Source organism: Boleophthalmus pectinirostris, unplaced genomic scaffold (genome assembly GCF_026225935.1).
Source record: "Boleophthalmus pectinirostris isolate CB_2022bp ecotype Guang Dong unplaced genomic scaffold, ASM2622593v1 HiC_scaffold_12, whole genome shotgun sequence".
Classification (NCBI taxonomy): Eukaryota; Metazoa; Chordata; class Actinopteri; order Gobiiformes; family Gobiidae; genus Boleophthalmus; species Boleophthalmus pectinirostris.
Window position 1 is genome coordinate 3,657,874 of NW_026571018.1, and position 142,746 is coordinate 3,800,619.

The following is a 142,746-nucleotide window of genomic DNA, read 5'->3' on the forward strand; positions in this document are numbered from 1 at the left end:
CTCTGAGTTCTAACATCCTTTGTATTTTTTTTTTTTTTACAGAATGAAAAATGCTTTTTTGAAAATCAAAGTTGCAGCAAAAAACTACAATTATTTAAATTACACTTTTGGCAAATACTTTCTGTGAAGCGGCGCCATCAGGTGGACAAACTGAGGAATGATTTTTAAACAATTGTACAAAAAACCCAACTTTTTTTTAAACTTAAATGAAACTCCAGCTTTGACGTGAAATAAAAGGACGGAATGTGAAACTTAAGGCAAACTTCTGTCACAGTAAAAAAACAAAGGAAAAGTTTTTGTAAACAGCGACAAAGGAATAAGTTAAAACAGGAAATGTTATGGACAAAATAATAAATAAATGTTTTTAAATTCACTCCGCATTTGGCTGTTTCTGCGCGCTGCAGTGAAGAGGCTCAGTTCGCTGCACGAGCTTCAAATAACCGACCTCATTTCTGTATTTGAGGAAAAAAAAAAAAAGCTCTCGAGGTCAAAATAAGTCCAGTGTGTACAGTCTGCATCTGATTATAAAGTGTTTTTGTGCACGGTTGGCATGCTAGTTAAACATAAGGTAAGGACGGAATAACTTACGACCACTACAATCTTTTTAAAATGAACTAGCGCCGTTTTTCACAGTAAAGTTTTTAAGACAGTAAAAATCAGCTACAGCGCCTTTAAAAATAAGAAATATTTCGATTTTTTTGGTCTGTAATAAGAGAAATTAAATAATAAGAGAAAAATTACATATATATATATATATATATATATATATAATAAAATTTAATAATAATTAATAATAATAATAATAATGATAATAATAATAATCAAGTTTGATTATTTGTACTTTTTAAAGAAATGTTTTCCATTCGTTTGCATTCCCCAAGCAGAATTAAACAAAGGTGCATCATTAAAATCAATAATTTAAAAAACTATATAATAATAAAATGCTAGTGGCTCAAAAATAAAAATTACCCATAACCCATAACTTAAAATTTCCTATAATTTCACGAGATTCTCCTGCACATGTCTCCTGCAGAAAGAGTCTCTGTTCTGTCTGTATCATGTCAGTGTCTCGGAGGATTTCAGTAGATTTCAGACTCTCTCGGGGGCGGGGATAGGTGTGTCTCTCTCTCGGGGGCGGGGCTAGTTCTGTCAATCAGGTTTGAGTGGATGTTCAGCTACTGAAGTTTGAAACGTTTCTTCTCGTCATTTACGCGCTCACCTGATTTAACGCAATGATTCATGACGTGTCTCCCTCACTAATGTTCATTTAGCATGAGAACTTCGCAGCGTTGTTGTGTAAACTGCAGGGTTCAAGTAGCAGCTTATAGTCCAGAAATTACAGAATTTGTGTCAAACAAAATATTGTTCTTCATTATTTGTCAAAACCAAAAAACAAAAAGGTCCAAAATCCAAAACCAGGTCCAGGTCTAAACCAAAAACCAGGACTAAACCAGGACTAAACCAGGACTAAACCAGGACTAACCTAAACCAGGTCCTGGCCTCAGTCCGGGTCTTAGTACCTGACTCATTTCTGGTCTTGGTCCCAGTTTGGTCCCAGGCTCAGTCCTGATCACCCAACAGTCTACCTAGGTGCACCTCCGGACCCATCCGAAACACTCCTGGTTCAGTCCTGGTTCAGTCCTGGTTCAGTCCTGGTTCAGTCCTGAGTTTTCCCTGTTTTAGTCCTTTTTTGGTTTTAATTTTTTGTTTTTTCAAAAAATAATGAAGAAAATAGCGTTTTTTTTAAATTTCAATTTTGAACGAATGACACACGGATTCACGTCTAAATACAACTTCAGAGGTTCAATGAGAAGGAAACAACTACAGCATTTTTAAAAGCTCTGAATAGTTCAATGATTTCTCTCTTTTCGAAACATTTCCTATGATTAAAAACTTACGGCGCCACCTACAGTCAGCATATATTTTGTTCCTCGTTGGTTGATGATACAGACGTTTTCAAGTTCGTTTCCCAGAGTGAAGTTTGTATGTTACACTAAAAACTAAAACTTAATAATTCTGGAAAAAAAATAAAAATAAATAAAAATCAAACAAATTGCAATTTTTAAACCACTGAAATTTCGACTAAAAACAAGTGAGACCGTGCTGTGACCAGGAAATGGTTTAGACTCTGAGCAAGACTTTTCAGCTTAAATTAAAATTAAATAAATAAATAAAAATAACTCAAAAAAATACGTGACCCTGTGTGCCCTTATTTGGACATTTCCTGCCCCTTCACTGCGGCGCGTCAGTAGTTCACACATTTAAACATCATAAATACATTAAACACGTTAAATATTCAAGTTTAAGCCGGTTTGATACGTTTGGCTCAGGCTCCTCCACGCGCCTCAGAACCAGAGGGTTGTGGGTTTGATTCAGGTTTCGGTTTAGGTCGTAACAGCAGGAAGAAGCAGTAGTAAAAGAAGCGCGGCCAATTTGGGACATTTACATTCAAAACTGTTTATGTTTTTTGTTTTTTTTCGTTTTACGTGGAGTTTCTGGCCAAAATGAACCAAACCAGACGCCGCATCGACACAGGGTCAAGACCACTCACAATGTCTCCTCTCCTCGTGCGGCCGCGTCCAGCATCTTACAGTATCTCTTATCTCCTCTCCTCCTCTCCTGTCTCCTTGTTTTCTCGTCTTCTCTTCTCTAAGAGGCCGCGTCCAGCACCTTGCTCTCCCTCTTCATGATCTTGTCTAGGGAGAGCAGGGTGCAGGCTGTGTTTAGAGGGGGGGTATAGGCTCCTCGTTTACTCTCTTTGTGTCCTTTCCTCGTTTGCTCTTGTCGTTTTCTCTCCTTGTCTTCTCTCCTGTCTTCGTTTCCTCTCCTCGTCTTCTCTCCTCGTTTTCTCTCTTCGTTTCCTCTCCTCCTCGCTCCTCCTCTAAGAGGCCACATCCAGCACCAGCAGCTTACACTCCCTCTTGGCTCATTAGTTCCTCATCTCCTCCTCTCCTCTATTTCTCATCTCCTCTCCTCGTCTCCTCTCTCCTCTTCTCCATCTTGGTTCCTTGTCTCCTCCACTCTTCCTCCTTGTCTCCTCTCCTCCTCTAAGTGGCTGTGTCCAGCACCAGCACCTTACACTCCGTCTTGGCTCAGTAGTTCCTTGTCTACTCCTCTCTCCTCGTCTCCTCTCCTCTCTTCCCTCCTTGTCTCCTCCTCCTCGTCTCCTCTCCTCCTCTAGGCGGCCGCGTCCAGCACCAGCACCAGCACCAGCACCTTACACTCCGTCTTGGCTCATTAGCTGCTCGTCTCTGCCTCTCCTGGTCTCCTTTCCTCTCTTCCCTCCTTGTCTCCTCTTCTCCTCGTCTCCTCTCCTCCTCTAAGCGGCCGCGTCCAGCACCAGCACCTTACACTCCCTCTTGGCTATCTTGTCCAGGGAGAGCACGGTGCGTTCGGGCGGGGGCAGATAGAGGGAGCGGCCGACGGGGGAGCCCACGGGCGGGGTGATGGCACGTCGCTCCATGGCGCTGCCCGTCCTGCACACAGAGACAGAGGGTCAGAGGTCAAAGGGGACGCGAGAGGGACACTAGAGAGACACTTTTTCTCACAAAACATAAGTTGTAAATGTAAATACAGCTGAAAGCAGAAATTCACAAAACCATCAAAATGTTGTTTACAATAAGACACATTAGACAAATATAAGGTGTCCAGACGTCTCTGTTTACCCGGGACAGTCCCAGTTTTGAGCCCTGTGTCCCTGCAGATTTATCCACAAACACTGATTTGTCCCAGTTTTATGCAAGAAATGTCCCTATTTTTGACAATTTTTGACCTGCCACAGTACTACAAGTACTACATCTGTACTTCTGTGTTTACCTCATGATATGTGACCTGCAGGGCTGCTGTTGTAGATTTAGTAGTAGTATTTGCAGAAGTAGTAGTAGTAGTAATAGTAATAGTAGTAGTAAAGCAGACTAGACTCTGTAGTAGTATAAGTAGTAGTAGTAGTAATAGTAGTAGTAGTAGAAGTAGTAGTGGTAGTAGTAATAGTAGTAGTAGTAGAAATAGTAGAAGTAGTAGTAATAGTAGTAGTAATGTAAACCAGACTTAGTAGTAGTAGAAGTAGTAGTAGTAGAAATAGTAGAAGTAGTAGTAGTAGAAATAGTAGTAGTAGTAGTAATAATAGTAGTAATAGTAATAGTAACAGTAATAGCAATAGTAATAGTAGTAGTAATGTAAACCAGACTCTGTAGTAGTAGAAGTAGTAGTAATAGTACTAGTGGAAGTAGTAGTAGTAGTAGTAGTACTCATTATATGTGATCTGGAAGTCTGTTGGTGGTAGTAGTAGTAGTATTTGTAGTAAAAGTACTAATAGTAGTAGTAGTAGTAGTAGAAGCAGTAGTAGTAGTAGTAGTAGTAGTAGTAGTAGTAGTAGTAGTAGTAGCGGTGGTAGTAGTAGTAAAAGTACTAATAGTAGCGGTAGTAGTAGTAGTAATAGTAATAGTAATAGTAGTAGTAGTAGTAGTAATAGTAATAGCAATAGTAATAGTAATAGTAGTAATAGTAATAGTAGTAGTAATAGTAATAGTAGTAGTAGTAGTAGTAGTAGTAGTAGTAGTAATAGTAACTCATGTGTGATCTGGACGGCTGCTGCTGGTAGTAGTAGTAGTAGTAGTAGTAGTAGTAGTAGTAGTAGTAGTAGTAGTAGTAGTAGTAGTAGTAGTAGTAGTAGTAGTACCTCATTATATGTGATCTGGACGGCTGCTGGTGGTAGTAGTAGTAGTAGTAGTAGTAGTACCTCATTATATGTGATCTGGACGGCTGCTGGTGGTAGTAGTAGTAGTAGTAGTAGTAGTACCTCATTATATGTGATCTGGACGGCTGCTGGTGGTAGTAGTAGTAGTAGTAGTAGTAGTAGTAGTAGTAGTTATATGTATCTGGACGTGCTGGTGGTAGTAGTAGTAGTAGTAGTAGTAGTACCTCATTATATGTGATCTGGACGGCTGCTGGTGGTAGTAGTAGTAGTAGTAGTAGTAGTAGTAGTAGTAGTAGTAGTAGTAGTAGTAGTAGTAGTAGTAGTAGTAGTAGTAGTAGTAGTAGTAGTAGTAGTAGTAGTAGTAGTAGTAGTAGTAGTAGTAGTAGTAGTAGTAGTAGTAGTACCTCATTATATGTGATCTGGACGGCTGCTGGTGGGAGAAGGATTGGGAGCGTCCTAAACTGGCCTGATGTCGATCCAACAGATCTCTGACGGCCGGAGACGAGGGACTGTTCTTACCTGACACAGATAAACGAGAAACACGTGAGCATACAGTATTTTACAAACAGAATATACAAAGTACACAGGGGAGGGGGGAGAGGCAGAAAAAGACACAGAATCATCCCGCTTTATGAATACAAGTGATACTATTTATTGTATTTACTGTATTGTATTTTACTGCGTACAGGAGATAAGTAATGTAAGGTCGGTTGAGTACGTTCCATCATAAAAGAAAATGTAGTACCGTATTTTTCAGATCATAAGTCACTCTTTTTTCCTGGTTTGGGTGTTTCCTGCGACTTATATATTAAAATGTTGAAAGTGAAGCCTGGAGGGGGCGCTCTAGTCTTGTGTGTCAGTATCTGCTGCTCCTGTTCCTCCTGCACCACTGTCACTTGGCTCTACTGCGCATGTCTCCTGCAGAAAGAGCGTCTGTTCTGTCTGTATCATGTCAGTCGATCGCACCATTACTTCTGCACCACTGAACACTTTATAAGTTTAAAGTTTAAATGTTAAAGACGACTGAGAAGACTGAACACAAATGCAACCAAAAAACACAATCAGATTCTGCAGATTATAAACTGCAATTTGTGAAATCTGCAGTTGAAAATGGAAATTGAGCAGCAGAAAGAAAGTTTGGAGTGAGAGAGAAACTTGTGACATCGGGAGGATGCACCATGAAACTTTCCTGAAGTCACTGGATGGATGGACAAAGCCTGAACTTCAGTGACACTGAAACCATCCTGTCGGGATTCAGAAAGACCCAAATAATTCTAACTGGAACTGACGCTGAGTCTGATGACAGCGACACAGAAGAGGAAGTGGCGCTCTGTTTACCTCCGGAGGTTGAGGCCGAGTTGTTCAGAAGTGACACCGAGGATGAAGAATTGAATGGATTTGATTTGGAGTGAGATGGAGTTTGTTAAACTTGTTCTGTTCTGTTGTTTATGTTATAGTTTATCTGAAGAACTGTTCATATGTGACGTTAACAGTCTGTTGTTCTCTCTTCTATTGTTTTTACTACAACTTGACTTTCAAGATGAAATATCGGTTCCTGGTTTCAGATTTTATAAAATAAATTCCCCCTAAAAAGTGGGATTTGTATATTTTTTTATCTTCTTCAATACACAATTTTTGGCTGGTGTGACTTATACTCCGGAGTGACATACAGTCCGAAAAATACAGTATGTATTTTTTTAAGTGCAGGTGCAGGTGGACAGGTGAACAGACACTTGTAGAGACAGGTGCTGACAGGTGTGCAGGTGCAGGCGTGTGCTTACGAGAGAGCGGTCTGGCGTCTGGAGGAGGGTTGGACACTGAGGCGGTGAACTGCAGCTTTAACTTCATGTGTTGGCTCAACTGAAAAGAAGAAACAAAAAATGAGAAAAATCGACAAACACACACACACGGTCCGTAAACGAGATGTGTTTGTTTGAAAATGAAACAGACGAGGTGCTGTCTGTCCTGCAGGGGGCGCTCACCTCGTACAGGCCCGGGCGCAGGATCTGGAAGCCCACGCTGAAGGAGAGAGTACTTCCTTTTCTGCAGTGGCCGAGGTTAGAGAGCGGGGAGAGACATACGACGGAGGAGAGTGACGGGTCATCAGAGCCACGAGCTGAAAGAGAGAGAAAGAGACGGATGAGAGAGGAGAGGAGGAAGGAGAGGAGAACTGTAGGGAGAGGAGAGAAAGAGTGACAATTGGAGGTGAGAATGGTAGTTTGAACCACAAGCAGAGAAAGAGAGAGACATGACAGAGGAGAGGAGAGAGTAGTAGAGAGGAGAGAGAGACATACAACTGACTGTCCACGAGCAAAGAGAGAGAGAAGAGTTAGGGGAGGAGGAACGAGGGAGAGACTAGGAAGAAACATACGACAGATGAGAGGACAGGGGCCATCCAAACCACAAGAAAGAAAGAGGAAGAGAGAGAGTGGGAAGAAACATATGAGGAGGAGAGAGGGATCATCAGATTCACAGGCTTATAAAGAGAAATATGAAAGAAGCTGGGGGTCGGAGAAGTATTGAACCAAACTATTTTTGAATAATGATATGACCAAAAAGTAAACCCTCAAATTTGTACTTTTTTTTCCCAAAAAATTTGGCAAATTTGTGGTTTTGAGATTCTAGAATGTGATGATGTGACACTCAGATTCAAATTCAAAACATTTATTGTGAAATTTCCATATGAACATATGAAAAATTTAAATCATGTTCTCACTCTCAATCTTCTAAATTAAATAATATTCACTAGCTAGGACCACACCAACAACAACATAGTGCGAAGAAGTTTGTTGATAATGTACGAAGCGGGGCAGAGATGGCTGGGTTGAGACTCTAGGTGGGGGCTCCGTCTCAATCTTCAACTGGCCCAGGTGGAACAGGACCCTCCTTGTAGGGATCTTATGACTGAAAGACAAAATAGGGGATGGGAGGGTGGGGTCGAGTTCGCCGAGACAGACTGGGATGATGGGAAAGGCTGCTACATATAGGCTTCTTGGAAATTAGAGGTGTGGTCGAGGTGAGTTGTGGTTCGCTGGTGAAAGGAGAGGGCGGCTGAGGCCTGGTCCTGCTCCTGAATCTCACTTAATCATATTAACTACATATAACATAAAAGGAAAAATCCAAAGTTCTTCTTTAGGGAGACACAGATTTGTAGCTTCCTGGCAGCCTGGTGGGTAGAGAGGGGAGAGAGTTCAGCATCCTAACAGCCTGGTGGATGAAGCTGTTGGTGAATCTGGTGGTGCAGGAACGAAGGCTCCTCCTGAGGGCAGGAGGCTGAACAGATTTCATGTGGCGTGACTTGCACCACTCACAATTGTGATTACTTTGCAGGTGAGGTGAGTGGTGTATTTGTCTTGCAGGAAGGGGAGTGGTGCACCAGTGATCTTCCTGGCTGCACTCCCTGGAATTTTGTTGGGTGTGACCTCTCTGGAAGTCAACAACAATCTCCTTAGTCTTGCTGACGTTCTGCTGGAGGCTGTTGTCTCTGAAACACGTGGTCAGAAGGTCGACCTCTTTCCTGTAGTGAGTCTCGTCCTCGGTGATGAGACCCACCAGAGTTGTGTCATCCACAAACTTCACAAAGTGGAGGCAAGAGCCAGATTTCCCCAGTGATTTACTTTGTTCTTTACCATGAAATATATAAAAGGTAAATTCACAAATGTTGAACCTGATTATTTCTATTAATGACTAGACCCAAGAACTCAGTGTATTACAACACACATCTGCATCTGAACAATATTCATTTTAACTGCTCCCGTCTGCATTAAACATGATTATATATGAGTTTGGTCATATTTGGGTGACGCCTTATTGGCCCCGTGACCTCTGACACTTGACCTCTTTTGACCTTTGACCCTTACCCTCGGGCGTCCACACCAGCCGGACGGCGAGAAAGTCCTGCAGGTTGTTGAGCAGGACGTATCTGACCCGGAAGTGCTCTTTGACCCTGACGGTGCGCGGACAGGACGCGGTCATCACGAAACGAGGCTGGTCCAGACGAATGCTCGGCAACCTGCAAACAAAAACAACAGGACTAAACCAGGACTAAACCAGGACTAAAGCAAAGGACTAAAGCAAAGGACTAAAGCAAAGGACTAAACCAGGTCTAAACCAGGACTAAAGCAGGACTAAAGCAGGACTACAGCAGGACTACAGCAAAGGACTGAAGCAGGACTGAAGTAGAAAAAACCCTGGACTGAAAAAGAACTGAACCACGACTAAAGCAGGACTAAAGCAAAGGACTAAAGCAGGACAAAACCAGAACTAAACCAGGACTAAACCAGGACTAAAGCAAAGGGCGTAACCAGGACTAAACCAGGACTAAACCAGGACTAAACCAGGACTAAAGCAGGACTAAAGCAGGACTGAACCAGGACTAAAGCAGGACTGAACCAGGACTGAACCAGGACTACAGCAAAGGACTGAAGCAGGACTGAAGTAGAAAAAAACCTGGACTGAAAAAGAACTGAACCACGACTAAAGCAGGACTAAAGCAAAGGACTAAAGCAAAGGACTAAAGCAGGACAAAACCAGGACTAAACCAGGACTAAAGCAGGACTGAACCAAGACTGAAGTAAGACTAAAGCAAAGGACTTAAGTAGGACAAAAACAGGACTAAACTAGGATTAAGAAGGGCTAAAGCAGGACTAAACCAGGCTGAAGTAGGACTAAACTAGGACTAAAGCACAAGTAAAGCAGAACTAAATCAGGACTAACCCTGGTCTAAAGTAGGACTAAACCTGGACTGAACCAGGACTAAAACAGGACTAAAGTAGGACTACACCAGGACTAAAGCAGGACTGGACAGAAATGAACTAGTACTACACCAGGACTGAACAGGGATTAAACCAGGACTAAAGAGACACTGAACCAGGTCTAAACCAGGACTTGAGGTTGTGGTGATGATGTAAACAGCTTAAGATGTGTTTCTGTTTTTATCTTGTGTGGACGTTTTGTAACTTTTGACCACAAACATTTCACAAACATGTTTTTACCGACTCCACTCACCAGCCCAAAGTCCCCGAGCGTTTACGAGCTCAACGTTGTGTTTTCAGATAATTATTATTTTTCATCTGTATATTATTTCACATCAGGTTATTATGCAGAATGTACTTTTTGAAGCTTTTTATTGTGTTATAACATTGTTCCCTCAACAAAAACCTGCCTGAAGACGTTTTAGAGACGTCAGTGCATGTTTGAGTAATTTAGCGATCTCTCCCGAGCCCTATTCAAACGGTTCTTAAGGGGAGCTGTAAGATTCTGTACAAGGCTCAGCCCATTTTTCCGTTTTAGTGTCATACAAAAAAACTGATTTCAACCTCTATTTACAATATTTAATTTTAAGTTTATTTCAAATGACACCAATCAAAAAACTGTCATCGTGCTTGTTTTAATTTTGATATTTTATTCTCTCTGGTTTATCTGAAGTTCTGCTGCTCAGCGTTGCGCGTGTGAATTCAGTATCAGCTGAACAAAGGAGATGATCTCTGCTTCCCGTTTCTCATTGTAGAGTTCAACAATGACTTTCTAAGAGACGAAAGTAAAAAAGTAAACGTGTCGCTATAAAGGGAGAGGACATGTTTGTTCACACAATGAGCCTATACAGCTTTTTCCAATTCTGCATCAGTCTTAGTTGTGTTTTTCACCAAATCTTCAAGTACTCATTTCTGAGCTCATCTTAATTCCATTTTGCTTCAGTGTGGAGGAAATTTCCGCATGTGTCTTTCCTGCTCCAAACAACTCTGATTTTAGCCTGGATCTTTATGTCAGACACGTCCTAGAGCAGGGGAGTCAAACTCAAAATCACAGAGACCAAAATTAAAAACTGGGAAAGTCGTGGGCCAAACTAAATATTTTTTGAAAAATTTCAACAACATCTGCATGTTTTCTCTTCTTTCGAGATATGTAAAGTTAAACCTTTTCTTACTAAAATAAAAGTTTAATAACAGTTTTGCTTAAACATTGAATCCAAAAAAGCAAAATATAAAATGACACATTTTTAATTAAACAATGTCTCTATAGTCTATCTGTAGTCGGTGGGCAGCTCTAATACATATTTGATATGATCTCATGGGCCAAATATAATTATATTGTCGGTCAAATTTGGCCCCCGGGCCTGAGTTTGACATAGTTGGCCTATAACATCCACTGATACAGACTGATGCATCCAAACTTAAAAATATGTGCTAGGCAGCAAAACATCTGGGACAAATAAACCAGAGAGAATAAAATATCAAAACTGAAACAGGCACGATGACTGTTTTTTAACTGGTGTTATCTGAAATAAACTTTACATTAAATATTGTAATTAGAGGTTGAAATCTGTTTTTTTGTTTGACACTAAAACAGAAAAATGAAATAAACTATTTTCCCATTTTATTGTTTTCCATTTTTGTTTGAAATTCGAAGGAACGAATGATACATGGACCACACAAGCCCACATCACCCCCACTCCCACACGACAATACACAAAAAACATGATACAAAATTGTTCACTACAACTTCACAAACCTGATGGGATGTGTAGTTGTTTAATTAGCAAAATGTAAATTGATTATAATGTGAAAGCGCTTTGAAGGGGGAGTGACTTTTGACTTATAAAACATGTAAATAAGTTGTTTTTCAGTGAATACAGTATGTAAAATATCCCCTGTTTAATATTAGAAACAGGTGCAGAAAAAGATGTTTTTGAACCCTGCGTGTGTGACTCACATTATGTTTACACTGAAACCAATCACCGTATCGGAAACGATTTGTGTCCAGACATGTCGTTTCTGTGTCTGTTCCCTCCACACAGTAACGCGAAACCGCCTGAAACGCTGATCACATGACGAGGCTGGCGTCACGATGTCATGTGGGCGGTAAAAACAAGGAAGTGGAGCACCGAGTCTGAAGTTGCGGCAGCCGATTTTGAGCCGAGGAAGTTCGCAAGTGTGTCTTTTCGTGGACTGACAACGAGGTTCAGTTGTTACCGAAAGTAACACTGGATTTTAAGACGAGCACGGCGGCTCAGAGTGTGGATGAACGACGTCACGAACCCAGAGAATCAGGAAGATGCAAGTCACAGTGTATCAACGTTTTCAATCTTCCACACAGATCTGAACGAACATGAATTTGTGGGAGATCGTTCCGTCTCTGGAGCCATTTTCCATCGGATTAGTGTGAACGAAAACATCCACAACGAAAACAAGCTGAATTCGAACTAGTGTGGATGGGGCCTCAGAGTCTTTTCAATAATCACAGGGGGCGGGGATAGGGGGTAGGTGAAAACTGTATTTCTCACCTGTAGTGGGTGTAGATGCAGTTGGTGAACGGCATTTTGGGAGTCGACCACTGAACCACGGCAACAAGAGGAACCTCCAGACCCTGAGGAGAGAAAGACCAGGACTAAACCAGGACTAAACCAGGTCTAAGTCAGGTTCGAATCAGGTCTGAATCAGAACTAAACCAGGACTAAACCAGAACTAAACCAGGACTAAACCAGGTCTAAGTCAGGTCTGAACCAGAATTAAACCAGGGGACTAAACCAAGTCTAAACCAGGTCTAAATCAGATCTAAACCACGACTAAACCAGGTCTGAATCCGTTCTGAACCAGAATTAAACCAGGGGACTAAACCAGGTCTGAACCAGGTCTGAATCAGGTCTGAACCAGGTCTGAACCAGGTCTGAACCAGGACTAAACCAGGTCTAAACCAGGTCTGAACCATGACTAAACCATGAGTAAACCAGGACTAAACCAAAACTAAACCAGGACTAACTAACCAGGTCTGATTCAGGTCTAAACCATGATTAAACCAGGTCTAAACCAGGTCTGAACCATGACTAAACCATGAGTAAACCAGGACTAAACCAAAACTAAACCAGGACTAAACCCGGTCTTGTACCTCTGTGGACTCCTCCTGGTTGGTGTCATTGAGGTGCAGCTGGAACAGGAAGTCGTGCTCCTCCAGAGCGCTGAGCATGCTGGGTAATCTGCCCGAGGGAGTGTCCACGCGCGAGAAGGAGCCCATGCCCACCTCACCCGACTGGTGACTGAAAACCACCACAAAAACCTTATTCAAAAACTCAAAATCTCAACAAAACAGCTCATACTAACACTAAACTAGATCATCTATTTTTTTACATTTAAAGAGGAGGTATTACGGAGTTTTTATTATTATTTATTTTGTCTTTCTACCATGTTAAGGCCGTCGCACTACAGGAGAATTTGCTTGATTTTGGCTTGATTTGCTTCTCCTGGAGAGGCATTTTTGAAGCCGTTGTGCTGCAAAAGCTCCAAAAAGTCGACTTTGAATAATACCCCTCTAAAAGTGTTTTAATTGAAATCTGTATTTTCAGTGTCGTCATTCAAATAATTTCCCTTGTGGATCAATAAAGTTTGTCTAAGTTTAATGTCTTAATGTCTAAGTCTATCAAAACCCTACAAAATCCCTGACTTTGTGGGAACCACTTTGTGTGAACTGATGTTGGTTTGAAGGCAAAACTATTGATTTGATTTAGATTTTCTTTTGGTCGCTTGCATTTGTAAATTGATAAAAACAAACAATCATTATTTATATTTTGAAAGCATTCTTTGTTTAGAGCATTTCTTTTTTTTACACCTGCCTAAAACTTTTGCACAGTACTGAAACTAAACTAAATGAAAACAGATGAAATAAAGAGTTCACCAGACGTTATCGACGAGCAGCACAGAGCCGTCGGGCATCACGGGCAAATACGACGCGTTCAGGTTCGGAAGAATCCTCACGTCACGAATACTCAGCTCCTCCTGAGAGCACTCGTTTAAGACTGAGGAGAGAAAACTGGGTCAGAACCAGGACTAAAACAGGACTGGACCAGGACTGAAATAAGTTTAAACCAGGAGTAAAACAGGACTGGACCAGGACTAAACCAGGACTAAACTAAAACTGAACCAGGACTGGATCAGGACTGAAAAAAGTTTAAACCAGAACTAAACCAGGTCTTAACCAAGACTAAACCAGGTCTAAACCAAGACTGACCCAAGACTAAAACAGGACTAAACCAGGTCTAAACCAAAATTAAACCAGGTTTAAACCAAGTCTAAACCAGGACTAAACCGGGTCTAAACCGGGTCTAAGCAAGGTCTAAACCGGGTCTAAACCAGGTCTAAAACAGGACTGAACTAGGACTAAACCAGGACTAAACCGGGTCTAAACCAGGTCTAAACCAGGTCTAAACCAGGTCTAAACCAGGACTGAACCGGGTCTAAACCGGGTCTAAACCAGGTCTAAACCGGGTCTAAACCAGGTCTAAACCAGGTCTAAACCAGGACTGAACCAGAACTAAACCGGGTCTAAACCAGGTCTAAACCAGGTCTAAACCAGGTCTAAACCAGGTCTAAACCAAGACTAAATTCTGTCTAAACTAAGTCTAAACCAAGACTAAACCGGGTCTAAACCAGGTCTAAACTGGGTCTAAACCAGGTCTAAACCGGGTCTAAACCAGGTCTAAACCAAGACTATACCAAAACCAAGTCTAAACCAGGACTAAACTGGATCTAAACCAGGACTGAACCAGGACTAAACCAGAATTAAACCAGGTCTAAACCAAAACTATACAAAGAATAAACCAGGTCTAAACCAGGTCTAGGGGTGTTGTGGGTGCAGTACCTTTGAGCACAGCCAGGTGGCGCCCGGACACAGTCATCTGTTTGCAGCGCACGGTGGGAGGAGGGAGCACGCTCAGAGTCGTACTCACTGAAAAAAAGACAAAACGTAAACATCAAATGTCACGTCACGATCACGGTGCCTTTACTGCCTTAAAAACACGAAGAACAGAACTAGAACCAGAACTAGAACTAGAACAAGGAACAACTACGTGGAAAACATCAGTTACCGAGACTTTAAAGTGTATTTTCTAACCTGGAGTTTATTTTAATTTTATTGTTTTTAAAATGTGTTATTTCTTCTTCTTCTTCTTCTTCGTACCTTGAGCCTTGAAGGTGTTGAGGTCATGTCTGAACGTGTGAACCGGCGCCCTCTGCTGGAGAACAGACAGATAACCAAGCTCCTGAACCTCCGCTTTGTCCTGCTCCCTCTTCCACACTGTCACCATCACCTGACCAAGACGAGGAGCAGGAGGAAGAGCAAGGGGTCAGATGGAGGACTAACAGTAGTAGTAGTAGTAGTAGTAGTGGTAGTAGTAGTAGTAGTAGTAGTAGTAGTAGTAGTATTATCTGTAGTACTAGTACCTTGACTTTGAGCGTGCTGACCGGGAGCTTGTCCAGAGACACGGTGAGAGGAAAGATGACCTCATCAGAGAGAACTACAGGTTCATCCAGAGGAGACTGAAACACACACACCTGGTTTAGTCCTGGTTCAGTCCTTGTTCAGTTCTGGTACAGTCCTGGTACAGTCCTGGTCTGATACTGGTCCATTTCTGGTCTGATCCTGATGTAGTTCTGGTTCAGTTCTGGTTCCGTTCTGGTTCAGTCCTGGTCTAGTCCTTGTCTAGGCCCAGTTCAGTCCTGGTTTAGTCCCAATCTAATCCTGGTTCAGTCCTGGTTCAGTCCTGGTCCGATCCTGATGTAGTCCTGGTTCAGGCCTGGATAAGGCTCTGTTCAGTCCTGGTCTAGCCCTGTTTCAGTCAGAGTTTAGTCTTGGTCTAGTCCTGATCTAGTCCTGGTTCAGTCCTGGTCTAGTTCCAGTATGTTGGCCCTCCTGTGCCCTATGAACATGTGGATGATCAGGGGTTTACAGTCTCTGTTCAGTCCCGGTCTAGTCTCAGTCTAGTCTCGGTCTAGTCCCGGTCTAGTCCCGGTCTAGTCCCGGTTCAGTCCCGGTTCAGTCCCGGTCTAGTCCCGGTCTAGTCCCAGTCTAGTACCTGTATGTTGGCACTCCTGTGCCCTCTGAACATGTGGATAATTCAGGAGTTTAAAGTCTCTGTTCAGTCCTGGTCTAGTCCCGGTCTAGTTGTGGTCTAGTCATGGTCTAGTACCTGTATGTTGGCCCTCCTGTGGCCTCTGGACGTGTGGATGATCAGGGGTTTACAGTCTCTGAAGCTTCGGCACCTCGAGTCGACCCGACTGCCCAGCGCCGCGATGGCCGCCTCCGCCGCCGCCATGTAGTCGTCCTGCTCGTCGCCGTGGTGATGGTGGTTACCACGGTGACGGGAGCTGTCGCCGGGGGAGACGCTCGCCACGGCGCAGAGCGAGGACGCCAAATCCCGCCACGACCCAGACTCTGTGGACTCCGACAGACCTGGACCAGAGACAGAAAATCAAGACTAAACAAGGACTAAACAAGGACTAAACCAGGACTAAAAAAGTACTAAACCAGGACTGAACCAGGACTAAACCAGGACTAAACCAGGTCTAAACCAGGACTGAACCAGGTATAAACGAGGACTAAACAAGGATTAAACCAGGGCTTAATCAGGACTAAGCCAAGTCTAAATGAGGATTGAACCAGGACTGAAACAGGCCTAAAACCAGGACTTAACCAGGACTAAAACAAGGACTAAACCAGGGCTAAAACCAGGACTAAACCAGGGCTAAACCAGGGCTAAACCAGGACTGAACAGGTCTAAAACCAGGTCTAACCCAGGTCTAAAACCAGGTCTAAAACAAGGATTGAACCAGAACTAAACCAGGACTAAAACCAGGACTGAACCAGGTCTAAACAAGGACTAAACAAGGATTAAACCAGGGCTTAATCAGGACTAAGCCAGGTCTAACTGAGGATTGAACCAGGACTGAACCAGGTCTAAAACCAGGACTAAACCAGGGCTAAAACCAGGACTAAACCAGGGCTAAACCAGGACTAAACCAGGACTAAACCAGGACTGAACAGGTCTAAAACCAGGTCTAAAACCAGGTCTAAAACAAGGACTGAACCAGGACTAAACCAGGACTGAATCAGGACTAAAACAGGCCTAAAACTAGGACTAAACCAGGACTATACTAGGACTAAACCAGGACTAAAACAAGGACTAAACCAGAACTGAAACGGGACTGACCCAGGACTGAAACAGGATTAAAACTAGGGCTAAACTTGGGCAAAAAACATGATTTAAGATCTTATTTTATTTTACACATTATTACTTGAAGAGTTGTAATAGTTTCAAATATAACATCACGTGATTCTCTGTAATAACCCTTTAATTGTGTATAATAAATGTATGATAAATGTATAATAAATGTGTTATAAATGTATAATAAATGTGTTATAAATGTGTAATGAGCACAAACCGTATGCGTGCGTTATTACAGCGTGGCGCCCCCTGTAGGCCGCCGCTGGGACTGCACAGACGCGCGATGCACAAAAACAGACACGTCAAAACAAACACTAAACCGGAATGAACCTAAACCCGAGGCAAACCGGGCCAAACTAGGCCAGGAGCACGGGGCACACGAGCACAAACCAGGGCAGTCTCACAACAAGCACTTAGACCAGACAGCATCAGCCAGACCGAGCCAAACCGCACCAAAACCAAGACCGAGTCATATGTGCAAACCGGCAACACAGTGCATCTTCATTAAAGAACGAAAGCAGGGCCAAACCGGGCTAAAGACTAAACCTGGACTAACTGAGTGCTTCTCTCTCAAAATCGACTGCATTTCCCTTTGAACCGACTAAACCAGGACTAAACCAGGACTAAACTGGACCCGGGAAGCCTGGAGGATCTTTCTCACAGCTGTATTTCCGTGAGCTCAGACCTGCCCCCAACTCCTCTCGGACAAATCCGACAAAGACTCGTTCGGAGCCGGTTCTGAGCCGGTCCGGGCCGTGCTTACGTGAGTCTCTGCAGCGCAGCACTAGCAGAAAGCGCACGGTCTCTCCCAGGTACAGGTGACTGCGGCGGGGGAGGCTCCGGTACCGGGCCGGGTCACTGAGCTCACTGAGCGGCACCGCGGGGAAGTACATGAGGTATTCACACTGAGACTCCATCTCCTGCACCATGGCCGCGGAGGAGGCGCCAAGGCCCGGGGAGGACCGCGAGAAGAGCCGGGGAGAGGAGCACCGAGGCCCGGGGACCAGAGGAGGAAGAGCCGGGGAGGAGGCGCCGAGGCCCGGGGAGCAGAGGAGGAAGAGCCGGGGAGAGGAGGCGACAGCTCCGGGTTTACACGGAGGAGGCGGCGGGAGGCGGCGGGAGGATGCCGGGCCCCGGGGGAGGACACCGGGACAGAGCGGAGACACCGGAGGAGGACACGGGACGATGCAGATGCGGAGACAGGAGTGCGCTCTTCCTCTGTGGCGTTTGTGTTGGTAAACAATGGAGCGGTGCATTACCGCCCCCTACAGGACGACAGCGTCACTGAGCCCCGCGTGCGTCCGCGTTCCTCCACGTCCTGATGAGATCAAGTGAAACTCATCCAGGACGTGGGTAAAGAAAAGGTCTCATCAACACAGAAACTGTTTGACAGGATGATGTGCTCACGTGACTCACAGACACATTTCCACTGTGGAGACAGTGAAGCTGAACCGTCAGATACAAACACGCACATCCAACAAAAACTGCGACTGCGTGCTGGGTCCAAAGACAAAAATTGTGCAAAAGAAAAAAACGATCTGCACTGCAGTTCTTGAAGCTTTTGAAGCTTCAGTGACACCACTGTGTGGTCTCAATCACAATGGTGTCATCAAGAAGTTGCGGCCACAACACAACACATACCTCGATACAGTGCACTTTAGATACGATCCATTTAACTGTATTTCAAATCAATTTGATACGGTTCAATAAAAATAAAGGCTAAATCATGTCTGTGACACTAAAAGTCTTTGTTAAACCACGTCTAGTGCAAAGTTCATATGAAACACAAACATTTTAATCATCAAAACAGTGCAATATCAAATGTGTGACATTTCCACAAAACAAGCACCAAAACTTTAACAGAAAATCCTCTTGGTGATAAATTGATACAGCAGCACATGATACCGATACTTTATTATCACATTAAACCATACGTGTGTACGTACGTGTGTGTGTGTGTGTAGTGTGTGTATGTATACGTGTGTGCGTCTCTGTGTGTGTAGTGTGTATATGTACATGTGTGCACGTGGTCGTGTGTGTAGTGTGTATGTACATGTGTGTACGTCTGTGTGTGTGTGTGGTCGTGTGTGTGCATGGTCGTGTGTGTGCGTGGTCGTGTGTGTGTGTATGGTCGTGTGTGTGTGTGTGTGTATGTACATGTGTGCGCGTGGTCGTGTGTGTGTGTATGTACATGTGTGTGTGTGGTCGTGTGTGTGTGTGTGTAGTGTGTGTGTAGTGTGTGTATGGTCATGTGTGTGTGTGGTCGTGTGTGTGTAGTGTGTGTATGGTCATGTGTGTGTGTGTGTGTATGGTCATGCGTGTGCGTGGTCGTGTGTATGGTCATGTGTGTGTGTGTGTATGGTCATGCGTGTGCGTGTGTGTATGGTCATGCGTGTGCGTGTGTGTATGGTCGTGTGTGTGTGTGTGTATGGTCATGCGTGTGCGTGGTCGTGTGTGTGTGTATGGTCATGCGTATGCATGGTCGTGTGTGTATGTAGTATGTGTATGGTCATGTGTGCACGTGGTCGTGCGTGTAGTGTGTGTGTAGTGTGTATGGTCGTGTGTATGTGTGTGTGTATGGTCATGTGTGCGCGTGGTCGTGTGTGTGTGTGGTCATGTGTGTGTATGGTCGTGTGTGTGTATGGTCATGTGTGCGCGTAGTCATGTGTGCGCGTGGTCATGTGTGTGTGTGTGTGTGTATGGTCGTGTGTGTAGTGTGTGTGGTCATGTGTGTGTGTGTGTGTATGGTCGTGTGTGTGTAGTGTGTATGGTCATGTGTGCGTGTGGTTGTGTGTGTAGTGTGTGTGTAGTGTGTGTACGGTCATTGTGAGCATGGTCATGTGTGTGTAGTGTGTGTATGGTCATGTGTGTGTGTGTGTAGTGTGTGTATGGTCGTGTGTGTATGGTCGTGTGTGCGTGGTCGTGTGTGTAGTGTGTATGGTCGTGTGTGTGTAGTGTGTGTGTAGTATGTGTATGGTCATTGTGCGCGTGTGTGTCGTGTGTGTATGGTCGTGTGTGTGTGTAGTGTGTGTATGGTCGTGTGTGTGTGTGTGTGTGTATGGTCATGTGTGTGTGTGTGTGTGTATGGTCATGTGTGTGCGTGGTCGTGTGTGTGTGTATGGTCATGCGTGTGCATGGTCGTGTGTGTGTGTTTATGGTCATGCGTGTGCGTGTGTGTGTGTAGTATGTGTATGGTCATGTGTGCGCGTGGTCGTGTGTGTAGTGCGTGTGTAGTGTGTATGGTCATGTGTGTGTGTGGTCGTGTGTGTGTGTAGTGTGTGTATGGTCATGTGTGCACGTGGTCGTGTGTGTAGTGCGTGTGTAGTGTGTATGGTCATGTGTGTGTGTGGTCGTGTGTGTGTGTAGTGTGTGTATGGTCATGTGTGCGCATGGTCGTGTTTGTAGTGTGTGTGTAGTGTGTATGGTCGTGTGTGTGTAGTGTGTGTATGGTCGTGTGTGTGTGTGTGTGTGTGTGTATGGTCATGTGTGTGCATGGTCGTGTGTGTGTGTAGTATGTGTATGGTCATGTGTGCGCGTGGTCGTGTAGTAGTGTGTGTGTAGTGTGTATGGTCGTGTGTGTGTGTGGTCGTGTGTGTGTGTAGTATGTGTATGGTCATGTGTGCGCGTGGTCGTGTGTGTAGTGTGTGTGTAGTGTGTATGGTCATGTGTGTGTGTGGTCTTTTGTGTGTGTAGTGTGTGTATAGTCATGTGTGCGCGTGGTTGTGTGTGTATAGTGTGTGTATGGTCATGTGTGTGTGTGTGTGTGTGTATGGTCATGTGTGCGCGTGGTCGTGTGTGTAGTGTGTGTGTAGTGTGTATGGTCATGTGTGTGTGTGGTCGTGTGTGTGTAGTGTGTGTATGGTCATGTGTGTGCGTGGTCGTGTGTGTAGTGTGTGTGTAGTGTGTGTATGTGTCATGTGTGTGTGTGTGTATGGTCATGTGTGTGTGTGGTCGTGTGTGTGTAGTGTGTGTGTATGTGTCATGTGTGTGTGTGGTCGTGGTGTGTAGTGTGTGTGTAGTGTGTGTATGGTCATGTGTGTGTGTGTGTGTGTGTGTGCGTGTGTCGTGTGTGTGTAGTGTGTGTATGGTCATGTGTGTGTGTGTGTATGGTCATGTGTGTGCGTGGTCGTGTGTGTAGTGTGTGTGTAGTGTGTATGGTCGTGTGTGTGTGGTCGTGCGTGTGTGTAGTGTGTGTATGGTCATGTGTGTGTGTGTGTGTATGGTCATGTGTGTGCGTGTGTATGGTCATGTGTGTGCGTGGTCGTGTGTGTAGTGTGTGTGTAGTGTGTGTATGGTCATGTGTGTGTGTGTATGGTCATGTGTGTGCGTGGTCGTGTGTGTAGTGTGTGTGTGTCGTGTGTGTGTGTAGTGTGTGTATGGTCATGTGTGCGCGTGGTCGTGTGGGCGGGACTTGGGGACACTGCAGTCTTGTCTTAGGTTTCATTGGGCCCTGTTTTGAATGAGCTTCATAAATTATTCACAGGATCTGAAGGTCGGACTAAACCAGGATTTAGTGGGTCTGGGATCAGGACTCAGATCAGAACTTAGACTGGAACCAGGCTGGGATCTAAACCGGACCATCCTTGAACAAAACGAATCAGAGAACGCCGAGAAACGGTAAGAACTAAACTAAACTAAAATCAAACAAACGATTTGGACCAGGTTTAATCCCGTTTTAGTAATGGTTTAGTCCTGGTTCAGTCCTGGTTTAATTCTGGATTAGATTTAAATCCTGGCATCCTGATTTAACCTAATTTTGACCTGTTTTTTATCATTATTATTTTTTTAAATAAATAAATAAATAGATAAATAAATTTTTATTTATTTTATTATTATTATTATTATTATTATTTTAATATATGGGAGGGCATCTGGGTTATTTGTGTGACATCCTGGCCTCTGAGGAAGCTGCAGTTAATGATTGAGACAAAACTGATGAACCAGAACTCTGCATCAGCAAAACCAACGGAACTCAAATCATCATGATGTGGTTTAGTCCTAATTTAGTCCCAATTTACCCCTGGTTTAGTCCTGATTTAGTCCCGATTTAGTCCAGATATAATACCAATTTTAGTCCCAATTTAGTCTCGATTTAGTCCTGATTTAGCCCTGAGTTAGTCCATATTTAATACCAATTTAGCCCTGGTTTAGTCTGCATTTAGTCCTGATTTAGCCCTGGTTTAGTCCTAATTTGGTCCCGATTTGGTCCAGATTTAGTCCTGATATAGTCCCTATTTATTCATGATTTAACCCCGATTTAGTCCTGATCTAGTCCCGATTTAGTCCCGATTTAGTCCCGATTTAGTCCCGATTTAGTCCCAATTTAGCCCTTTAGCCCTGGTTTAACCCTGGTTTAGTCCCAATTAATCCCAATTTAGTCCTGGTTAGTCCTGGTTTAGTCCTGTTTTAGTTCTCTATATAACTGTGGATGATAAACTTACATTTTCAGTGTAAAATCTGTTCATATTTAAAAATCAAAAGTATATTTTTTTTACTTTTTCATTTTACAGAAACACGGATTAAACCTCTAACTTCATCTGGGGGAAAACTGGGAATCGGACGGACAACTCCTCACAGACACGCGGGAACGGCTGCGATAAAACCAGGATTCTTTGGAAAAATCACAGACGTATATTTGTTGCGCCGCAGGTTTTGATTTGAAACTTTTTATAGACTCCACCAACTCAACTTGATGATTCGGCTTTTCCTTGTTAAACCTGGATTTGTCTTTCTCGAATTTGTGTTTAAACATTTTTTTTCCAGTTTTATTTTTCCGAGTTCACATCATGAATCCGAACTCCCGTCGCTCATAAATGACAATAACAATTCCCGAAGAAGAGGGACTTCAGATTTAAGACGACAAAATTGAATAATATTTTAACCGTTTCTCTTGACGACATTTTACAAACCCGAGAATGATTTTTTTTTAAATAATTATTTAAGAGACAAATATTAAAACAAGACATTATAACTGCAAAAAACATCCTTTCATTAAGCCGTAACTAGAATCCTGATAACTAAAGTTGCCTTTTGAAAACTCAGAAGAACTTTTATCCCGTTAAATTTAATTTTTTTGAATAATAATAATAATAATTTACTTTATTTATCAACTAATGGCGTCAAATCGGACATAAAAATTTGCGATCGCTCTCTGGACTATAGAGAAAGACAAAAAAACTTTTATAGTAAGTTAAAATGTCAAAAGAAACTAGTCCACGAATTTCAAGCTACTGATACTTCGCGGTGACGTCATGGTCGGGGTGTTCTACGCGCATCTCTACGGTGAGATGTCGAGCCGTTACCGTGGTTACCGTGGTTAAAAGGTTTTTAGTTGGGGAAAAAATACAAAATGGATTTAAGCGACACCTCAAGTCCGATCGTGTTAAAACAAAGCTCTGATTGAAGTAGGACGACCAGAATTTCAAAATAAAAAACTGAGAAAAATTGAGACATCCACTTTTTTTTGGGGTTGGTAATAATAAAATTGTAAAACGAGAGCGTAATTAAGGAAAGTCGTTACGCACAGACCATTTGTGAGTCAGTATAGCCAAATTTTCTTCAAGTATAGCCAGTTTTTCTGTATTTTATCAAAACAAATGACGGTTTATGCTTCTTTTTACTGTTGGCAGGGATAAAATTTGTCAAAAATAGTTACAAATTTAGAGAAATCAGGGTGCGTTTGCATGATGACGGTCTGAACAGAAGATGCAAAAAGTGGCGTCACGTCTTCGCTTTTTATTCCGCGTTCAGACGAGTGTTTTCAGGAGGAAATCTGCGTACGAACAGTGACGCAAAGGTGTTTGGAATTCGATTGTGTGCGAAGTAAACTCGTACACGACCTGAGCAGATCTGACCAGAGTTTTGCGTCTTGGGCAGTGTAGAGGGAAACGCTACGGCGGAGCATAATCAACTTTTCCACTCTGGAGGGTGGTTTCAGATTTTTGCATTTTTAAGCCCCAAAAACACCATCACCGTTGAAACGAAAGACACTTCCGATTTCAGCGTTTCAGTATTTAGTTAAAAATGTGCTTGGAAATTCTAAAAATCAAAAAAATTACAGCTGAAAAATTCCTTAGTTTGGAAACGTGAAACAGATCCAGAAACAGAATATAACAAAGTAAAAGTACACTACATTTGAAGCCTTTTAAAACCTAAAAATCTGCGTGAAATACTTTTAATTTACTCTTTAAGTACATTTTTAAACAGTTGCTTTTATTTTTTTCATGTGATACTTTAACTTGTACTTATTATTTTGCTCCTGTAACAAAACTCTGGAGGGTGGTTTCAGATTTTTTCGTTTTTAAGCCCCAAAAACGCCATCTCCGTCTAAACGAAAGGCACTTTATATTTAACACTTTTATATTTAACACATTCATAATTACAAATACAATACAATACAATACAAATAAAAACAGCTAGGAAAATTTAATTCAGTTGTTTCTGTTGAAATTCCAGACCAAAAAATCTGCGTGAAATACTTAAGTTTACTTTTAAACAGTTGCTTTTATTTTTTTCATGTGATACTTTAACTTTTGCTCGTGTAACAAAATCGAGGATTTCTTCCACCACTGGACTTTTTAATCCCTTCGTAAACATGTCCGTGCGGCGAGCCTCTAATCTGTCCGCTGGCCCCCTGGTGGCGGCGTCGCGTCCCTGCAGCATCGACGAGTCCTACAAGTACGTGTTCCTGCCGGTGTGTTACTCGCTCACCTTCGTGTTCTCGCTGACGCTGAACTCGGTGGTGCTGGCGCGTTCGTGTCGGGTGAAGCGGCGCTGGACGACGTCGCTCACGTACATGGTGAACCTGGCGAGCACGGACCTGATGTACGGACTGTCCCTGCCCTTCCTCGTCCACTCCTACGTCCTCAGGGACCGCTGGGTCTTCGGGGACTTCATGTGTCGACTCGTCAGATTCCTCTTCTACTTCAACCTCTACTGCTCCATCTTCTTCCTCACCTGCATCTCCGTGCACAGGTGAGTCTGCAGCAGCCAATCACAGCGCACTTCAGTGATGTTAACCAATCACAGCGCACTTCAGTGATGTTAACCAATCACAGCACACTTCAGTGATGTTAACCAATCACAGCACACCTCAGCGATGTTAACCAATCACAGAGCACATGAGGTGACCTTCAAACTCTTCAAACTCACCTGTGTTGTTCTTGTCTCAGGTACCTGGGCATCTGTCACCCGATGAGGACCATGTCTCTGGAGAGTAAGCGCGTCGTCCGCCTCGTGTGCGCCCTCGTGTGGCTCGTGGTCTTCGCTCTCACCTGTCCTATTTTCCGCTTCGCTCAGACTGGCCTCCTGTCCCGCGCCCAGAGTTCGGACCAGGGCCAAGACCAGGATCTGAACCAGAGTCCAGACCAGAGTCCAGAGCAGGGCCTACAGCAGGACCTGACTCCAGCCCCACAGACCTGGTCCGGCCCAAACTCTTCGGAGCCGTATTTAAACTGTTGGGACGACGCCATTGACCGCGAGTTCGCCGACTACGTCCCCTACGGCGTGCTGCTGCACCTGCTCGGGTTCTTCGTGCCGTTCGTGGTCATCGCCTGGTGCTACTCGCAGGTCGTACGGACCATCTTCCGGACGCTGAGGTCGCCGCCCTCTTCTGTGGAGGAGGGCGTGGCCAGTGACACGGACGCGTCTCGTGAGCGTGCGTCCGTGTCCATCGCAGAGTCTCAGTACTCGCACTACATCCGCCGCCGCAGGAAGTCCATCAAAACCATCGTGACCATCACGCTGCTGTTCGCGCTCTGCTTTCTGCCCTTCCACGTGACGCGGACGCTCTTTCCTGCTCCTGAAGAGGTCAAAGGTCGGGGACTGCGGCGCCATTCGTGCCGTGTCCATCTGTTATAAGGTCACGCGTCCGTTGGCGTCGTGTAACGCCTGGCTCAACGCGCTGCTCTACTTCCTCACCGGGGACAAGGGCGCCCCCTGCTGCTGGGGCAGGTCCACGGTCACGCGGGAGGGAGCGCTCTGGTGGCCGCTGGCGATTCTGAAGAAGGACGCGATGGAGGAGGAGCCCGAGGAGAAGGTGGAGCGACAGGTGCACGGAGAGGAGTCCAAGTCGTCCAGGATCATCTTCTGAACACAAACACAAACACAAACAGATGTGGCAGATGTTTAAGCTGGATCTGGTTTGTGGAAGACGTCTCTGTCTCTGTGCCACTGCTGCTCCTCACATTTGCATTCAGACTTTTTTAGTTTGAGTGAAACACGGAAACATCTGGAAGGGCCAACAGGAGGCGCTATGGTGCAGGTACAGTCTCCTCACGGGTCAGATCTGTGGAGCAGCAGCTTCTGTTTTTATTCTCATTGTAACTTATAGAGTTATAATTTCTGAAGTTCAGAACAAAGATTTTAAATAATTTGATACAAAATCCTGTTTTTCTTCAGGATCATTTCAGGTTTTTTAAATACAGATTGTTTACAGACTTTTAGATTTACTTTTTATTTTACTAACAAATACTGTTCAAAAGATAAAGATGATTTGTGAGTCTCGTCTGCAGTTTCCTGTTCCGTCTCTCTCTTCCTCTCGTCTTCTGTGTATAATATTAAAGTTAAATATTGAGTTTGCTCTGGTGACTTCGTGCTGATGAAGCTCATTCCTCTCACTGAAGTCCAGAGTCCTGTTTGTCCCAAAATATTCCACAATGTTCTTTAACGTCTCTCGTGTTCCTGTGAAGCTAAACTGTGTCCACGTGAAGTTTAAAAACAATACACGACCGTCATAAATGTCTAAATATGAAATATAGAGATTTAAATGTAATTGCGTCTGTGTGTGAACCTGTCTGCGTCCTGTAGGTGGCGCCATGAACATGTGGATTAAAGCTGCAGTGTAACTTTTCTGGTTTAAGGTCTCGTCTCATTGCTTGATCAGAAAAGATGGTGAAGGACAGTATGATCTAACTCCTGAAGTTTGGGTTTAACTTTTTATTCCCTGGTCCCTGAAGGTTTGATCAGGTTTTGTTTTCACCCTGTGTGTCTGTGTGTTTGTCCACCCGCGATAATCCCGCCATTTATCGACTGATTGTCACCAAATTTGGTTCGTGAATGAAGCCCCCATGCCTGATGCTGCAAAAAAAGTTCGGTAAGGATCCGAGGTCATTTGAGGTCACACAGGTCAATTGAAAGGTCACGCCATTATAAAGTATAGGCAATTTCTGCAATTTCTGAACCATCTGCGACCTAAAATATTCACCCAATCATCACACAAGTTGGCCCACACATAACCGGGGCACACTGGATGTTACAGGTTGAAACTGGTCAAGGTCACCAAGGTCAAATATGTGTTTTTGGTCATAACTCCGCCAAGGATCGAGCTCGAGCAACGGGAGTGTCTCAAAATCTCCGAAAAATTATTATGTATTTATAATTCTGTGCATTTGTATTGTCAAATATGAATAATTTTCCAGATAATCACTAATTATGACAGTTCCTTTCTCATTCAGTATATGCCGTTAAAATTCTAATTGGAATGAAAATAATTTCCATTTCGGGCTGGGCAATATGGATCAAAAAATATATCTTGATATATTTTATTGTATCTCGATATACGATATATATCTCGGTATGTGTACAGAAAAAATAACCCCCCCAAAAAACAAATATGTAAAATTCCACAAGGTCTTTTTTTATTGAAGTTATTGTAGTATCGGCAGTTCATGTAGGAACAAAGTACTTCTGCCACATTAAAGATTACAAAAAATTCCTAATTACATAAATAAAAATTTTACTGTAAAATAAAAGAAATAAACATATTTCCTTCTTTTCATTCATAAATAAAACAACTCAACTCAAGCTCATCTTTTCATTAACTCTGTAACCATAGGATAACCACCTTCAGCAGAGGAAGATCAGGAGGTTCATTATTTTAACAGATCCATGTTCCTCACAGTGTAAAGAGCTGTGAGGTTTCCCACAATCCACTGCAGATCAAACCCAACGTTTCCAAACACTGTTGTACAAGTGACACTGCAGCAGATTCTTCATTAAAATCTTCTGCATAAATAAACTTTACATGACTAAACTTCACAACATATAAACCAAAACGACTCTAGAGCCACATCAGCCCGTTTGACATTATAATGTGTTTAATGCAGATTTGTGCACATGTTTATGTTTTACAGAAACAAATCTTAAAACCACATGGCTCATTTGCATAAACAGCTCGCTCCTTGTGCTGCTGATGCGGTTCAGCTTCTTTCAGACTAAAGGACACGACTCAGTGGAATATGAGTGTTCTCTCTGTGACAGGATGTGCTGCTGATGGTTTTGTCTGTAAATGATGGAAAAGGTTCATGGTGTTAGAAGCTTTTCACTTGGCACCAACTTTGGGCGTTCACGGCGGCAGTGAGGAGTGAATGAGACTCAAGCAGTAAAATTAGGGAGGCGGGGGTGACGGCAGAGAAGACAAACAAGCGAAGCGTGGAAATCAAGATTGGAACATAAGCATTATATCGATATATACGATACGTCAGAACAGCTAACATACATGAACATTCACACAGACAGTGGCTCCCTCTTTTCTGCTTCACTCAAGGAAAAACTAAAACACAACACTACCGACGCCAGTCCATCTTTTCCACAATCAGGGAATATCGAGTTTAAAAAATACCTCGATATCGCCCACCCCAATTTCCATTTCTTGTTTTTCTGGTGAAACACACACACTGATCTACAGTCACACAACTAACGCACACACAACTCATGAACAATGACATTTTGGTTCCACACTAGTAAACACAGACATTCTCATGTGTGACCAATATCACACTAATGTTCATGGGCCTGTACAGATACACACATTGCATTGTGAATATAATGATCATGTAATAGGCGAGTTTCATTGTTGACAAAAGCGCGCGTTGCATGCTGGGAATTATTTTGGTCGGCGGCAAGAAACACTAATTCAACATGATGGACGGAGCGAGAAAACACGTAAAGGGTACTGATCCCGGTTATTTATTTATTTATTTGGACCAAACCAAATTTCTGGTCAGAATCACCAACTACCTGGACAAATATTCACTTGGGTGATATCCACAATGACTTGGTGGAAACTCCTGGGCCATTCACAGCAGAAAAGATGAAAACCTCCAAGAGTCTGGATGTGTTGTTGAACTTGTTGGAGTCCACGGTTTGTTAGGATCATCTACGTTTGCTCTGCGGATGTTTGAAAGTCATTTAATTCTCCGTTAGTGGTTCTTTTCACTCAGAATATGAAAAAGACATTTTCCTTCTTCCGTGCTTCTATTTGTGCATCTGATAATGCAGCAGGAATTTACCATTATTGGGGATAAATACGCAAGGTTTCGCACTGTGTTTGACCGCTATCCTGTTTCTTGCCTCCGACCAACATATTTCCCACCATGCAACGCGGGCTTTTAATAACAATGACGTCAGCTGAAACTCGCCTATATGGGCTGGACTCCTCATGAACTGTTTCTGTGGTGATGAACTGACCCCACGACGTCTCATGGGGACCAGGTTGGTGTTTCTGATTGCGCTTGTTTCTATTTTTATTACCTCCAGAAAGTTACACACTGTAGCTTTATCTGTCATGGTTCTTCAGGCAAACGCCTGTAGGGTTTAGTCCTGATGATGGCTCTTTCTGTCTCTCTGTGTAAACTCATGTACCTGTTTGTCCTGTAGGAGGCGCTGTACAGGGAGTACGTACCTTTTGTCCCCATGACTGAGTTTAATCTGTTTTTCAGAGAACAATTAAAAACCAAAGAAGTTTACATTTTTCTGTCATAATTCTAGACATTTATTTGTGACATTTTTAAAAACATTTAGACCAACATGATTTAAGTACAAAATACAAATAGATTGTTTTAACAAAAGGATTCTGTTCAAAGGTGACAAAAAAGACAAATACAAAGAATCACATTTCAGACCAAGTTCATCTATGGTACTTAAAAAATTTCTAATTGTGTCCATTTGATCACGATTGCGCTCTTGCAGCTCTAGAGAGAATTTCATATAAAAAATCTTTGTAAATAAAACTGTAAACATGATTTTACTTTCATAACACAAAATATTTCAAAATACATTCAGCCCAAAATCCTAACTGCATCAAGAATCATAATAAAAATGTAAAAAATAAACATTCCTCACATTTAAAGCAATAAATACAATGCTTTGTCTGTAGTTTAGTTATAATTTTAAATCACAATATTGATCAAAAACGGTTTAAAACAGGGTTCCCATTTTTTCACTGACAAAATTTCAAAACTTTTCCATGACCTAAAGTGAATTTTCCATCATTTTACGGCAGAATTGATCAGACTTTTAAGGCTAAATGTGAAATGTTAATCCTTTCCACGCACTTTATAGTTTGGTTTTATAGTTTTTTAACATTCAAAATACTGTCAGTGCATTTATTGTCGTCTTGTTTAAACAAAAGGCGCAGACGATCAGAAATAATCAGAATAGTCTAATGAGAACTTAACACATTGTTTCCCAATGGCCGAGTCGCACAAGAGATTTTTTTTGAGTCGTCACGATGTGCATGTAGATTGAAATGTTAAGACATGTTTTGTATAATTTCTAATCTTTTTGTAATTATTTTATTGATTATTTTGTTCCAATGTTGCTGGTTCAATTGAATGTCGAAAAGAAAAAGAAATGGGCTGCATTTAATGACTGTTTTTCATTGAGTGATACTAATTGTTCAGAGAGACACAATCACTCAGTCAACAATAAAATATACTCATTAATGTTCAGTAATTATCTGTATTCATTCATTTTTCAATATAAAACCAAAAATAAGAAAACAAAAACAACTATTTTCTTCATTATTTGTCTCCAAAATCAAAATGAAAAAACAGATAATGAGTTTGTGTTTAAATGAAAAATGGAAAAAACGGATAACGACCGTTTCCCGTTTCCGTGACTTAAACTGAACCTGGACTAAACCAGGTTTGGGACTGAGACCGGGACTGAGACCGGGACTCAGACCGGGACTCAGACCGGGGCCAGGTCAGGACTGAAAACGGTTAGTGCCGGTTCAGTTTAAGTCACGTAAACGGGAAACGGTCGTTATCCGTTTTTTCCATTTTTCATTTAAACACAAAATCGAAAACTGAAAAAACTAATCATTATCTGTTTTTTCATTTTGGTTTTGAAAACAAATAATGAAGAAAATTGTTGTTTTTATGTTTTCTTATTTTTGGTTTTATATTGAAAAACAAATATATAATTTACGAATAATGTTTATTGACTTAAGTCAGTCACAAACCTTCATGACCCAACAGAACGCTGTAGTTGCATGAAAGAAACATTAAAATTCCATGACTTTTCCAGGCCTGGATAATGACATTTTCAATTTCCATGACTTTTATCTTTTGTATAAAAAACTGCGGATAGCTTTGCAACAAAATGATTACATGATGCTGCTGAATCCTACGCGTGTCACAGATTAAGAAAATGTTGGAAACGGTTGTAGAGCAGTCGTTGTGTTCTTGGGTTATTGTCTTTGGTTTGTTCTGTTTGTTTTTGAGCAATGACTGTTTCACTGTTCACTTCCTGTGAGGAAACTTATGATTTTGGACTTTACCATATTACACAGAACTGAAACCACGTGTCCGCCCAAAAACACTTTTTGGTTGTATTTATTGGAAACTTTACTGTCACTAAGGCTGGGTATCATTAAGAAGTCAACAGATAGGCCACGATACGATACATATCTTGATACGGTGAGCTTTCGATTCGATACGATATATTTCAAATCAAATCGATACGGGTCAAAATAAAAAATAAAATTAAATACAATAAAAAATAAAGCCTAAATCATGTCTGTGACACTAAAAGTCTTTGTTAATCCACTTCTTGTGCAAAGTTCATATGAAACACAAACATTTTAATCATCAAAACAGTGAAAATGTCAAATGCATAAATGAGTTTCCTTCCTTTAAAAAAACAACAAAACTGTAGCACTGTAACAAAATAATTTAGTAAAATATACCAAAAAATAATCTTGATGATATATTGATACAGCAGCCCACGATGTTGATACTGTATCATCACATTAAACGATACCATATATCGATATTTTAATATTTTTGCACACACCTAACTGTGAGTGGGCTTGCATTTCCACAAACCTGTCACTTATTTGACCTGGAAGAGGCCCTTCTGCTTGTTCCCATGGAAATGTTGTTTGTTTGACTATTAGGGGTGTGCAAAAATATCAATATATCGTTTTTTTTGGCTTATTTTACTAAATTATTTTGTTGCAGCTACAGTTTTTTTGTTTGTTCAGAGGAAGTAAACAAATTTATGCGACACATTTGATATTTTCACTGTTTTGATGATTAAAATGTTTGTGTTTCAAATTTGCACTAGATGTGGTTTAACAAAGACTTTTAGTATCACAGACAAATCGATTTGAAATATATCGTATTGAACTGAATGTGAGCTGTATCGAGAAATGTATCGGCAACTTCTTAATGATACTAGTTCTATTGGCTATAATGTTGTGAACTTTCCGTGTCCATGGACTCACGCAGGTGATGTGCAGGCACCTCCAGAAAGTTACACTGTTCTTTTAAAGCCTCTTCTTGCGACTTATGACGAGTCTCTTATCATTTAAAATTAGATCAAATACAGCCTTATAAAACAAACGCCAACAATGTAAGCTTTAACAGAAAGTTACCCTTACTGAAAAATGTAAAAGTGGGCAAGGTACAAACTCAAGGCACTCTGACTGAATATATAAAAAATCCTTTATTGCACGGGGAAGAAAAGGGATGCAAACTGTTGGTATTCCTTCATGCAATAATAGATTTTATATTTTAATATTTTCAGTCGGACCTAGCCCACTTTTACATTTTTCAGTGAGGGTAACTTTCTATTAAAGGTTACTAGTTTAACCCTCGTAGACCTGTACTGCTATTTTGTTTAACCCTTTTATGACCCAGTGAAGCGCTCTACCTCTTTTCTTCAGCCAACAATATATGATCTGATCAAGTCTGTCCTGTAGTAATAGTATTAGTTGTGGCAGTAGTTGTAGTAGTAATAGTACTAATAGAACAGTATGACAGTAGTTTATCTGACAGTGGGAGTGGAGGAGGGGCAGGTCTGTAGTAGCAGTAGTGTTAGAAAATGATACACAACCCTCTTAAGTAGAAATAACGTACAAGGCTCCGCCCACAAGCCCACGTCACCCTTATGCTCCCACACGACAATTCTCTATAAATATACAAAAACATGATACAAAACTGTACAGTGCAACTTCACAAACCTGATACAATAAACATGTTCATGTGTTTTTTGGTGAATAAAGTGTTTTCAAAACAATAAAAGATCTAAATGTGTCATGTGTTTAGATTCATTGAAGTAAAATACCAAGTGAATTTAAAAAAAAACCCAACAATATCAGGATTTTAGTTTATGGTTCTGCAGTCACGAGCAAGTCACACCGCAAGAACTAAACCAGGACTACAGCAGAACCAAGACTAAACCAGGACTAAACCAGGACCAAAACAGATTGTAATCTCTGGGCATTTCTGCACTTTTTTCAGCTCCCTTCATGTTTTGAATTCGACATTTCTGATGGATTGTTAAATATCGTTTGAGCTCGAGATGAGAGTCAATACCGGTCTAGTCAGTGCCGAGCCTCTCCCACTGGGTGTCACTAATCATCCTGTAGTTGTGCTTCCTGTAGAGTACGGGGTGCACTCTCCGCTGCCTCCACACTTCCTGGAACAGCGACTTCACGACGTCGCCGATCTGGGAGAAGTTGGCGTCTTGGGCCAGACCTCGGCAGTACTCCCACTGCTCCTGCTCCACCCTCAGCAGGTGGCGCTGTGGCAACCCCCGCCTCAGTCTCTCCTCCAGCCACGAGCCGCTCTCCTGCTCCATCTGCTGCACCGAGGGGAGCGTCACAGCGCCCTCTAGGACCGCCAGGCAGTACTGCACCTGAGGGAGACAACACACAAATACATAAGGCCTAAAGCAGGACTGAAGCAGAACTGAACCAGGACAAAACTAGGACTAAAGGGTGAAGTATAGTTCTGCGTCGACTCAACGCGCACTGCCGCCGTCGCCTTGTCACCGTCGTTTTTGATTTATGGATCTGTGTCGAGGTCTATGCGCCGCAAAGTAATTCATGCCAAAACATTAGGGAGCGACGACATCTGTCCATTCATATATACAATCTATGCGTGTGACCTGCAGACATATAATCTTTGAAAAGTTTAACATGAACCATCTAAGACATGATAAAAGCACAGAACAGATTCACCATTATTACAATATCCCTCTGTCACAGAAAGAACACTCATATTCCACTGAGTCGTGTCTTTTTTTAGTCCAACAGAAGCTGAACCACATCACGATTTTTAAGTTTTGTTTCTGTAAAACGTAAACACATATGCACAAAGCTGCATTAAACACATTATTTCTCAATGTATATTGAAAGAAACGAAAGTCGAGTACAGGAAATATCTGTAGTGTGCCGGTAGAGAGGACCAATCACAGCCCTTATTGTCTGCGTCGTTTCGACGCGTAGTTAGAAAATTTCAGAGGCGCACATCAGTTGCCGCAGATGCTCTGCGTCGTGACGCAGACGATTTGACGCTGGACCGTAAATTGGCCTTAAAGCAGGACTAAAGCAGAACTGAACCAGGACCGAACCAGGTCTAAAGCAGGATTATAACAGGACTAAAGTAGGTCTAAACTAAACTTTAGTTACAGTGTACATTTACAGCTTAAACAGCTTTATAAAACTACAAACACAAACACTTCATGTTTTATTACCTTGATTGATGATAAAAAGGTCACATTTTTATACAGCACTTTTCCACTTTTGAACCAGGAACAACTGATCAGAGGACAAACACTCTACCAACAGAGCTACTGTCACCCACTGAGCTGCCATTGCCGCTCAGTAGTAGTCATAGTAGTAGTTGTTGTAGTCGTAGTAGTCGTAGTACTGTAGTAGTATTGTAGTACCTGGCAGTGGAAGTGGGGGAAGGGGCAGATCTGGGTGCACAGGCCGATGAAAAAGATGGAGGGGTAAGATGGCGGCATCAGGTGTCGATACAGCGGCCCCACGAAGTCCGACTCCACCCGGACGCCAAGCTCCGCCCCCGACACGAACGGGAACGTGAAGTTATATCCAGTACAGAGCAGGAGCACGTCAGGGCGAACTACTCCACCATCCTGTAAGAGAACCAGGACTGAACCAGGACTGAACCAGGACTGAACCAGGACTGAACTGAGACAGAACCAGGACTAAACCAGGACTGAACCAGGACTAAACAGAGACAGAACTAAGACTGGACCAGGACTGGACCAGGACTGGACCAGGACTGGACCAGGACTGGACCAGGACTGGACCAGGACTGGACCAGGACAGGACCAGGACAGAACCAGGACAGAACCAGGACAGAACCAGGACTAAACCAGGACTAAACCAGGACTGAACAAAGACAAAACCAACTGAAAAAAAGACTGAATCAAGACTCCACCTCTTTTTTGAGGTCTCAGTCCTTTTGATTTAGTGCAGATCCGAGCGTGACTGAAGCTTTCACACCAACGAAAACGAACCGAACTAAGATCTTCTGGTTAGAAAGAATTGGTGCGCCAACTGTTGTCGATGTGAAAGAACCTAAATAAGGACAGAAAGGAGACTAAACAGGGACTAAACCAGGACTGCCATCCTGTAAGAGAATAGAGGGATCCACTCTGCCATCCTGAAACAGGGCGAGGACAGAACCAGGACTGGACCAAGGTCTGGACCAGGTCTACACTCGGTCTGTGCTCTCACCTGGAACATCACAGTCCCGTCTTCTTGGATTTTCTTGATGGACTCTACCTCTGAGATGTTCGGAGGAAGAGGAAACGTGAGAAGAGGAGGTCTGTGACTCAGGTAAACCTAAAATAAACAAGTAGAGAGTTTAGTCAAAGAGCTGAAGCATTTGGGAACTTGTGCGTACTTGTGTTTTTCTCTTAACATTTCTAAACACTCCCAGAAGAATGAACAAAAAGGCTGAAATCTGAACTGACAAAACTAATACAAGGATCACATTTCAGAACACGTTTGTAAGGTTCCAAACTACAGGGTCAGCAGTTTTTATACAGAATAAGACAGGAGATTTTGTTTTTTGTGGACTTCATGGTATTTAATGTTAAAAATCAGATTCTATTGCTTAAATAAAGAGCTTTAGGACACTGGTACCTTCTGAGCCACAGAGGACAGCTCCATGGAGATATCGATGGCCGAGGCTTTTGCTCCTAAAATCACGATAGTTTTCCCCGAGTACGGCTCCGGACGACGGTAGTTGTGACTGTGCAGCAGCTCACCTGGAATTCAACCGGCAACCAGTGAAATATACAGGGTTAGAATCCAGTACACAACCAAGGATTTCTATACAATTATTGCACTTTTCATGAGTATTGTTATTGTTGTTGTTAATGTTCTCGAGTGAGGGGAGGATGGAGCGTGAGATTGACAGGTGGATCGGTGCAGCGTCGACAGTGATGCGGTCGCTGTATCGGACCATTGTGAAGAGGGAGCGGAGCCAAAAAGCAAAGCTCTCGATTTACCGTCAATCTACGTTTCTACTCTCACCTGTGGTCATGAGGTAATGGGTAATGACTGAAAGAACAAGATCGAGGATACAAGCGGCTGAAATGAGTTTCCTTCACAGGGTGTGTGGGCACTCCCTTAGAGATAGGGTGAGGAGCTCAGTCACACGGGAGCAGCTCGGAGTAGAGCTGCTGCTCCTCCACGTGGAGAGGAGCAGCTCGGGCATCTGTTCCGGATGCCTCCTGGATGCCTCCCTGGAGAGGTGTTCCGGCCAATCCCACCGGGAGGAGGCCCCGGGGAAGACTTAGGACAGGCTGGAGGGACTATGTTTCTCGGCTGACCTGGGAACACCTCGGAATCCCCCAGGAGGAGCTGGAGGAAGTGTGTGCGGAAGGGGAAGTCGGAGTCCCTGCTCAGACTGCTGCCCCCGCGACCCGACCCCAGATATGCGGAAGAAAATGGATGGATGGATTGCACTTTTCAGCATATCGTCTATTGGCCTGTAGAGTTAATGTATAATAGAGGGATCACAATTGCCACCTTTACATGAGAGCTTCACTTCCGCTTTAAACAGACCAAGTAAACACTTTATTCCTAATGAAAACGGTTATTTGGAATTAAGCTTGATTCCGAAGTAAGTGGGTGATTTATTTCGATTTTAAAGTTGAAATAATTCATTCTTTGATCATGTAAAAGTTTATTCTTCTTAAAAATAATTCCTTTCGTTCAGTGCATTCTTGTTGCGTCACCCTTCTGACACGATCCAGATGATCCAGCTCCACCAGTCGTGGCTTCGGACTTTCCTCCACGTCTCTCTGGACTTGTGAGTGGGATGTGGGAGTGGGCTGAGGTAGAGCAGCCTCACACTCAGTTTGTCTTCTTCCACCTTCTCTGACACTCTTCCCTTCTCCTCCTCAGCCGACAGACATAAAGTGTGATGAGACAATTCTCCAGCTGCTGTGCAATTATCATCGGAACGACCACGGAAAAAGTTTGGATCATGTTTGTGTCCATGGCGTAACGACAAACCGAGATGACAGAAAAGCCGGTAGCTGCTGAAGTGTGTGTTTTCATCCGGTCGGCATAAATACATTCGTGTCTCTGTCCACTCACAACCTTCCCCAGCCCCAGACGTTGAGTGGAATTAAATAAAGACGTAATTAATGTAAACAATTATTTAGGAATTAAAAAACATCATGCAAACGTGGCCAATATTAGAAAGTTGTGATGTGATCTGAGCACCATAGGTTCAAGTCTCACCTTTAAAGTGCTGGAGGCCTGGGATCTGAGGGATGTGAGGGTCAGAGTAGTGTCTGCACAAAACACAACAATCAAAACAACTTCAGAACCAATTCTTAAACATATAAGAGTTTAAAAACGTTTAGCTGAATAAGTTTAGACTTTATGGTTGCTTTAGGAAATGTATCCTCCTCAAGCGTCTCTGGGTTAAACCTGTCAGGAGCAGCCGGACTTTTCTTCTCACAGTCAGACCCCGAATGATCTGAGAATCAAACCTGGTACCTTCTGACTGTGAGGTGAGAGGGCTAACCACTCTGCCACTAATGCCTAATGCTGATAGATGATATGTAAAATAAAGTCTGTACCCGGAGCAGACGAACACGGAGTCGAACCTCTCCGTCCGCTCTGACCCGGCGTTGTCTAAAGACGTCACCTCCCATTGGGTTTTCAACTTCCTGTCGGCAGTCTCCATGGTAACAGGCCTCACACGCTCCACTGCTGTGTTAAACTAAAATAAAAGAAAACCATATAATTTAGTCCTGGTTCAGTCCTGGTTCAGCACTAATTTAGCCCTGGTTTAGTCCTGGTCACGTCCTGGTTCAGTCCTGGTTCAGTCCTGGTTCAGTCCTGGTTCAGTCCTGGTTCAGTCCTGGTTCAGTCCTGGTTCAGTCCTGGTCTTACCCTGATGTGAGGGGTGATTTTAAAGTAGTCGCAGTATTGTTGCAGATATCTCAAAACTTCTTCATGATGAATGAAACTGTCCAACTTTGGATCGAACGGGAAGTCTGGGAACATCATCACCTCTTTGGGAAGATTAGTCCTGAGGAGCAGAGGAGAAGGTCAGAGGGTTAGAGGATACAGAGGAGGTGAGATGGTGCAGAGGAGGTGTGCTCTTACCGGAGGTTCTGGTACATGCTGCTGTGCACGGCTCTCCCGTTGTCGTAGGTTCCCACACGTTCCTCGTAGGCCCAGGTTCCTCCGATGCGTCCTCCCGCCTCGAACACAATCGGAGGCAGGAACGTCCCGGGTCTGGACAGCAGGTGGCGTGCAGCGCAGAGACCAGCCGCACCCGCTCCGATCACCGCCACACGGAGAGCCATGTTTAAACCAGTGACCCCGAGGAGCTCTGCACACCTGAGGAACATAACAGAGAGCACAGTTACTGCATTTTCCACACTATAGGGGCTCTGGATTATAAGGCGCACTGTCAATGAACTGTAGCTGTAACAAAATAAAAGTAAGATATTCCAAAAAATACTCTTGGTGATATACTGATACAGCAGCCCATGATATAGATACTGTGTCATCACATTAAACAATGATATATCCATATTTCTATATTTTTGCACACGCTGACATAATACCCCTTCTAATGAGTTCTGGATAATCCATAGGGTGTACAAAAATATCTAAATATCATGTCATCTGATACAGTATAAATATCTGGGGCTGCTGTATCGATATACCCAAAAATACTCTTTATATCGATATATTTTAATAAATTATTTTGTTACAACTAGAGATTTGTTGTTTTAGTGAAAGGAAACTCGTTTATGCGACACATTTGACATTTTCACTGTTGTGATGATTAAAATGTTTGTGTTTCATATGAACTTTGCACAAGACGTGGTTTAACAAAAACTTTTAGTATCACAGCTGTTATTTTTATTGAATTGTATGGAATAGATTTGAAATATATTGTATCGAATCGAAAGTGCACTGTAGCAAAATGCATATCATATCGTGGCCTGTGTATCAAGGCATGCATTGTATCGACTTCTTAATGACACCCAGCCCTAATGATCCAGAGTAGGGGTGGGCGATATCTTGATATGTTTTAAACTCGATATGGATTCTGACATATCGTATATATCGATATAATGCTTATATTCAGTTCTGATTTTGCAGTTTCGCTTGTTTGTCTTCTCTGTGCTCATCCCCAACTCTCTGATTTTTCTGCTTGAGTCTCATTCACTCCTCACTATCACCGTGAATGCTGAAAGTTGGTGCCAGTGAAAAACTTCTGGCACCACGAACCTTTTCCACCATTTACAGACAAAACCATCAGCAGCACATCCTCTGTCACAGAGAGAACACTCATATTCCACTGAGTCATGTCCTTTAGTCCAACAGAAGCTGAACCATGTGAGAGGCTCAAGGAGCGCACTGTTTATGCAAATGGGACATGTAGTTTTAAGTTTCATTTCTGTAAAACGTAAACACATGTGCAGAAAACTGCATTAAACATATTATAATCTCAAACGGGCTGATGTGGCTCTAGAGTCGTTATGGTTTATTTGTTGTAAAGTTCAGTAATGCAAAGTTTATTTATGCAGAAGATTTTAATCAATAATTTGTACAATAGTGTTTGGAAACGTTGGGTTTGATCTGCAGTGGATTGTGGGAAACCTCAGAGCTCTTTACACTGGTGAGGAACATGGATCTGTTAAAATAATAAACCTCCTGAGCTTCTTCTGCTAAAGGAGCTCATGGTTATCCTATGGTTACAGAGTTAATGCAAAGATGAGCTTGAGTTGATTTATTTTATTTATGAATGAAAAGAAGGAAATATAATATTATTTCTTTTATTTTACAGTTAAATTATTATTTATGTAATCAAGGACTTCTTGTAATCTTAAATGTGGCAGAAGCACTTTGTTCCTACATGAACTGTTGACCTCTTGCACTTTAATAAAAAGACACTGTGGAATTTAGCAGATTTGTTTTTGCAGTAGTTTTTGGGGAGTTATTTTTTCCTGTACACGTCGAGATATATATTGTAAATCAAGATATAACAAAATATATCGAGATATATTTTTTACTCCACCCAGCCCTAATGATCCAGAGGTCCAGAACCAGATGGCGGCATCTGAACACATCTTCTCCTTATCTCTCATTGGATTGTCTCTAGATCGGCTGCTATAGGTTCTTCGAGAAGAACTCAGCCTAAATCTGCAGGTTTGTGTGTTAAATATGTGTGAATGAAACAAAACACAACTTCATGTCTGTTTATGATGAGAAAATGGAATTACAACACATGAGAAAACAGTGTAATATGGATCCTTTAAAGCAGTGGTGTCAAACTCAAATTCACAGAGGCCAAAATTAAAAACTGGGGCTAAATCGTGGGCCAAACTAAACATTTATTGAAAAATTTCAACAACATCTGCATGATTTCTCTTCTTTCGAGATATGTAATGTTAAACCTTTTCTTATTAAAATAAAAGTTTAATAATAGTTGTGCTTAAACATTGAATCCAGAACAATAAATAATGTCTCTATGGTCTATCTGTAACTGGCGGGCGGCTCTAATACATGTCTGATATGATCTTGCGGGCCAAATTTAATTACGTCAGGCCTGAGTCTGACATGTCTGCTTTAAAGTGTGATTGAACCCCGGCATTAAAAAGAGCGCAGAGTTGATCCTATTGAAACTGTCTCTGAAAAATCATTTATAGAATCCATGGAAAGATTTATTCATTTATTGCAGGTTTATGGCTTTTTGTGTTCATGGAAAATCACCATCCACGGGTAGTCCTCCTCCCCATCGCCTGACCCTGACCCTTTGACCCTGAGAGGCGACACCTGCACGGGAGTTCATAAAAAAAAAAAAAACTACTATTGTTGCAGGGAAAAGTACTGGGAAACAATCTATTTATATAAAGACACATTAAAATTGTGCCTTTTTACATATGGATAACAAAAATCTAACTTATTCACTTCTCCTTTCTGCTGCTGTCCCATTTTGTTGTATGAAAAACGCTCTATAAATAAAGTTTGATTGATTAATTGATAAATCTAGTCTAAATAAAAAAGGATTGGTTGAATAAAATATCATCTACTAAACAACTATGTAAATCTAAGCACTCTTTAGTCCAAAATAAAAGAGAAGAGCGTTGCATTTAATTGGAAATCTCCTACTTGTCTCCATGGAGTCTGGGGATTTAAAGCCATACTGTGGAAAATCCCGTGCAAAAGCAAACAGGGGACCCTCCACTAGAAAAGTTACACAGTGCATGAAAGATAAAAGACCAAGACGTGACTAAATAAAGTTTTAACCAGTTGAACTTCGACCCAAAAACTCACGAAACATCACTACTCCAACACGTAACTTAACGTGAATGATTAAGTGCGTTTAGGCTCGTGGGGTTTTTGTTTTAAGAGAAGTTTTACGTAGAAGAAAAGCGGTAAAAATGGGAAAAACATGCAATGTGTAGACATTTAAAAATAGTTAGCTTATCAAAACCGAGTGCGCATGCTCACAGTGTTGCACAAAACAAGTTAAAACGCGACATTTGGACATTTTACTTTATAAATGTTGTGTAAATGTTGTGGAGGGCTTACCGCGCCGCTGTGAGGAGAGAACGCCGACCGGGAGAGAGACCAGAGACCCGTGGAGAAAGACCAAAGAGACCCGGGGAGAGACCAGAGACCAGAGACCCGGAGAGACCAGAGACCCGTGGAGAGACCGGACTGTGAGGGGAGCGGGTTCAGTTATAACACCCCGGGCCTGAATACGCATGCGCACACGTACTAAACAAAAGTGATCCCCGAACAAAAACAGCAAACATCACTTGATGTAGGGTAAATGTAACTTAATGGTTTTCTGTGGCAAAATATTTGTCGAAATGTCTCGCGTATTTTCCAACAGCTTCATAAATCTGCCCCATTACCAAATCTTCAACCAATAAGGTCCACAAAAGATAAACATGAAGAATTTATCCACAACTATCAAGGTGAAAAAGACGAAAACGTAAAGGCGAACAACGACGACGCATTAGTGAACTAGTGAGTCAATTATTATTCGTTTTTTTTATTATTATTATGATAATTTAATAACATTTATTATGGAATAAAACATAAGAAACTTATAACTCAGACTGATTCTACAATTAAAATTAAAAATAGATTTCATGATGTAGATATTAGCATAGATAAATAGACATGTAATCTGTGAATATCTGCCAATACCATGAAATCGATTTTTAATTTTAATTCTAGAATAAGTCTGAGTTAACAAATTACTTATTAATGAATTACTTATTGCTTATGTTTTATTAATATCATACGAGAAAACACGATGTCGTCACGTCAAAGTCAACATCAAGTCAGTCAGCATCCTCCCTGCCATCTCCAAAATTGCTGAGAGGTGGGTGGCCGAACAATTAAATGAATATCTCACCACAAGTACTACACCTTTAACGTTTAACGTTGAAAATGTCAAAAGTTTTCTGGACAAACACGCATATGTGGGAGCAGTATTTCTAGACCTCAAGAAGGCTTTTGACACTGTAAATCACCAGATTCTTTTATCTAAATTATCCTATTTTAGTTTGTCCAAAGAAGCGCTGTGCTGGTTTGAATCTTATTTGTCCCACAGACAACAATGTGTTTCCCTCTCTGGTTTTAAATCACCCTACCTTCACTGTCCAACAGGGGTCCCCCAAGGTAGCATTTTAGGACCTATTTTATTTAGTGTATACATCAATGATCTTCCTAAAATGTGTCCAGATGTCAATGTCTAGCTGTATGCTGACGATGCTGTGATTTTTACACATGCCAAAAGTGTACAAGAAGCTTCAGAAAAGCTAACATCAGCCATGACTCATGTCCAAAAGTGGATCAAGACCTCATGCTTGCAACTCAACATAAAGAAAACTGTCTGCATGATGTTCAGCAAAAAAACAATTGATCTACAGCGATCCAATGTCTTTCTGGACGGGGTGGAACTCAGCCTTGTCAAAGAGTTTAAATACCTGGGACTGATGTTGGACCCGACATTTACATTTAAGAAACACATTAAGCGCCTTACAAAAACTGTTAATTTTAACTTAGTGAATTTTAGACAAGTAAGACCTTTTATGACTCTATATGCGGCACGAATGTTTTTACACTCCATGATTTTGTCCCATATAGAGTACTGCATAACCACATGGTCACTCGCTGCTGCACAACACTCAAACCCATCGAATCACTTTTTTAAAAAGGCATAAAAATATTGGACAAGAAACCACTCTCATTTCACCACTGCACTATTTTAGACAAGTATAATTTGCTTAATTTTAATAATTTTATTTGTTTTAAACATGTATATTTTGTCTATAAAGTTTTGCATGGACTCGCCCCTCCTCCATTACAGGATTTTATTAAAGTAAAGACTGTGAGTGGGAACTAGGACCACAGCCCGGGGGAACTGTGAGCTCCACACAGACGCTCCACATTCGGACAATGTGTGTCTCAGTTGGACGCACAAAATTTTGGAACAGTCTGCTACCATCAATAAGAGAAACTTCAACTCTTGCCACCTTCAAGTCCTACTTAAAAGAGTGGCTAAAGAAAAAACAGACTTGTGGACACTTTTAGTATAGATTTGTTACTTGTTTTTGCTTTGTTTAAATTTGTGGTGTTACCTGCCGAGGGACTACAGATGGAAATGAGCAGTCTTGCTATAATCTGGCATATTTACACTGCAATGTTGTAGATGTTCATTAATATGCACTGTCCCTATTAAATAAAAAAAATAAAAAAAACATAAATAAAATAAATAAAATCAACATTGTTATCAGCAAGTTTTAACTTTTCAAAGAAATGTTTTTCAACATCCTCAACATTCAATGACTCAGAGTAAGATGATGAAGTCATGTCAAAACAATTAAACGCAAAATCTACTTCAAAATAAGATGAGTTATTTCATGACAGACGTACGCAACGCAACTGTCAACACAAACGAGCGGCCTGACTGACTTTTTGCCTACCAGCCACTGAGCATGTGCGGAAAAGCCAAATGTAAACAAAAACAGCAGATGTTCACAGATTACATGTCGAACATTTAAACTGCACAAATCTCTGTCTATGCCAATATTCACATCATGAAATAGATTTTTAATTTTAATTGTAGAATCAGTCCGAGTTAACAAGTTACCTCTGTTTTATTCATAACCATAATGTTAGTTTTGCTCAGTAGTTCACTAATGCGTCATCTTTGTTTGCTTTTACGTTTTCGTCTTTCTTACCTTGATAGTTGTGGATAAATTCTTTGTGTTTTTTCTTTGTGGACCTTGTTGGTTGAAGATTTGGTGATGGGGCAGATTTATGAAGCTGGTGGAGAAAATGTGAGACATTTCCCCAGATATTTTGCCACAGAAAAGCATTAAGAGCGAGTTACATTTACCCTAAATCGCTGCACTTCCAAAAGTTGTGAAAAAGTTCTATTACCTCTCATTTCTAATCTCTCCTCAAGCCAAAGAAACTCATTTTCAAACTTTACATGATATTTATCCCTGTAATAATTTTTTGAAGAAATATTATACTATGGAGACCAATAACTGCAAACTGTTGAATATGTTCTTTTACTGTAGCTGCATTAGAACATTTTGGGACTCATTCCAAATGGATGTTGGAATATGATATAGATTTACCTAATTTCACCTACACGTAAAATATGTAAAATATGGAGTAATTTTGCAAGACAACAAAATGGAGCTTTTCTATAATTCTTATTTTCTATAATTCTTGTTTATTACTAGCCAAACAGTTTATTCATAAATGCAAATTCTCAAATATAAAACCCTTGTTCCAAATTTATCTTAGTGATTTTGTTTTTGCATTTTAAAAGAGCCTTGTGCCATATTAAATCTAAACAAACTGTTAATATGAATATTTTTATGCAGTCAGATGTATAAGACCTCTTGCATTGTGTTTGCATTGTATTTATTTTATTATTGTTAAAAATAAATAAATAAATGATTTAATGTGAGCGCTTTAAGATCACCACGGGACAAAGGTTACATCAGCGTTTATGGAAAACTACAGAAGAGCACAAACTTGACCTTTGTGTAACAGACAAACGACTCTTCTACTGTTTGATTCTGTTGGTTAAATCAACAATTTGTTTAAAGACAAATATTATGTAAAATGGACTTTTAAGAGTATTCAACCATGTCATAACAATTACATTTATTGGTTTTATACATGATCCTGTATTGTCCTGCATTTGTGTTTTCACCTGCCCCCTGTCCCCGCCCACTTCTCTGTACTTACTGTGATTCAAGTCGTTCAGACTCTGGGTCAAACATGAAAGGTTTAAAAAATATACATGAATCAAACTCTGTCAGTGAAGTTCAACGGTGGAAGAACATTTAGACAAATAACTAATGACCACAAAAGCTATAACTTGACTTAAAATGTGTTTCTGAATGTTTATAAACCGCTAAGATATTAAAACATTTTGCATTTTAAATGTGCTTTTTGGCCAACAGTGTTATGGATATTAGTTAGGACAAAGCTGGTTAATATCGATGAACTCGTTACATTTGAATCTTGGGAAAAGTCTATGGGGAAAATTAATGGAAAATTTACTCCTGGACTCAGACTGGACTTTGAAGTGGGCGGGACTTTTGACTTCTGTCATTAAACATGAACTTTTTTTTTTAAATATATATATATATATATATATATATATATATATATATATATATATATATCCTTTTATTATTATTATTATTATTATTATTATAATTTTTTTGTATGCGTGTTAGTTTTATATTTAGTTAAGTCTGTCTTGTTGTGGATGTGTTGGGTATCCAATCCCTTAAACTTGACAAATTATAAAAAAAACAAAAACAAAACATTAACTTAATATATTCATATATACCAGCACCCTGCACTAAATCAAACATCAAAAATAGATAACTTATTCTTCTTGTGGAAATGCATACGTCCTTGTCTGTCTGTATGTTGTGTTTATTTGATTTATTTTTGATATCTACGTACTTTTGTGTGTGTGTTGTAACTTTTTAACTGCACATTGGAGTTCTGGGGAAACACAATTTTGATCCCCCTGTGTAATGTCTGTTACATGATGGAACTGACAATAAAGTTCACTTCATCTTTATCTTTATTAAAAGTGAAAAAATCCACAGCAAACTCAGATGATCGATGTCCACAGATTTTGAGCAAAAAGCCTTTGCCAGATCATTTCTTTGCTTTCTCACAGTGGCCCAAAGCAAGAAAGAATCTGACAAAGGCGTTTTGCTGAAACATAATCTAAAAATAAAAAAAGTGCTATGCATTTTTTCCACTTTTATGTTGCTGCTCTTTGCATTTGCTCCTCTACGAGCACTTTGATGTGGGTTTTCGATTTCATTTGACTTCTATTATTACAGTAAGTCATTTTAGGTGAATACTGCAGTGAACAAAATGTAAAGTAATGACCTACACATGCTTTAGGGTTGTCAAAAGTATTAAAAATCAGACATTATCGATACTAAAACTGTTATTTAAACTAGATCCTCATTTGAGCAGGTATAGATAATAAAATAATCACATTCACAGGACAGAAATGAGAATTTCCTAAATAGTTTTAGAACAATCTTGAGCTGAATCAGAACAAGTAGAAGAGCACATATGTAAGAGAATTTAAACTTCTCCTGTTTAAGACCATCCAACTGGTCTCCAACCTTTTACTTACAGGGATGAATGAAATGGGAAATGTGGGACCAGCCGACCCTAAACTAATTTTAGTATAGTGACAAGACTAAATAACCTAAAACAGCAAAACACATCTTCATAAAACTCTGTGAGGCGACTGCTGTGAATCAGACTCCACAAAATAACTTGAAATGAAACAAAAGCACATTTATTTACAAATCTCTACATGAAACTTTTAAACAGAAATGGCAAAGTTTAAACATGTTCTGAGCCGTGAGAGTCCATCTGTGAAAGCTCTTTTTGTGTCCAAGGTTTCTCTTTCTCTCACCTGGACTGAACTAGAACCAGACGCCAAGACAAGGACTGAAGATGGACTGAACCAGGACTGAAGAGGGACACTTGTTCAGCTTTTTGTCCTGAGCTCTGCGGCGCCGTTTTGTCTCGTTTGGTCCTCGTTGGTTACTTGGTGGTGGCGTTGCCGTGCTGCTGTGTGGGTTGTTGCTGCGGGGCCTGCTCGGCGAGGGCCTGCTGGAGCCTGGTCCTCTTCCTCGAGTAGTGCTGCCAGTGAAGGAGCTGCTGCTCGTCAATGAACTTGGCGCACTGAGCGTTCACCAGCTCCTTCCTGAAGTGTTCGTACTGAAGCAGCTCCAGCATGTGCAGACAGTGAGGGTATCTGAGAGAAAACAAGGGTTAAAACAAGGGCCTAAAGACAGACTGATCTACACCAGGACTAAAGCCAAGGACTAAAACCAAGAACTAAAGGAGGACTAAACCAGGACTGGAGCAGGACTAGCGCTATAAAAACCCTAGAGTGGATTAATATGAACATTTTAAGACCAAAGTGACGAGTCTGACAGCAGTTTGAGAGAGAGGGGCGACGTTTTTTCAACAGCGCATGGGCACAACCCCCAAATGCTGTTACAGGTTTGGTTTTATTGTATGTTTTGACCAGTTAAACATTAGGGATGCGACGATATTTGGTACAATATTCAATCATTCGATGCTGGTCTCGCAATTCGATATCCACGTGTCCCTCCTGTTGTAATTTATTTTGGTCTGAGGGGAAAAGCGTCCTCCTCAGATGCAACAGAAAACAGCTCCATGTGGACTTACAGCTGAAATATTCTAACAGAGGAGGGTTTGATCATTCAGTCACTTTTAATTTTACGTTGATAGACCAAGAAATGACAAAGATATTCACTTTTACATACTTCAGAATCGCTTATGGCTTTACGTCGGCTTTAATCAAATGCACTCGTATAAACACCACAAAGCAACTGGCCATATACATGATCTTTTTCTCAGACTCTATCTCATAAGTTTTCCCCAGAAAACAATCTGTGAGACATTTCTATATAATAACAGAGTTTGAGTGTCCAGAAAGACGATGTTAGAGCTCAGTGTGTCAGACTGTAGGGGGCAGTGTGGGAGGAGCTACTGTCTGTCTCTACTGGAGGACAGAGCAGCACTGACACAGGTGTGTGTGCAGTGAGAAGAAAATAACTCATCAAATCATCATCAAAGGAGGAAAAGTCTGATAGTGTAGCTTTTTTACAAGTCTATATTAAGAGTAGTATATTATTAAATATAAAACAGCCTGAGAAACTCTGTTCTTATTTTCACTGAATAAAATTCTGAGCTCTGAATCACTGAACCAAATGAACTGAAACACTTCACATATAAACTATAACTCTCAGTAGTTATACTGTAATATAATGTGTATTGTTTCTTTAACATCATAGTGTTAGTCTGTTACACTCATTAGCAGAAAAAATTACATGAGATGTTTTTTTTTATAAAGATATCGTGACTTGTGTATCGAGATACGGACTGAATTGTGGGAAAACCATATCGTTGTGTCCCTATTAAACATATAAACAACGACATGTGCGTGTTGGATTTGTGGCAGAACACCTACATTAGATGACTGAATAGTTTGGATTGAATATTTGATTTTATCTTTATCATTTTGTGTGATCATCGTGTGCAAACAGCATCAAACCCGCGTCTCTAATCCAAAGAAATGTGCTGTAAAACTGTGGAGGTCAAGATCAAGGTTTAGGTTTATTGGATCTATACAACTGTAAACGGAAAAACATAAGGATGCTTATTTCAACGGGGCAGCGTGACTTGATAATCACTGTCGATTTAAGCTGCAGGAGCTCATTTTGACAGAACACCTGCTAGTTAATTATCTATGTCCATATATCTATATATATATATATATATATATATATATACACTCAGTCTATGAATATAATCCATGTGTGATCCAGAGCAGGAGGTGAGCAGGACTCACTTGAGAAACTTGGCGTATTCTGGTTCTTTCCAGTACAACAGATACTTGAGGTAGTTGATGAACGGCCGCTCCCTCAGGTATCCCCTCTGAGCCAGGACTGAAACACAATCAACAAACAACGATTATACAAGATAAGAGAACACTTTATGTCACATGCCCTGATCTGTTTTTTTTGATCACTCAGTCAGTCAATCAATCAAATCAATCAAGCTTTCAGACTCCAGTGGGTCCAGATAGAACATTTAAAAACAGACAGAAGATAAACAAAACAGTAATAATTAGGACTGGGGATCATCAATTTACAACACGTATCTCGATACAGTGAGCTTTAGGTTCATTCAATATGAAATATTTCAAATCGATTCGATACGGTCTAGTAAAAAATAAAGAGTAAATAAGAGCTGTGACACTAAAAGTCTTTGTTAAACCACGTTTTGTACAAAGTGAATATGAAAATCAGCCATTTTAATCATCAAAAATGTCAAATGTGTCACATAAACAAATTTCCTTCCTCCATCACAAGGTGAAACAGAGCAGTTTGAACTTTGGAGATGTGGACAGACTAACAATATGGTAAATGGTCAAATTTTGTATTGGTGCTTTTCCACCTTCAAGGCGCTCAAAGTTCTTTAGATGAAGGGACCACTCACCCATTCACACACACCAACCTGCAGATCAGTGGACAATAGGTGTGTGCAAAAATATCAAAATATCGATATATATCATATAGTTTAATGTGACGATACAGTATCAATATCATTAGCTGCTGTATCGATATATCGCCAAGAGTATTTTTTGGTATTTTTTACTTAATTATGTTGTTACAGTGCTACAGTTTTGTTGCTTGTTTAGTGGAAGGAAACTCATTTATGCGAAACATTTGACATTTTCACTGTTTTGATGATTTAAATGTTTGCGTTTCATATGAACTTTGCACAAGAAGTGGTTTAACAAAGAAATTGCTTCACTTAAAGGGGAAGTCTAACAAACAATTTTTTGCCTCAAAATTGAACTTTTTACCACTGAAGCACTGTAAATATTTTTCAGTCACATTTGGCACCTTTTTTGCACTGTTGGAGAGCACAATAAAGCACCCAAAAACGCATTTCCTTAGATTTCTGGAAGAATCCCGCCACAATCACAGACATGATTTAGTCTTTCTTTTTTATTTATCCATATTGAATCGATTTGAAATATATTATATCGAATCAGAAGTGCACTGTTTTGAGATATGTATCATATCGTGGCCTATGTATCGAGGTATGTATGGTATCGGGAACTTATTAATGATACCCAGCCCTAGTGGACAAACACTCCAACACTGAGCTTCTGCCGCCCCACAGTTACACAAACATGTGTGAATGAAACAAAACTCAACTCCAGGTCTGTTTTTTTTTTTAGGAAGTAACAGCATTATAACGAGGCGTACACTTCACAAGTCACAGTTAGAAGGTTCACGTGTGTTTAAATGAGGTGCTACTCACAGTTGAGGTAGTTGGGATTTGCCAAACACTGAATGAACTCGAGCTCAGCCTGAAAACGGTTCCGGGCCTGTTCCTCTGTGAAACAAACAAAAACAAGTCAATGATGATGGTGAAAATAATATTAGTTTAAGTTTAATAGTATAGGGACTAAAAATGTATTTAAAAATGGGGAAGAAAAAAAAATTAAGAAATGGCTTTAAAATTATTATTTGAGTTTGTAATAAATAACAAAAAAATATGAAAGAAAATGATGATATAACAATAATATTAGTTTAAGTATAGGGACTACAAAATTTTATTTAAAAATGAGAGAAAAAAAAAGGAAAAAGGAAGAAAGAGAGAAAAGGTGCGTTTGTGTTGGTATCTGTGGTCGGGGGGAAATGGGGCCTTTTTTTGTTGTTTTGTATTTATTGTGGGTGTTGCTTTTTGGGTTTTTTTTGTTTTGTTTTATGCTGATTATTGTAATTGTCAAATATTGATTGTTGTATTTTTTTTATGTTATACTCTGTTGCCCTTAATAAAAAAGAAAACAAAAAACAAGTCAAGAAGTCAGGATGGAGGATAAATCAACTGCAATGTGGATGCTCAATGACGATTTTTAAAACTGATATTTTTTCCAGAGCGGGCTTTAATAATCTTTGAAGAGTGCACACACATTTTTATTTCTCTCTAGATTCCACATTATTGATTGAATCAGATTTTAACAATGGAAGTTCTGCTCCTCCTGCTGAAGCTGCAACTCTTAAGCTGCTATCAGATTCTGATAAGCAACTCTGCGATAAACTCATAAAAGCAGCCATAAATAAATTAAGCCTAATAAGTCAGAACGACTCTCCAGGAATTCAATAAATGATTTTCAAAGACAGTGAGATAAAACGAACTCTTTAACCCAGAGTTTAATCACATTTTATTACACTCAACCCAAACACAGTGGAGTCTTCATACACAGATAATGGAATAATACGGCAGCCGCAATAAAAACTCACACTGAAATCTGATTATTCTAATTTTTGGAGCTTTAAAATTAATTAAATGCAAACTTAGAGTGACCAGAATTTCAAAATAAAACTGGGACTCTCAGTTTGTTGTGGTTGTGAAATAAGAACGTAATTAAAGAAAACTATTCAGCACTTGGCCCATTCAGGACTAATATGTGAGTCAGAATAGTCATTTTTAAGCCACTTTTCTGTATTTTACCTCAACAAATGACAGTGTATGCCTCTCTTTACTGTTGGCAGGGATCAAATTGGTGAAAAATAGGGACATTTCTTGTATAAAACTGGGACAAATCTCTGGTTTTGGATAATTCCACTGGGACAGGGGACACAGGGCTCAAAGCTGGGACTGTCTTGGGTAAATAGGGAAGTCTGGTGGTCACTAGGGGTGTCACAATATCCAAGTCTCACGATACGATATCGTCACAGTATGAACTTCACGGTACGATATTTATTGCGATATCGTGGGAAAGCTCACGATATGGATGGGAGTCTCACGATTAGGGATGTAACAATATCCAAATCTCACAGTACGATATTTATTGCAATATTTTGTGGAGGGTAAACAGCTAAAACCGTTACTATGCTACTTTTTCCTCTTAAAATGTCTCGACAAGACTTAATCCAAAGAACTAAGACTTAAAAGTGTTAGAATTGTTATTTCTTCTTGTAGTCTGCAGTGAAAGGGAGCAAAGGATCATGGTCCATGTAGTTCTCTCTCTTTTTTTTTAGTTATTGCTGCACCATAACTCTTCATTTAAGCAAAGAGACTTGTGATTTGATATATTGTGATGGTCCATGATATTATTGTGAGAACTCTGACAATACGATATCACGATATTCGGGTTATTGTTACATCCCTAGGCAAACTGCAAAATCAGTAAGAAATCATCAGCAGCATGGGAAAAAAAAAAGTGACAATTTTGTGAACTGTAAACGTGAACAAGTCATTTCCTCCTCCACTCAAATCTTTCTTATTTCGACACAAGTTTAAACGCCGTGAGCTGGACCAGAAGTCTCTTTTTACCCAAGACAGTCCCAGTTTTGAGCCTGTGTCCCCTGTCCCAGCAGATTTATTATGGCTGATGTCAAAACTTGGGGGAATAGTTGATTGCCAATGAGGTAAAGATGAAATTATTGGAAAAAAGTGAAAAAACGCCTTATTTTTTGGCATTAAATTGAGCCAAAATCATGTAAAAATGTGTTTTATGAATATTTTTTTCACTGAATATTGTCACCACATGTGTTCTTTGCATCTGGAATGTATTTGTAGACAGCTTACCCAACCCTTTGAGGATTTGAGGAAATTTTTAATTTTTCAAAATTTTCTATCACAAATGAAGGTTATCTACACTAAAATGGCCACAATTTTTTTTCGCGATATTTCCGGAAGAGCAGACCCTCCAATTATTGGTCCTCAGGGTCACAGTTAACAAAAAACCCACAAATAAAAAGTATGGCAGGCGAAGTCAGGTTCAACCCATTTTTGAGACTTTGGCTCCCCGACTATATACAAAACCACTGATTTGTCCCAGTTTTATACAAAAAATGTCCTAAGTGTCTTTATTTTTGAACAATCGGATCCCTGCCAACAGTAAAGAGAGGCAAAAACTGTCCTTTGTTTAGGTAAAATACAGAAAAGCTGCTTAAAAATGACCAAAACATAAAGAAAATGTGACTAAATTGACACATATATTAGTCATAAATGGTCTCTGCACAATAATTTTCCTTAATTACGCACTCGTTTCACAATTTTATTATTACCAACCACCAGAAAATGTCCCTGTTTTTTATTTTGAGAACCTGGTTACCCCAAGGTGAAGTGATTTTATTTTAAGTGACCAATTTCTCCTTTTGTAAACAAAGCCGCTAAAGTGCTAAAGCTAACTGAGCTAACTAGCTTTAGCCTCCGGTCTGTACTTACCTGTTTCCATGGCGACGACACCGAGCCGGACCGGGCCACAAAACCGCACAGAACCAGCGCTGTGTGGAAGTAAGCGGGTCAGAGTTTTAAAAGGATATTACGGGGTTTTATAACGACTTTAGTTGAGTTGTCAAATCCGGATGCAGCCCAGCGCCGCCATGTTTATGAGTGCACGCGTTTGTGACACTTTCCGCCGCTTTACGGCCGTTGCAGCTGCGGCCTGAGGACAGCAGAGGGCGCACCTCACCGCAAAATCCTGCACAGCACAATTTATATTTACAAATTGATAACACGGATCTATAATGACTGATACATGTAGAGTGACCATTTGTCCCTGCAAATTTATACAAAACTTGTGATTTGTCCCAGTTTTATACAAGAAGTGTCCCAGGTGTCTCTATTTTTGACCGATTTAATCCCCACCAAAAGTAAAAAGAGGCATAAACTGTCATTTGTTTAGGTAAAATTGCTAAAATTTCTCAGACCACAGGGTTACGAGACCAGCACAAGACCAAGTCCCCTGAGGTTCGAGACTGAGACAAGACCGAGACTTTTAAAGGTCGAGACAGAGACAATACCAAAACCACGGCCCACTGAGACCAAATCAAGACCATCTTTGTCATTTTATATATTTATTTGGTACATATACATCAGTGTTTTTATAAACCTATCTCCATTTGATCTGATTAATGTTCATTTAGACTTAAAATAAGCCAAGCAAACTGTACTGCACTGAAACACTCTGTTCCCCTTTTTTTGGGCCCTGACCCACAGTTTGAGAAGCTCTTCTTTAATCCCACTTCCACTGGCGCTTTACAGAAAACAAGTTAATCAAGTGGGTTTTTTCAAGTTCATAACATTTAGTTACATTATTTTACTGGTTTTGCAGTGGTATTTATCAACCTCTGCACCAAGATCGAGACCAAGCCCCATCAAGACAGAGACAAGACCGAGTCCAAATGCGCTCGAGCCCGAGACGAGACCAAGACCATAAAAAAATGTACTCAAGGCCAGTCTCAAGACCAAGACAAATGGGCCGTTTCTGACCACTGTAAAAGAGAGAAACACATTATGGACTGGGACAGAGCAAACATCATTGGGACAGAGGAAAACAAACATCATCGCTGGATTAAAGAGGCATTTGGAATACAGAAATGTGCCCACGGGACGATAAACCAGGACGAAGGGGCTTTTTTACTCTCACACACCTGGGATACTGTTCTGAGGACGTCGGACTGCAGATGGCACTGTCATCCTGCCTCCACCGGTAGGAAGACAGCGCCGAAATCTGTTTAAATAAACTGAGCGACACGACACAACAACATCACGAGTCTCTGAGGAAGATCGTAGTGAGCAGTCCAAACTGTCAGGTCTGAAAACAAACTCTTGGTCTGAAAAAAAGAACTTCGTAACTTAATTTATTGTAAGACCAAATGAACCTCACTGGGCTATTATGCTCAACACATAGATCTGATTCTGTGTGTGTGTGTAAACATGGCCAGTAACAACAAAATCACAAGTTTATTCAAGTTATTAAGTCAGTATTAAATGGCACATAAATCTGTACATGTCACACTCTTTATTAACGAAACACTTAAATAAAACCTAATATTTTCTACACATATTTAAAGTCCCTATGACTGATAATTACAATTTTACAAAGTTTTACAATTTCATTCCCAGTTTGGACATTTTTTATGTTTAAAATTTTACTTCACACTAATGTATTAATGTACACAGAGATTATTATTTGATAAATATAAGAAACAAAAAAAAAAAAAAAAAAAAAAAAAATATATATATATATATATATATATATATATATATATATATATATATATATATATATATATATATATATATGTATATAAGAAAACACCTTTATTTTGTTGAAATAATGTTTCAAATGTTGGTAAAAATGTTTCTTGTGTAAACTGTGCCAAACCTTTGAATTCTCCCCAGTGTAACGTCATCAATATGGAACTCTCATTTCCTGTAATTTTCAACATATTTTTCAACTTTTCTTCACAAAATGCTTCTTGATTAGTGTAAAACAATCATTTATATTTACAGCAGATATTATCACACAAATCCAGTCAAAAATAATCTAATAATCTAATAATCTAAACCTGTCATATCGACACAGATCTGTAGAAGTCACACTCTAAATGTTATTCACAAAACACTTAAATAAAATCTAGTATTTCCTACACATACTTAACATTGTGTTTCATTGGTGTCATAAGTGCTACAGATATTAACTATTTTATTTATTATAATTCAATAAAACATTTTTTGATTATGACATTTTAAACAATATATATTTTTAAATTTAAGTTTAACACTTTAATTGTCCCTTTTTAGCCCAAGTTTGGTCTGTACACACTCTCCAGTATTAGCAGGAATAGTAGTAGTAGTAGTAGTAGTAGTAGTAGTAGTAGTAGTTATAGTAGTGGTAGTAGTTCTGTGAGCTCTGTATTGATTGTTTAAGATGCTGATTAACACAAAACTCTTTGTGTGTGCGGTCTGACCCAGAGGTGGGATCAAGTTGTTGTTGTGCAAGTCTCAAGTCTTTGACCTCAAGTCCGAGTCAAGGCCCAACTCAAATACAGGCAAGTCCAAGTCAAGTCTTGAGTCACTGGCTCATAACTCCAAGTCGAGTTCAAGTCGTCCTGTTTGAGCTTCAAGTCCTCAAATCAAAGTACCAAATATATCTTTGGTTTTCACATTTTATATGAACTTTAAAATAAACTGTACTTCAAAGTCATAGTATATTTATGAGTATTTATATAAGAGTCATAGAAATGCAAATTTTTCCTTTTTAAATGTCCTGACAAGATCTTAGTGCGAATTATTACGGTCAGAACAGAAAAAAAAATCACATTTAAAAGTGCTAAATAAGTTATTTTGTCATGTATTCTGCAATGAAATGGAAGGATCATGTTCTATGTAGTTCCCTCTGTTTTACTGCACTGTACTTTATACTACTGTAATACTTTTCAGGATAACACATGACAGTACTTCAGTTACATCCAAAGTACCAAGCAGAAGTGGGAGGGACATGTTCCAGTTTGTTCCTGTAAAATTAATCACCACATTTATCAACTATAAAGAGAAAAGTATTTTTATATATTTTTAGAAGAAGCATCAAGTCTTCTCAAGTCACAGGGCTCAAGTCCAAGTCGGGTCCCAAGTCTTAATTCATTTGATCAAGTCAAGAGTCAAGTCCTAAAAATTGTGACTCAAATACGACTTGAGTCCAAGTCACGACTTGCAGGTCCCAACCTCTGGTCTAACCTAATATAATTATTGTAGCATCAGTAGTATAATTATTATCATATTATAAATAGTAATAGTAGTACTAGTAATAGTAGTAGGAGTAGTAGTAATAATTATAGAAGCAGTTGTAGAACTAGTATCAGTAGGGAGCAGCGGTTGAGCTCACAGTTGTACTAAGCCCTGTAGTAGTTGTAGTACTAGTATCTAGTTCCTATAGCGGTTGTAGTACTAGTATCATAGACTGTATAACAGAAGTGGACTAAAGGAGTGTGACGTCACCCAAAGCGAACAGTTGCACTGCAACCAAATTAAACTTATTGTGACTCGCAGTTACAGCGACAAATCTGCAACCTGGGCCAATATTTGGAAATACTTGTACGAAATCAAAGAGCCAATCAAGAGTGAGGCTGTTAACGATGTCCTTTTATACAGTCTATGAGTAGCAGAAGTAGTAGTAGTAGTAGTAGTAGTAGTAGTAGTAGTAGTAGTAGTAGTAGTAGTAGCAGTAGTAATAGTAGTAGTAAATAGTATAATAGTAAATAGGACAGGTGACTGGCAGTAGTAGTTGTAGTACTATTGTATCAGCAGGGGGCAGTAGTGTTGGCTCACTCTGTGAAAGAGCAGAGTCCAGACAGCAGCAGCAGTAATAGTAGTAGTAGTAGTAGCAGCAGTAGTAGCAGTAGTAGTAGTAGTAATAGTAGTAGTAGTAGCAGTAGTAGCAGTAGTAGTAGTAGTAATAGTAGTAGTAGAAATACTTAAAACCAGGGGTCTCCAACCTTTTTCCTCCAGTGAGTGACTTTTACAAAATGAAAATGTGACAGAGCTGCTAGTTTTAGAGTCACAAGAAATGTAAAATGTAATTAATAATAATAATTACATTTTCAAATTGTACTTATTTAGCATAATAGGTGTTCAGAAATCCCTTGGTGAGCTGCTTGGAAGGAGGTGGAGAGATACCAGTAGCTCCTGACCCACAGGTCAAAGACCCCTGACTTAAAGGTGCACATTAAACTTTTCATTTACACAAACCCTGGATATTTAGGTGGAGTTTTTCTCACAAACAGAAAATAATACAGGTGCTCCACTGTGTTTTTAAACTCCATACACCATCATTAGAATCATTTTAGCCCTGGAATTGCCGATCTCTAATGAGCAAAAGGTAAAAGGAACTGTTAACTTGCAAACTACTTCATGACATCACAAGGTGGAACAGAACATTTTGAGCTTTAGAGGTTTAGACAGACTAATGATAATGAAACAAAACACAACTGCAGGTCTGTTTTTGAGGAGGTAACAACGTTCGAGCATGGCTTAAAGCTCTTCAGAGTCAGTTTTGTGTAGTATACGACCTTCATACGGGAGTACTAGTAGTATTAGTAGTAGTAGAAGTACTTTAAAGTGGTGCAGTAGCATTGGCCCACTCAGGAAAAGAGTCCAGTCCAAACAAAACTCTGCCCCAGCTGTTCACGGCCAAACTGATGCAGAGGATCCCGATGATGTTCATCACCACCCCAGAGCGAGCCTGGAACAGCAAGAAACGGATCAAGACCAGAGACCAGATCAGGACCGAGAACTGATTTCCTGCAGTTTTGATCTGGAAATTTCCTCGGTAAATTACTAGGAATTTGCAGGGAAGTCTTGAGTGTGAATAAAGACAGAAAAAAACAGTACACTACCTAGTTTCTTCTCTAAACCTGGACTAAACCAGAACTAAACCAGAACTAAAATAACCAGCTCTAAACCAAGACTCACCATGTCGGAGACTTTGAGGTAGCCGTAGGAGAAGACGATGGCGTTGGGGGGTGTGGCCACAGGCAGCATGAAGGCGAAGGAGGCGCTGAGTGTGCACGGGATCATCACGTACAGAGGGTTCAGCAACATGGACTGGGACTACAAACATGGAGAAGGAAATAGTCAGAACTACAAACACGGATGGGGAAATAATCAGGACTACAAACATGGATGAGGAAATAATCAGGACTACAAACATGGATGAGGAAATAATCAGGACTACAAACATGGATGAGGAAATAATCAGGACTACAAACATGGATGAGGAAATAATCAGGACTACAAACATGGATGAGGAAATAATCAGGACTACAAACATGGATGAGGAAATAATCAGGACTACAAACATGGATGAGGAAATAATCAGGACTACTATCAAAGTCATATTGATGTGTTAAGTTGTGTCTGTGTAGAGAAAGTGTCTTTAAAAACTTTGTAGTGACATTTAGACTTTCTTTCACATCATTTGACAGCAGACAGAAGTTTTTCTGAACATGTAAAAGTCAAACTGCCATAACTGAGTCACCGTCAGCTAACGTTAACTAACTGAGTCTATTTATTAGCAGGAGTGAGCGAAACCTGACCTAAACTTTCTTGTTCATCCATATTTTCTGTTGCAATGGAACACATAGAGAACTGACTTGGATTTCTCGCTTACTGACATTCAGTAGAATGTGGCATAACTGCTGTATTTCTGTGGTCCTCAGGAACGTGGGATCTCGAGATGAGATGTCAGGGTTCAGACTTGTTTTCATTCATGAGCTTTTATCTCCGAAAGTCGGGATATTGATGTCATTCATAATAAATTTTTAAAAATCAAATTAATTTATTCCTGGATCATGTAAACGTTTATTCTTCTTAAAAATAATTCCGGTCGTTCAGTTCATGCTCGTTGTGTCGCCCTTCTGACGTGATCCAGATGATCCGGCTCCACCAGTCGTGTCTTTGGACTTTCATCCACGTCTCTTTGGACTTCTCAGCCGACAGACGTAAAGCATGATGAGAGAATTCTCCCGCTGCCGCGCAATTATCATTGGAATGACCACGAAAAAAGTTTGGATCATGTTTGTGCCCGTGGTGTAACGACAAACCGAGATGACAGAAAAGCCGGTAACAGCTGAAGTGTGTGTTTTGTTCCGGTCGACGTAAATAAGTTCGTGTCTTTGTCTAATCAGAACCTTCCCCACCCCCAGACACTGAGTAGAATTAAATAAAGATGATTTAACGTGTTTTCCATGTGAACCTCAATTCAGAATTATTATTTCCATGTAAACTTGAAGGAGAATATTTTAATTCATTCATATATTTCATTCAGAACAATTATTTCAGAATTAAAAAACATGTAAACGTGGCCAGTGTTTGCTAATGTGTACATTGTGTCTCCATGGTAACTAATGAATATTCTGCCAGCAGAAATTCACGTAGAACACCTCTAGTGCGATGTCTCTGCAAAGTATCAGTACTTTGTGGGTTGTGCGTTACCATGGAGGCGAGGATGGGCAGGAAAAGTGTTGCCGTGGCGACGTTGCTGGCACACTCTGTAAACGTGGCGACAAGGAGGCAGATTACCACGGCAACGGCCCAAGGCGGGATCGACTGGAGAGGAGTCATCTGCTCCCCGAGCCACCGCGATAAACCCGACTCCTGCAGAGAGACACACGAGCATGACACACACGGGAGGGCATCTGACACACACAGAGAGGGCATCTGACACACATGGGGAGGGAGGGCATCTGACACACACAGAGAGGGAGGGCATCTGACACACACAGAGAGGGAGGGCATCTGACACACACAGAGAGGGCATCTGACACACACAGGGAGGGAGGGCATCTGACACACACAGAGAGGGCATCTGACACACACAGGGAGGGAGGGCATCTGACACACACGGGGAGGGCATCTGACACACGGGGAGGGCATCTGACACAGTGTTTCAGAGTTGTGGGAGGGCATCTGGAGTACCTCGCTGCCTTTGGCCAGGGCGAATCCTCCTCCCAGCAGCAGGACGATGTTCCAGGGCATCTTCTTCTGAGCCACTCCCCATGTGAGCAGAGCGGGGGCGGGGCCAGCGGGCACCAAGGACTCTGATTGGACAGAACACACAGAGGAGGCGGGGTTAGGACGCTTTTCAAAACCACACAACCAATCAGAAGTGACTTGAGTAACTTCAACAGTGACTTGTTATTGCCAAGAGTCCAGCTCCATTTCCCAGTCTGTTCCAGTCCTCGTTTTGCCTCCTCCCTGCTTTTCCTACAGCTGCTGCTCATTATCGTTATCGCTTTTTCCCCCATTTTTCATGTAAACACAAAATCGAAAACTGAAAAAACCCTGAATCATTATCTGTGTTTAGTTTTAGAGACAAATATTGAAGAAAACAGTATTTTTTTCTTTTTTTTTTCTTTTTGGTTTTATATTGAAAAACAAATGAACAAATGATACACAGATTACCAAACTATATTATTTTATTGTTACACACGTGTTTTGAATTTAAGATGAACAAAAGTTTTGCAATGATTTTTTCAAAGACTAATAAACATTCAAATCCTTATGTCCCTGATGCAGATCTAATGTCATTATTGTAGAATAAAACCCGTTTTTACTCTAACTTGTGTATAGAAATAACATTTACTTGCTCAATTCAAAGCAGTCGGTTTCCATTTAAACTAAAGGTTACTACATATTTCCGATTAGAGGAACTGACTGATTCATTGGCACAGCTTCACAACACGAGATCTATGAATGAAAACTAAAGTTCACTTCACTTGCTGTGCTTTGTTTGATGAAAGAGGAATTTACTGAGCACTAGACTGAGGAAATACTTGTGAACTCATCTTTAGATTCACAGTCAGTTTAGTCAGGCAACTGGTTTCCTAGATTTTTTCAAGTAAGGAAATTACTAATAAAGACTAACAAATCCTGTTAAGTAAAATGGAAGGGGCGGAGTTACCTGAGGGGGCGGTCCTCCAGAAGCACAGGTGAGTGGGAGGCTTAGACGGAAGAATGAAGAGAAGCACAGCCACGAACAGAGCCACGGTCGCGTCTGTCACGTACCTGAAACAGATACAGATTAATTAACAGAAAAGTTACACAGTGCAGCTTTAAAGCACACCTATTCTGCTAGACTTGACTTTTAGAGCTTTTAAGCATGTAATAGCTCAGACTTGGGCATTATGCAGCTCCTGGGCCACATATGGACCTTTGGTCGACTCTGACCGTCCCGTTTCAGCTTATTTGGAACAAGCTTGATCAGAGATAACAACCTGGTCCCCGTGAGGCGTCGGTGGTCAGTTCATCACCACAGAAGCAGTTTATGAGGAGTCCAGCCCATATTACATGATCTTTGATATCCACAATGTAATGTGTGTATCTGTACAGGCCCATGAACATTAGTGTGATGTTGGTCACACATGGGAATGTCTGTGTTTACTAGTGTGGAACCAAAATGTCATTTTTCATGAGTTGTGTGTGTAGTTGTGTGACTGTAGATCAGTGTGTTGTGTTTCACCAGAAAAAGTTCCAATTAGAATTTTAACAGCATACACTGAAAGATATAAGTTATAATTAGTGATTATCTGGAAAACTATTAATATTTTATACATATATTTACATATTACATATTTTACAAATGCATAGAATTATAAATAGATAATAATTTTTCAGAGATTTTGAGACACTCCTGTTGCTCGAGCTCGATCCTTCGTGGAGTTATGACCAAAAATGCATATTTGACCTTGGTTATCTTGACCTTCAAGTGACCTTTACCAGTTTCAACCTGTAGCATCCAGTGTGCCCCGGTTATGTGCGGGCCAACTTGTGTGATGATTGGGTGAATATTTTAACCCGCAGACGGTTCAGAAATTGCCAAAATTGCCTTTATCCTTTATAATGGCGTGACTTTTCAACTGACCCGTGTGACCTCAAATGACCTCGGATCATCACCAAACTTTTTTTTACGAGATTGGTTGACAATCGGTTCATAAAGGGCAGATTTATCGTAGGTGGACACAGACACACACACACACACAGGGTGAAAACAAAACCTGGTCAACACTTCGGGAACCAGGTAATTACAAAATGAACATATTTTATCATTTCACTCCATGCATGGACTAAAGCGGCACTACTTTTATTTTAGGTTTTAATGGCATTTTCTTTGTAAGGCAGCCTCACTTTTTCATTGCTTAGTCATAACATAAACTCTTACCAGTCTTAACAGCTCATTTTTATAAAGAAATAAAATTAATATTATGCAGAATTGAGTTGGCCTGACACAATATTTTCTGTTTCTCATGTGGCTGCATGAAAAAAAAAAAAAAAAGCCTGTCCCTGTGATAGTTCCTTCCTTCTCACTGACCCTCTGAAGTTGTGTTTAGGTTTTCTATAAGTGACCTGCTGCTCGTTTTATCGTGTGTTTAAACATAAACGGCACTGGCTCGCTCCAGAATCGAACCGGCGACCTCGATGCACGTATCCCGCACGTGACTCCGGAGCTGCAGACGAACCAGCTCAACTCTAACAGCTCTAGTGACCTTTAACCTCTCACCCATTTTCACACAGGCTTCCCCTTTAGCCCACTTCTGCGGAGGATACAGAACAGAACAGAGCAGAGCGCTCTCCTGACGCAGCTGCAGCTTCAAACGACTGGAACTGATTCACAACATTTTAATAAACAGGTTAGAGCGACGTGGGGAGGCAGGGGACTGGGAAAAGTAGGACTTTGTAAAAACTGTTTGTAAAGTTTGGTATTTTTATGGTGTCCCACAGGGGGCAGTGTTGGGCCCCAAATCATTCATCCCACAAAGCTGAAACACACTGAGCTTGTGTTTGCTCTACAGTTAAAATCTATAACAACTGTGGATCATTCTGTTATTTTTTGGACATTTTAAAGGGACAGGTCAGAATTTTGGACATAGGACCTCATTTCTTTGTGAGCCAGAGTGTTGGAGACACTTTTTAAAATATTCTATCCAGTCCTTGTATTTGCAGAGGTCACTAGAGCATTGGTCAATGGTCATAGTTTATCCTGCCACTAAAAACCCACTTACCCACTCCACAAAACACCCGAAGCAAAACAATTATTACAAAAACCTGTAATAATAATAAAAACCTGTGCAATTGAACATATTAAAGAAACAATAAGAGGAGGAGACTGACTGAAAAACTCTTACAGAGAGACTCCTACTGGATCTACACTCTCAAGGCCCCCAGTTTCCAGGAGTCAAAGGAGAGTTAGATTTCTCCTCCTTCCTTTAAAACCACAAGCTTTAAATATGTAGTCAATTCCTGTTTTACATCTTTGTCTCCATGAAACTGTTTAAAATCTTTTTATGTGATGTATTTTTATACTGTGTATCTTTCTATGTATTGGATGTTGGGATTTGTACTATTTATATCTTGTATTATATGTAGGGCTGGGCAAAAATTTAAAAAAAATTAATCGCATTAATCGCATGAGTTTGAGTGATTAATCGCAATTAATCGCATGTTATACGCAAAACCAATGAATGAAATAAAGTAGAGTATCGCTGCACTTTTACTGGAAATGTAAATGAAAGAGTAAAACATTTGTTGTGCAAACAGCATTTCTTTCAGACGAGAACACTCAGAGACTTCAAGGTTTTCTGAAGGCTCAAGAAAAAATATCGAATGAATTTTTGTACTACAAATATATTTTTTCAATATTTTTTATTCAGTGAGTAATAAATACTACTACTTGGGAAACAAAAGTCATTTATAACCTTTTATAAGTTAATATAATGGAATGGAAATGGACCGATCACAGTTTTTCTTCCAATGGTATCTGGGTAAATCAGCGACTCCCCCTGCTGCACTGAACCGGTGGCTGGAACGAAGTTTGAGATTGACAGTTGTCTGATCTGAGATCTTTCGGGCCTTTGTGAATACTCTGTGATAGCATTATGTAAGCAAGACCACAGCGACGAAAACTGCACTGGACACCTCTATTTGGACGCCTCAGGGGCGTCTGGAAGGAGAAGAAAGAGAAAGACCAGTGAACCGGAGCCCACGGCCCGGTCAGAGCTAAGAGCCCGCGGAAGCTCAGAGCCCATGGCTGGGCCGGCCCGGCCGCGGGCTCAGCCCCGCTGACATGCACTATCCTAGCACCAGCGACCTCTGCAAATACAAGGACTGGATGGAATATTTAAAGGGCCCATCTCATGCAAAATCTAAATTTCAGAGCTTTCTACCTTCTAAGAGTGATGTGTGGGCCTTGTATATGTCGCTGAAGTGGTTTTTAGACCACTTTGGCATTTTTTTAACAAATTGCAGCATATTTCTGCCATCCTCTCCCACGTGACAACGAACTAAAGCTGCTACAAGGATGACGTGTTTGACGTAGCAGAAACCGCTTCACAGGACGGGCGGCGGGAGGAGCAATAGTCGGCCTTTCATAGTTCCTGGTCTGTGATTGCCTCCAAGAAATCAGTAAGATTTCATAACTGTTGTGTAATGGATGTTCCAAAACCCAAATTGTGCTTGTATATGTGCAAAGATATAATGTGAAAAGAGTTATTTTGCATCAGTTGGCCCCTTTAAAAAAGTGTCTCCACACGTCTTCAACACTCTGACTCACTAGGAAATGAGTATTCATCTGAAAATGATTTGAGATGATTTAAAAAAAGAAACAAGCCCGATGCTGACTTCTGTATTAGAAATCTGCGGTGCCCAGTGGGAGCTGATGTCGCTGTAAACATCATCAGAACAAAGTGCTTCATGCTCTTGGCTCTTCATAGCGAGCAGATTTTTTATCATTTGTGCAAAAATGACACCACAATGTCAAATCCTGTGAATCACTGATTAAGAAAATAAAATTGCAGAGTTATTACAGCGTACAGCGAATGTTTCACTGATTACTGAAACATGTGAATGAAACAAAACATGTCACGTTTCTGCGAAAAACTCTACATAGAACCGGGTTAAAGCAAAACTGCGAGACATTTCTTCTAACTTTTGGACATTTGTTGACTCTTTGTTCCACGCGTCACTGATGATAGCGGCGTGACGGAGTAAACATGTTTTTGTGAATGGAACGACTCTAAACAAACGTCAGTGTTCCTCTCAGCGCGAGGGGTCAAAGTTCACACGGGGTCATGTGACTGTATCATGTGCCGTGTTTGATTCACTTCAGAACAGCTCCCAAAACAAACAGAACAATTTGAGAATGAGATGTTAAACGGGAGAACACTCATTTCCTCATCACAAACAAACTTGGAGTTGTGTTTTGTTTCATTCACACATGTTTAACACAAAAACCATGAATATTTAAGAGTTCTGCTCAACAACAGAAAACTCTCTGTTCCACCTCTGAGTTTTTGAACTCCATAAACCTTCACTAGAATCATTTGGATAATTTAAGCCCTGGAATTACCAATCTTTACTGAACTTGTTAAAGCTAAAATGTAAAATGAAGCTGTTAACTTGAAAACGTCCACTTCATGACATCGCAAGGTGGAACAGAGTATTATCATGGATCTCTTCATATAAATGGAGGGTGTTGCTGCTTGTATGTGCCTCCAGTTGTCGCTCACTGGAATTACAGCGAAATAATCCCCTGGACTGAGACAGGATTTATCTCATAGAGCACAATGTAATCACAAACTGCTCGTGTTCGTCTGACAGGGACTTACAGCTTTCAAAAATGTCAGATTTGTTGGTGATTTTTACCTATTTTTAGCTCATAAACTTTTTCTCTGCTCAAAATCCTTCAGTTGTCTTAAAAAAACGCAGAAAGAGCCTCTGTTCTGTCTGTATCATGTCAGTCGATCGCACCATTACTTCTGCACCTCTGAACAATTTAACATGTAAACAAACGTATAAAGACGACTGAGAAGACTGAACACAAATGCCCTCGAAAACAAAATCAGATTTAGCAGATTACAAACTGCAAGTCGTGAAATCTGCAGCTGAAAATGGAAACCAAGCAGCAGAAAGAAAGTTTGGAGTGAGAGAGAAACTTGTGACACCGGGAAGATGCACCATGAAACTTTCCTGAAGTCACTGGATGGATGGACAAAGTCTGGACTTCAGTGACACCAAAACCATCCTGTCGGGATTCAGAAAGACCCGAATAATTCTAACTGGAACTGATGCTGAGTCTGACGACAGCGACACAGAAGAGGAAGCGGCGCAACGTTTACCTCCGGAGGTCGTGGAGTTGTTCAGAAGTGACACCGAGGATGAAGAACTGAATGGATTTAGTGATTTGGAGTGAGATGGAGAGTTTGTTAAACTTGTTCTGTTCTGTTGATTTATGTTATAGTTTATCTGAAGAACTGTTCATATGTGACGTTAACAGTCTGTTGTTCTCTCTTCTGCTGTTTTTACTACAACTTTATAAAAACAACTGTTTCCCCCAAAAAGTGTGACTTATATATGGGTCATTCCACGCCATGTCAACACATGGCCCACGCACTTTGATCCCAAATTTTTTTAAAACATTACCAAATAGTCCCTTACTATCATGTACCAACCCTGTGAAGTTTTAGTGATTTTCAGTCAATACTTGTCAAGTTACAGCTCATTTAGTGAGGGGAGTATGTGTCAATTTACAGGCCCATAATCACGTCATTTTTTCTCAGCCGTTTTCACAGGTCAATATCATCGTAAGTATCACACATAGAGGGGTGACATTTTGTAGGCTTGTACTCCTCTACTCTGTGTTCAAATAACATCTATCGAAAGTTTGGTATCTCAACTCATGGTCTTTTTATATGAACTTAAAAAACAAAACAAAACAAAAAACACTCCTTCATTTTTATGGCGTACCACTTTTAGCCCCTTTTAAAACCTACTTGTAGTAGACCCTTACATTTTTTTGAGAATCAAGATATGTACTAGGACTGTTAAAAAAAATCACCAAATGTTGAAAATTTGAAATAGGATATGTGTGAAGATCCTGTTAAAAACAAGAAAATGCAACATGGTCCGATTTTCACATGTAATTTATGGCATGTGGGTAGTGATAAAAAAAATTTGGAATAATTTTTCTTTAAAAGACCAGAAAAAGACCTTTCATATGGAACCAAACATATGTATTTTTTGACGCTCCTTCAACTTTTAATTGTATCTTGAACATTCACATTTGACACAATGGCACGAGTACACAGTGACCATGTACTATGTTTAATTCCAGCAGGTAAAGCTCCCAAACATAAAGAATGAAGAAGAATAAATAAACAGAAACTGTCTGATCAAATGGCGTGGAATGAACCATATGTTTTTTTCTTCTTCATTACGTATTTTTTGGCTGGTGCGACTTTTATACTCCGGGGCGACTTATAGTCCAAAAAATACGGTAATCAAACTTTGCCTGATTATTTTTTCATATTTGTAAGAAAATTAAAAAAATATCTATCTTCTTGGAGACTTAAGACAGATCAAGTTACAGGTCAAATCTGTGGAGAAGCGAACCCAAATCACAGAACGACAATAACACTCCTGTAACTGAATCAATAAATACTTGAATAAACTTAATTTCACACTAGTGCAGCTTTAATTAAGACTTTAGTTTTTCCCTTGAGGATTTTTTTTTTTAACATTGGACCGGCCTGAACCCGGACCAGAACTGCTAAAGTCCATCTTGAGTCCAGGTTTAGTCCAGGTTTAGTCCGTGATGATGTTGTCAGTGTTTGCCCGGCGCCTCAGTTTCCTGTTTGTTCTGGAACAGGTTCAGTTCTGGACCAAAGTCAAACCATAGTCCGGACTTTATCAAGACTCAAACTCATGTCATAACGAGGGTCTGGGGGTACGTTATTCAGACAAACAGGAGGCTTAAGTGGGTCAGTCAAACTCAGACCCTGGATTTTCTTTATCTCAAAGGCGGATCAGTTTTCAGCGCGGTTAGACCTGGTCCGAGCCCGAACTTCGATCAGGTCTGTCTCTGTTTGAACAAGTCTGTCTGCACATATTATAAATGAGCGTTATGACATGATGAACCCTTTTTTATCACGTGTAATCACTGATGAAACACAGAGTACAGACGGAGGTTTAGCTCACAGAGGATCGGAGGTGCAGCATTTACCAGCGTTCACCAGAGGGGGCGCTCAAAACTCAAACGTGTCACACTGTCTGAGCTGAGGTTCCGTCATTGAGAAGCCGTTTCACTGAATTAAAATCTGGCTCAGACCAACTAGTTTTGTAGTATACACGTCAGGACTAGACCAGGACTGAACCAGGACTAAATCAGGACTAAACCATGAATGAACCAGCACTAAACCAGGCCTAAATCAGGACTTAATCAGGTCTAAACCAGAACTAAACCAGAACTAAACCAGGACTAGACCAGAACTAAACCAGGAATGAACCAGGACTAACTAGGACTTAGTCAGGTCTAAACCAGGACTAAACCAGGACTAAACTACACCTAAACTAGGTCTAAACTAGCACTAAACTTGGAATGAACCAGAACTAAAGCAGGACTTACTCAGGTCTAAATCAGGACTAAACCAAAACTAAACCATGCCTAATCCAACACAAAACCAGGAATGAACCAGGACTAAACCAGGAATTAATCAGGACTTAATCAAGACTAAACCAGGACTAAACCAGCACTAAACCAGGAATGAACCAGGACTTAATCAGGTCTAAACCAGGACTAAACACGGTCTAAGCCAAAGGACTAAACCAGGACTAACCCAAGTCTAAACCAGGCCAAAACCAGCACTAAACCAGGAATGAACCAGGACTAAACCAGGACTTAATCAGGTCTAAACTAGGACTAAACCAGGACTAAACCAGAACTAAACCAGGATCTAATCAGGACTAAACCAGCTTTAAACCAGAACTAAACCAGCACTAAATCAGGACTAAACCAAGACTAAACCAAACCAGATATAGATTAGGACTAAACCAAATCTAAAGCAGGAATGAACCAGGACTAAACCAGCTCTAAACCAGGACTAAACCATGTCTAAACCACTCCTAAACAAGGAATGAACCAGGCCTAAATCAGGACTTAATCAGGTCTAAACCAGGCCTAAAATACAACTAAACTACAACTAAACCAGGATGAATGAATGAACCAGGACTAAACCATCACTAAACCAAATATAAACTAGGACTAAACCAGGTCTAAAGCAGGACTGAACCAGGACTGAACCAAGAACCCGGACTAAAGCAGGACTCACTCTTTGTTGTTGTTGAAGAGGTGCGTGGCCCATCCGTCCATGAAGCGCGGGTCTCGGGTGAACCACAGCGCCACCATGAGGCTGAAGAGCAGCAGCACACTGCACTGGGCGAAGCTGATGGGCCCCAGGCTCCGGTGCTGCTCCTGGATCAGTCTGAAGGCCGAGTCCTCCTCCTGAGACCGAGAAGATCCACAGCTGCACGACCTGAACACGCTGAGGAGACAAGACCAGGACTGAACCAGAAATAAAACCAAGACTGAACCAGGACTGAACCAGGACTAAACCAGAACTAAACCAGGACTGAACCAGAAATAAAACCAAGACTGAACCAAGACTGAACCAGGACTGAACCAAGACTGAACCAGGACTAAACCAGGACTAAACCAGAACTAAACCAGGACTGGACCAGAAATAAAACCAAGACTGAACCAAGACTGAACCAGGACTAAACTAGAAAAGCAGTCAGAGAGCGCAGACCTCCGCCAAGGACTACCCCCATTTTTTATATAAATTGCGATAAAATCAGTCTTCTGGATCAGATCCGGATCAGCCTTTGGAATATGAAAGAGGATCCCATTGTCCATCCCTGAGTCAAATTTCATGGGGTTTGGTCAATAATTAATTGAGATATTGAGAAACAAAATTTTTGGCCCCATTTACCACAATGTTAAGTAAAATTTCAAAGTGATCCAGAATCCAGGATTTCTTCCGGATCACCCCCAAAATGAAATCTGTTCTTCCTTTTCACATTTCCAACAAATCCTGAAAATTTCATCAAAATAGGTCCATAACTTTTTGAGTTATGTTGCTAACAACAAACAAACAAACAAACAAACAAACAGACAAACGCCGGCAAAAACATAACCTCCTTGGCGGAGGTAATGAGGAATAAACCAGGACTGAACCAGGACTGAACCAGGACTGAACCAGGATTAAACCAGAAATGGACCTAACCTTATTTCTGTGACTGAACCGTAGACTGTAAATGTAAATTAACACAACTAACCTCTTTACACCAGAATGTTTGTGAGTAAAAACGACGAAATATTTTATGGGACGTGTCTTTCGTTTAGACGGTGATGGCGTTTTTGGGGCTTAAAAACGCAAATATCTGAAACCATGCTCCAGAGTGGAAAAGCTGAATTAAGTCTATTATTTCGGTTAAATAAGAAGGTGAAACATTAACCACAAAGAGCAAAGTTAAGGTGAAATCTTAGTTTTAAGATAAATCATTGTCTACGATTTAATTTCATGACAAAATTGAATTTGTTGACAGTGATTCTCCCTGCACCTTTAGATTTACACATGGGGCAAGAACTAAACCAGGACTAAACCAGACATAACCAGGACTAAACCAGAACTAACAAGGACTAAACCAGGACTAAACCAGACATAACGAGGACTAAACCAGAACTAATCCAGGACTGAAACAGGATCAAACTAGGACTAAATCAGGACTAAACCTGAACTAAACCAGGACTGCACCAGGCCTCTCGTGACGCGGTGTGCAGGTCCCAGACTCTCTCCAGGACGCTGTGAGGGGGCGGGGCCAGACACACCTCTGCGCTGTGATTGGTCAGACGGTGAGAGGCAGTGTGAGTCAAAACAAACTTTAAAAACACGTGAATCCAAAGAAAAAACAAAAACTATGAGAAACGTGCTGTTCCTTTGAGCGCCTCATGTTTCAGGGTCATGTCTTTAGACTAAAAAACTCTCTGTACTAAGAAAACTACTACATAAAACAAAATGACATAGGGAGTATTACACTTCTATTATCGTCCAGAGTGCAGCCCACTAATGAAACCACTGCACATCACATTAGGTTTGTCAAGTTGCTGCGTAGAGTCCTGTATGTTTTTGTAAATTTCTGGAGAACTGTCTGTGCTGGACAGAATTTTCAGTCCCGCTCCCGCCCACGGCTGCAAAGAATTGTAATTTTCAATCCTGCTCCCGCCTGCAACTGTGATATTTTGTCCTGCTCCCGCTCACCAGTCCCCCAAAATGAGGATGTTCACTTTTTTTAAGCTCTATCAAACATGGAGAATTGGAAAGGAATTGTCTAAAATGTGCGTGACATTAGTAGCCAGACTGGCGTCATCTAGTGCCTCTGCTCAGATTCATTTCTCTCCAGCGACTAGATCAGGAATCAGAATACAATAGACGGTTTGCAAAAACCCTGGAAGTGCGAGTTCGGGCACCAGTTAGTCAGCGAAGAGTCAGACATTCAGTGTTGGCAACGATTCCCGAGATCAAGGATTTAAAGCCGGAACAAAGAGAATATTTGGTGAATTTTATCAAGGGGAAAGACGTTATTTCCCTTCTTTCTATGGGATTTGGGAAAAGCTTAATATACTAGTTAGCTCCGTTAGTGGTGCATTACATATGTCACGACCAAACAGCAGCGACTGGTTAAATAAAAAAAGTACCCGCCTACCGTCGAGCGAACGAATTCCAATCCTGACAGTCAGACAGTTTCTATGAAGTGAAAGCGGCTGATGAATCAGGCTATGAGATTAGCCCACGTCCCCAAGTTTAGGCTGCTTAAAATGTTTTATTAATGCCAAATAAAATATTGAGCACAAATGATGTATGATAGGCAAACATTAATCATGTGTATATTTTACTTTACACTCATATTTAGTTTGCTCCCACCCATGTTCGTAATGAGCTCTCAAAATGTGTCCCGTGCTGCACTGTTCTGCGTCGGGTCTAGCTCATACTGCTCACCATAAGAAGAAATAGAAAAATCGATGTTGCATAATACCCTCTCTTTAAGTGAGTAAAATAAATAATTATGAGTTCTACATGTTGTGATAAAGTACAGATGAAAACTGTTCGTACTTGCAGCCAATGTAGAGCAGCTGCAGCCAGAGCCAGGCCAGCGTCAGCATCAGCACCATCGTGGGGAAGGCGAAGGCGAACCACGACGCAAAGTTTATCACGTCTCCGTTCTGAGGAAACAGTCTGAAACAAGAACAAAAGAACACAGAGATATAAAGTAAATACTGATAAGGATCTCACTTTCACAGCCTGGTACTGGTCCCTGGCCCGGGGTTTGGGAACCCTTGTCCTATGTCACACAAAACCAACTCTTGTGAGCTTTAAGCCGGGTTATAAAGTTGTTACCTCCTCAAAAACAAACTTGTCTACATCTCCAAAGCTCAAAATGCTCTGTTCCACCTTGTGATGTCATGAAGTGGTAGTTTTTAATTTAATAAATGTACCTTTAGATCAGTTTGTGTGTAAAATCCCAAGGCAAAAGGGTTAGGGTTAGGAGAAATTCAATTTGCCGACTGGACAAAAGTTTATTTTGGTTGAATATGTTTCTCAGTTCATCCAAGCTGCTTGTTCAGTTCTGGTCGGACGCTGGAGGACACTTCCTTACATCTGTCTGATATATACAGAGATATCTCGGCAATTCCAGGACTGAAATGATCCAAATGATTCTAGTGAAAGTGTGTGGAGTTTAAAAACACAGTGGAGCACTTCCTGTGTTAAAATGTGACATCACAAGGTGGAATGTCTTCAGTTTGAGAAAAGAACATAGTCTAAAAATGCAGCATTTGTGTGTTAAACGTGCGTTGTGTTGTGCGATGTGTGTGTTTTGTGTTGTGTTGTGTGTGTGTGTGTGTGTGTTCTGTGTTCTGTGTGTTTTGTGTTGTGTGTGTGTGTGTTTGTGTTTGTGTTGTTGTGTTTGTGTTGTGTTGTGTGTGTGTGGTGTGTGGTTCTGTGTGTTGTGTGTTGTGTGTGTGTGTGTTTGTGTGTTTTGTGTTGTGTGTGGTGTGTGTGTGTGTTCTGTGTGTTTTGTGTTGTGTGTTTGTGTTTGTGTTGTGTGTGTGTTGTGTGTGTGTGTGTGGTGTGTGTTCTGTGTGTTTTGTGTTGTGTGTTTTGTGTTGTGTTGTGTTGTGTGTGTGTGTGTTGTGTGTTGTGTGTTTTGTGTTGTGTGTTTTGTGTGTGTGTGTGTGTGTGTGTGGTGTGTGTTCTGTGTGTTTTGTGTGTGTGTTGTGTTTGTGTGTGTGTGTGTGTTTGTGTGTGTTGTGTGTGTGTGTGTGTGTGTGTGTGTGTGTCTGTGTTCTGTGTGTTTTGTGTTGTGTGTTTTGTGTTGTCTCACTGGCTCATCTGTCCGACCAGCACCAGGTTCGGTCCGGTTCCGGTCAAAGTGGCGATTCCTCCGATACTCGCGGCGTAACAAACACTCAGCAGTAAACCTTTAGACCGCCTCAGCTTCTCCTCCTCCTCTTCATCACCGAGCTCCTCCAGCTCCAGAGACAGGATCACTACAGAGAGGAAGAGAAGAGAAGAGAGAGAGAAGAGAGGTAGAGGGAGAGGGAGAGAGGGAGAGGGGGGTCAGAAACACAGGGGGTTAGGACACAGATGTTTGGCTCAAAGGTCGAATCTCAAACAAGTGAAAATGCAAAAAATATTGACTCCATCTTGTTTGCTGTGTTTAGACCAGGAGGCTGCAGCTCTGAACTTATTCAGAACCATGTTCTTTGATGTTTTGTATTTTTAAAATATTTATTGCTTGTTTTTCTCCATTACTTTTGAGACACACACATCTCTATTTCAATTACGGTGGTTTGGAAACTTGTCTTGTTAGTTCGATCGCCTACTAGAAAACCAGAACTTTAAAAACTTATGTCTTTTTGCTACAACAATTACATTTTTGTTTACATCCATGATTATTATATGATTATTAATACGATTATGTTCAAATCAGGGTCACGCTGACTCGTCCATTCTAATGTGAAACAAAATGCTTTGACAGTTAAAATAGATTTGACAATCAGATACTATTTTGATGTGTTTTTTCTTGTTTAAAAGTAAAACTACTCTCATTTAATGTCATTGAGAGAAAATCAAGTTACTCTGAGGCCTTGGTCATTAGTGGCACTGAGGGTAATTGGTTGGGGGCCCCTCCAGGTTCAGGGGCCCTGGGACGCCGCCCACTGTTGCCTAATGGTAGCTCCGCCTCTGTGTTCAATGAAGCTCATCGAGGTTAGCAAGTGAAATCAAAGAGCATTTCCACCTGAACTGCTGGTTTAACGAGGGTTCACCTTGGAGAAAGAAGGCACCTGATTGGTCTGTTATTTATGTTCACATCTTGAATGTAAAAAACAAAAAAACAGGATTATGTAGAGTGAGTAGGGATGTAAGAATAACCGAAATATTGTGATATCATATCGTCAAAGTTCTCACAATATCATCACAATATATCGAATTATCGAAGTCGCTTTGCTTAAATGAAAAGTTCTGGTGCAGCAAAAAACACAGAGGGAACTACATAGACCATGATCCTTTGCTCCATTTCAGTGCAGAATACAAGAAGAAATAACAGTTCTCACACTTTTAAGACTTAGTTCTTTGGATTAAATCTTGTCAAGGCATTTTAAGAAGAAAAAGTAGCACATTCACATAAAATATCGCAATAAATATTGTACCGTGAGATGTATATCGTGAAAATATTGTATCAAGAGATTTGGATATTGTTACATCCCTAATCATGAGCCTCCCCATGATATCGTGAGCTTTCCTACGATATCGCAATAAATATCGTAACGTGAGGTTCATACTGTGACAATATTGTATTACCGTTACATCCCTAAGAGTGAGCAGCATTTTAAAGTCAAAGACAAGCTTGACAGCAGCAGGTTTTTCAATAAAGTGAACTCAAGCCTGAGCCGATGGAGCTGATATGCACCCATGATCACTTCCTGCGATATATAAGATTTGATTTATGACGTATACAGGGTCCAGTGTTACCTGAGCTGGGCGGGGCCTGGGGGAGGAGCTTCACTGGAAGAGGCGGAGCAATGTGTTCTGACGGTAACTTCTCTGAGATCACACCTGGAGACGCAGAGGAGAGGGTCAGAGGAACAGAAGAGAAGGTCAGAGGGTCAGAGGAGAAGCAGAGGAGAGAAGGTCAGAGGAGCAGAAGAGAAGGTCAGAGGAGCAGAGAGAAGAGAGAGGTCAGAGGAGCAGAGGAGAGAGGTCAGAGGAGAGAGAGAGAGAAGGTCAGAGGAGCAGAAGAGAGGAAGGTCAGAGGAGAGAGAAGAGGAAGGTCAGAAGAGCAGAGGAGAAGGTCAGAGGAGAGAGAGAAGAGAGAGGTCAGAGGAGAGAGCAGAAAAGAAGGTCAGAAGAGCAGAGGAAAAGGTCAGAGGAGCAGAGAAGAAGGTCAGAAAAGCAGAGGAGAAGGTCAGAGGAGGAGAGGAGAAGGTCAGAGGAACAGAGGACAAGGTCAGAGGAGGAGAGGAGAAGGTCAGAGGAGCAGATGAGAAGGTCAGAGGGTCAGAAGAGCAGAGGAAGAGTTACCAAGTTCAGGGCTGGGCTGGAGGACACTGTGGATCTTCTCCGCTGGTTCCATCTGGACTTTCTCCCCTGATCCCGGGTCGGTCTTTGGTTCTGGGTGGGTCTCAGGTCTAGTTTCAGGTCCGGTCTCAGGTCCAGTCTCAGGTTTGGTCTCAGGTCTGGCCTCGGTCTGGTCCTGGTCTGGTTTGGATCCGTGGAGCTGGTCCAGAACGGCCTGGACGATCGGGACCATCATGGCGGTGGTGGCCGTGTTACTGATCCACATGGAGAGGAACGCCGTGACCGACATGAAGCCCAACATCAGCCTGAAACACAACCAGGACTGAACCAGGTCTAAACCAGGACTGAACCAGAACTAAACCAGGACTGAACCAGAACCAAACCGGGACTGAACTGGGACTAAACCAGGACTAAACCAGGACTGAACCAGGACTGGACAAGGACTAAACTAGGACTGAACCTGGATTAAACCAGGACTAAAGTGGGACTGAACTTGGAAGGAACCAAAATTAAACCAAGCCTGAGCCAGGTCTGGACCAGGTCTGGACCAGGTTTGGACCAGGTCTGGACCAGGTCTGGACCAGGTCTGTCACACTCACAGAGCGGGCCGGACTCCGACCATCAGCAGGACTCTGAGTGCGATGCGTTTGTGGACGTCCCAGTGCTCGACCGCCACCGCCACCAACAGACCGCCAACGAACAAGAAGTTTGTGTCCTTCAGGTACTGCACGCACACCTGAGGAGAACCGGGACAGAACCAGGTCAGAACCAGGTCAGAACCAGGTCAGAACCAGGTCAGAACTGAAACTGTGGTAGCAACAGTAATAGTAATAGTAGTAATAGTTGTAGCAGTGGTTGTAGTAGTAGTAGTAGTAGTAGTGGTGGTGGCTGTGGTGGTAATACCACAGTTAGTATCAGTAGTACTAGAGGTAGCAGTAGTAGTAGTAGTTGTAGTAGTGGTATTAGTAGTAGGAGTAGCCATAGTAGTAGTAGTAACAGTATTAAATTAGCAGTAATAGTACTAGTAGTAGTAGTAGTAGTAATAGTAGTAAATAGTAGTACAAGAGGCAGCATTAGTAGTATTAGTAATAGTAGCAGTTGTAGTAGTAGTAACAGTAGTAGTAGGGGAAATAAACTGCTGTATCGTGCCAACTCTCAGACTACTACACTTTATTCTAATCTAGTATTACAGGAGAAACTGCAGTATCATTTGTAGTATTAATAGTAATAGTCGCAGTACTAGTACAAGTATTAATAGTAGTAGTATAATACTACTCACGTCTTTGCTCTCCATGATGCCCAGCAGGGGGAAGAGGACAGTGGGCAGCAGAGCGGTGACGGCGAGGGGCAGCGCCTCAGTGCACCAGTACACGGCCATGAGCGCGATCACGTACGCACACGCCGCCTCCTGGACACACACATACAATAATATACATTAATATATACATTAATATATACAATAATATATACACTAATATATACATTTATACACTAATATATACAATAATATATACAATAATATATACACAACATTTATTTAAACAGCACACCAGGTGATGACATAATTCCTTCGAGGAGTCTTACCTTGGCTCCTCCCCTTTGGTTGGAGGACCGCCTCTTAGGCCTGGTCCATCACCAGGTTTTAGTTTTAGTGAGCCTTTCCCTACGATTGAAAATGCCGCATTTAATGAAACTTTTGGATCTGGTCGAAAACTGTCGGACAAATTAAACTTAAAGGACGATGCACCTTTCACAATAATTGCTTACAAACTATTGTACTGTACTATCCTGTTGCTCGATTTCTGTTTTTTTCCCATGTTGGGAGAACTGACTGGATTTTGATAGACATTCAGCTTCAAAGGACATTTAATTTCATCCGTCCATTTTCTTCCGCTTATCCGGGGCCGGCTCAAGGGGGCAGCAGTCTAAGCAGGAACTCTCAGACTTCCATCACCCCGGACACTTCCTCCAGCTCCTCCAGGGGGGCGTTCCCAGGCCAGCCCAGAGACAGTGTGTCCTGTATTCGTGATCTTGTCCTTTCGGTCATTACCCAGAGCTCATGATCATAGGTGAGGGGAGGAGCATAGATTCACGGTAAATTGAGAGCTTTTCCTCTTCAGCACAAAGGTCCGATACAGCGACCGCATCACTGCTGACGATTAACGGACGGTGGTGGACATTTAATTGATTTAATTTGATTTGGGTTCTTTTACTTTTATTTCTGTACATACACATTATTCATTTTCAATCATTCTGTTGTCTTCGTTTACTGTCCCTGCCCTCCAGTCATCCTACCTTGCATCTGGGGCGAACTGGGGGTGAAGAGTGGAGGGGACATTCAGCCACATGTGCAAAGGCTTGTCATGTCTTTTTAGTGGACCAGATGAATCTGTGTGTCATTTGTTCGTTTTTCAAAATAAAACCAAAAATAAGAAAACAAAAAAACAACTATTTTCTTCATTTTTTTGTCTCCAAAACCAAAATGAAAAAACTGATGATTTGGACTAAACCAGGACTGAACCAGGACTGAACCAGGACTAAACCAGGACTAAACCAGGACTATATCATGTCCAGGACCAGACCAGAACCAAATCGAGACTGAGATCGGGACCTAGGCCAGGACCAGACCAGGATTGACTCCGGGACCAAAGTGGGACTGAGACTAGGACTGAGACAAGGACTGAGTTGTCTTAGTCCTGGTCTCAGTTCTGGTCTGGTCCCTGTCTCAGTCCTAGTCTCAGTCCTGGTCTCAATCCTGGTCCTGGTCCCACTTTGGTCCCGGAGTCAGTCCTGGTCTGGTCTTGGTCTAGGTCCCGATCTCAGTCTCGATTTGGTTCTGGTCTTGTCCCGAACCTGATACAGTCCTGGTTCAGTCCTGTTTTAGTCCTGGTTCAGTCCTGGTTCAGTCCGGCATCGCAGTTTAAGTCACGTAAACGGGAAAAGGCCTTTCTCTGTTTTTTCCATTTTTCATTTAAACACAAAATCGAAAACTGGAAAATCATTGTCATTGTCATCAATCATTTTTTTTTTTTTCAAATAATGATGAAAATAGTTGTTTTTTTGTTTTCTTATTTTTGGTTTTATTTTGAAAAACAACTGAACAAATGACACACAGATTCAGATGTTGTTGTTTTTTTTTTTGTCTAATTTTTGAAAAACACCAAATCTTTGATGCATTTTTACTCTGATATTTACTCTTACAGAATACTGCGCTCTGATTGGTCGCTCAGACACATTCCTACTCTGATGCAACACCCTGCACCTGACGCCTGCACCTGCCAACCGAACCTGACACCTGCACCTGCCAAGACATGCTGAGAATCACAATGACCCGCCCCGAGGCATGCTGGGTAATCTATGTGCACACCAGCGGGAGGGGGGGGATGGGGGGGACTGTGGGAAAAAGAGACACACAGACCCACAGAGGCCAGAGATCGTGGTCCAGATCCGGTTATGATCCTGGTCTGGACCCGGTGTGGACAGGGTTAACGTTAACTGAGTCCTGTCCAAGTCCGAGGTCAGAGCAAAGTCCGGTTTATCTGTGACTGATTCAGGTTTCAGATGCTCATTCACCAAATCACAAAAACTGAACAGATAACCAGGACTAAACCAGGACTAAACCAGGACTAAACCAGGACTAAACCAGGACTAAACCAGGACTAAACCAGGACTAAACCAGGACTAAACCAGGACTAAACCAACTAAACCAGGACTAAACCAGGACTAAACCAGGACTAAACCAGGACTAAACCAAGACTAAACCAGGACTAAACCAGGACTAAACCAGGACTAAACCAGGACTAAAAGGACCTGGACTAAACCAGGACTAAACCAGGACTAAACCAGGACTAAACCTGGACTAAACCAGGACTAAACCAGGGACTAAACCAGGACTAAACCAGGACTAAACCTGGACTAAACCAGGACTAAACTTGGACTAAACCAGGACTAAAACCAGGACTAAACCTGGACTAAACCAGGACTAAACCAGGACTAAACCTGGACTAAACCAGGACTAAACCAGGACTAAACCTAAACCAGGACTAAACCAGGACTAAACCAGGACTAAACCTGGACTAAACCAGGACTAAACCAGGACTAAACCAGGACTAAACCAGGACTAAACCAGGACTAAACCTAAACCAGGACTAAACCTGGACTAAACCAGGACTAAACCAGGACTAAACAGGACTAAACCAGGACTAAACCAGGACTAAACCAGGACTAAACCAGGACTAAACCAGGACTAAACCTGGACTAAACCAGGACTAAACCAAACCAGGACTAAACCAGGACTAAACCAGGACTAAACCAGGACTAAACCACTAAACAGGACTAAACCAGGACTAAACCTGGACTAAACCTGGACTAAACCAGGACTAAACCAGGACTAAACCAGGACTAAACCAGGACTAAACCAGGACTAAACCAGGACTAAACCTGGACTAAACCAGGACTAAACCAGGACTAAACCAGGACTAAAACTGGACTAAACCAGGACTAAAACTGGACTAAACCAGGACTAAAACTGGACTAAACCAGGACTAAACCAGGACTAAACCAGGACTAAACCAGGAACTGAACCAGGACTAAACCAGAACTAACCAGGACTGAACCAGGACTAACCAGGACTAAACAAGAACTAAAACAGGACTAAACCAGAACTGAACCAGGACTAAACCAGGACTAAAACCAGGACTAAACCAGGACTAAACCTGACTAAAACCAGGACTAAACCAGGACTAAACCAGGACTAAACCAGGACTAAACCAGGACTAAACCAGGACTGAACCAGGACTAAAACTGGACTAAAAACTGACTAAAACAGGCCTGAACCAAGACTGAACCAGGACTAAACTGAACTAAACCAGGACTAAACCAGGACTGAACCAGGACTAAAACTGGACTAAACCAGGACTAAACCAGGACTGAACCAGGACTAAAACTGAAATAAACCAGGACTAAACCAGGACTAAACTAGGACTAAACCAGGATTGAACCAGGACTAAAACTGGACTAAAACTGGACTAAAACTGGACTAAACCAGGACTAAACCAGGACTGAACCAGGACTAAAAACTGGACTAACCCAGAGATAAATCAGGACCAAACCAAAAGTAACCTAGGACTGATCCCAGACCAAACCAGGACTGAATCAGGACTAAACAAGAACTGAACCAGAACTGAACCAAGACTAAAACAGAACTAAACCAAGACTGAACCGGGACTAAACCAAGACTAAAACAAGACTAAACCAGAAATAAACCAGGACTAAATCAGGACTTAAACCAGACGCGAACTGGGAATGAGCGAAGACTAAACCACAAACAGACCTGGAGTTGTGTTTTGTTTCATTCACACGTTTGAAGCACAAACTCTGCAGAATTAGTTTTTCTCTCAAACTGAAAACACTCTGTTCCACCTTGTGATGTCATGTGGACAGAGTTCTAATAAATGGTTATTCAAAGTAAGTTTGAGAGAAACAAACAAACAAAATACAACTTCGGGTTTGTTTTTGAGGAGGTAACAACATTATAACACGACTTTAAATTCACAAGAGTCAATTTAGAGTAATATAAGAGAACAGACCAGAACTAAACCAGGTCTAAACCAGGACTTACCTTGGTACTGATCGCCAGCGGTAACAGGAGGAAAGGAGTGAGGACCAGGATGAACGTGGTCTTCAGGGTCCAGACCCTCCGCAGGATCCGGACCACAAGCGGGAGCACCGCCATCAGGACTAAACCTGAACTAAACCTGGACTAAACCTGGACTAAACCTGAACTGAACCTGGACTAAACCTGGAACTGAAACTGGACTTAAACTAAACCTGTGAGTAAACCTGGAACTGAAACTGGGCTAAACCTTTGACTAAACCTGGGCTAAACCTGGACTAAACCTGGACTAAACCTGGACTAAACCCGGACTAAAGCTTTATTAAACCTGGAAATGAACCTGGACTAAAACTGGACTAAAACTGGAACTAAACCTAGGACTAAACCTTCAATAAACCTGCAAAAGAACCTGGACTAAACCTGGACTAAACCTGGAACTGAACCTGGACTAAAACCGGGACTAAACGTGGACTAAACTTGGAACTGAACGTGAACTAAAATGGACTAAAATAGAACTAAAGAGACTAAACCTGGACTAAACCTTTAGTAAACCTGGAAATGAACTTGGACTAAAACTGGACTAAAGCTGAGTCTGAATCGGGACTAAACCTGGACTATAATCAGGACTAAACCAATCAAAATACTAAACTTAATACTAAATACTAAACCTGAGACTGAGGTGGGATTTGTTGTGGTCTAAACCTGGACAAAACCAGGACTAAAATTGGACTAAAATGATCCAAAAATAAAAAAAACCCAAAAAAACAACCACAATTAGTGACAGAATCTCCAGAATCTTCTAATAGAAATGAAGAAAAATAAAAGTAATGTCCAAAATATAAATAAATAAAAATAAGTTTAAATAAATTAAGCGCAAAGACGAAACGGTCCAACACAAAGATCTGGGTCGGTCCTGCAGCCTGGTGTGGTCAGATCCCAGATGTCCGGCCCTTTATCTGCTCCAGTCCTGCTCTCACTTAGATCCTCCTGGTCTGGTCTCTGGTCTGGACTCTAGTTTCTGGTCTGGACTCTAGTTTTTGGTCTGGACTCTAGTTTCTGGTCTGGACTCTAGTTTCTGGTCCGGTCAGACTCTCTTTGGTCTCTGATCTGGACTCTGGGGGAGGTCTTGCCTGGACCTGGATTTGTGTAAACATTAACAGCTCCCCTCTCCCTCTCACCATTGACTGGAAAAACATCACACGGATCAGAACCAGGATTAAACCAGGACTAAATCTGGGACCAAACCAGGACCAAACCAGGACAAATAGAATGTGATTTTACTTTTAAACGATCATACTTTCTTTTATATTCCCATGTTGGTCTTGCACTTGTGTGGTCCCCCAGTGGTCCAGGTAGGTTCTAAAGTGATCTCTGGTCTCTGGTCTTTGGTCTTGGTTCAGTCTTGGTCCGGGTCTGGTCTCGCCCAGGGACTTGGACGAGTCTGAAAACATTTTGTCCCCTTGAAAAAATAGTTTGAAAAGAAAGTCTGATGTTTATTTTAAGAGAAAGACGTAGTAGAAGTAGAAGTAGTAGTAATTGTAGTAGTCATAGTAGTCGTAGTAGAAGTAGTAATAGTAGTAGTAGTAGGTGTAGTAGTAGTAGTAGTGGTAGTAGTAGTAGCAGAGTGTGTACAGAACAGTGCTGCCCTCTGGTGGATGCACATTTGAACTAAAATCCCAAAGCAGGTCTGGTTCAGATGTAATTCAGTTCTGGTTCAAGTCTTGGTCTAGTCCAAGTCTGGTTCAAGCTTGGGTCTTGGTCTGGGCGAAGTCGGAATCACGTTTGGTCCAGGTCTAGTTCAGGTCTAGTTCAGGTTTGGCCCAGGTTTAGTCCAGGTCTAAATCTTGGTCTCATCCATGTCTGGTTCAGGTCTGACCCAGGTTTAATTCAGGTCTGGGTCTTGGTAAGGTCCAGGTTTTATCCAGGTCAGGGTCTTGGTCTGGTCCATGTCTGGTTCAGGTCTGACTCAGGTTTAGTCGAGGTCTGGATCTTGGTCTGGTCCAGGTTTAATTCAATTCTGGTTCAGGTCTTGGTCTAGTCTAGGTCTGGTTCAAGTCTGGGTCTTGGCCTGGAACAGGTTTAATCCAGGTCTGAGTGTTGGTCTGGTCCAGGTTTAGTCCAGGTCTGGGTCTTGGTCCATGTCTGGTTCAGGTCTGGCTCAGGTTTATTAATCCAGGTCTGGGTCTTGGTCTGGCCCAGGATTAATCCAGTTCTGGATCAGGTCTTGGTCTAGTCCAGGTCTGGTTCAAGTCTGGGTCTTGGTCTGACCCAAGTTTAGTCCAGGTCTGGGTCAGGTCTGGTCCAGGTTTAATCCAAGTCTGGGTCTTGGTCAGGTCCAGGTTTAGTCCATGTCTGGGTCTCGGTCCGGCCCAGGTGTAGTCCAGGTCTGGTTCACGTCTGGTCCGGGTTTAGTCTCGGCGTCGGACTCTGGCGCAGACAGGAAGTGCCACTTCTGAGTGCGGCGTGTGATATTTCACAGTAAGAGTCCAGACGGCGCCACAGGAATTTCACAATAAAAGACCAGTCCAAGCAAGTCTGAAGCAAGACTGAAGCAGACCTGAACCAGGACTAAACCAGGACTAAAACAAGGACTAAACTAGGATTAAATCATGACTAAATCAGGTCTAAACAAGGATTAAACTAGGTCTAAACCAGTGATAAAACCAGGACTAAACCAGGACTAAACCCGGTCTTTGGTCTGACACAAATCAGGGACATTTCTCCTCTGACTCTGAGAATGTAAATGTCATGACCCCAGTCACCTGACCTCTCTGTCACATGACCAGACCTGAGCCAGGATCCTGGTCTGGTCCTAGTCCTGGTCTGGTCTTGGTCTGGTTCTAGTCCAGGTCTGATCCTGGTCCAGGTCTTAGTCTCTTCAGACCAAACTGTTTAAATCAGACGCAGGATTGTTCCATAAAACTGTCTCCAGAAAGTTTCACACAAACTCAGACTCCCGTCCTCACCCACTCTCTCTCTCTGTCTCTTCTCTCTCTCCCTCTCTCTCTTTCTGCCCCCCCCCCCCGTTCTCTCTCTCTCTCTTGCACTCTCTCTCTGCCCCCACCCCTCTCTCTCTCTCTGTCTCTTCTCTCTCTCTCTCTCTGTCTCTTCTCTCTCTCCCTCTCTCTCTTTCTCCCCCCCCCTGTTCTCTCTCTCTCTCTTGCACTCTCTCTCTGCCCCCACCTCTCTCTCTCTCTTTCACGCTCTCTCCCTCCGCCTCCTCCTCCTTCTCTCTTTCCCTCCCTCTCTCTCTCTCTCTCTCGCTCCCTCTTTCGCACTCTCTCTCTCCCCCTCCTCCTCCCTCTCTCCTGCACTCTCTCTCTATCTCTCTCTCCTCATTCTCTCTATCTCTTTGTGTTTTGTTGGGGTTAAATCTCTTCCAGATGTTTAAAGTTCCACAGACAGAGGCAGAAGAGCACACGCTGGAGCTAAACCAGGTCAGAACATTTGGACTTTTAATACAGGATTAAACCGGGACTAAACCAGGACTAAAACAGGACTAAACCAGGACTAAAGCAGCACTAAAGCAGCACTAAAGCAGGACTGAACCAGGACTAAACTAGGATTAAAGCAGGACTAAAGCAAGACTAAACCAGGACTAAACCAGGACTGAACCAGGACTAAACCAGGACTAAACTAGGACTAAAGCAGGATTAAAGCAGGACAAAACCAGGACTAAAACAGGACTAAACCAGGACTAAACCAGGACTAAACTAGGACTAAAGCAAGAGTAAACCAGGACTAAACTAGGACAAAACCAGGACTAAAACAGGACTAAACCAGGACTAAAGCAGCACTAAAGCAGTACTAAAGCAGGACTGAACTAGGACTAAACTAGGATTAAAGCAGGACTAAATCAGAACTAAACCAGGACTAAACTAGGACTAAACCAGGACTAAACTAGGACTAAACCAGGACTAAAGCAGGACTAAAGCAGGACTAAAGCAGGACTAAAGCAGGACTAAATCTGGTCTCTGGTCTTGCAGGATGAGGGTCCTCTCTTCACTGCTCTTCTGTGGAGTGTTCCTGGGGTCGGCTCTGGCTCAGGTAAAACACACGTGATACATGGGAGGGCATCTGACACATCTGACTCACGTGGCTGTGGGAGCGTGGGAGGGCATCTGGCTTAGTTGTGGGAGCGTGGGAGGGCATCTGGCTCAGTTGTGGGAGCGTGGGAGGGCATCTGGCTCAGTTGGCGGAGGAGCAGACACAGATAGTTTCCATGTGGTTTGGCTGCTCTCCTCGTGATTTCAAAAGAGAAAAATGCAGAACTAAACCAGGATCGAACCAGGACTAAGTTTAAGTCAGTTTTTATTTGTACAGCATTTTTCACAGACAAATGTGTCACTTTTATACTGTTACAGACAATTGTTCATTCACTCCACACTCGGTGGTGTAAACTACTATTGTAGCCACAGCTGCCCGGGGCAGACTGACACAAACGAGGCTGTCAATCTGTGCCATCTGCCCCTCCACCCAACACAATCATAGCCAGGTTGGCGCCACCTAGTGCCTCCGCTCAATTTCATTTCTCTCCTGTGACTAGGTCAGAAATCAGAATACACTAGACGATTTGAAAGAACGTCGCACAGCGGCCAGAGCAGACTGTATGCACTCTCCTCCTTTGGAGGTTTATTACACATCACACACACACCACTTTCATACGAGGCAATGAGGGTGAAGTGTCTTGCCTAAGGGCCCCGCCTCGTACATTACCAATAAACCTCTTCTTCGCTCTATGTCGCTGTTGGTGTGGTCCTTGCTGGTGAATTTATTTTAACTTCTTGGGTTCTTTTTAAAAACAAAACAGTAAAGTGTATTTCCCTTGTTGACATGTTCTGGCTGCTGCTGCATCTTCAGAACTGTCACTGGTACATGTCTTTAAAAAATAACCCAAGAAGTTGAAGTAACATGTCAGTCTGGACCTGCCAGGGTTAAAGAATGAGAAGAAGTTAAAGTTCATAAGAAGACAAAATGAAGAGACTGCTACGTGTTTGTTATACCACACCCTGCTTCTTTATTACACACATTGTCCTGTCACTCCTCCCCCAGAGGACACTCCAAAAAAGGGCCGGTCAAAAGTTTTAGAACACCCTAATCTTTCCAGTTGTTTATTGCATTTCAACTCGGGCAAGAGCTTGAAATGGTACAAAGGTAAGAACTGAACAGACAGACATAAAAAAAAAAAATAGATAAAAGAACAAAACACAAATCCAAGCCCTGCCAAAACTACCTCAGGAAAAAAGAACAAGACGGTAAAGCCTTGAAAACCTGGAGTGTCCAGCAGCACCGTGTCCAGACTTAAACCCCAACCTACAAGTGCCACACATTTATGGAAACTTCTGCAACAGACTTGGGAAGAACTTTCTGAACAATATTTGATTTCTGTTGTAAAAAGAACGAGCCACGAGTGTGTTCAGCTGTTTTATCTCCCAAAGGTGGAAACTTTCATGAATCAGAAGTTTAGAATATGTTTTAGTCAACAGTAAAAAACTGGAAAAGTGTGGTGTTCTAAAACTTTTGACTAAATCTAAATCACATTAGATCAGGATTGCAGAGGAAAAACAGTCGTCCGTTTTTTGTTTTTTTTTACCCTGTGCTGCCCCCTTCAGTCAGATCCGGCTGAGGCCACGCCCCCAGAGGAGGAGGAGCATGTGGAGCTGTTCACTACGCCCACCACCAAGTTGGCCGCCGCCGCCTCAGACTTCGGCTACAACCTTTTCCGATCCCTGTGCGCCCAAGAGACCGGCAACGTGCTCCTGTCTCCCCTGAGCGTCTCCGCTGCTCTGACACAGCTGTCTATGGGTAAGGCAGAAAAAACACAGATAAACCAGGTCTAAAGCAGAGCCTGGAGCAGAGACTCAGCAGGACCTGGTCTGGCCTCGGTCTAAAAGTGCCTGTAGTACTCTATGTACTCAGGAGGTTTGGCGTAATCCTCTGCAGTACTCTCATGTGTAGAGGTTCGACGTATATACTCTGTACTACTCTGTGTACTCTTGTGTACTCTGTAGTACTTTTTGTTCCCAGGTGGGACGCCGTACTCTCAGAGAGACCTGACCCGGGCCCTGAGGTACCACACGCTCCAGGACCCGGCGCTCCACACCACCCTGAGGTCCCTCCTGAGCTCCAGCACCGCCACAGGAAAAGGACTGAGTACTGCAGCCCGACTGTACCTCAGCCGCCGTGAGTACTGCAAATACTACTACTGCAAATACTATGACTGGAGATACTATTACTACCAGCTTCTACCCACGACCCAATGTTTTTATTGGTCTGAATGTGAGAATGTGTCTATATTAATTCATTTTTATTGCTGCACTTTTGCTCTGTTGGAGTTTTGTTGTATTTGTGACAATAAATCTAATCTATCTACTACTGCAAATACTACTATTGCAAATCCTACTACTACTACGAATCAGCATAGGTGCATTTCTGGCTCCATGGACTTCTGGCTCTAATTCACTTTCTATTCAAGAAGTGACCCCTCTCTCTGTAACTGCTGCTGTCAGACTTGTCATTCTGACCTTAAAATGTTATTATTAACTCACTCTGGTGTTTTTATTTCACTCTATTGTCTGTAAATCCAGATATGAAAATGAATACCAGATCAGTCAGGTGCCTTCTTTCCCCGAGGTCGCTCCTGATGGTTTGATTGACAGCAGAGGTGGGAACTTGCAAGTTGTGACTTGGACTCAAGTCAGACTTGAGTCACTATTTTTAGGACTTGAGACTTGACTTGATAAAACGGACTGAGACTTGGGACTCCACTTGGATGTGAAGGTCAATGACTTGGGACTTGACTCGGACTTGAGGCCTGTGACTTGGGAAGACTTGATGCTTTTCCTAAAAAGTATATGTTTTTTGAAAATACTTTTCTCTTTACAGTTGATAAATGCAGCGCTGAATTTTACAGGAACAAACTGGAACATGTCCCTGCCACTTCTGTTTTTCACTTTGGATGTAACTGAAGTACTGTGATGTGGTATCCTCAAAAGTACTACAGTAATATAAAGTACAACACAGTAAAATGCAGTAAAACAGATGGAACTGCATAGAACATGATCCTTCATGACAAAATAACTGTTATTTAGCACTTTTAAATCTGAATTCTTTCTTTTCTGACCGTAATGATTCAAACTAAGATCTTGTCAAGACATTTCAAAAGGAAAAAAATTGCATTTCTACAACTCATATATAAATACTCATATAGAAATATACTATGACCAAGTACAATTTATCTTAAAATTCATATAAATTTGGTTTAAAGACTTGAAATGACTTGAAGCTCAAAGCAAACGACTTGGACTTGACTTGGACTTATGGGACTTGACTCGGAGTTGAGGTCAAAGACTTGAGACTTGCAAAACAACGACTTGGTCCCACCTCTGATTGACAGCATGGCTAAGTGTGCTAAACCAGCGTCGCCACCCCTGATTGATTCTGTGGTTGATATGTTTCTCGCAGTCAAAAATCCAAATACGGAACTTGACTCCAAATTCGCCTCTGAAGCTTCATTGATTAACTGGATGAGCTTCATTGGAGTAGAACTCTATGGGTGACATTGTAGTTCCTTAGTCCGCTTCTTACTTCTCTGTCCACTTCTACAGTCTACGCTCTAAACCCAGGTGAGAGGACCTGCTGCACTGACTGTGTCTTCTGTTCGAGCAGGTCTGCGTCTGAAGCAGGAGTACTTCACGCTGGTGGAGCAAACGTACGGAACCAGACCCAAAGCTCTTCAGGGAGGATCCAAGGACCAGAAGGAGATCAATGACTGGGTCTCTCAGCAGACCTCAGGGAAGGTCTTGAGGATCCTGACCAGCAATCTGCCCCGAAACCCTGGAGTCACAGCGGTCACTGCGGCCTATTTCAAAGGTCCATCCTCTGCTCCATCTGCTCCTCCTCTGCTCCTCTGACCCTCTCCTCTGTTTCTCTGACCCTGGTTTCTCTCCATAGGAAAGTGGGTGACCCGTTTTGGAAGCACTGGTTCCATGAGTCAGTTCCAGGTCGATGGTTCTACTTCGGTCCAAGTGCCTATGATGCGACAGGACAACTACCCGATAAAGATGGGCATCGACTCGGACCTGAGCTGCACGGTCAGTAACTCAAACAGAGCTCCTGGACAAACATCTGACTGGTCAAAACTTCATGATGATGAAACTCATTTGCACAAAGACTTAGGCGACGTTCAGACTGCAGCCTGAAGTGACCCAAATGTGATTTTTTGGCCCCTATGCTCCTGTATCTGATCTTTTAATGATATAGATCTGATTTTTTTCAAATGCAACCCAGGTCACTTGGATATGTGCTCCTAAAACCGATACATATCTGATCTTTTGACATGTGACTTCAGTTTGAACGGTCAGGTCGCATTCATCCACCTACACATCACAAATGTACACAAACATTCTTCTTATCTCCTTGTGAGTGAAACAGTGAAGCACATGTTAGTCCCTCCAATCTTGGCTGCGACTCTGCACTCACATGTTCCTTTTTACAGACGTTGCTGCCACTGCCCCACAAAACGCCACGGCCAAAAACCTCGTCCTTTTTCTTCTCAATCTCCTCCTTAAAACAAATCAGCTGTACATGTTCTGGCTCCGGTACGACAGCAGCTTTAAATTAAAACCTCCAGGTGCTCAATGCTGCGTCCATGTTTAAGCGACTTCCGTAAACACTGATCACGCTCGCTGTGTGTGACACTTTTGGGCCGTGTAAAGTTCACACTGGAGATCACATACAAGTCACTTTTAATTGGAAATGTGAATGACCTAGCAAAAAAATCGGATTTCCCCAAAAACCCAAATTGAGCATTAAGCCCTTCAGTCTGAACGTAGCCTTAGAGTTTCTGTAGCTTCCGCCATCATGGTTAAAGAGGGGCTGTACAGCAAATCTAAAAGTTTAAAGCTTCTGTCATGACTTGTAACAGTCCATTACTGTGTTATAACTCAAACATTGTATGAAATATGAGCTCATAAAGGCTGTGATCATATAATGAATAATTAAAAAGAAATTCACGATTTTTACCGACAGAGCTAAAATCCTTGTGCCTGTTTCTCATGAACTGGCAACATGCTCTCGGATCCAGGGGCACTTATCACTACCAGTCATCACAAGAGGGCGCTATTCAACCAAAATGCATCAGCCCAATAGACCTTTTTCACAACGACTGGGAGTGCCGCAATGTAGGGTAAACGTCACTTGCATAATGCTTTTCTATCGCAAAATATCTGTGGAACTGTCGCACGTATTTTCCACCAGCTTCATAAATCTGCCCCATCACCAAATCTTCATCCAACAAGGTCCACAAAGGATAAACATGAACAATTTATCCACAACTATTAAGGTAAGAAAGACGAAAACGTAAAGGTGAACAACGACGAGCATTAGTGAACTACTCCTGAGCGAAACTAACATTATCGTCATGAATAAAATCGATTTGGTGATGGGGCAGATTTATGAAGCTGGTGGAAAGATACACAAGACATTTCCACAGATATTTTGCCATAGAAAAGCATTAGTGACAAAACATAACATAAGTGACGTTTATCCTACATCGCAACACTTCAGACTGTTGTGAAAAAGGTCTGTAAGAGTAAGGACAAGTGGAATCAAATACCATGTAATCACCGTTAAATTTGTCAATGGGTAAGACTGGACTGAGCACATTTAGCCACTTGTAACAGGTCAAAAGTGAAAATAACTAACTAATTTCAAAGCAAAACAGAACACTCTTTCTGAAACATGGTTTACCGTTTACCTTTTACCCCTCAGATCGCAGAGCTCCCCATGCAGGATGGAGTCAGCCTCTTCCTCTTCCTGCCTGACACCGTGACCTCAAACCTCACGGCGATCGAGGACGCGCTGACGGCGGAATTCGTCCAGGACCTGTCCATGACGATGCTCCCCGCCCACGTCTCTCTGAGCATGCCCAGTCTGAAGGGAGCCTACAGCAAAAACCTGATGTCGCTGCTCCCCAACCTCGGTCTGTGTTTGAGGAAACATAAACACTGTGTTATTTCTCTGCTCACACTTTAATAACCACACTTTTGGCAGTCATGGATAAAGGATACCTCACTTGAAGGTCCTATAAAAATGTACTCTTATGAGATTTAAGACATAAGGGTGTCCTAAAAAACAACAGTAGCTCAGTTGGTAGAGCCTTTGTCCACTGATCAGAAGGTTGGCAGTTCGAATTAGAGTGTGGACTAGGCCGAATTCTTCTCTCCAAGCCTGGTCCCCATCCGACAGAGCAGTGATCGAATCCGACCCGAGCCCGATAGGTATTAAGATATTTGTTTCCAAACCTGACTGAACCCAACGCAGTTAAAATCACACACACAGGCCTAATGACACTCGTAGGATATTGTTTGTGTGGCCTGTAACGGACATTAGGGATATGACAAAAATAATGAGCAGACTTTATTACTCACCTCTTGTAAAGTGGTAAAATTAAACTGAAGCATCTCATCCACATTATCCATAGAAGTTGTCCTCTACAAATAATGACATCCAGTCCACAAAACAGCACTGTTAATCCAGTTTGAGGCATTCTTTAAAAGTAAAAAGGTGAGAGTAGTTCCTCACATGTGTTTTGCGCGGATCGAAGTGAAGCTGCAGATTAGCCATAGTGTCTACTTCCTGTGGACTTTATCGCCTCTTTTATGCTTTAAAAACCCTGTATCTGAAGTTTTGCACCACATTTCACAAATAATAATAACACAGTTTTGACTTGTACCTAAACTAGAAGTGCAGAGTTCTGATCTTTTGAACACTTAAGAGTCTCAAAGCGAGAGGTTTTACTGTAGACAGGAAACATCTGACATGCGGATGTGTCAGAGTCTAGTCCAAGTTCTAAATATTCATCCGAATCTGTCTGACCCGTTAGACTTTGGTCGGGTTTCCATGCTCTAGTTCAAATCCTGTTCTTGACACAAAGATCATTGGTTGAATGGGCAGATCCACTGACCCACAGGTTGGCTGGTGTGATTGTCGTTGTGTCCTTGGGCAAAACACTTAACCCACCTCACCCCAGTGTCTGTGTACACTGGTGTGTAAATGTGTGTGTAAATGTGTGTGTGAATGTGTGAGTGGTTCCTTGTTGTAAAGCACTTTGAGCCTTGAAGGTGGAAAAGCACTGTATAAAAATGTACCATTTATTATACATCAGTAAATACTAAACATAAAATATTTACTTAGTGATTTTATCACACCAATGCAATTAATTATGACAATATTTCATTTATTTCATTCATTTATTTACATGAATATGGCTTCTAACTTCAAAAATTGAGTATCTATTACTCAGTTAATTCATTACTGTTCATTGTGGTAATAAGGTACATTTTACTTAATATTGAGAAGTAAATTGTACCTAATATTACAGCAGTAAAACTTACTGAAAAGGTGCTAGTGCAAAGGATTTTTTGTAGTATATCTTACAAGTAATTTTTTTCAGTGTGGGTCCTTGTTGTAAAATGCTTTGAGGGCCTTGAAAGTGGAAAAGTGCTATATAAAAATGTGACCAATTACCATTTACTCTCAGTTCATTTGCTCTTCTCTTCCTTCTCTGATTGGCTCTTCTTTCTTCTCTGATTGGCTCTTCTCTTCCTTCTCTGATTGGCTCTTCTCTTCCTTCTCTGATTGGCTCTTCTCTTTCTCTGATTGGCTCTTCTCTCTTCTCTGATTGGCTCTTCTCTCTTCTCTGATTGGCTCTTCTCTCCCACAGGCCTCACTGATTGGCTGGCGGACACGGGTTTGGACCAGATTTCGGTGCAGCCCGTCAAACTGAACGCGGTGTTTCATAAGGTGGTGTTAGAGTCCGCCCCCGAAGGTCTCCAGTACGCCCCTGACCCCGCCCACGCCTCTGCACTGACCTATCACGTCAACCGGCCCTTCCTCTTCCTCCTCCGTGACCAATCCACCGGAGCGCTGCTGTTCACCGGGCGGGTCACCAACCCCAAACTGCTCCAGCTCTGAACCAGGACTGAATCAGGTCTAAACCAGGATTAAACTTGGACCACACCAGGACTAAACCAGCTCTAAACTAAGACTTAACAGGGACTGAACCAGGACTACACCAGGGTTGAAACAGGACTAAACCAGGACTAATTCAAGGCTGAACCAGGACTAAACTTGGACTGCACTAAGACTAAACCAGCTCTAAACCAAGACTCAACCAGGACTTCACCAGGACTGAAACAGGACTAAATCAGCTCTAAACCAAGATTCAACCGTGACTGAACCAGGACTGAAACAGGACTAAACCAGGACTAATTCAAAGCTGAACCAGGACTGAACCAGAAGCTCCACGATGACGATGATCAGAATGAGACACAATCCTGTTGTTGATGACTTTTTATTGATCTAATTAAAAGCACTATTACCAAAAAAAAAGATGCAAAAGGTTCAGATTTCAGTAAAAGTCCAAAAGGAAAATAAATGAAAGTAGTTTTTATGTTGCACCACAGTCATATGACACCACAGTCACCCATGACACCTGCAGGAGCCTGAGTCCAGGGGGCGCTGCTGCCCTGTGTCAAGCTCAGTGAGGAACATAAAACCTGAGATCAGTCCTGATCAGAGCGCAGGAGGGAGTCTAAACCAGGTTAAACCAGGTTAAACCAGGTCTAAACCAGGTCTAAACCAGGTCTAATCCAGGTCTAACTTGCCCAGGTATGCCGGCTTGTCCAAAACATGAGAGACACGAGACATCCTTTTTTACTGTTTACTGCGGTGTTTACTTTGTCTCGCAGCAAACACATAAAAATAAAACATAAGCTCTGGTTCATTTTACATGAACACACTCAGCTGCACATAAACAAATAAAACATACTCAAGTGAACTGATATCCATGTAACACTTCACTTGTTTTACCCATAGATGGCGCTGGTGTAATTAAGAGTACATGTGAGAGAATTTATTTGACTTGTTTTCTCTTATACATTTTTATATTTAATTTCTCATTATTTGTTTATATTATTAGCTGTTACACCAGGTGTAACCCAGTCTAACCCAGGTCTAAGTCAGGTCCAACCCTGTCTAACCTGTCTGTGTTGACGATGTTTTGCTGCATTAGTCTCTGTGGGTTACAGTTAATTATTCTCATGAGACAGTTTAAAACAGACACAGTCTCAGTCTGAGAAGAGTCTGTCAGGAGGTACAAACCTCAGAGGCACAGACGCCACCACAAACGCCTCACTCTGATCTCTGACCTCTGACTCTGCAGCTCTGACTCGTGTCAGCACAGCAACAATGAGAACAACTCTGCTTAAATGAATAAATACAAACAGGTGTAAAGAGTTTATTTCCCCCTGGGGCTGGGAACCCAGAGCCGGACCCAGGCACAGCGTATGTCCCTGCACTGCACTCCGTAGATGATGGGGTTCACTATCCCGGGAACCATGAAGAATAAGATAGCAGCCAGTTTCCTCTGCTCTGTGTACTGAGGGAAACGGTGCAGAATAATGACCAGGGCCCCGCTGAGCAGCAGCAGCAGGTACACCAGCAGGTGGGTGGAGCAGGTCTGGAGGGCGCGGCGGTTCAGACTGGAGCTGTGTCCGCGCAGACACACCAGAGTGATCTTGACGTAGGTCAGGAGGATGGAGCCGATGGAGGCGCTCAGCAGGAGGGCCGTGTAGAGCAGCCCGTACACGTTGTTGATCAGGGTACTCTCACACGACAGCTTAAACAGAGACGCATTATCACAGTACGGGTTTGTGACCAGTGAGCGACAGCGCGACAGACGCAGTGACAGACCAATCAGAATCCCCACCATGACAAAGGCCACGCCCCACGCAGACGCTATCAGCTTCACTATCATGCGCCCACTCATGATGGTGGAGTAGTGCAGCGGGTTACAGATCGCCACGTAACGGTCAAACGCCATGATCATCAGAACTGTGTGTGAGGTCGTCCCAAACATCTGCGTAACGAAGGCCTGAGTGGCACAGGCGCTGTACGAGATGAGACGTTCTTCGGGCGCTCGCAGGAGGTCGGACAGTAAACGCGGGATGATGTGTGTGCCCCCGATGATGTCGTTGAGGCAGAGGTTACACAGCAGCAGGTACATGGGCTGGTGCAGGCTCCTGTCCCTCAGGATCACCACACAGTTCCCCAAGTTCACCAGCATCATGAGGACATACGACAGCAGGAAGCAGCAGAAGACAGGCAGGACAGAGGAGTGAGACAGGGACAGGCCTTCGATCTGCAGCAGAGAGCCGCTCACGTTCTCCATTCACCTGGGGAGGGTCAGAGTTCAGAGGGATACATACATGAGATACTATGTGGACTTTTGACAAAGGTCCTGTGTAGATGATGCTGTATAGACATGTGACAGAACATCATACATGACACACGCTTCATACATGTACTCTACGCTTTGTACTGATGACATTACGCAGTGTCACAGATACCACACAGGCATTGTTGAGACAACAGAACTGGATTAGAACCTCCTGGTTATGTAAGTGTCACTCTATCACCAGGTCAGCAGGCAGCAGGACACAGAAGAGCTTTTTTATCAGCCGATCTCCAAACTTCCTTTTCTTAGTAACATCTTGGAAAAACCAGTGGCTGGTCAGCTCCAACATCACAACATCATGTCTGACCATGAGCTCGATGAACCATTTTAATCAGGATTCAGACCCTGTCATAGCACCAAAACGGCACTCGTCAATCTCACAAATGACCACTCCTACCACCATCCTCCTCGACCGCCTCTGCAAAAACATTGGACTGATTGGTACTGCACTTTGCTGGTTTGACTCTCATCCACGAAGGGGTACCACAAGGTTCTGTGCTCGGCCCACTTCTGTTTATCATTTACACGCTCCCCCTCGGACAAATCATACGTACACATGGACTCAACTTCCACTCATACACAACTTTAAATCTCCATCAAGCCCTCCACCCATCTCCCTCTCAGTCTCTCTCCAGCTCCCTCACTGACCTTTGGACCTGGTTATCATCCAACTTCCTCAAATTTAACAGTAACAAGACAGAGCTCGATGGTATCGATGGCATTGACATCCTCCCCTCTTCAACAGTCCTTTTGTCTTTTACCACCTCCACAACGTCTCCCGCCTCAGTCGTCCTACTGCCTGAATGACCACAACGGAGTCCTGTCCGTGATCTCTCAAAAGCTCCTGGACAGGCTCCAATACCAATTTTTGAAAAAAAAAAAAAAAAAAAAGCCATTACTGCGTTTGTACATGTTTGTGAGCTGAACATACTGAAATGCAAGTCAAGGTGCTGTCTAACAACATGGCTCGCTAGTGTCCTCTTAAAATTGCATTAAAAAAATGTACAAGACAATCTGTCTGTCGTGGCCTTGTGAAACCATTTACAGAGGGCTTATGTGTGATGGGGCACCATAAAACAAAGTCACATGACCACAGGCTTGGCAATGTCAGAAATGTTTTCATTGGGTTAAATGTAGTAACATACAATATTTACACTGATTCTGGGGGAAGAGGTGATGTAGTTGGGGATGAGTTAGACTTGGCTCTATTTGCATTCATTTTACCATAGCAGCATCCAACATTTGTCAGAAATAACTCTGATAACTTGGATTAACTGGGATGAAAAAAAATGCTTGGCATGGACTTTTGGAATGACATGGAAATTTGATGCACCTATTCCACACATCGTCCAAAACCAAAAACCCAATAAGGATAGACTTCTGTCTCCAACCACTTGCAGTGCAATGGGCTGCCATGCAGGGGAGGCAAGATCTTTGTGGTGGCACATATCCTGCAGTTGTAAGGGGTGGCGAGGGCCTTTAATGCTGCATGTGGCTTTAGTTACTATTATTATTACCACCTGAGCCGGTGTGGCAGTACGAGACACCAGCACCTGTCCTGAGAAAATGTCTTTGAAAATTTCAAAATACGTTAAGCCAATTCAAATTAGTATGTGTCAAACCGGTGAACTCTGAGACCTGTGAAACCGAACAGCACCAAACTGAAAGAGGATTTACTGAACTGGACTTTTATTCTCCTAACACATTTCTGTGGTTAATGGTGCATCTTGAGGTGCTCCGCTGTGTGGCACACTCGCTCCCGGACCTCAAGTCACGGACTTGACTGACCAGAACTTGGACCAGATCTTCTTCATATTGGACAGTAATACAGTTTAACAGACCAATGGGACAGCGGATAGAGGGTACACTCGAGGCTTGTTTTCATTAATTTTGCCCAAATCTGAGCTTAAATAGTTAAATAGTGTGTAAATGAGCTTATGGGTGAAACGGAGCTGCTCCGATTGTTCTGCCGTGTGCAGTGTTGGAGAGGCGCTGAGGCCGTGTGTTCATGTTGTGTTTGTAGCCTCTTATTGCAGTTCTGCTGATGTTGGAGGTGGTTGTGAATGGTGCCTCGGGTTGTGTTGTTGCGTAAACATTGTGTTTGGTCGTGTAGTTTGCTCTGGTTGTGATAACCAAAGAGTGCAAGAGTAGGAAAGGTGACTGATGAAATATAAGACACATTATTTATATTCATTCAAGATATAGTTCAGCCAGTTGTGACAAAATGACTGTCTGTCTCTGGCATTTGTTATTACACAGGTATTACAGCTTGTGGGCTATAATACTAAATATATAGCCTATATATAATACATATATATTTATAATTTTGGCCTTGGCTCAGTTGCCACTGAACTCCACACACCTTCATTTCATTTGGTTAATTTCAGTCCTGGCATTGTCAATTTCTACTGAACTAAAAGTAAACGTAGCTGTTAACTTGAAAACTATCATTACAGGACATCACAACTAACAATAAAGAGTTACTCGCACATGTGGGTGAATGAAAAAAAACACAACTCCAGTTTTTGAGGAGGTGATGACATTCATGGCTAAAAGCTCCCAGGAGTCTATTTTACATAACATGATCTTTAAGCTTCTATTTTGACCCAGTTTGACCGAATTTACTGTAATTTAATTGATCTTATTGTGCCAAAGTATATTCAAATATGACTATAATACAACACAGAGCATAGTTCTACAATATCACATGTTTTTCTCATATTTCCCAACAGCGGTACAGAAGATCTTTAACATTTGAAACTAGTTGGAACAGAGCAGAGCTGCACACTTGACAATGCTGTATGTATTAAAAGTCATTCTTGTTTAGCTCATTTTACTTTATGTTCTGTTTGAAAAGACTTGAATATACTGTAGTAGTAAACAATTGTTATGTCCATATCAAAGAAACACAACAAAAAATAATTCATTTCAAATTTGACATGAACTAAAACAAGATCTTTGGCCACAATTAAATTTGAAAACACATTTTAGAGTTTAGAGAAAAATGTCATTCAATTAATTTCTCTGTGATTTAAAGTGCATATGACAGGTTAGTGTACATTTTCACTAAAATATTATTATATTTTAGTTGGACACCGGGCCAAAACCTGTCTAAAGTGCACCTTAGTTATGATTAGTCAAATAAATATAAATGGCAACACCTTTTATTTCATTAAATGAAGATTTTTTCTACACTTTGTGCATAAACTGTTTGATTTCGGATGGAGTTTTCAGTGGTGATGACACACAGTAGGTATTTTTGTACTTTTCTACTTTTTTTTTCTACTTTTTTGTCTCAAACGGCCACTTGTGGTAAAACTATGATATATATTTGCACAGTATGCACATAAATCACTACAGAACCTAAGACTTAAGGGACTGTAAAAATATAAGACCAAGTGGTAATATAAAAGTTTGAATGTTGAAAATCACATTCTATTGTCTACAGACACTGAGTATTTTAATTTTATTTTATTATTATCGTGGTTAATAAATGAATGTATTTGTTAGTAACGAAATGAAGTTTGAAATTTATGTATGTATTTTTGGTACACACACTACCGGTCAAATTTTTTAGAACACCCTAATTTTTCCAGTTATTTATTGGCAATTTAAATTGTGCAAGTCCAACGAAGAGCTTGAAATGGTATAAAGGTAAGAACTGAACAGACAGAGGTTAAAAAAAAAAAGGATAAACAACAAAACTCATGTCCAAAATCTGCCAAAACTACCTCAGCTTGAAAACATGGAGTGTCCAGCAGCACTGTCTGGCTGGTTTGGGATGAACTGGACAGAAAAGTGAAGCAACCTACAAGTGCCACACATTTCTGGAAACTTCTGCAACAGACTTGGGAAGAACTTTCTGAACAATATTTCTATTGTAAAAAGAACAAGCCACGAGTGTGTTCAGCTGTTATATCTGCCAAAGGTGAACACTTTCATCAATTAAAAGTTTAGAATACGTTTTGGTCGACAGTAAACAGTAAAAAACTGGAAAAAGTTGGAATTAAACTAAACTGGAATTATCGAGATATTATCCATAAACCAACAAAATCTGGGTTTAATTTCTATTATAAACCAGATCAAAAGTTATGACAATATTACCATTATTTTCAACATAAATGTGAGGACATCTTACGTGCTCTAGTTCCTGGATCTGGTCTTGGCTTTGGTCCTGGATCTGGTCTTGGCTTTGATTTTGGATCTGGTCTATGGGCTTGGCTCTGATCTTGATTCTTGGCTTGGCTCTAGTCTTGGGTTTGGTTCCAGCCTGGACTCGGTTTCCTCTGGATTTTTATAAACCTGTTTGTTCCCTCCTCCTGGGTGGATTCTGTCTGTGTATTTGAATTCTAAAATGGCGTAAGGTGAACACAACATGGCTGCTATGTCTGGGATCACATGGATTTAAACCACATAAATATATGTATGTATGTATATATATATATATATCATGGAAATATCACCACAAAGTGTTTGTGCTTAGGGCACCCAAATGGCAACCAATGTGTTTGTTTGGAAAAGGTGGGTCTCGCTCCGGTCTGCTTGTTTGGTTTAGATCAGAGTTCACTTCTTTATTAACACCTTAAAAAAAAGTCCAGACTTTGAGGGGAACTCAATGTTTTAATCGGACTAAAGCCCGTAGCTGTGAATAGGCTCAGAGACTCAAGGCCACAGTAAAGTCACTCCTGTGCAGAGATGCTAGGTCTTGTTTAATTATACACAAACCTTATATTACCATATACTTAACACCAGGTTTATTTTTAATAACAAGACCAGGAAACATGGCTGTAATACTTATTATATTTTATTCCCCCTGGAGAGTGGGGTCCAGAGCTGTGCCCAGGCGCGACGTATGTCCCTACACTGTATGCCATAGATGATGGGGTTCACCATCCCGGGCCCTGTGAACAGTACGATAGCAGCCAGTTTCCTCTGCTCCGTGTACTGAGGGAAACGGTGCAGAGTAATGACCATGATTCCGCTGAGCAGCAGCAGCAGGTACACCAGCAGGTGGGTGGAGCAGGTCTGGAGGGCGCGGCGGTTCAGACTGGAGCTGTGTCCGCGCAGACACACCAGAGTGATCTTGACGTAGGTCAGGAGGATGGAGCCGATGGAGGCGCTCAGCAGGAGGGCCGTGTAGAGCAGCCCGTACACGTTGTTGATCAGGGTACTCTCACACGACAGCTTAAACAGAGACGCATTATCACAGTACGGGTTTGTGACCAGGGAGCGACAGCGCGACAGACGCAGTGACAGACCAATCAGAATCCCCACCATGACAAAGGCCACGCCCCACGCAGACGCTATCAGCTTCACTATCATGCGCCCACTCATGATGGTGGAGTAGTGCAGCGGGTTACAGATCGCCACGTAACGGTCAAACGCCATGATCATCAGGATGGTGTGGGACGCTGTGGCGAACATGTGTGTGACAAAGGCCTGTGTGGCACAGGCGCTGTACGAGATGAGAAGCTTCTCGGGCGCTCGCAGGAGGTCGAACAGTAAACGCGGGATGATGTGTGTGCCCCCGATGATGTCGTTGAGGCAGAGGTTACACAGCAGCAGGTACATGGGCTGGTGCAGGCTCCTGTCCCTCAGGATCACCACACAGTTCCCCAAGTTCACCAGCATCATGAGGACATACGACAGCAGGAAGCAGCAGAAGACAGGCAGGACAGAGGAGTGAGACAGGGACAGGCCTTCGATCTGCAGCAGAGAGCCGCTCACGTTCTCCATTCACCTGGGGAGGGTCAAAGGAAAAGTAAACATCTCACACACTGGACACATGAGATACTGTGTGGATGTAAAACATAAGAACTGTGCATATGACCCTGTCCTGACACATGACAGAACATGACATATCAAACATGTACACTACGCTTTGTACTGATGACGTCAGGCAGCATTGTAAAATGTGTTATGATTCACAGGATTATGTCCTTTGAGTAGTGACATGGATGTGCTGCAGGGTTCTGTGATTGGACCACTGTTATTTGCTTCATAATAAATAACCATCTAGACTGCTGTAGGTGTCACCTGGTACTATGAGGAGCAGGGGTGCCCGCACTTTTTCAGCATGTGAGCTACTTATAAAATGACCAAGTCAAAATGATCTATTTACTACAAAGCCAAACAAACTGTACTGCACTGAAACACTCTGCGCCCTTTTTTGGACCCTCACTCAGTTTGAGAACCTTCTTTAATCCCTCTTCCACTAGCACTTTTCAGAAAACTCTAAAGAAAGTGAATAAATCGGGTAGGTTTTCAAGTTTTCCTGTTTTCAAGTTCCTAACTGGAGTTACATTCTCTCAAAGCAGGTCTACAACGCAGAACAGGTCTACTGCGACATGTGGCTGAAGTTTGCCAATAAAATGCACAAATGCATGTGTGTTTGTCATGATGTGTCCACTAGGCCTGAATATACTGACACATGAAATGAACTAAAACAAGATCTTTGGCCACAATTAAATTTGAATATACATTTTAGGGTTTAGAGAAAAATGTCATTCAATTTATTTGTCTGTGATGTACAACAGGTTAGAGTACTTAAGATTTTGCTAAAAATTTTGATTAATTTTGACTAAAATTTGAATTCTGGTGAAGTTTGGGCAGCAGATGTAACATACGTCGACAACCATAATGTAAACAAGGGCGAAAACTTGTCTAAAGCACACACAATTTAGGATTAAACTAATAAAAATAAACGACAACACCTTTTATTTAGTTAAATGAAGGTTTAAACTGTCCTTGTGTGTAAATTGCAACATTTTAGATGGAGTTTTCTGCAGAGGGATTCTGTTTTACTGCTCAGCGCTACTTCCAATATATATTTTTTTTACTTTTCATGTTCACTTTTTACTCACAGTTAGTATTCCAAATTAGGGTTGTAAAAAGTATTGAACATCAGATACCAATCGATACTAAAACTATTAAAACTAGATTTTAAAAAAGTCATATTCATGGGAGAGAAATGAACTTTTCCAAAATAGTTTTAGAATGATTTTGAGCTGAATCAGAACAAGTTTAAGAGCACACAGACCCACAGACCACTGTGGAACCTACCTGGATGACTAACATTACATATATGACCACTTGGTAATAAAGAAATAAAAAATACTACTAATATTTGATGTTAACAGTCACATTCTATTTCCTATTATCATCACGGTATTGGAATTGGTACTGAGTATTGAGTTTATTCGTTAGTATCACAATCAAGTTTGAAATTTTAGTATTGTACATACACTACTGGTCAAAAGTTTTAGAACACTGTAATTTTTCCAGATATTTATCACAATTCAAGTCATGCAAGTTCAATGAAGAGCTTGAAATGGTACAAAGGTAAAAACTGAACAGACAGAGGTTAAAAAAATAAGATAAAAGATACAAAACACAAGTCCAAGCTCTGCTAAAACAACCTCAGGAAAAAAGAACAAAGATAGTAAAGCTTGAAAATATAAAGTGTCCAGCACAGTATCCAGACTTAAACCCAATCGAGCTGGTTTGGGATGAACTGGACAGAAAAGTGAAGCAACCTACAAGTGCCACACATTTATGGAAACTTCTACAACAGACTTGGGAAGAACTTTCTGAACAATATTTGATTTCTATTGTAAAAAGAACAAGTCACGAGTGTGTTCAGCTGTTCTATCTGCCAAAGGTGAACACACACATCAATCAAAAGTTAAGAATACATTTTGGTAGACAGTAAAAAAACTGTAAAAAAATTTAAAAAGTGTGGTGTTGTAAAACTTTTGACCGGTAGTGTATATGTAGTTACTTCCCAACACTGGGAATTACAGAGATATTAAACATAAACTAGGACAAAATCTAGGTTTAAATCTATGATATATCTTCCACTGTAACTCAGATTAAAAAAACTGTGACAGTATTAGAGTTATTTTCAACATAAATGTGAAGAGATCATACGTGGTCTTGGTCTTGTTCTGGTCTGGGCTCTGGTCTTACTCTAGTTCCTGGTCTAGGCTCTTGTCTTGCATCTGGTGTCAGGTCTGGTCTTGGGTCTGGTTCAGCCTGGACTTGGTTTGCTCTGGAATTTTTATAAATGTGTTTGTTCCCTCCTCACCCTCCCGGGAGGATTTGGTGTCTGTATTATTCGAATTCTAAAATGGCGGAGGATGAAGAACAGGACATGGCTGCTGTCTGCGATCACGTGTTAATCGTTTAAAATGCCCATGTTATGCATTTACTGATCTGTGTGATAATGTTGTTTACTCGTCACAAACAGACCTGGGGATGTGTTTCGTTTCATTCACAAAAGTTTGAGGGATCTTTAGTCACTTATTTTCAAGACGCCATATTGTCGATCAACGCCTGTTTTCACCGGCGTGTTCCAACTGCTCTTTATACTTCTAAAGATATTATAATTAGAAAGAGCAAAGAAGCAAAAGTTTCCTAAGTGTGCCCACTTCACTTGTTAGACTATCAGGTCACTACTGGGTTATATTACTTGTTGATTGGACTGGCTGAAGCAGTCGCACGGGCAATGAGGCAGTTATTATTTATTATTATTAATGGTGAGGAAAACGACAGTTTTTCACCTGAGTTACACATGATTCTGGATTGAATGTTCAGTCAAGCTGAGCTAAACTGTCCCGTGTCTGTAATTTTCAGATAACTGGAGACCGTTGTTGATTCTAAAGACTCAAGGCCACAGTAAAGTCACTCCTGCGAAGATTTTACCAGGTTCTCAAAATGAAAAACAGCTTAAAGGTTGTATAGAGGATTTTCCAAGGAACGAGAAATCCAGCGACTGTTTGTCCTTTTTCAAATGCTGCGCATGTGTGAAACCACCCCCCCTCCCCTACAGCTCCTACGTAGAAACGCCTCCTCCCTCCTCCTCCTTACGCCAGAAACAGGTTTGTTTACAGCCGGTGCTGCACATGACTTGTAAACAACTAACTACAGTGTTGGTTAGGCAAGACGGAGAAGTGAGGAGCGGGGGGAGGGGGGGCGCGGACATTTCGTGCGCGGACGAGAAGTGAGGAGCAGGGAGAAGAGCGGAGCAGGGAGAGAGGAGAGAGGAGAGAGGAGAGGAGAGAGAGAGAGGAGAGGAGAGGGGAGCGGTGCGCGGAGATTCCGTGCGAATGAACTAGCTACAACACGCAGCAGCAAGCGGACTCTTTCTTTGCCTTGAAAATTACGTTTTCAGACATAGGATATCGCTTTCGTGTCCTGAAAAACGTTTGTGTAGCTCTTGGAAATAAAGTATGTTTTCATAATAAGCAGAAGTGACCTGTCCAGGAGTAATTTGTGGACCAGTGGTTCAGTCTTTAGACCCTGCGTCTGCTTCAGTCGCGCCATCGCTGGAATGAATCTTCAAGAATCACCTTAGTTTGGCTTCGCTTTTCCTTGCTTTTCCCCTTGTCTTCTTCTTTCAGCGACCTCAAAAATGGACTTTCTTTTGCGGCGAACTGCTCCTGGATTCTTGTCGCCATTGCAACAAACAAACTTTGTGCGAACTGCGAGGAAGATATAGGTAAAAAAAAAGCCGCTAAGAACTGTTGCGTTGGTGGAGTAAACAGCGTCTGTGCGTCTTGCGTCTGTGGACTGCGTGACAGTCGTACGTAAACCACGTACCGGCGGCGCAGGCAAGTCAGTTACGATAGAAACGTAGGGAGATTGATTGACAGCCTGTCAGCTAACAGATAACGAGGCAGTGTCGTTATCTATTGGCAAATGTTTAGCCCCACCACGTCCAGAGTTGATGAATTTTTATTCTCTTTTTTTTGGTCATCATAATTACAAGGCTACTGCACCTCTATAATGCTATCATTGACAATTTGAAACAAAAAAAAATCCTCCATACAACCTTTAATGCTCTTTCAAAAATCTTCTTATTCTGTCTCTGTCCTGTCTCTCTCACTACTGTTTTTGTTTCATTATACACAAACCTTATAGTGCTATATGTTTAACACCACATTTATTTGTAATAACAAGACCAGGCAGGGCTGTAGAATATTTTTTATTTATTTCTCTTTCTCATGGAGAGTGGAGCCCAAAGCCGTGCCCAGGCACGACGTATGTCCCTGCACTGCACTCCGTAGATGATGGGGTTCACCGCTCCGGGCCCTGTGAAAAGAACGATGGAGACCAGTTTCCTCTGCTCCGTGTACTCAGGGAAACGGTGCAGAGTAATGACCATGATTCCGCTGAGCAGCAGCAGCAGGTACACCAGCAGGTGGGTGGAGCAGGTCTGGAGGGCGCGGCGGTTCAGACTGGAGCTGTGTCCGCGCAGACACACCAGAGTGATCTTGACGTAGGTCAGGAGGATGGAGCCGATGGAGGCGCTCAGCAGGAGGGCCGTGTAGAGCAGCCCGTACACGTTGTTGATCAGGGTACTCTCACACGACAGCTTAAACAGAGACGCATTATCACAGTACGGGTTTGTGACCAGTGAGCGACAGCGCGACAGACGCAGTGACAGACCAATCAGAATCCCCACCATGACAAAGGCCACGCCCCACGCAGACGCTATCAGCTTCACTATCATGCGCCCACTCATGATGGTGGAGTAGTGCAGCGGGTTACAGATCGCCACGTAACGGTCAAACGCCATGATCATCAGAACCGTGTGTGAGGTCGTCCCAAATATCTGGGCTACAAAGGCCTGTGTGGCACAGGCGCTGTACGAGATGAGACGTTCTTCGGGCGCTCGCAGGAGGTCGGACAGTAAACGTGGGAGAATGTCTGTGCCCCCGATGATGTCGTTGAGGCAGAGGTTACACAGCAGCAGGTACATGGGCTGGTGCAGGCTCCTGTCCCTCAGGATCACCACACAGTTCCCCAGGTTCACCAGCATCATGAGGACATACGACAGCAGAGAGCCGTAGAAGACAGGCAGGACAGAGGAGTCAGACAGGGACAGGCCCTGTAACTGCAGCAGAGAGCCGCTCACATTCTCCATTCACCTGGGGAGATATGCACATGTGTCATGTGTAAGCTTGTGCATGTGCACATGTGTGTGTGTGTGTGTGTGTAACTATAGAAGCTCATGTCGCTGCTGTAAATCTTGTTCTCAAGAAGCTTGGAGTTGATCCTTATAACTTTAATAGTTAACACCCAATCTCAGACCTGACACTTACAGTAAAATCCTTGAGAAGGTAGCTGTATATACTGAGACAGTATTGGTTAGAGTTTCAAATGATCTCTTAGTTTCTGCCGATGGCGGTCTACTGTCCATCCTTGTAGATTTTTGACATGGCCTCAAATAAAATCCTACGTACCCAATTAGTTGACACTGGACATTGGTAGCAGAGTATCCACGGGGTCTCAAAAGTCTTAAAAAGGTCTTAAATTTCATGTTCCTAAATTAAGGCCTTAAAAAGTCTTAAATTATAAAACCAAGTCTTATTTTTTTCACAAAGGTCTTAAATTTCACGAATCCACTCGGGTGTCCCAGCACAACTTTAGTAAACTACAAAGCCGCACCACCTGTAGAACACACAAACACACACGGAGCAGACGGCCACCATGCGTACGGTTTATTTGTGAAAAAAGTTTGAAAATAGACCATAACATTTTAATTTAACGGCAGTGCGCCTTATAATCCAAAGCGCCGAATAGCCCGGAAAATATGGTACTAAACCGGGAGCAGTGCAATGTAAAACGGAGGGAGTATGCACAAATAATACTTTGTTTACTCATTGCCACCGGTGCCAGAAACCAATCAGTTGAGTGGAGGAAGACGTTGGATGGATCATGGGGAAGTGTAGGTCTCATAGACTCTAGATGTAGTACTGTAGTTAGCTGGTCATGATTAGAATTGTATCTGGTGTTTTTCGCCCACATAATGGGTGCAATGTTGGTCTTAATTTTCATGTAAGTGATCTTAAAAAGGTCTTCAAAAAGTCTTAAATATGGGCTAGTCAAACCTGGGGATATCCTGGGTAGGGATACAGAAGTTTTACTCAAAGGCTCCACATCTACTCATCAATAATCAGCTTTCATTTTCATCTTTTAACATTTTACCATTTTTCCAGTTACAGTTATTTTCTCTACTGTTTTCTTTATTTTGTAGTTTGAAGTGTACTATGACGCCTGAAATAAAATGTATTATTAGTATTTTTACGTAACGCACACGTACATGAGGATTAAAGTACGAGAGCTGTTTAGATTTATTCTGTTCTGACTCTGAGCAAACATGAAGGCCTTGGATCATGTGAGTGTTCAGGTCCTAGATGAGGAGCTGGAGTTTTGGTTCGAACTGTGAAAAGAAAATCATAAATCGTCTCTGTTGCTCTAAGAGTCGCCTGATTATTTTAAAATTTCACAAATAAAATGCACCAAACTGAAGGAAATAGTTCATAGCTTCTTCAAAGTTTCAAAGAACAGACACAGCCTCCACTTCGCAACATAACAGTTTTTAGTCGTGTTTGGTCAAGGATTAAACCAGGACTAAACTAGAATTAAACCAGGACTGAACCAGGACTAAACCAGGTCTAAACCAAAGCTAAACCATGACTAAACAAGGACTGACCCAGGACTAAACCAGGGATAAAACAAGGACTTAAACCAGGTCTACAATAGGACTAAAGCAGGTCTAAACTAAACTCAGGTCTACACCAGAACTGAACCAGGTCTAAAATATTGTACATACACTTAATTTAAAAGTAAAAACAAAAAGAAACTCAGTAAAAACAACAGGAAACATATATAAAAACAGGACTAAACCAGGACTATATCAGGACTCGAACCAGGACTAAACCATGTCTGAACTTGGGGTAAAAAAGGACTCAAATCTGGACTAAACTTGGTCTGAAGTTGGACTAAACCAGGACTAAACCAGGTCAGAAGCATGATTAAACAGAACAAAGTATTTTTCAAAGCAAACTACATTTTCAATAAGACCTTACATGATCCTTGGTCCGATCTTTAGTCCGGATTAAGTCTTGGTGAAGTCCTGGACTCTGGTTTGGTCTGGGTTTTTATAAGCCTCCATCATCACCTCTCCCTCCTCGCAGCGCTCATTTTGTCGACAAATACATTGCGTCATATTTTCGAAAATGTAATATTCATAGTCTGTCTCCCTCTGCCCAACACTCTCTTACACATGATGATGTCATCAGGTGGTGCTCCTCTGGGTTTTTAAAGTCTTGTTCAATCTATGGTACAAATTGCTCTGTTTTCTGATCTATGTTGTTTCCTCACGCAGAGAGACCTGGAGTTGTGTTTTTATTTATCTGCAGCCTCAAAGCTCAAAATGCTCTTTTCCATCTTGTGACGTCATGAAGTTTAGATTTCAAAATATGCAGGGTTTGTGTGTTAAAATAAACCTATTATACAAAATGTATTTTTTTAGAGCTTTTAACCATGTTATACTTTACCCTCACAATTCACACACCATGTCATGTGTATGTTAGAGGGATCTTTAGGCGCTTATTTTCAATACGCCATATCGTTGGTCAACTCGTGTTTTCACTGACATATGCAACTGCTATGTACTTAAATTTTTCTCCAATTTTATTTTCTTAATGAGTGATACATGTAGATTCAACAGTGTGGTATAATAATTTTGTTACTAATGAAAAAAAAAATCTGCTGCTTTCTAGTGTGATCTGAAGTTCATCAGAGATGCCAACTCTTTGTTGTGTTGCGCAGTCAGTGGACTTTACTCTTTTAAGTTGTTTTAGAAGAATATTTAAATTTAAAAAGTGCAGATTATAAGATAATGGTCCATGGGTGTCAGAGACAATAGTATAATAGGTCATTTTTAAACATGTGTGAATGAAACAAAACACAACTCCAGGTCTGTTCGTGTGAGGAAATAACATTATTAGCCTGATTCATCAGTCGGTTTCACTTCATGGAAACCATCTGACCTCGCAGCATTCGACTTGATGCTAGACAGGTACTTTTTTAAATTTAACCAATCACTGCTATTTGGTGTGACGTATGTAATGCACCAAATCCCGTAGGAAGAAGGGCAGAAGTCTTTCACCTTGATAAAATTCACCAAACATTCTCTTTGTTCCGGCTTTAAATCCTCGATCTCGTCTTCATCTACATTCATCTCGACGCTTTGTTTACTGTTGTGCTGTTCTACATAAGGGACCCAGACAGACGCGACGAGTTTGATGTCATGGCTTCACAGTTCTTCGCTGATTGGCTGGTGTGCGGTCTACAACTTCCGGGGTTCTTGCAAACCATCTAGTGTATTCTGATTCCTGACCTAGTCGCTAGAGAGAAATTAATTTGAGTGGAGGCACGAGGTGGCACCAGCCTGACTAAAACGTTTTAACATGAATCGTATAACATAGGTCGTTAAACAGACCAGAGTGTTGTTCACATGTACCTTGACATGTTTCAGAAGTCTTCTGCATCCTTGTTCAGAAGGGTTGTGTGAAATGACTTGGCCCAGGGAAGCAGCTAAATGAACTGGAGGGGGCTGAGCACTGAACCCTGTGGGACACCTCGGTGGACGAGAGATGAACAAGAGCCACTGAGGGAAATAAACGAATGTCTCTAGTAAAAATTTGCCAGCAGAGGGCAACAGAGGGCAGTATCAAGAGAGGCAGATAAGTCCAGTAGGAGGAATGTATGATTAAACTTGTTACAAGTTGTTGCCGTATCATTCGATCATTCTGGATTTGCCAAGCAGACATTAATATAAAGTTATATTACGTTACCAAAACATAAAATATATTCAGTTACAGCAAAATACCAAATAATAAAATAACTAAAAACTATGTGGTGACATATTTTAGGTGTACCACAGTTAAATACAGTAACTACATGGAAGCAAACAGGTGATGCTACCAAGTCAAGCTAAATTACAAATCCACTCATGGTAACACTTGTTGCTGAACAAATGCAAAGTAAATACATAGCAACTTCAGGAACACATTTAGGGAAAGTTGACCGATATATTTAATTGGGAAACAGCGTGTAATGGACAGACATGACAGAAGAATGTAAACACAGGACACTATAGCTGAGGGATTGCTCTCTCTTTTGTCCCTCGGTGTTAGAAACAGCTGAAAGATCAAATAAACACAGGTTTCTGAGCTCAGTCTGTCTCACGTCTCAAACACTCACTGTGTTTATACATAAGCCCGGAAAACCTCATAACTGACTCAGTCCAATTAAACCAATTTATCAAAATGCAAATAACTCAGGAACTATGACAGTTTTGTTACATTTTGAATCCGCCAGATCACAATGACACATCTTTAGAGGCCAATATGTACTCGGATACCAGTTGCATGTAACCGCACAGTCCGATTTACATCAGGTACAGACTAGGAAAGATGTTCAATCACATGGGGTAAGAGACATGTTCAGTTGAGCTGAGCTAAACTGTCCCTATTGTCTGTGATTTTGGTTGTGTTCTTTGGTTTGTTGATTCTAAAGACTCGAAGCTACAGTGAAGTCACTCCTGCTCAGATTTGCAAGTTCATAAAATGAAAAACAGCTCAATGTGCTCTCAAAAATCTGTCTCTCCTAATGTTTTTTCTTCCTGTTTCTTTACACACAAACATTATATTACTGTATATTTAAGGTTTATTTTATTTTTTAACAAAACCAGAACACAGGGCTGTAGAATATTTATTTATTTCTCTTTCCCTTGGTAAGTGGGACCCAGAGTCGTGCCCAAGCACATCGTATGTCTCTACACTGTACTCCATAGATGATGGGGTTCACCAACCCAGGGCCCGTGAACAGTACGATAGCGACCAGATTTCTCTGCTGCGTGTACTGAGGGAAACGGTGCAGAATAACGAGAAGGGCCCCGCTGAGCAGCAGCAGCAGGTACACCAGCAGGTGGGTGGAGCAGGTCTGGAGGGCGCGGCGGTTCAGACTGGAGCTGTGTCCGCGCAGACACACCAGAGTGATCTTGACGTAGGTCAGGAGGATGGAGCCGATGGAGGCGCTCAGCAGGAGGGCCGTGTAGAGCAGCCCGTACACGTTGTTGATCAGGGTACTCTCACACGACAGCTTAAACAGAGACGCATTATCACAAAATGGGTTTGCAATCAGTGAGCGACAGCGCGACAGACGCAGTGACAGACCAATCAGAATCCCCACCATGACAAAGGCCACGCCCCACGCAGACGCTATCAGCTTCACTATCATGCGCCCACTCATGATGGTGGAGTAGTGCAGCGGGTTACAGATCGCCACGTAACGGTCAAACGCCATGATCATCAGAACCGTGTGAGGTGGTGCCAAAGACCTGAGCGATGAAGGCCTGAGTGGCACAGGCGCTGTAGGAGATGAGACGTTCTTCGGGCGCTCGCAGGAGGTCGGACAGTAAACGTGGGAGAATGTCTGTGCCCCCGATGATGTCGTTGAGGCAGAGGTTACACAGCAGCAGGTACATGGGCTGGTGCAGGCTCCTGTCCCTGAGGATCACCACACAGTTCCCCAAGTTCACCAGCATCATGAGGACATACAACAGCAGGAAGCAGCAGAAGACAGGCAGGACAGAGGAGTCAGACAGGGACAGGCCTTCGATCTGCAGCAGAGAGCCGCTCACGTTCTCCATTCACCTGGGGAAATATGCGCATAGAAAACTTAGATGTGGGGTCATGTGCATGGGTGTGTATGTTAACTGCAGAAGCTCATGTCACTGCTGTAACTCCTGTTCTCAGGAAGCCCAGTGCTGATCCTAATAACTTAGTTATCACTCCATCCAAATACCATTTATAGCAAAACTCCTTGCAGGCCACACACATATTAATGACAGAATCTTGTTTAAAATTAGAAACTATCTCTTATGTGCTCGCAGTGGTGGTCCACTGTCCATCCTTGTATTATTAGTATTTATATATCTGTATAGTAGTATTATTGTATTAGTGTTATTATCTTTGACACGGCCTCACATAAAATCTTACTCACATGGTTCACATCCTGCCTTCCAGATCATACAGAGTTTTTGTTCAATATGTAATTTGTGTATTTTTGAGAAAATTCCATTCCAAACCCTCTTCCCTCAGCTGGGGTGTCCCCCAGGGCTCTGTACTTGGCCCCGTATTGTTTCTGGTCTACCTACTTCCACATGTTAAATTTTCAGCAATCAATTTCCACTGTTACACAGATATTCCAACCAAACCCAGTTCAACTTTTCATCCTGACTTGACTCCTACTCACTCACAAAGCTCTACATGCCCTTGCTTCAGTTTACCTCTGTGACCTCCTCAGACCCTGCACCCCTTCTCGACAGCTTCGCTCCTCTTTCCAGGATGTTTTCCATGCTCCAACTGCACGCTTAGCCGCCATGAACCAAAGAGCTTTCATTTACACTGCTCCTCGACTCTAGAATTTCCTTCCACTCAACATTCGAACATTCGAATCCCTGATCAAAAACAACTCGTTCAGACAAATTTTCATTTGCAAATGTATCTTCATCTTTTAACATTTTCCACGCTTTAGTTACTTACTCTACCTTTTTATTTATTTTGTATTTTAAAGTGTACCGTGACCTAGTGACGACAAGTTTGCCAAATAAAAGTGCACATCCAATGCAGAGGCTGATCAATATCACAGCAAAACCAGTAAGATAATGTAACTCCAGTTCAGAAAAAAGGTTTAAAAATCAGACACTCTTTCTTCACTTTCTTTTCTTCACAGTTTTCTGTAAAGTGCCAGTGGAAGTTGGCTTTAAGAAGAGGTTTTCAAGCAGTTGGTCTTGTCTCGTCTCGGGATCCTGTGGTCTCAAACTGGTCTTGGTCTCGATTAGTGCGGTCTTGAGCTGTTTAGATCTATTGTGTCAAAATTACTCCAGTCCTTCATTTGAGCATATTTCACATAAACCTTGGGTCTGAACTGGGAAAAAAAATCACAAATCATTTCTGTTACTCTAATACCCATCCAATTGTTTTAAAATTTCAAGATAAGATGCACCAAAATGCAAAAAATTCAGAGCTTGTTCAAAGTTTGTTGGAGCTCAGATCTCCAACACAACACAACCCACACGGAACAGACACAACCTCCACTTTACAATCAAAACTACTACAGTTCTGTTTGGCCAGGGACTAAACCAGGACTAAACCAGGACTAAATCAGGACTAAACAAGGACTAATATCAGGACTAAAACCAGGATTAAACCAGGACTGAACCAGAACTAAACAAGGACTAATACCAGGAATAAAATCAGGACACAACCAGGATTAAATAGGACAAAAACCAGGATTAAGCCAGGACTCAACCAGAACTAAACCTGGGACTAAACAAGAACTGAACCAAGACTAAACCAGGACTAAAACCGGGTCTAAACCAAAGCTAAACCAGGACTAAACAAGGACTGAACCAGGACTAAACCTGGGACTAAACAGGAACTGAACCAAGACTAAACCAGGTCTAAACCAGAACTAAAACCAGGTTTACACTAGGACTAAAAAGCAGGTCTAAACTTAAATCAGGCCTACACCAGAACTGAACCAGGTCTAAATAACAGCAACATGCCTCAAATATCGTACAGAAACTTAATTTAAAAATAAAAACAACAAGAAACATATATAAAAAAACAGAACTAAACCAGGACTATATCAGGAGGACTCGAATTAGGATTAAACCAGGTCAGAAATTGGAGTAAAAAACTCGAACCACGATTAAACAGACCAGAGTATTTTTCAAAACAAATTACATTTTCAATAAGACCTTACATGATCCTTGGTCTGATCTTTAGTCCGGATTAAGTCTCGGTGAAGTCCTGGACTCTGGTTTGGTCTGGGTTTTTATAAGCCTCCATCATCACCTCTCCCTCCTCGCAGCGCTCATTTTGTCGACAAATACATTGCGTCATATTTTTGAAAATGTAATATTCATAGTCTGTCTCCCTTTGCACAACACTCTCTTACACCTGGTGATGTCATCAGGTGGTGATCCAGAAGTGCTCCTCTGGTGGACACACCTACAGCCATCCTATTCTGATCATTAAATCATCAAATTGGTGCAAACTGGTATAAACAGCTGTAATGGAAGTAAACAATAATAATTTACTTCTATGGCCCATGTTATGCTTTTCTGATCTGTGTTATGTTTTTTCATCACAAACAGACATGAAGTTCTGTTTTGTTTCTTTCGCACATGTTAAAGACAGAAACCCGACGTATTTAAGCTGAAGTTGTTCTCTCTCTGTTCCACCTTGTGAACTGGTAATACAGGAAGCGCTCCACTGGGTTTTTAAACTCCATACACCTTCACCAGAATCATTTGGATCATTTCAGCCCTGGAATTGCCAATCTCTGCTCAACTAAAGGTATAATGTAGTTCTTGCCTCATACCCACAGAATGTATTATAATGGAGTAAGAAAAGCTTTCAGAAATATTTGTGTGCATAGGATAGAAATTGGTGCAAATTTGGGAAATCCGTACATATTTTCTGTAGTTGAGCATAAATAAAAATTTCGTAAACTCTCTAATGAGTCCAGTCGTACATAAAATGTGTTGTGTGTGTTTTATCCATCAGAATATGAACTGAAAAGTTACAACATCAAGAATTACAATCACGAAATGAAAATTTACGATTACGCTTTCTTCAGTACGAATACGAAGTCACAAACGCGACTCGACTGTCAAAAATACGTCATCACTTCACAGCCATTATTTACTGAGCAGAAGACTGAACCAGGATTGAAGAAGGACTAAACTGAGACTAACCTAGGACTGATCCCAGAACTAAAACAGGACAAAACCAGGACTAAACCAGATCTGAACCAGAACTCACTGTTGGAGTGAGCCTGGAGGTGCGCCCACGTAGACTGTCGGGTGACTGTGGGCGAAAGGACCGGCATAAACAGCTATTGCCCGATTGCGCTTTACGGACACCCTGCTCCACAGGCTCAGGGTTCTCTCTCTCTTAAGTCGAAGATTAGACCTGGTTTAGTCCTGGTTTCATCCTGACTCGCCCGTGTCACTAGCTGCCCACAATTTCGGAACGTTAAAACCCGCCTGTTTCAGCAGCTATTTTCGAGTACCCGTCGGGTTAATATTATTTTGCTATTTTCCTTCTAAATTAAGATGTGAACTTTAATACCAGACAAATCAGGTGCTTTCCTTCCACGAGGTCACTCCTGCTTAGTGCGACCAGACATCCCTTTTTACCTGGGACAGTCCCAGTTTTGAGCCCTGTGTCCCCTGTCCCAGCAGATTTGTCCCAGTTTTATACAAGAAATGTCTCATGTGTCCCTATTTTTGACCTATTTGATTTCTGCCAACAGTAAAGAGAGGTCATTTGTTTCAGTAAAATACAGAAAAGCTGCTTAAAAATGACCAAAACACAAAGAAAATGTGACTATACTGACTCATATGTTCGTTATGAATGGGCTGAGTGCAACAGTTTTCCTTAATCACGCACTCGTTTCACAGTTTTATTATGACCAACCACCACAAACCAGAGACGTCCAAGTTTTGATTTTGAAGATCTGGTCACCCTTCTCCCGCGAGTGTTAACAGCAGGTTTGACCGACAGCTTTGTGAAGCACTCGTCCCCTGCCAAATGAGTGGTGTGGGTTGGAAGAGACGTTACCTTGAAAACCCAAGGCCAGCAGTGACTCTTTGGTCGCTATGATTTGGAATTCCAAATATGGAACTGGGCTCCAAATTTGCCCCAATCACTTCTACTCTTGATGAGCTTTATATGGAGCCAAACGCTGTGGGTAACATCTCGCTCACTTAGTCCACTTCAATAGCCCCTTAAGAAAAAATATGCGACAAACTGTTTGGATCAAGATATAAACCGAGATAGCGGCTGCATTCCCCCAGTGCCGGTTAGTCAGTATGCAGGACTTTATTAGGAACCTTTGACAAGCACTTGTTTCTATGGATGTAACAATAACCAAAATATTGTGATATCGAATTGTCAGAAATCTCACAGTAATATCGTGGGCATCACAATATATCGAATTACAGAGCGTAGAGCTGTGAAGAGCTGTGAAGTCATGACGTCAAACTCAAGTGTCTGTCTGGGTCCCTTTTGTGGAACAGCACAACAGTAAACAAAGCGTTGAGATGGATGTAGACGAAGACAGACGTTTTGTGTTGGCAACGATTCCCGAGATCGAGGATTTAAACCTGGAACAAAGAGAATGTTTGGTGAATTTTATCAAGTGGAAAAACGTTATTGTCCTTCTTCCTATGGGATTTGGGAAAAGCTTAACCAGTGCGGCGCATTACATTTGACATGACCAAATAGCAGCAATTGGTTAAATAAAAAAAGTACCCACCTACTGTCGAGCGAATGAATTCTAACACTGCGAGGTCAGATGGTTTCCTCAAAGTGAAACCGGCTGAAGAATCAGGTTAGTGTTGTGGAGCAGCAATAGCTTGATAGATTGGTCCATTGGCTCCGTCCTTTACGTGCTGGTTTCAGACGGGGATGAGTGAGACCAGTACACAATGGACTGGGTCTGAGCGGTGCCGTTGTCTGTGTGCTGTTTTCATGCAGGGATAGTGAGAATGTGCTGTGGACTGCAGGTCTGGACGGGCTGCTCCAGGCCGAGGCTCCTAACATCACTCCCCGCTCCAGCTCCTCTGAGTCCGACCTGAACCAGAGCTGCTCCCGCTGGGTCAGGACTCTGGTTTGGATTTAGTTCGACTGTAGCATTTCTCACACGAGGTTAAATGCAGCTCATTACCTCCGCCAAGGAGGTTATGTTTTTGCCGGCATTTGTCTGTTTGTCTGTTTGTTTGTTTGTCTGTTTGTTTGTTTGTCTGTTAGCAACATAACTCAAAAAGTTATGGATCGATTTTGATGAAATTTTCAGAATTTGTTGGAAATGTGAAAAGGAAGAAATGATTTCATTTTGGGGGTGATCCGGAAGAAATCCTGGATTCTGGATCACTTTGAAATTTTAGTTAACATTGTGGTAAATGGGGCCAAAAATGTTGTTTCTCAATATCTCGGTTAATTATTGACCAAACCCCATGAAATTTGACTCAGGGATGGACAATGGGATCCTCTTTCATATTCCAAATTGAAAGATACGAGACAAATATTAATGGAAAACACAATATGAGGGGGACTGTAGTCCTTGGCGGAGGTCTGCGCTCTCTGAGTGCTTTTCTAGTTTTATAAATTGAACCAACTGAATCGGGCCTATTCAGTTTAGATTGTCTGTGGTGTCTTTTTCTTTTTCACATTTGAGTCTGTATCACTCAACAATTCAGAGATGGGGACCCCGAATATTGACGGGTCTTTCATACTGACGGCAGCTCCGCTTGTCTCGTCTGTCAGCTTCAACCGGGATCAGATACAACTGAACCTTGTGTCTTTATCTCTTTGCTGATCACAGCTCTGTGCGCAACACTTTTCCACCATGTGTCTTAATGCGAAAATCAAAAGAATGACTCGAAAATGTACTAACTTTACAGTGGCGGTCTATTGGCACTCTGGACGTCACATGCAGGGTCTCTATAAGCACTTTTCAATCTTAACTCTATGGTTTATGACAGAACCAAAAGGAACAATTATCATATTATATACTTTTGTTAACCTCCACCAAATATCGCAATAAATATCGTATCGAAATGTGAACATCGTTACATCATGACTTGTTTCTAGTTTTCGCAAATTTGAAACATAAGGAAATTTCTGTTTATTTATTTGTTATAGTCAAATTAATAATCTCAACTTAATTTATCATCTACTTGAAGGAAAAAACAGAAACACAGAACATTTTTTTATATACATCTATATAAATTCAGGCGTTAAGTGGTGAAACGGTCGAGGCTCCTTCCTTGTCTCCTTGCTTCCTCCCCTGAGTCCTCTGTAGGATTTAAAGTTGATGAGGTTAATTAAACCTGATGACAAAAAAGGACAAAAAAAAAAAAAAAAAAAAAAAAAAAAAGAATCCCCTCCTCCTTCTTGTTGCAGCTCTCTGTGTGACTGTGGGTGAGGCGGAAAAGTCTTGCTCAAAGGCCCAATGTCAGAGGTGAGGATCGAACCGTCGCACAATCTCCCTCCCTCCCTGAACAAAGCAGCTTTATAAATCATCTAAATGTGTCAGATGCCCTCCCAGTGTCTCCCCCAGGTCTTATTCTGTGTAAAAGCTGCAAACCCTCGAGTTAAGATCAACACAAACATGGTTCAGACAAACTAGAACTAACCAGGACTAAACCAGGACTAAACTAGAATTAAACCAGGTCTAAGCCAAGTCCAGACCATGTCCAGACCAGGTCCAGGAGGGCTGTATCTGAAGCTCCTCCCTCTGTCTCATTCCTCCGCACGCTCCTCAAGCAAGCACATTTCTGAGGGAAACCAGGACTAAACCAGAGCTGAACCAGGACTGACCCAGGACTGAGCCAGGACTAAACCAGGACTGGACCTGGACTGAGCCAGGACTAAACCAGGTCTGAACCAAGTCTGACCCAGAACTGAACCAGGACTGGACCAGGGCTGGATCAAGGCTGGACCAGGGCTGGACCAAGACTGAGCCAAGACTAAACCAGGACTGAACCAAAACTGAACCAAGACTGAACCAGGGCTGAAGCAGGGCTAAACCAAGACTGAATCAGGACAAAAAAAAAGCACTAAACCAGGACTGAACCAGGACTGAAAAAGGACTGATCTAGAACTGAATAGGACTGAACCAAGACTAAACCAAGTTAAAATCAAGGCTAAACCAGGATTAGACCAGGACTGATCCAAGACTGAACCGGGACTGAACCAGGTCTAAACCAGAACTGAACCACAACTAAACCAGGACTAAACCAGGACTGAACCAGAACTAAACCAGGTCTACAGGATGGTGAAGTGTCTTGTTGGACCCTCTTTGGTCGGTCTGCTGTTGATCTCATCCTCAGGTCAGTTTATAAACTTTTTATCATTTAAAATAATCTGTAAAAATATTTAAACATCTGAAAACTAAAGTTCACATATTACACTATTTTCTGATCTATGTTATAATGTTTCCTCATCAATCACATCTGGAGTTTAGTTAGATCGACAACATGGTTTAAAGTCCAGATCTAGATCAGATTTAAAGATCTGGGTTCAAGCAGGTTAAGGTTTGATTCATTTGTTTTTATTTCAAGTTTGTGGCAAGAGAGAAACAATAATCACACACGTACAAACTGTAAGCAACAGAAAAACACATTTCTCGAAAAGGAGCAGGAAGACAAATTTCTTTTAACTTATGATATAGTTTCAAAAATGAAGTGGTTTCTTATGTACATTGATCACAGAACTTTACAAATATTTACATCTAGCAAAGTAAACTGCACACTTTGGTTGTACAAACTAATAAAAATTATAAACAAGGCACAGAATTTTATCGTTTATGGTCGTGTCAAAATAAGTAAAATGAGAATGTAAGGATTTTTTTTTGTTTATGATTTACAAAAGTTTATTGTTTATGATGGTGCACATTAAACCACAATGTATGGAAGCCCATTTCTGCCAGTAAATAATAAATAAAGTCATAATTATGAGTTTAAAAGTCATAATTACGAGTTTTAAACTAATAATTATGAGTTTTAAAGTCATAATTATGAGTTTTAAATTAATAATTAAGAGTTTAAAAGTCATAATTATAAGTTTAACAGTCATAATTATGAGTTTTAAAGTTGATTCTGAATCTGTCCTTGTCTTGGAAGCACACGGTCATTTTCCTGGAGAGGCCGTGCTCCAGGAGCTCAGGACGTTTCCACATTGCTCCATTTCCTCGTTAACTTGTTGTAAAAAGACAAAAAAGAGAAGAGAGAGAGATCGAGAAAAATCCCATATGAATGAGTACGTGCAAAGTGTCCGTCTATGTTCCTCTGTCCATGGTAGCGGGTTTAGTCCAAACGGGGGATGAAGCACCTTTTGGCCCTTTTGACCCGGTCTCCTGGTCCTGGTTGGGAAATGATACGTTTTGCAGGGCCCTTGGCACAGACTACTTTGAGTCGCTCAGTAATGAGTAATATGGGCATATGGCAAATCATTTAGACACAGTGTGAAGTGAATTAGTAAAATAACTACATATATTTACTTGTAGTGGGTTCATCCACGGCTTCTACGGGAAAATTATGACTTTTAAACTTGTAATTATGATTTTTAAACTTGTAATTATGACTTTTTAAAACTTGTAAATTATGACTTTTAAAACTTTTAATTATAATTATGACTTTTTAAACTTTTAAAACTTGTAATTATGACTTTTAAACTTGTAATTATGATTTTTAAACTTGTAATTATGACTTTCTGTGAGGCTTTTATTTTTTATTTACTGGCGGAAATGGGCTTCCATAACAATGAGAATGAAAAAATGAAAGAATTTTTTGTTTTTGCTTTCATTTACGGTTGTACAAACTAAAAATAATAATAAAGAAGTCACAAAATGTATCGTTTATGATCTTATCAAAAGAAAAGTTAAAGCATGTTTTTAGGTAATAGTCGTGTTTTACTTGTGAAGACAATATATCTAGTCTTCTAAGAATTTCTGTAAGATTAGATTTTTATATTGTTTTTTTGAAATGCACCAAGTTAGTCCAAGCTTTGATATGGTCGTCTAAACTGTTCCGTAATTCTACTCCACCTCTACTAACACACATGCTTTTGAGAGCGGTTCCAGAGAATTGTCTTTTAAAATTCACTTCGAAAACACCTCAAAAAACAATAATTCTGACCTGTCACTTTGGTCCTTTTTGGTTTCCATGAGGATAGAAAAGTGTAATGCCATACTGTGAAACATTCCAGACAAAACAATAAACAAGCGAAGTCAAGTGAACAGGCAACGTTTATCTTTAGTTCAGTAGAGATCGGCAAATCCAGGGCTTAAATCACCCAAATGATTCTAGTGAAGGTGTGTGGAGTTTAAACACACAGTGGAGCACTTCCTGTATCACCACAGGAAGAATTCAGCCTAAATATGCAGGGTTTGTGTTAAAGAGTGAATGTTATATTTGTATGAGGAAACAGTTTTATAACCCAGGTCAGAAAAATGAGTAATATGGACACTTTGGGACTCGCAGACGGAGACAGAGACAGACTCCTCTTCTGTTCTGAGTGTTGGTGCATTAGTGAGAAATGTTAAACAGAACTGCTCAGGTCTAAACACAAAACTCTTCTCTCAGCTCTGAGTACGAAAAGAACGATTCATCTGTTCAGACTGGTGACATCATCAGGTGGTGCTCCGTGGATTTTTTAAAAGTCTGCTGCCTTGATTTGTCGCGTCCTTCAGAGTCTGTGGGTTAAACTCTGTGTCAGGAGCCGTGGGACCCGTCTCCAGATCTTGGGCTGGTCTTGGTCAGGACAAACTTTGACCTTTTGTTTGTGTTTTGGGTTGATGGAGGAAACCGGTGGCTCAGGTCAGACTGGAGTGTGTAGAGTAGAGTTTGATGCGATCTCTCTGAAAGTCGACCAGGAAAAGGTGGAACGTCATGATGAGTATTTGAATCTGATTTGTCGAAGCGTCACTGCAGAGGAACAAGTCGAGAAATCAAAGTTTATTTACGTCCAGTTGAGAGAAAAACACAATCTTCCCTGTCCAAATGCACAAATCTCTTTATGAATGTCACAAACTAAATTCTCTGTATTTCTTTGATACTCAGCTGAGGTGTACATGTTTGTTTTGGTTCTGTCGGGCCTTTGGCTTCACTCAAACTTCTCTCAGGATAGATTCTCTTGAGTTTGTGAACTCACTTCCTCCTCCTCCTCTGTTCCTCCTGTGGTTCATCTCTGTTATGAGCGACATATTTTATGTGTTTATAAAAAAAAAATCCCCCTCATAAAGTCTCATTAAAGTTTGTTTTGTTAAGACCAGGTCCAGGACCAAGACTTAACCAGGATCACACCAGGACTGGTCCTCGGTCTAAACTGGGTCTAGATTAGATTTAAACCCGGTCTAGATTAGGTCCCTCATCTAAACCGGTCTACATCAGGTCTAAAGACGGACTAGATTAGGTCCCAGGTCTAAGTCCAGTCTACTCCATTAGGTCTAAACTCGGTCTACAGTTCATTGGTCTAAAGTCGGTCTTGATGAGGTCCAGCTGGTCTTTGTCAGACTCTTGATGATGTTTGTCTTTTCACACTCACAGTAAAAACGTCTCCTCACCCTCATCTCCTAACTCCTATGTCCTAACTCCTGTTTCCTATGTCCTAACTCCTGTCTCCTATGTCCTAACTCCTGTTTCCTAACTCCTATGTCCTATCTCCTGTCTCTTATGTCCTAACTCCTATGTCCTGTCTCCTATGTCCTAACTCCTGTGTCCTATGTCCTGTCTCCTATGACCTAACTCCTGTGTCCTATGTCCTGTCTCCTATGTCCTAACTCCTATGTCCTGTCTCCTCTGACCTAACTCCTGTGTCCTAACTCCTGTCTCCTATGACCTAACTCCTGTGTCCTAACTCCTGTCTCCTATGACCTAACTCCTATGTCCTAACTCCTGTCTCTTATGTTCTAACTCCTATGTCCTGTCTCCTATGTCCTAACTCCTGTGTCCTAACTCCTGTCTCCTATGTCCTAACTCCTGTCTAACTCTTGTGTTCGAGCTCATACCTTCTGTCTCCTAACTCCTATGCCCTGATTCCTACATCATAACTCCTAACTCCTATATCGTATCCCCCATCTCCTCCTCCTCTCCTTTCCTTGTCTCCTCTCTCCCTCTTCACGTGTCCTTGGTCCCCCCCCCTTGTCCTTTTGTTACCCCCCCTCGTCATATCTCCTGTCTGTGGGTGCTGTCCCAGTCTCCGTGTGAGTAATGTCCACATAAAGGACACTTCCTTATACAGACATGTCTCTGCTGCAGGACGCTGTGTCCCTCCAAAAACAACAGCTCCACAGCGCCCCCTGGACCTGCCCTCGCTCAGCACATGGTCAAATCTTTATTACAGTTTTACAGTGTTATGTGTTAGTATTATTAAGTCTCAGTGTCGGCACAAATACCAAAACTTTCCATTGAAGGAGCATTGACCATTGATTTGATCCATTTTTATACTATTCCATTTATACTTTAATTCTCATATTAATACTAAAAAAACACTTTACAGAACATAAAACACAACAACAGCAAACATCTATACACGGATTTGAACTGTAACACAAAAACAGATAACGATTTCTGTTTTTTTCAATTTTCGATTGTGTGTTTAAATGAATAAAGGAAAAAACGTCTGTTTCCCGTTTACGTGACTTAAACTGCGAAGCCAGACTGAACCAGGACTAAACCAGGACTAAAACGGGACTAAACCGGGACTACACCAGGACTAAACCAGGTCTAAACCAGGACTAAACCGGGACTACACCGGGACTAAACCGGGACTACACCGGGACTGAACCAGGACTAAACCAGGTCTAGACCAGAACTAATCTTAGACTTGAGAGAGAGCGAGAGAGAGAACCCTGAGCGTGTGGAGCAGGGTGTCTGCAAAGTGTGATCAGACAACGGCTGCGCTTTGCCCTGAGTGGCGCAGAGCTCGGCGCTGGTCCTTTCACCTGAGGTCATCTGATGGTCTACGTGGGCCTACCTCTGGGCCCATCCCGACACTCAGTCCTAGTTTAGTCCTGGTTCAGTCTGACTTTGCAGTTTAAGTCACGTAAACGGGAAATGGCCGTTATCTGTTTTTTCCAATCTTCATTTAAACACAAAATCGAAAATTGAAAAAGCTAATCCTTATCTGTTTTTTCATTTTGGTTTTGGAGACAAATAATGAAGAAAATTATTGTTTTTTCATTTCCTTATTTTTGGTTTTATTTTGAAAAATGAATGAACTAATGATACACAGATTAACCAGGTTTTCCCTACAGAGACTTTGAGGTCCTGGCCCAGTTCAGATCCCCACTCTCTGGACAGTGTCTGGAGGACGATTACAGAAGTTTATAAATCTGATGACTGTGTTTATGTTTTAACCACAAAGAGTCCTTTACTTGTTCAATCATTCACAGCTGTTTTGTATATTGTGTGTATAGTTTTCCAAAGAGTACAAAAGATTTTTTAAAGTTTATAAAATGTGCAAAAGCAACTGAAAAAACTGTAAAATAAATGATTGTGTTTCAGTGTGTCTGGCAGCCAGGGGGCGCTACGCTCAGCAGCTCTTCAGAGACCTGTTTATGAACTACACCAGCGCCCTGCGTCCTGTCAACAACACCGAAAACGCCATCAGCGTCACACTGCAGGTCACACTGTCCCAGATCATCGACATGGTAAAGCCCTGATGCCCTCCCACACACACACACACAACAAACACACACACACACGCCCTCTGTGCCACATGTGTCAGATGTGTCAGATGCCCTCCCTCTGTATCAGATGTGTCAGATGCCCTCCCTCTGTGTCGGATGTGTCAGATGCCCTCCTCTGTGTCGGATGTGTCAGATGCCCTCCCTCTGTGTCGGATGTGTCAGATGCCCTCCCTCTGTGTCAGATGTGTCAGATGCCCTTCCGTCTCTTTCAGGACGAGAGGAACCAGATCCTGACCCTGTACCTGTGGGTGCGGCAGGTGTGGATGGACTCGTTTCTGACCTGGTCCAAAGATGATTATGACGGACTCGACTCCATCAGCATCCCGAGCCGCTACGTGTGGAAGCCCGACATAGTGCTGTACAACAGGTCTCCCTCTCCCCAGACGCTTCCTCTGTCCTCCCCCTCCCCAGACGCTTCTCCCGAAGAGACGATTTAAACACATTTTCAGGAGCCTGTGATCAATACAAGTTTTCGACTGTCATATTTAGGAGTTTGATTTTCATTGAAATATTATAATATTATTATTACAAATGAATGGCTTTTATTTGGGTCACTGTGTCCTCTCACTGCAAAAAACTAAATCTAGCCAAGTTAAGACAACTTAAATTAAGAAAGTTCTATCATGATCTGAGTAAATTCCACTTGACCTGTAAAATTATCTGCCAATTAGGGGTGTAACGGTAGATGCATTTGTGCTGAACTGTTTTGGTACGGGGCGTTTGGTTCGATGCAGGGCTGTGCACGAGTGAATTCACTACTGAAGCCACTACAAGGCTACTAGGCTCATTAATATGACAAGGGAACTTGTCCGTGATTGAAGTGGCAGTGTTTCCTGCAGTGCTTTATAGTTCAAGTGGCCACCTTCACAACAATTGACCCTTGTCTTGACTACGTCTCTCTGAACCATGTGAAAACTACGGTCGTCATGCTGTGGTCCTCACTTTCGACAGTACGGTTCATTTTCGATACAGTATGAGAACAAAATGCAAAACCATTTGCTTGTTGTTCATTTGTGTTTTTATTAAACCAACAATTTGTTTTAACATTATACAAAGAGGAAAATACAGTAAATGCAAAGTGCTGCTTTGTAATACTAATAAAGGAAATAAAATATTCTCAAATAAGCAGCAAATGTATGAAATATTATAAACAAATAAATTCCTTGTAAAAAAGTAAAGTGCAGCACTAACAGTTCCAGGAAGAAATTTTACTCAATCTTCATATTTTTGACCGGAAAAACCAACATCCCCAGCAACCAAAAATACACTTTTGCCAGGGACAGGTGGCGGGTGTGGGGCAGAGATTCCGTGAAAAGTGAAAGTGAGGACCACCGTGCGCCGATCGTAGTTTTGCGAGGATTCACGTGGTTCGGAGGGACGTAATCAAGGCGCGGGGGCAATTGTTGTTGAGGTGGCTGCTCAGACTATAAAGAGCCAATCCTCCATGTAGCTGCACATGTAGTGGCGGAATGTAAATACTCACAAATTGCATGAACTCGCTCATGTACAGCTCTGCACCGTCCTGTACCAAAACGGTTATCCAAAACTTATCTACATATTGTTTTGAATCTTCTCACATGTTTTAGTGCTGACGATGAGTTCTCGAGTTCCATGGAGACGAACGTGGCTCTGCGTAGCGACGGTAAGGTGACGTGGGACCAGCCAAGCATCACCAAGTCCTCCTGCTCCGTAGACGTGGCGTTCTTCCCCTTCGACCTGCAGCAGTGCGTCCTGACCTTCGGCTCCTGGACTCACAACGGGAACCAGATGGACCTGAACATCGAGCTGGACACGGCCGACCTCGCTGACCTCGTCCCCAACGTCGAGTGGCAGGTGAGGATTAGAAGAGGTTTTAAGTTCAGTCCTGGTTCAGTCCTGGTTCAGTTCTGGTTCAGTTCTTGTCTCTTCTCTCAGGTCCTGGGGATGCCAGCCAAGAAGAACGTGATCTTGTACGGCTGCTGTTCGGACCCGTACCCGGACATCACGTTTACTCTGCAGCTCAAACGCCGCGCCTCCTTCTACATCTTCAACCTGCTCCTGCCCTGCATGATGATCTCGTTCCTGGCGCCGCTCGGGTTCTATCTCCCGGCCGAGAGCGGCGAGAAGGTGTCCCTGGGCGTCACCGTGCTGCTGGCGCTCACTGTGTTTCAGCTGCTGGTGGCAGAGAGCATGCCGCCCTCCGAAAGCGTCCCTCTGATCGGTGAGAGACGGGGATGAGGCAGAGCTGGGCTAGACCTGGGGGGTATTCCATCAAAGTGACTTAACAAATCCAGGCTTATCCTGAAATCCTGAACTGAATCTAGTTCCATCTTAAGCCTCAAGTTGTTCTATGACAAAAATAAACCTAAGTCTGACCAAAGCCACTCAGGCCTGGAGTTTAAGGTGCGCGTTGGGTGTGCTCCAGGTTGACTCTAGGAAGGCCAGAGCAATGGAGCAACACCATCATGGAAATGGGCCAGAAATGATGTGCTGATGTGTTTTATTATCTGATTAAATGAGAGAGGAGCCACAGTGTTCAGCCACAGCATTTGATTTTCCAGTCATTCTGATCTGATCCTGGTCGATCCTCCCCCTCTCCCGATCACTCTGTGGACAGAGAGGAGGCTGGTTAATACTCCTGGGGAATGAATTTGCCTGACCCCGTCCCGATGCGCGGCCGTACTTGCGGAGCTTAAGTTCTGCTGTGTGTAAAAGTGAAGCTGTAACAGAACTCTTCCTTTGTAGCCTAGAGAAACGATAAAATCCGTGCTGACGTGTTTGCAGTTTGACAGAGAGCGAGAGACGAGAGAGAATGAAGACAGAACCCACTGAAAACCACTTCATCCTCAGAGTCCAAACCAGCCTCTGTCTGTGTAAAAGCTGCTCTGCCCCTCACAACAGACACATGTGCAACAGCATTTGAATGAAATAATGACCACAGGCTGTGCGTTTGTGTTAAGTGCAGCGTCCATGCACATGTGTCTCTCGTGCGTAGGACTGTATTGTCTGTAAAAGTCTCAAGCCACATGTAAATTTAAAAGTCACTTTTTCACGGGTATCAGACAGAGACAGGTGTTTTTCTAACACAGGTTTGTGATGCACAGGCTGAAACTTTTGTCTAAACTGTTTCTTTAGACATTCTTGGAGACAGAGCCAAAAATAATCTTGACAGTCTAGTCTGGTCCCGACCAGGTTTGTTTCCAAGTGCTTGTTACTGCGGCAACTCAGGTCACCTCTGGTCAGTCACTTTTTCTGAGACTTTGATAATCCTGGATTGGCCAAATAAACCAGGCTTTCACTTTAGCTCGCTTCATGGAATACTCCCCAGGGTTAGTAGTTTAGTCCTGATTTAATCCTGGTAAAGTCCAGGTTTAGCACTGGTTTAGTCCTGCTTTTGCCCTGGTTCAATCCTGGTCTAATCCTACTTTAATCCTGTTTTAAACCTGATTAATTCCTGGTTGAGTCCTGCTTTAGTCCTGGTCTTCTGGTTTTGTGTTGCAGGTAAATACTACATAGCGACAATGACGATGGTGACAGCGTCGACGGCTCTGACCATCTTCATCATGAACCTTCATCACTGTGGACCCGAGGCTCGACCTGTCCCACACTGGGTACGAGTCCTGGTCCTGAAGTACCTGAACCGGGTCTGCCTGGTCTATGAGCTGGGAGAGACCTGCAGCAGAGAGACCGAGGAGAGCCAGGTACTGAACAGGACTAAACCAGGACTGGACCAGGACTAAACCAGGACTAAACCAGTATTAACCAGATCAAATATATAAAACACTTCCTCTTTCTCTAGGCAGCAGAGGGCGCTCACGGCTGGGACGATCTCAACGGTTACAAACATGATCAAGTTTCAGTGACCATCAACAAAACAGAAAACTCAAATCCGATCTGTGCCCGGCAAGTCCAGAGCCTCACCCAGACCAATTACACCAATTTGAGACCTCAAGAAATCAGGAACAACACGATCTGCGACAGGAACAGCACAAAAACTGGATTTAAAGACACAAATGACACAGAGACCGAGAGGACGGAGAGAGGAGGGACACAAAATGGAGGACAGGCTTTGGTCAAAATGGCTGCCACAAAGATTCAACGACAAGAGGAGGAGGCTAAAGATGAGGGAATTACGGAAAGATCTGGGCGGGAAAAACAAGGAGAGGAACTTCAAGATGACGGCGATGTTTTTGAGAAAGTGAAAGTGTTCGATAACGTGAGTCGCGAGTCAGGAGACGGGAATGACACGGCGAATGTGGAAACGGAGAGCGACGAATCGGCCGCTAAAGCAAAAGTGTCTAGAAAATCATCTTCTGAGAGCGGCGCAGGAGGAGTTTGTGATTCCAGGGATGGAATGCAAATGGAAAACTTGAGAAAAAACATGGAATTCGTCGGAAAGAATGACAAATTCACAGACGTCACTGAATTGTCCGGAAGCGCGGGCTGCGTTTGCTGTCACTGCTGCTGCCGCCGCGTCGGTCCGGGGATTCGTGGCGACGGCTGCGGATGCCGTCTCCGTGGCGACGCGGCGTGGGGGCGTCTCCGCGGCGACGTGACCTCCATCGCCGCCTCGTTCCAGGAGCAGAGAGATGCGCAGACGCTCATTGGAGACTGGAGAAAAGTGGGCAAAGTTCTGGACAGAGCCCTAATGTGGATCTTCTTCATCATGGTCTTCATCATGAGTGTACTTATACTTGGAAAGAGTATTTGAAGTACTACTACTACTACTACTACTACTACAACCAGAACTAATACAACCCAACTCTTTGTTATGAGTGTTCTTATAAAGCAGTGCCTCTCAGTTATTTTCCCCCCTAGGAAGAAGAAAACATTTCGGACCCCTACACTCTCCGCCGCGACTATAAATAGTATAATTTGGATTCACAAAGCCACCAAACCACCAACGCTACCATCAGCAACGCTACGGTAAAAGCCAATAAAACAGAGCGTCAGGGGCAGACGAATCAGTGGACACAGAAGTGCGAGATACAAACTCGGGAAATAGCGAAAATACTGACAAGACTTTATTCCTCACCTCTCGTAAAGTTGTAAATTTAAAGTGCAGCATCTCATCCACATTATCAATAGAAACTGTCCTCTGCAAATAATGACATCCAGTCCACAAAACCACACTGTGAATTCAGTTTGAGGCGTTCTTTAAAAGTAAAAAGGCAAGAGTAGTTCCTCTCGTGTGTTTGTTTACATCCACACTGCAGATTAACAAGTAGCTCTACTTCCTATTACTTTATTGCTTAAAAAATCATGTATCTGAAGTTTTGCACCATTTCACAAATAATAGTAACACAGTTTTGACTTTTATCTGAACTAGAAGTGCAGAGCTCTGATCTTTTGATCACTTAAGAGTCTCAGAGCGACTGGTTTTACTGTAGACAGGAAACAGCCGAGGCGATCGCACTCACAACTTTATATCCTGTGGTCCGCAGACAGATCCCGCTGCAGTCTTTGTGATTGGAGATTTTAAGTCTCATAAGATTGTCCTCGTGTCTGTGCGGTGTGCCTTTTGTCACATGTTCAAAAATCATTTAAAACTCCAAATCCTGTAGTATGTTTAGGGAGTGATGTCACCCATGCTGTACCCATAGGCTTCAGTAAAATGAATCTCACGATGCTTTTGCAGTTAGATGAGAACATTTGGAGCGGAGTTCCATAGTAGAAATAGGAATTAATTTACGGATAAAATAGCAAAATAAAAACACCAGGATCATGACGAGAGATCAATGTAAAGTCAATTGCAGCCAAAGTCGATGTAGCCAGATTCTCAAAATAAAAAACTGGGACATCCCTGGTTTGGGTTTGTTGGTAATAATAAAAATTGTGAAACGAGTGCACAATGAAGGAAAATTGTTCTGCACTCGGCACTAATGTGAGTCAGTGTAGTCACATTTTCTTTGTGTTTTTGTCATTTTGGGAATCCTTCTTGCTGTATTATTAACCATCATCTTTTGACTTTTTTAATGCCACATCAGCGCATTATTACTACTTATTATTTATATTTTTGGATTGAATGCATGAAACCACAGAAACAGAGACTTTTCATTCACAGCAGTTTGTTATAGGCCACGTTTACATGATGTTTTTTAATTCTGAATTAATAGTTTGGAATGAAATAGTTCAGAATTAAAATGTTGTAATTTGAATTTACATGGAAATAATAATTCAGAAATGAGGTTTACATGGAAAACTCATTATATCGCCTTTATTTAATTGCGTTCAGCGTCTGGAGGTGGGGAAGGTTCTGATTAGACAGAGACACAAACATATTTACGTCAACCGGAAGAAAACACACACTTCAGCTGCTACCGTCTTTTCTGTCATCTCGGTTTGTCGTTATGCCACGGACACAAACATGATACAAACTTTTTCGCAGTGTTTCTGATGATAATTGTGCAGCGGTTGGGGAATTCTCTTATCACGCTTTACATCAGAGAAGGGAGGAAGAAGACAAAGTGAGTGTGAGGCTGCTCTACCTCAGCCCACTCCCACATCCTGCTCACAAATCCAAAGAGACGTGGATGAAAGTCCGAAGCCTTGACTGGTGGAGCCGGAACGTCCGGAATGCGTCAGAAGGACGACGCAACAAGCATGCACTGAACAACCAGAATTTATAAGAAAAAAAAAACGTAATGACCAAAAGGACAAGATCGTAGATACAAGCGGTTGAAAGGAGTTTCCTCCACAGGGTGTCTGGGTGCTCCTTAGAGATAGGGTGAGGATTTCAGTCACATGGGAGGAGCTCGGAGTAGAGCCGCTGCTCCTCCAGATCGAGAGGATCCAGCTGAGGCTCAGGCGTCTGTTCTAGATGCCTCCTGAATCTGTGTATCATTCGTTCATTCATTTTTCAATTTAAAATCAAAAATAAGAAAAATGAAAAAACAACTATTTTCTTCATTATTTGTCTCCAAAACTAAAATGGAAAAAACGGATAACAGTCGTTTCCCGTTTACGTGACTTCCATGACTGCGATGCCGGACTTTTGCACCGCATACGGACTGAACCAGGACTGATCCAGGTCCGAGACCAGACTGGAACCAGACTGGAACCAGACCGGGACCAGAGCGGGACTGTGATCGGGACCAGACCGGGACCAGAGCGGGACCAGAGCGGGACTGTGAACGGGACCAGAGCGGGACCAGAGCAGACACTGTGCTTTGACTCCGAGCCTCAGCTTTGAGTTTCAGCTCTACTGTGGGCTCTGAGCCTCTGGTCTTGTCCTGGTCTGGTCTTGGTCTCAGTCCTGATCTGGTCCCGGTCTGGTTCCGGTCTGGTCTCGGACCTGGAAACGGCCGTTATCCGTTTTTTCCATTTTTCATTTAAACACAAAATCGAAAACTGAAAAAACGAATCATTATCTGTTTTTTCATTTTTAGTTTTGGAGACAAATAATGAAGAAAACAGTTGTTTTTTTCGTTTTCTTCATTTTGGTTTAATATTGAAAAAGGAATGATACACTGATTCTCCCGGACGTCTCTTGGGAGGTGTTCTGTGCATGTCCCACCGGGAGGAGGACACGCTGAAGGGGCTATGTCTCTGGTCTGACCGGGGAACACCTCAGGGTCCCTCCGGAGGAACTGGAAGAAGTGTCTGGGGTGAAGGAAGTCTGGGAGTCGTTGCTCAGACTGATGCCCCGGATAAGTGGAAGAAAATGGATGGATGGAATAAATGTTTACATGATTAAGGAATAAATTAATTTGACTTTATCAGAATAAACCACCCACTTACATCGGCATTAAGTTTAATTCTGAATAATCATTTTCATAGGAATTAAGTGTTTACATGGTGTTTTTAAAGCAATATTTATTTTTATTCAGAATTTAATCTCTCATGTAAACGTGGCAGTTGTTTTTTGTGTGTCGCACTAAACACTCTTGTAAAGTTTGAGTCACAGTCGCTGCTTTGAACAGAATCGTGGGAAATAGAGAGACTTAACCTGAAGTTCATCTGTTCATCCTGAAGAGGGCGACTTTTGAATTAAAACACTAAACCTTTTAATGAAGCGCCGGGCATCGTGGGAAATGTAGGATTACTGGTTGTGACCTCATCGTTCTGTTTAAACGAGACAAACGCCAAATGACTTTCACTTTGTCTCAGTGTGTTTTTATGTCACTGAAGGAATTAAAGTTTATGAATAAAGTTTAATCTGGGTTTTGTGTCAGGTTTGTTTTTCACGTTTGGGAGGTTGAAGTAGCATAAAACACAAAGTCAGAACAGTGCCCCTCACTGGCAGCCGGAGGAAGTGTTTATTTGTGATCAGTCGTGCGAGAGTCGAGTCTGTGGAGTTTAATTAATCCCGAAGGAAAAGAAGAAGAAGAAAAAGACAAAAACAGGAAAGTGTAACAGGTGAACGTGGGACACAGAGGAGAGAGAGAGAGAGAAGGAGAGATGAAGAAAGGAGGGAGGGATGGAGAAAGAAGGGAGAGGAGAGAAAGGGGGAGAAATGGAGAGGAAGGAGGGAGAGTCGAGGCAGAAGAGTGAGAGAGGGGGAGAAATGAAGAAAGGAGGGAACGATGGGGAGGAGGAGGGAGATGGAGAAAGGGAGAGAGGAGAGAAAGGGGGAGAGAGGAGGGAGGGAGAGTCGAGGGAGAGGAAGGAAAGATGGAGAGAGGGGAAGAAATGAAGAAAAAAGGGAGAGAGGAAGGAAAGAGGAGCGAGGGAAAGGGGGAGAGATGAAGAAAGGAGGGAGACAGGAAGGAGGGAGGGAGGGGAGAGAGATGGAGAAAGAAGGGAGAGAAAAGAGGAGAGATGAGAGACGAGGGAGGGATGTGGAGAGGAAAGGAGGAGGAGAGAGGAAGGAGGGAGAGGAGAGAAAGGGAGAGATGGAGAGAGGAGGGGTGAAAGAGAAGGAGGAGAGAAAGGGGGAGCAATGGAGAGACAAGGGAGAGAAAGCAAGGGATAGATGGAAAGACGAGGGAGAGAGATGGAGAGACGAGGGAGAGAGAGCAATAGGAGGGAGAGATGGGGAGGAGGAGAAGGGAGAAACAGGTGAGAAATGGAGAGAGGAGGGTGAGGACGGGGGGGGATGGAGAAACGAGGGGAGAGGGAGGGAGAGAGGTGAAGAAAAATGAGAGGAGAGGAAAGGGGAGTGAAGGAGAGGTGAGGGGAGAGAGCAAGGGAGAGATGAGGGAGAGAGAAAGGGAGAGATAGAGAGGGGAGGGAGAGAGAGAGGTGAGAAATGTAGAGGAGAGGAGAGAGAGAGGAGGGAGAGGAGGAGGGAAGGAGGAGGGAAGGAGACATGAGGGAGAAGAGGGAAGGAGAGGGGAGAGGAGGAGGGGAAGCGAGGAGGGAGAGAGAGCAAGGGAGAGATGAAGAGAAGAGGACGGAGAGGAGGAGGAGAGGAGGGGAAAAGAGGAGGAGGGAGAGGAGGGAGGAGGAGGAGGGAGAGGAGGAGGGAAGAGGAGGAGGGAGAGGGGAGAGGGAGGGAGGAGGGGAAAAGAGGAGGAGGGGAAAAGAGGAGGAGGGAGAGGAGGGGAAAGAGGAGGAGGGAGAGGAGGAGGGAGGAGGAGGAGAGAGGAGGAGGAGGGAGGAGGGAAAAGAGGAGGAGGGGAAAGGAGGAGGAGGGGAAAAGAGGAGGAGGGGAAAAGAGGAGGAGGGGAGTCAGAGTCAGAGGTTTGGGAACAGTAACATGCGTCAATAACAAACATGATCTAACACTCAGAGCCCAGGGAATAATAAGAACTAAACGATAATAAAGTAAAACCCAGAGGACGTTTTACATCAGCCACATCCACCTCAACTTTACTTCAACTCAATAAAGTAAAGTACAGTACAGTAAACTTCCCACAACAAGCACCAACAACACTCAACAAAGTACTTTTTAGGGCCTGTATTACACTTCTTCCTGAGTTCTTCTCTCTAACTGCCTCTTTGATATTAATAAAGCATTTAATTTATATGGCATTTTCTATAATACTCAAAGACACTTTACATTTGTCCAGGTTCTAGCACACAGTGAGTGTGTACACATGCACATCAATAACCCGGTTATGATCGGGTTTTTTGAGTATCCCGGTTTCTTGATGGTGCATGTATACGCAGTAACCCGGTTTCAGTAACCCGATTATGTCAGTATCCTGGTTATTAGAAACCGGGTTACTGTAGCTGGTTTATTCCGATAGTAACCGGGATACTTGTGGCATGTATACGCAGTACCCCGGTTACTGCAACATAAAGTTGAGTGCGCATGCGTCCAAAAGACACTTTCCAGCCTTTCACCACAACAGTAGTGACATAAATAAATTGACCAACATAAATAAAGTGACCAAACGAGTGAAATGACTGTAAAATAAAGAGCTGCGCTAAACCTGCACATGTACAATCTGCACTCGTCTGACCTGCACTCGTGTGACGCTGAAAAGCTAAAACATGAACTATCTCCTATACTCTATACGCACGGAACACACTTACCATCATTAGCGCCTCTTCTGTCACAGAAATAACACACATAATCCACAGAGTCGTGTCATTTAGTCCAAAAGAAACTGATCGCATCAGCGGCGCAAGGAGCGAGTTGTTTTTTATCGCCGCTAACAGTTTATGCTAATTAGCCAAACGGTCTTAAGTTTCGTTTCTGTAAAACGTAAACAAATGTGATCACAGCTGAATGATCTGATCAAACGGGCTGATGTGTCTATAGTGTTTATGGTTTATATGTTGTAAAGTTGAGTTTATTTATGCAGAAGATTTTAATGAAGAATCTGCGCAGTGGATTGTGGGAGATCTCGTAGCTCCTTAGCTTCTTATGCTAAAGGAGCTCACGGTTTGTATTTTTCCTGGTTTATGAAATTGATTTAAGTTAAATTTTTGCGCCTGCGCATTTGTAAGATTATGTCAAGAAACCGGGATACTCCATTTGATCATGTATACGCGGATATGAGTATCCCAGTTTCTCAGTGCGCATGTATATGCAGTAACCCAAATACTGACATAACCGGGATATGGCTAATAACCGGGTTATTGATGTGCATGTATACACACTCACAGTGTTCTCCAAGTTCAGATGAGCGTGATTGACAGGTGGTTTAGCCAATCAAGGACGAGCAATGGTCCGTCTGTATCAAAACAAATACAGCTTGTGAGGAAAACGAAGAGAAAAATATCACAGGAGACTGAAAAACATGGTGGATTTCTGCAGACTGGTGAGGTCGTTTCACATTTCCAATTAAAAGCGACTTGTATGTGATCTCCAGTGTGAACTTTAAATGGCCCAAAAGTGTCCCGGCGAGTGTGCTCAGTGTTCACAGAAGTCACTTAAGCATGGACGCAGCATCGAGCACCTGGAGATTTTAAAGTTCCTCTCGTACCGGAGCCAGAACAACTTGTACAACTGATTTGTTTTAAGGAGGAGATTGAGAAGGAGAAGGACGAGGTTTTTGGCCGTGGCGTTTCGTAGGGCAGCGGCAGCGACAGCGACATCCGTAGAAAAGAACATGTGAGTGCAGAGTCGCAGCCAAGAGTGCGCTGATTGATCTAGGCTTCACTGCTTCACTGACACGATAGTACAGACACAATTTTCTTATGATGACAAGAATGTTTGTGCACATTTGTGACGTGTAGGTGGGATGAATGTGGCCTGGCCGTTCACACTGAAGTCGCATGTCAACAGATCGGATATGTATCGATTTTAGGAGCACATATCCAAGTGGCCTGGGTCAGATTTGAAAAAAAAAAAAAATCAGATCTGTGTTGTTCAAACATCAGATACAGGAGCATAGGGGTGAAAAAAAATCTGATTTGGGTCACTTCAGGCTGCAGTCTGAACGTAGACTAAGCGAAGCCCAAAACTTTTCATCTGAGGTGAGAGAAAAGTGATTTTGTTTGTAAATGATGGCGACCAGTGAGATCCTTCGTTTCAGGTGTTACTGAAAGAAACAAATCTGATTGGACGATCCCGTTTGGGTCTGACTCGAGACACAATGAAGGAGTGATGCCCAGACCGAGATCATTATAAGCCTGGACCGCTGCCCTGGGACAGACTGACGGAAGTGTGGCTGCCAATCTTCACCATGTCTCCTCCAACACTCGGGCCCAGTTCTTTTCAGTCTTTTCCCTTTGACATTAAATGGCTAAATGATCTTGTCCGTAGGGGGCAGTCCGCTACAAAGCCTCATGTGGCTCTGGGACCAGTTTGTCCGGAGTTAATTAAATTAGCAGGACCAGCGCCCCCCAGAGGACGTCTGCCACATCACACCTCCCAGACTCTGGTCTCTAAGCTCTAATGACCTGAGGGACGGTCCGGAGCTCCAGTCTGCAGCCTTCAGTCCGCCTTCTGCTTTGGAAGTGTTTTGATATGAGGCCTTGATGAACAAAGATTGTAAAATTAGTTTTTTAAGTTTAGTTAAAATAGTGAAAATGGTGTTAAGACCCTAAGGACACAATAATGTAAACATAATCTGTCTTCATTTGTAAGTAAAGTGAATATTCAGTTTAATTTAAGTAGCACAATGAGGAGCCTTAGTTAGACTGAAAATGCAGTCGGCTGATTTATTTTAGGAAATGTCCAAATTTAAGTTAAGAGTAAATTAATAAATAAATTCACAAAAAAGTAATTTAAGTTCTTAAAAACAAAATTGAATAATTTAATCTAATTGGCAATTGATATGTAATGTTTAAATATATTCCAATTTATTGTAAATGGTGTAAAATGTATTAGTCTGACCAAGTAAAAGGAGCACTCACTTGAAGTGTATATTATTTAGTAATTAAAAGCTATTTATTAATTCATAGAAATTCATTTGTTTCAATTGTTTTATATATCTGTAATTAAAAATTGAAGCCTAAGTTAGTAGGGGGCCCGATCAAGCAGAAGTAAACAGCAAGGCCAAAAATTCAAGTTAATTCATCTGATATAAAAATGTATTGAACAGATACATATGTACTCTAGTTTATGAAACTGTTGACCTTTTTTCTGTACCATTTTTGGTTCTAAAGTTCCATACGTTTTAAACTGACCATGTATGAAACATGAAACAAAAATTATTTCCCAAATTTCAAAGACCTGCAAATCCTCTTCAGGTTAAATTTCAAGCTTAATCTTTGACTAATCTATTCGATCTTTGACTTGTTGATGAAGGTACAGGATTTAAAAAAAAAAAAAAAAAAAAATTTTAAATGATAAAATTTGCTTGGAAGGACTGACATATTTTATAGAAATAGTTTCCTTTCATTTTGAAGTAATATTAAAGTTTTCAGAAGAAAAAAGTTGACAAATGATGTAAAATCCTGCACCTTCTACTTGTTTGCACAATTTTCCCTCCGTTACTTTTCCCTCCGTTACCATGACCTTTAAAAATCTCATGAGTCAAAAAGTAAGAGGTTTTTCAACCTAATCTTGTACCATATGGTAGAAAACTATATGAAGCAAATATTCAAACCAGTTTGTTAAGGATATGGAAGTGAGAACCAAGAGTTATCACTGTTTGGATTTATTGACCAAAAAGTGCTGCATATTTCATTCCCTCTGTTACTGACATGAGTTTTTAAATTTTTTGTCAACAACTTGAAAGAATATCACAGGTTTAACTTGACCCTGTTGGAGTGTAACTCTTTCCTACATTCTGATACTTTACTTATTTCAATAGTTCCTCTAGTTTCTGAATAAGAGACATTTGAATGTCAAAAATCTGCCCCTGTTTCCCTCCGTTACCACTTGACCAGACCCATTCGTAGGTGGGAAGGTTAAATACAAGTAGATTAAAATACTAACATAAATGTTAAATGTAAATTTTTATTACATTATTCCACATATTTGTTTATTTTAAAGGTTTTCGACCTACTACTACTACAACTACTACTACTAGTACTACTACTTCTACTACTAGTACTACTACTACTGCTGCTGCTGCTGAAGAAGCAGAAATAAATAAATAAAAGTCTCCAAGCTGAGTTGAGCCTTGTGTTTGTTTTCTGGGTTTTTCACATTGGATCTGCATTCTTCTATTAAAGACCTGACCCCTGCTCTGTGGTCCAGCTACAGCAGGATGTAGAAGTGACGGGCGACTCAGAGAAACATGATCCACAGGGGAAACGACCTGGACATAGGAGCTCACAGTGCAGTGTAACAAAGAGCAGAAAATACTAATAAATGTAAATAAAAATCTAAATTATGTAAGTAATAAAGGTGCTGTGAGTTCGGGCGGAGGGCGGGCGTGAAATAGCTGTCAATCAAACGTGTTACTAAGGCTGGAGCGATCTCGGGGAAAGGAGGCGCCTGATTGGTCTGTTATTAATGTTCATATCCTCTGTGCAGGAGACGCAGTGTTATAAAAGTTTTGGAACAGAGCGACAGGTGCAGAGGAGGATCTGTGACAGGTGCTGACAGGTAAAAACTCACACTAATCATGACTTTATTTGTTTAATGAAATGTGTTTTAAATAAAGTGTGTTTAGAGTGGTTACACTGGTTTATAGATTACAATTTTTGAAACTTATTTTAGTTTAATCGTTTGATTCAAAAGTGCTCAAATCATTTGAACATTTCTTGTCAGTTCATACATTTCTCAGACACTTTGGCACAGCTCTCCTTCACAAAAAACTGTCTTTATTGTGTTATGTAAAATATAAAAATGTTAAGTAGATTTTGTGAAGTAGACAGGCAAATCCAGATTCAAAACGGTTCTGTTCAGCTGCGTCTTCTCTCTAATTTATGTAATTAATGTCTCTTTTTCTCTCTTTTTTAATTTTAATCTTTAATTTTATGATGATTATTTATGTTTTGATTTGTTTTTATTGTGAATTGAGTGTATTTTTAATTCTGTAAAGCACTTTGAGTTACTTTGTGTATGAATTGTGCTGTACAAATAAACTAGATTTTGCAGTATTTGATCACAGATATTGAAAGATGTTGGAATAGGAAATACATCAACATGTTTGTGCTGTAATTTGTGGTGTGTTCTTGAAAATCGAACAAGAACCGTAAGTCTCTGAAGATCTGTGTTTAGTCACTCGATGTTTGCTCACAGCTCAGATCTATGAGAAGCCGTGAAGGCCAAGACTAAACCAAGACTAAACTAGGACTAAACCAGGACTAAACCAAGACTTAACTAGGACTAAAACCAGGTCTGAACCAGGACTAAACCAGTCCAGGACTAAACCAGGACTAAACTAGGACTAAACCAGGACTAAACCAGGACTAAACCAGTCCAGGACTAAACCAGGACTAAACTAGGACTAAAACCAGGTCTGAACCAGGACTAAACTTGTCTTATTAGTTCGGTTGCCTACTAGACAATCAGAACTGAAAGTAGTTTTATTTTTTTGCAAGTACAATTCCATTTTTGTTTACATCAATTACATATGATTATTATTAATTTTCTTATGTTTAAAAGTAAAACTACTCTCATATAATGTCATATTGAGAGAAAAACAAATTGCTCTGAGGCCTCGGGTATTAGTGGCACTAAGGGAAATTAGTTGGGGGGCCCCTCCAGGTTTGGGGGCCCTAAGCAGCCGTCTACTTTGGCCTAATGGTAGTTGTCTGCTTTAGACGGTAAACCTTTGATTTTTGCTGTTTTTAGATGGTAAAATGCCGCAGATGTTATTGATTTGATGTGGCTGTTAAAGTTCAGTCTGAGTTCATTATTACCCCTCGATTTCTTGCCTGATTTGAAGGTTTTAGAGAGAGAGACTGGAGGTGACTGCTGACACTGTCTCTTTGTTTCTGTGGACCAAACACTATGACTTGTGTCTTGTCTGAGTTTATCTGGAGAAAGTTGTTTTGTTTCCACGCACTGACCTCCGCTTTCTCCTCAGAGTGATGTCCAACAGCTCAGACAGTGTGGACCTTCTGCTGGAGGGTCTGACCCTTGACTCCGACCACTTACTCCCTGTCTTCCTGCTCCTCCTCTTCGCTTACATCTTCGTCCTCTTCTCAAACTTCTGCATGTGTTTCCTCATCATCAGCGAACGTTCTCTGCATCAGCCCATGTACCTGCTCTACCTCAACCTGTCCACCAACGACATGCTGATCAACACCACTGTGATGCCCCGCCTCCTTTACGACATGCTCCGCCCCCCCGCGCTGCGTCACATCCACCTGTACGGCTGCGTGGTCCAAGCCTTCCTCTCACACCTGTTCAACACCACCGGCTACACCATCCTCATGATCATGGCGTTTGACCGCTACGTGGCCATCTGCTTGCCACTGCGTTACTCCGCGCTCATGAATGCCCGGATGCTGGTGAGACTGATGGTGTGGGCGTGGGGCGTGGCGTTTGTGTTCGTGGGGGTTCTGATTGGGCTCACGCTCAGACTGTCGATGTGCCGATCTCTGGTCTCGGGTCTCTACTGCAATAACGCATCTCTGTTCAAACTCTCCTGTGAAAGCACCTACATCAACAACGTCTACGGCCTGTTCTTCACAGTGATTCTGTTCTCCAGCTCCATCGGCTCCGTTGTCCTCACCTACACCAAGATCACAGTGGCGTGTTTGACCTCTAAGAGCGCGTCTCTGAACCGTAAGGCGCTCCAGACCTGCTCCACACACCTGCTGTCCTACCTGGTGTTCCTGTGCAGTGGGCTGCTCATTATCACATTCCACAGATTCCCACAGCTCACGCAGGAGAGGAAGTTCATCACGATCATGTACCACCTCCTCCCCAGCGGCCTCAACCCGCTCATCTATGGCGTCCAGTCCAAAGAAGTCCGCCGTGGATTCAGAGGGATGGTTTCCAAGATCATCACTGTCACACAAAGATAGAAAACTAACTTTAAAAGTTACAATATTACACAAAATGGATTCTGGTGAGCTTTTAGCCTTGTTATAATGCCATTACTTCCTCCAAAACATACTCGGAGTTGTGTTTTGTTTCATTCACACTTGTTTACATCTACAAAACTCAAGCTCTCTTCCACCTTATGATGAGTTTAACCACAGAAGACCACTCACTGTATAACCACGTGAGCTCCAATTATTATTTGGTTTGGTGGGTTAACACGTGTGGTCAGTATTTATCATATAGTTTTACATCAGTTAAGTGGAAGTTTGTGGACAAAACGTTGAAAATAAAAGTACAAAAATATAGAAAGTAGCACTGAGTTGTCAAACAGAATCCCTCTAACTATGTCATCTACTGGGAAAACTCAAATTCAAAGACAATTTAGATGTTCATTTAACTTAAAAAAGGTGTTGTCATTTATTTCTAACTATTGTACTAATTAAAGAAGCTCTGGTCCTTGTTCCCATTATGGTTATTGAGTTACCTCCACGTACGTCTCATGTGCTGCCCATGTCCAACCAAACTATGATAAAATGAAATGAGTCATCTAACTTGTCATACAAACTGTAAAAAAGTAAAAAAATATTTTGAACTCTTTGCAGTGGTCCAAAGCTATTTCTCACTAAAGCATCCAAACATCCTAATTACTCACACAGAGAGATACTTTATTAATCCCAAGGGAAATTCAGGTGTTACTGTAGCAAACGGTTAATGTTGTTTCAACATTTACACTGCACGTCCCAGTGGCCTTTGTGTCTCAGTTAAAGGTCTCAGTGCAGTTTCACAGGAGCACTGGTCAGGGAGGGTCAGCAAATCCTGTGGAAAAGCCAAAAAGATCCCTCCTCTGTGTCCAGGGGGAACCAGCTGAACACAA

At 41.9% G+C, this 142,746-nt stretch overlaps 11 protein-coding genes and 2 pseudogenes across 12 annotated transcripts in view; 5 read left to right on the forward strand and 8 right to left on the reverse strand.

Annotated features, from left to right (window-relative positions):
* Positions 1–338, forward strand: part of zgc:152891 (uncharacterized protein LOC767741 homolog) — a 16,309-nt gene extending 15,971 nt beyond the window's left edge. Inside the window, exon 15 of the mRNA XM_055148949.1 lies at positions 1–338. This exon is cut by the window's left edge and continues 914 nt beyond it. The gene's annotated coding sequence lies outside the window, so the exon portion shown is untranslated.
* A 1,428-nt stretch (positions 339–1,766) lies between these two features.
* trappc14 (trafficking protein particle complex subunit 14) lies at positions 1,767–17,922 on the reverse strand. 2 transcript variants are annotated; one of them, XM_055148866.1, is made up of 13 exons: positions 17,452–17,922; positions 15,654–15,916; positions 14,908–15,003; positions 14,645–14,774; positions 14,327–14,413; positions 13,364–13,484; positions 12,581–12,728; positions 11,979–12,061; positions 8,557–8,708; positions 6,679–6,812; positions 6,478–6,556; positions 5,101–5,215; positions 1,767–3,476 (listed from the first exon to the last, which is right to left on the reverse strand). In XM_055148866.1, exons 1-13 carry the CDS (start codon positions 17,615–17,617, stop codon positions 3,320–3,322), a joined length of 1,731 nt encoding a protein of 576 aa, XP_055004841.1. In that variant the 5' UTR covers positions 17,618–17,922; the 3' UTR covers positions 1,767–3,319. The 2 variants fall into 2 exon arrangements, with proteins under 2 accessions (XP_055004841.1, XP_055004842.1); XM_055148867.1 differs by lacking the exons at positions 15,654–15,916; positions 17,452–17,922 and adding an exon at positions 15,363–15,373 and having other exon boundaries at positions 14,908–15,005.
* A 6,360-nt stretch (positions 17,923–24,282) lies between these two features.
* On the forward strand, positions 24,283–26,460 carry LOC110159845 (P2Y purinoceptor 3-like; annotated as a pseudogene).
* A 4,265-nt stretch (positions 26,461–30,725) lies between these two features.
* Positions 30,726–41,935, reverse strand: LOC110159846 (uncharacterized). Its single transcript, XM_055148909.1, has 9 exons — positions 41,812–41,935; positions 38,365–38,601; positions 38,149–38,287; positions 37,833–37,975; positions 37,489–37,541; positions 35,878–36,002; positions 35,467–35,574; positions 34,650–34,859; positions 30,726–33,614 (listed from the first exon to the last, which is right to left on the reverse strand). Exons 2-9 carry the CDS (start codon positions 38,565–38,567, stop codon positions 33,297–33,299), a joined length of 1,299 nt encoding a protein of 432 aa, XP_055004884.1. The 5' UTR covers positions 38,568–38,601; positions 41,812–41,935; the 3' UTR covers positions 30,726–33,296.
* Positions 41,936–47,082: 5,147 nt separating this feature from the next.
* On the reverse strand, positions 47,083–53,784 carry med31 (mediator complex subunit 31). The gene is made up of 4 exons (XM_020924475.2): positions 53,599–53,784; positions 50,680–50,754; positions 49,196–49,292; positions 47,083–47,569 (listed from the first exon to the last, which is right to left on the reverse strand). Exons 1-4 carry the CDS (start codon positions 53,606–53,608, stop codon positions 47,356–47,358), a joined length of 396 nt encoding a protein of 131 aa, XP_020780134.1. The 5' UTR covers positions 53,609–53,784; the 3' UTR covers positions 47,083–47,355.
* A 3,757-nt stretch (positions 53,785–57,541) lies between these two features.
* Positions 57,542–82,155, reverse strand: LOC110159835 (Na(+)/citrate cotransporter-like). The gene is made up of 13 exons (XM_055148801.1): positions 81,745–82,155; positions 77,404–77,532; positions 76,724–76,860; positions 76,128–76,429; positions 75,579–75,662; positions 73,927–74,092; positions 72,657–72,779; positions 69,816–70,028; positions 61,619–61,722; positions 60,634–60,755; positions 60,151–60,312; positions 58,630–58,767; positions 57,542–58,399 (listed from the first exon to the last, which is right to left on the reverse strand). Exons 1-13 carry the CDS (start codon positions 81,856–81,858, stop codon positions 58,271–58,273), a joined length of 1,923 nt encoding a protein of 640 aa, XP_055004776.1. The 5' UTR covers positions 81,859–82,155; the 3' UTR covers positions 57,542–58,270.
* Positions 82,156–82,934: 779 nt separating this feature from the next.
* On the forward strand, positions 82,935–94,140 carry serpinf1 (serpin peptidase inhibitor, clade F (alpha-2 antiplasmin, pigment epithelium derived factor), member 1). Its single transcript, XM_020924439.2, has 9 exons — positions 82,935–83,090; positions 85,122–85,175; positions 85,725–85,785; positions 87,351–87,543; positions 87,766–87,921; positions 89,407–89,610; positions 89,692–89,831; positions 91,510–91,720; positions 93,464–94,140. The coding sequence occupies exons 3-9, from the start codon at positions 85,726–85,728 to the stop codon at positions 93,712–93,714; spliced, it is 1,215 nt and encodes a 404-aa protein (XP_020780098.1). The 5' UTR covers positions 82,935–83,090; positions 85,122–85,175; position 85,725; the 3' UTR covers positions 93,715–94,140.
* An 898-nt stretch (positions 94,141–95,038) lies between these two features.
* Positions 95,039–95,971, reverse strand: LOC110159847 (putative gustatory receptor clone PTE03). The gene has a single exon (XM_020924451.2). It carries the CDS (start codon positions 95,969–95,971, stop codon positions 95,039–95,041), a length of 933 nt encoding a protein of 310 aa, XP_020780110.2.
* A 4,863-nt stretch (positions 95,972–100,834) lies between these two features.
* On the reverse strand, positions 100,835–101,773 carry LOC110159848 (putative gustatory receptor clone PTE03). The gene has a single exon (XM_020924452.2). It carries the CDS (start codon positions 101,771–101,773, stop codon positions 100,835–100,837), a length of 939 nt encoding a protein of 312 aa, XP_020780111.2.
* Positions 101,774–106,022: 4,249 nt separating this feature from the next.
* On the reverse strand, positions 106,023–106,964 carry LOC110159849 (putative gustatory receptor clone PTE03). Its single transcript, XM_020924453.2, has one exon. It carries the CDS (start codon positions 106,962–106,964, stop codon positions 106,023–106,025), a length of 942 nt encoding a protein of 313 aa, XP_020780112.2.
* Positions 106,965–111,604: 4,640 nt separating this feature from the next.
* Positions 111,605–112,544, reverse strand: LOC129407486 (putative gustatory receptor clone PTE03; annotated as a pseudogene).
* An 8,663-nt stretch (positions 112,545–121,207) lies between these two features.
* On the forward strand, positions 121,208–129,854 carry LOC110159850 (neuronal acetylcholine receptor subunit alpha-10-like; the record flags this gene model as incomplete). Its single annotated transcript, XM_055148692.1, has 7 exons — positions 121,208–121,227; positions 124,972–125,125; positions 125,377–125,531; positions 126,751–126,997; positions 127,079–127,364; positions 128,645–128,844; positions 128,943–129,854. Coding segments are annotated over 7 exons (1,974 nt in total), but the record flags the coding sequence as incomplete, so codon positions are not given.
* Positions 129,855–140,911: 11,057 nt separating this feature from the next.
* Positions 140,912–142,746, forward strand: part of LOC110159851 (olfactory receptor 2F1-like) — a 5,205-nt gene continuing 3,370 nt past the window's right edge. Inside the window, exon 1 of the mRNA XM_055148693.1 lies at positions 140,912–141,803. Within this exon, the coding sequence (XP_055004668.1) occupies positions 140,912–141,803 (892 nt within the window). The remainder of the gene's footprint in view (positions 141,804–142,746) is intronic.

What these genes read in the sequence shown, in the direction of transcription:
- trappc14 (XM_055148866.1), bottom strand. Translation starts at nt 17,617, where the DNA reads ATGGTGCAGGAGATGGAGTCTCAGTGTGAATACCTCATGTACTTCCCC. An exon ending in CAACACCTTCAAGGCTCAAG is followed by an intron (nt 14,414 to 14,644) that starts GTACGAAGAAGA and finishes TCTTTTTTTCAG; the next exon opens with TGAGTACGACTCTGAGCGTG. An exon ending in CTGCTCGTCGATAACGTCTG is followed by an intron (nt 12,729 to 13,363) that starts GTGAACTCTTTA and finishes GGTGGTTTTCAG; the next exon opens with TCACCAGTCGGGTGAGGTGG.
- LOC110159846 (XM_055148909.1), bottom strand. Translation starts at nt 38,567, where the DNA reads ATGGCTCTCCGTGTGGCGGTGATCGGAGCGGGTGCGGCTGGTCTCTGC. An exon ending in AAATCACCCCTCACATCAGG is followed by an intron (nt 37,976 to 38,148) that starts GTAAGACCAGGA and finishes CTTTTATTTTAG; the next exon opens with TTTAACACAGCAGTGGAGCG. An exon ending in ACGGGACTGTGATGTTCCAG is followed by an intron (nt 34,860 to 35,466) that starts GTGAGAGCACAG and finishes GTTCTCTTACAG; the next exon opens with GATGGTGGAGTAGTTCGCCC.
- med31 (XM_020924475.2), bottom strand. An exon ending in AAATCCCAACTACCTCAACT is followed by an intron (nt 49,293 to 50,679) that starts GTGAGTAGCACC and finishes ATTGTGTTTCAG; the next exon opens with TCCTGGCTCAGAGGGGATAC. An exon ending in GAATACGCCAAGTTTCTCAA is followed by an intron (nt 47,570 to 49,195) that starts GTGAGTCCTGCT and finishes GTTTTCTCTCAG; the next exon opens with ATACCCTCACTGTCTGCACA.
- LOC110159835 (XM_055148801.1), bottom strand. Translation starts at nt 81,858, where the DNA reads ATGGCGGTGCTCCCGCTTGTGGTCCGGATCCTGCGGAGGGTCTGGACC. An exon ending in CTGCTCTACATTGGCTGCAA is followed by an intron (nt 70,029 to 72,656) that starts GTACGAACAGTT and finishes TTGTCTCCTCAG; the next exon opens with CGTGTTCAGGTCGTGCAGCT. An exon ending in TGCCCATCCTCGCCTCCATG is followed by an intron (nt 58,768 to 60,150) that starts GTAACGCACAAC and finishes CCATGTTTGTAG; the next exon opens with TCCCAGTCCATGTTGCTGAA.
- serpinf1 (XM_020924439.2), top strand. Translation starts at nt 85,726, where the DNA reads ATGAGGGTCCTCTCTTCACTGCTCTTCTGTGGAGTGTTCCTGGGGTCG. An exon ending in CCGACTGTACCTCAGCCGCC is followed by an intron (nt 87,922 to 89,406) that starts GTGAGTACTGCA and finishes CTGTTCGAGCAG; the next exon opens with GTCTGCGTCTGAAGCAGGAG. An exon ending in ACTCGGACCTGAGCTGCACG is followed by an intron (nt 89,832 to 91,509) that starts GTCAGTAACTCA and finishes TTTACCCCTCAG; the next exon opens with ATCGCAGAGCTCCCCATGCA.
- LOC110159847 (XM_020924451.2), bottom strand. Translation starts at nt 95,971, where the DNA reads ATGGAGAACGTGAGCGGCTCTCTGCTGCAGATCGAAGGCCTGTCCCTG.
- LOC110159848 (XM_020924452.2), bottom strand. Translation starts at nt 101,773, where the DNA reads ATGGAGAACGTGAGCGGCTCTCTGCTGCAGATCGAAGGCCTGTCCCTG.
- LOC110159849 (XM_020924453.2), bottom strand. Translation starts at nt 106,964, where the DNA reads ATGGAGAATGTGAGCGGCTCTCTGCTGCAGTTACAGGGCCTGTCCCTG.